The sequence below is a fragment of the Cyphomyrmex costatus genome, unplaced genomic scaffold, assembly GCF_001594065.2.
Source record: "Cyphomyrmex costatus isolate MS0001 unplaced genomic scaffold, Ccosl1.0 scaffold5, whole genome shotgun sequence".
NCBI classification, from domain to species: Eukaryota; Metazoa; Arthropoda; class Insecta; order Hymenoptera; family Formicidae; genus Cyphomyrmex; species Cyphomyrmex costatus.
Window position 1 is genome coordinate 793508 of NW_017279267.1, and position 116785 is coordinate 910292.

A 116785-nucleotide genomic window follows, 5' to 3' on the forward strand; every position below is an offset into this window, starting at 1 on the left:
CCTTTACGAAAATTCTCGAGTAAAAATTGTTTTTAAAACTTGAAGTTTCTCCAATCATGATACGTAAATATAGCGTATATGATATATAATATTTAGCCTTTAGAGAGGGAATGCGGATTTTTTAAATTTAAAATCTCATAACTTTTTCTTAATTTAAATTTTTAGATTATAATTATAATTTATTATTTCATTATATGCTTTGCTCCAAACTATAACATTATTTTGTGCTATTACTACGGCTTTTCCAGCTCTGTAATATATTGGATTGAGCTATCAAGAAGTGGGTGTGTTCCAATTCCTAGATAGTATTACTCTAATGCAAAGATTGTATCTTTTTCTTTGTTTTCTTTGTCAGAGATTCACTGATTGGCTAATGCTATTTTTTTTTTACTTAAGGAGTCAGAAGAACACGTATTTCTTTGCCTTCTTTTTTTTCATTGGGCTGCGATTTTCGCTATATTTTAGTTTAGGCTATATTTTAGTAAAGAAAGTGTGCTCCAGTATCATAAAAGTCATTAGACCATTCTGTGAAGATTCAGTTTTATTTAAAAAAAAAAATTGGATAATTGTAAGAAAAATACTCATTGTTTAATTATAAACACATTACACAATGAGAGTAAGTACGTGTAACTTCAGTTTATTAGATTCTAACTAATATAAGGAGAACTAAATTCTAAGGACTAAATTAGATTCTGAGGATTCTAAGGAAAACGTCATTAACAAGCGAGTCTGTGGTGCTTCTCTTGAGAGAAATATCAGACACGCGCAGTGCTTACGTTTTATGAAAGGCAGGTATGACACAACCCTTACTCACGTCCAGCTACGGCCAGCTAACAAAGCGGTGCACTGTTCCGTACAAACGTACGGGCCACTTTCACGCCCAACTGCGATTAAAGGACGAGCGACTGTAAAAATAACATACCATAGTCAAATTCCAACGTTCGCTGGTATTCTCGTTCGCTACAACCACGACCGAGATTTAACGAGGTTTGAGTGTCACCAAAAACCGGGACTGAGCCGCACTGCATCGTTCCGGGGCAAGACCCATTTCCGGAACGACGTTCCGTTACTTATCATAGCGCGCGGTAGAACGGTCGCGCTCCACCTCTCATCGGGAAATTGAAGCCGGCGGAACTTACCGTCATCCCAAGCCGCAAGTGGGATACGCCGCGAGTAACGTACGAAGTATATACGCGGGAAGTAGCTCGGATAGCACACCGACAGATTGGACGTGGCTCCATCGATCTCGCCGTTGGACCTCCAGGAACTCTATTCATCCCTATGCGGTCGCCGACATCCACCAACGAGATTCTTCGTCTTCTGGAGGGTAACTTTTCACGTTCCCTTTCGAGAGCTCGCTCGAAAAGCGCTGTGACATTCGAAAATTTTCCTCGGACGCTATGCGAGTACTCCCAAGAATTCGACCAAAATAAATGCTTTGACATTCGTCCGCAATGATAGTCTTATCGTTTAACATTAGTCATTTATAAAATATACTTAGATAATATGTATATAATTAATTAGAAATACAATTGATATTTTAAAAATAATTTAAAAGAAATTAAAAGAGGAGTAAAATCCAAGAATCTTTTTTATTACATGAAAAAGATGGTTTTACGAAATATCTAAAAATTTAGCTACAGATTTGAAAATAACTTATATAGTTGATTCACCAAAATAATTATGTAAAACGTTCAACACTGATTGCTATACGATGGCATATACTTTTTCATTGCTTTTCATGCTTGAGATTCCTACATAATTATTTTGATGGTTAACAAAGTTATTTTTAAGCCTGTATCTAGCTAAATTTTTAAATATTTTAGTAAAACCGACTTTTTCCTGCACTAATTATTGACTTTTTTTATAATACTAATTAAGGATTAACATATACACAGTCTGCGAAAAATTGTGTTTAAAAACATTTCATGAATCCCAAACGATTCACTAAAATTTGTGTATTAATGTAATACAAGCTAAATATGTTAGAAAGTAACATAAATATTGTGTAAAAAAATTAATATAAAAAATGTAACACTGACATAATTGTAAGTAAACTATGGAAACATATTCTTTTAGTAAAATTAACATTTATGATATTTTACAATAAAATTCATTTATTTATTTACCTTAGAATTTATGTTTTAAGACACATTTTTATATTATTTGCTCACTTATAAATTGTGTTATTTTGATATTAAGAACATAAAATATTCAAATAACATATTACATTATACTAAATTAACATACACACACTCAAATATAAATCAACACAAAATTTTGGCAAGAACTTGAGTGGACGTTTCTAATATAAATACCTAATGTTTTTTAATATGTAATCATAAAATTACTATAAATTATAACAGCACTGTGTTTCTTGTAGTTAAAACAGTTTATTAAGTTTCAGTATAACTACACAAATACACACACATACATACACACTAGAAATCTAAAAGTCATTACAATAAAATTATGTAATTTAAAAAAATTTTCAAATTAAAATTACGTATAGCATTTAAGACGAATTTGGAAGAGAAATCGATTTCTTACACCCATGAGATAGTTACAATTAAATTTATAATTAAATATAATTTATGCGATTTTTAACTTCATAAACTCGCACTGCACAAGGGACATCGAAATCGGATGGAGGTAAGACACAGAAAAAAAGTTGACTGCGGTTGTCCAGCGAGTTTGCAACTTTTATCGAATAAGTCTCTTTACCCTAGGGTGAGGTCTCGAAGTAACGTGGATAACATTTGTAACTTTTCACGCTCGCTTTGCCCCTACGGTGCTTCCAGATTTCCGGATCTCATCCAGCACGTGGACCGATTCAGCACGCCAGAGAAAAATATTCACTGCGCAATACCGTCATTACTATTCGCCCAGCTTGATTCTCATGCATTTTTCACGCGGCATGTATCCATACCTTTTAGCACCGTACAAACCAATGCATATAGTGAGCGTTTTATGTATACAGGGCATTCAGAAGAATGGAAGTGCGTCGGAAGAATATCGCAAGTTTTTCTTAAAGCAACTTTTATCTTCGGTTTACGCTCCGTACCTCTTCTCTGATCACCATCTTATAATACATCCGACAAGTTAAGTATCACATTTACTATTTATTTTTCTCCTTTAAAAGACGAATGATTTTAACATTTTCGACGATTTGCGAGACGCGCAAAAACGGGGAATAAACTGTTCGACGTCGTCTCACTTTGACCTACAATTATAAACGGACATCTAACTTACTTTAGAATGATCGCGTGCCTGTCTATTCTCTACACTTCTCATCAAGCTCTGCGTGTTGCGTGCTGGCATCTAGTGCATCAACAGACACGAGCTAGACGATCTCTCGTGGTATCTTCTTTACGTGCATCAACATCGTAAAAAGGATAAAAATGGATTTTTAATGTTACTAGATGTATAACGTTTCAAAACAGAGCAGTAGATTGAGTGAGATCTATATTTTACTTCACGTACATTATATTTACACGATATTTATGATGATAATGAAATATGTAGACAAGCCTTCTCTTTCTCTCTCTCTCTCTCTCTGCCTCTCTGTTTGTATCAATTAAATAAAAAATATAGAGCTATAAAACTTGCAACTATTATATAGTTGTCATCAATTATTTAAAACAGCTTGTATATAAATATATTTTATTAACAGCTTGTAATATAAATATATTTCTCTATAAATACAATGATAACGAAATTCTGAAGAACGATATGATATATACACAGTATTATACATGATAAATAAGCTATGAATTTATTTTGCGTTATTCTGCATGCAGTAGATAACAAGATTTCGAGTCTGCAAAACCGAGTTATTTGAGGTATAATAATAACTATATTATAGGATCACATAATAATCGAATTACGATTAATGCTGTCTTACAAATTTTTATATACACGCGGATGATATCCCATTTCTCATCGTACGCTCGGAGCGTTTCAGTAATAGATGCGGAAAACATGCAACTTTACGAGGCTACGCTAGCCTTGGCGGTGTGGAACAAAATTTATGAATCCCTCCGGTTCTTAAAGAATTGATGACAAAGAAGCATATTGCTCGCAAAATGCAATATCGAAGTTTTAAAGTCGGCGCGAGACGGCAACGTTACTTCTCCGCGCAAATAGCAACAAAGCAGCGTCTCGCAATTGGAGAAAATTATTTAGCTACCTCAAACATGCGCGAATTGTAATCTTCGATAATGATAACGTAAGTTTTTTATGACTTTGTAATAAAAATATATGTATAACAAAATAATTTATTATTATTACTGAGATTGCAAAACGCAGAGGTTTTTCTTCATATACTTACAATAATATACTACATTTATTTATATTAATTAAAAATTATAAAACGTTTATTTATTTTCTCTATTTCCTGAATATATACTTATGTAAATTCGTCGCGCGAATATTGCAATAATTATATTTGCATATATTAATTGAGCGCGAGCTCTAATGCAATTGAATATGTTTAATATAAACATATATGTGTCATAATTTAATATGAAAAGGCATCTTTACGTCAGTTTATACTCTGCGCAAGTAATTTAATAAAACGCAATCGCCTAAAGCTACAAAACATAGCGAGTATGCAAACGTTCGTAAATTTACTTTTTGAGCAATAGAGAGAACGTTTGATGAACATAGAATTCTATTAACACTATGAAAAAAAACGAACAATTTTTACGTGCGTGCTACCATGCTGCCACTTTTAATACGCGTGTTTTCACGTCGGAGAAAAACACTAAATAAACCAGTCGTTCTTTTTTTAGCTCGAAATTGCTCATACATGCGAAGCAAGTACAAATTTTATTCTGTGCACAATGTGCTCAGGTAAGTGTGGTCGTTATCTTTAATCCGTCACAGACTGTGTTAACGGATTATCATCTCTCTACGGGGATGCGACATGAGGATTTCAGAAATTCTATGTTTTAACACACGCGTGTAGGGAAATCCACTGTCGTGTGCCAACAATTCTAAAAAATGCTGTACGATATGTATACACATTCATACATTTCATTTGTAGGATTCAATCTACAATTGTTTTAAGCTATAAATATTTCTTTCATCGCAGTGCAAAAATATCTTATCTTTTGTTACGTCTGTGACAAAAGTGAAACAAAAGTGTAGCTGGAAGATAACCGAGAGTGCTTTCGCTATCTCCACCCCCAATGGTGATTTCTTCTTGAAATATAGGTATTTCGCCGACGCGAGCCTACGACGGGAAATGAAATACGAAAGCATGAAGAAGATGTTCTCTCGCCAACAACGCTGCTATTGCATCCTTGATGTAAAAGTGCGAAGGTGTATATACGTATATAGCTGCCGACGTTATATCGTCGAGAAGAGAGCCACTCTCGCGGGAGCTGGACGCAGCAAGATAGGGCGTCGGTGTCGGCGTTATAAATCGCTGCGATTTCATCCCGCCCGTGCGTTGTATATGTCCGGAATGCATCTAACCGCGGTCGCACACACCTATGCGCGGTCCCGCTCGCGTGTTGGCCACGTTTCGGGGTTCTGCTCTCGACCAGAGCGGGGAACCAGGAATTATTAAAGGGAGCGTAACGGTAAAGTGCGCGCCGATGTGACCCAATTAAACGTATCGCGCGGTTTTACTGACTATGCTGTAGAAGGATAAGATTTATATATTCTAAAAATTCGATTACGAATACGAAAATAAAGATCGATTAAATATTCATTTAAGATCTTTTAAAACATCCCGATACGTTTGATACAGTAAGACCGATTACTGCGAGTGAAAAAATATCCAACAGCGTCACGGTTTGTAATTAATTAAAAGTTTTATTATTAAAATCTATATCGGAATTTCATACAAATTAAATTAAAAGAGGAAACTGAGATGTGAAAATAAAATAGATCAAAAATTAAATCTCATTAAAAATTGTAGATTCCAAATCTTTTTAAGAGACATAACAGTCCAGGTAACAAGTAGACATTTATGGACATTTTTATGTCAAAATGTCATAAATGTTATTTTGACGGTAAAAATGACAATTATTACCTGGAAATCTTAACTCTCAATACTTTTAGCATGACGTAAATGTACCTATTAATGGATATAATCCATTAAATAAAATGACAAAATTTTAAATATTAAACTTTTAATGATATGCATGATTCTATAAGATAAATTGATTATTTTAATATTCTATACACAAGAAATTTATGTAGAATTGAACATATTAAAAGCTTTATGTTCAAAATTGTTATCATTTTATCCAATAATTGGATTACACATGTACATTGTCTTAATACACCTGAGATTTTTCTTTTACTTTTATTGTACACCTTTTTTATTAATAAAAAGAATATTTCAATACAAGGACTCTTAATATAAAAATGAAAATTATTGTGTAATACAAAAGGATTGGTAAGAGTCAAAATAATAGAAATAATTTATCAAAAAATTCAATTAAATAATGAAACACAATAATTTAATTATAAATTTTACTTTTAACATTAAACAAATTAACATATTTATTAATAAAGTTACATACATTTATTGATTGTTATATTTCTCAATGTCTGACGTTTTGATTAAATAAATTTATTACAATACGTTTTCTTATGAAATATTTTTACAATATCCTAGTTTAATAAATTTGTGATAAAACGTATAGTGCGGCATCGAAGGATGTGCCACAAATGTGTGATGTCCATGTAATTTATGTTTACATCACTGAAATCATGAAACTTGAATTACATAACACGTTATGTAATCTATAAAATTAGGTATTTTCTTCTATCAATAATTAAATAGGTCTTACAAACATAAATAATGTACATTGCATTTTGCACGAAATTTGTTGTGGAAAACATCTCACTGAATCTTCCTTACGATAGAATAACTCCATAAATAAAACCGTCCTAAGTAACGTCGGCTCGCGGTACATCTCCGACACTCGCGGTCAGTGGGCTCTGATTAATAGTAACTGACACTGTGTGTGGATACGTCTTGCAGATAATATCACACTCAGTGCTTTCGGAAAGGGTTGTCACGAAATGTCATCGATATCTCGTCAACACGTATTCGCGTTAAGCCAATTACAGTTATGCCTCACGTACATCCGTAATCTATAATCAATAATTCCGAATTACGTTCGGATGATAGATATAACGGGTGATTGTTATCGGTCTATTCTTTGATATTATATGGAATATATTATATATGAAAATACAATATTATTTCTCTCGAATATTTTTATTCTTTCAAATAATATAGATAAGATATTTTGAGATATAAGACAAATATATTATTTGAGAGTAATGAGGGAGAAACGTGTTAAAACTGATAAAACCGTAGAAAATCAATATGATCGTCAGTTCTAAAAAAAAAAAAATAAAGTTCTATTTCAGTTTTTAACCGCATAGTAATTAAAATTGGACACTGCATATGCTACGTTCTCACTTAAAAAAAAATGTCATTATAATAAAAGCGTAGAATTCCCGTTGGCCGAATTATAGCCGACGATGCACTCGTTTTAATAACACACGTGTCTAACACGCCAAAACATATTAATGTGAAAATGAATTTATCTTTTATCGCATTTGAGAGTTCATTTTTTGTTCTACGTTTTTCACGAGTATTTTTTTGCAAAATGATTTGGCGTGTACACGATCCATCAATCATACTGGAGATAGTAGATACCGTTGGTGCTTTGTCCACATGCGAAAATGTGTTTACACGACACGCATGAAATGCAACATTTGTTTATGCTCATTTATCATGCATCGCCGACGATAGAATGTGAGTATTATGCATCTAAAGCGTTTAATTCAAAAATTAATTTGATTATTTATTAAAACTTGTAAAGTTATGATGATATATTATTTAGAGTTTTTTTTATGTAATATACAGGTCGATATTTGTTTATCAAATATATTATATTAAGGTAACCGGAGCCTATATATACTCCCCTAAGCTTTGCGACTTCTTTTAATTTTTTGGTGATTTCACAATTGAAAATGAATAGTCACATTCAAAAGAGAGAAAACATTTCTGAATGTTATCTAATAAAAAATATGAATATATTGTACGTATTCAAATATTCACATAGGTATAACAGTAAAGATTTTTTTTAATGTTACTTTTATAAGAAATTATAAGTTTAATAACATATTGACACGTTTATTGATGTATAAAAATACATAAATAATTATATATATACATTTTTTTTTTTCAAACAATGGATTTACCTATTATATAGTTATTTTTACGATGTTTAGTAGGTGAATCATAATCCACCGTCTAGACTAATATTATAAAAGTATTAAGAAAAATGTTATAATTAATATGTATACACTAAGTATGCCTACGTTGGTTCTACTTTACAAAAAGTTTCCTTTCTTTGATTATAAAGAAAATATTATTTAAAAAAATAAACTAAACATACGAATCGTATAGTGTTGTAAGTGTGTATATAGAGTTACAATAACATGTAAATGTGAAATTAATAACCATCTTTTGGTTATTAATTTCAGTAATTCGTGTGATTTATAGTTACAGGGAACAATTACTTATCTACGAAATATTACATCACATAACATTCTGCATTTTGCTTTGTTGACGATAACAGAATGGATAAATTGAGCAATAAAGTGATGTAATTGAGTCAGACAGACAACCTGTACAACCTACTATTGCTATCTGTTGAATTAATCATGTAATTACCTACAAACAGCGAATAGGGCATTTTGAATACACGCGCATATTGATTCCGATTACCTTATATTTAATCTCGATTATACCGAATTATTTGGGCTCCAAATGAAAATTTTGTTTAGCAGATAAATTAAAATCCATCGTCTGAAATAATACTGCTTGTACAATCTGTATGATTGGTCCTATAAAAAATTATAAATAAGGTAAAAAAAACTTTGAACCTTCCTATATCAATCGCCGTAAGGCGATAAGGAGTTTTATTTGCATTCTGTACTTCAAATAGAACGCTTTAAAACTTTGGTGTAGTTTCATAGCTGTAGTTGAATGTTAGTTCAGAAACATAAATAATATAAACAAAGTTAAAATGTAAGTTCTACAAGCAGCAAGTTATACGAGAAACGATCTAATGGATCTCATTAATCAAGACTAGGTATTAAGAAATCTCTCTTTGCCTCAAAACATGACTTCATTGTAATTAAATTTATTCATATAAAAGTACAGGCAATATTTCATTGTTTTTGAAAAGAAACAATTTAATGCACTTTTTCAACATGTGCGGCTTTACGGATTTTGTCATTTGTATCACTTAACTTCTATATCTTTCGCAGCTAAATATTGTTCTCGAAAGAACCACCGCGACTTACAAAATAGCTTTCAGCAACAAACTGCCGCGGTAAATGGCGCGGAATGTTGTTCCGTTGTTATTTTCGATAACCCGAAATGAATTTTGTATATCACCACGTGCCGGAAAATACACACTTCGGTAACAAGGGGACACTATTTTATACACGAAGCACGAACAATATTTCTGTCTTTATCTCGCTTCCCGACGGTTTTATTCTACTCGTTTCCGCGTGACAATAACGAAAGCAATTCCGTAATATAAATTCGAATATATTTTGTTCACAACGTTGCTAATAAATGATCCGAAGAGTCGGTGATCTTCACATGATAGAAACAATAATATCATAAACTAGTTCAACCTACTCATTGCGGTCTAAATCTGTTAAATTTTTAATTTCTAATCTTCTTGTCTGTTTTTTTTTTTTTTTTTTTTTTTTTCAGAAAACACTTTTTGAGACTCATTTTGTACACAAATCTCTACTTTCATTGCTATCTTGATCTGTTAAATTCTTAACTTCTAATTTTCTTTGTCTTTTCCTATACAAAAAATGAACTTTTTGGAGACGCATGTCGTACATAAATCTCTATTGACATTCCTATTGCACTTGTGCTGTCGCTCGTTTATCAATTGCGGTACATACCGGGTAATAACGCGTGAGGTAACATTATTAATTTGCTTTCCAATTAAAGTGCCAGTGTCGTTAAAAGAAATTTACACAAACGTGAGAGTTTACGGTGGATGAAAAAGTGCCCGCTGATATTCGCCGCAATATTTTATACCCGTGCACTCCCGTGAGCTCGATAAACAGCGATACTGCAACGGAAGGCAGAGGGTTAAAAAAGAAAAGAAGTATAATAGGAGGAGGGTGAAAAGTTGTCAACGCCGCCCGCGAGGAGAAAGATGAGATCGGATCAAATTCTTGGCGCAAACTGTTTCGAAACATGATGTTATAGATTTGGAACGACGCGGCGCGTGCGTACAAATATCGGCAAGAAAACAAAGGCGCGGACAGCTCTGGAACGATGATATACATATGGAACAAGGTAAAAAAATAAATAAAAAGTAGAAAAAAAATTTCAATTAAACGCCAGCTTTAATCTTTCTATCTCGGACCTCTCGTCCGCGTATACATATAAATTAAAGCTATTACTATTTTTACGTAGTGCGAGAAGAGAAAAGAGAGACGCGGATTTTTTCCCCACATCGGATTGCGCGGTTCGTTGCTGCTTATTAATTGCGGGCGATATTTCGTAATTTCTGGCAGATCATAAATATCACCACCGCCGTCGCTTCACGATCGTTATTTACCATGGAGTATTACATTACGCGCCGACCACTCAGTTATTCCGATTACCGCTTCACGATTTGAGCTATTGTCGCGTATCGCTGAATTATGGAGCCGATATGCAAAAACCGACACGAAAAATGTATTTGACATTAACAATCTGTCATCGATTTGTGATTCGTTCCGTATATCAGTAAAATCAATAATTCATATTTTTTACCGTTAATAATTCTTGAGCTATCAGTACTTACTTAATTTTATTATTTATTGTGGATTCTATGAATTTACCCTCAATTTTTGATATTGTTATAAATATTTTATATTATGTTTATATATAATATTACAAATAGAGAGGTAATAATAGACTGGGCATTCCCATGAAATTATCATCAGTCTAGAAAGAACAAAGTAACTTAAATTCTCTCTCTCTCTCTCTCTCTCCCTCTCTCTCTCTCTCTCTCTCTCTCTCTAAAATATCAAGTTGAAAAGAGATGTTGATATAATTTAATTATATCCGTCCAACGGACTTAAAATCAGAAAATACGCAATTTGTATATATCTATTATATCTATAATATTACATAACAAATAATTTTTCTCTCTTTATTAAAACCATAGATAAGCTAGCTACATATTTATAAGTTTATTTTTGTACAGAATAAAATTTTGTAGCAATATGGTTGCAATGTTGCATTGTTATTGCAATAAAATATATCAAAGCGAATTGGACTAATTTTTCTTTAATAAAAAGATAATAAAAATAAACTTTATCATTATGTTTTACATACATTTGCAATTCTCGCGACTTTAGCTTAGGTTTTAATGGTTTTATATAATATAATAAAATAATATGTATGTTATATAAACATAGATAGTATTTTTATTGCACAACAAAAAATTAGAAAGAGAGAATTATCCAATTTGCTCTGAAATTGAAAGGTAAAACGAATAACTCATTTACTAGATTGCAAAGTATATATACAATATGTTTACACTATAAAAATCATTATAATTTACATAATAATTTCACCACATATTTTTAATTTTTCTATTACAAAATCATGAAATTCGTGAACTTTTCGCAATTTTATATGCGAGAGAAAAATTTCTTTCTGTACTCACGATCTATTCTGACACTGAATCACGCGCAATATAGAGCTATTGTTTATTATTTCTGGTGCAGAGAAAGCTGGTGGGGAAGTAGCTAGCAAGATAAAATAGCTTGTTTGAAATAAAAAATTAAAAACTAACAACTGTCAACTAACTGTCTCAAATCTTATCTATATTGATCCGATTCTGCTCGGTCTATTCTAGAACGTTGCAATATTACTATAATATTAGCGGAATGATGTGTTATATAGATTATAGACTCATAAAATAAAACTTATAGAATCTGCGCCATCCACCACATATATCATTATAAAGTGCAGACTAATTTTAAAGTAACCAAGAAACAAATCTAAACTTTTAATCATAAATCTTAATCATAAAGATCTTTTATGTGATTTAAAGTAGAATATAATTTAAATATACATACCTATATCTGATTCCCTGCGTATCAACGTTTTTCTGCGAAACAAGTCGTCATAAAATATGTCACCGTATAGAAACGAAACAATTTCCGTTAACGGCATACGTTGGGAATGCAGGTTCATCCCTCAAATTTAAATAACGAAGTATCCGATTTATGATTTGCTTCTCCCATTTCAAGAATCTGCAGAGAAACGCACCCGATTTTAAATTCAAGTTAGATTGAATCGTGCAGGATCGAGGTCGGAAATCGTTTCGGGATCGCCGCAGACCCTCACGAATCGCAAAACTTCCTCCTGGTTCGTCAGTGGTACACCGCTGGACTGGCTACTAAGCTGAAGCACGTGAACCGGGTCAACTCCCATCTCGAATTCGTTGTAAAATTGAGCGAAGGTGAAAATACTTTTCGCAAAGCGAGTTATCACCATCTGCGAAAGGAAATAGATTCAATTATGTTTTCAAATTGCTTCCAAAAACTAGGTTAAATAGAAGTGGTCAAACCACTCATTTTAATTACCAAATACTTTTTTTACTGTATCAGGAATTAGTAAAGCAGATCATTTGGATAAAGTGCCGCTTGCAAAATTGCTTTTATTATTTACTTAAATTCGAAAATTGTTGCCATGTAGCGTCTCCCTAGGTATTTCAAGAAAATTCGAATCTACATTCCAAACTTGTAAATCTCTCTCTGATTAATGAAATAAAATTTACCAGTCTGTGTACTTTAAGTCACACTGAATACGGCGTAATTTATTCAAACTAAATTTGCAGCAATTCCAACTGCGATAAAGGAAAGTTAAACCTTACCGTGAAGAAATTAGAAAGAAAAGCGGAGCTTTTAATAAAACTTGGTGACTTTACGGGAAAAGTTTTCCCTGTCCTTCGACTATCATCAACCAAAATAAAAATAAATACTTAATGAGACGCAGAACGGTAATTATAACATATACATCATAAATAATTTACTAACAACGTTATAGTAATATCTACATAACGTAGTGCGCTCATTTATGAGCTTTTAAAACTGAAACTTTATGGTATCAAAGCGCCAAGGGCGCTACAATTAAAACAAAAGTCGAAGATATGAGTAATTTAAACAATTACTTTTATGATGCAATTTTTTAAATTGTTGAAATAAAAGATAATAACTTTTGTTAACATATACGCTCTTGTGAGACTCGATGAGCCCTATAATATACTAGAACGTGCCTACACTAAATTATAGAAAATTGCGATCCTACGGAGAAAAATAAGAAAAACGAATACTTGTCTTTCTAACTTTTCTCTGCAAACAGCATTTACCAATCAACAAGTCATTAGCAAAGAAAACAGACAGAAATCAGAATTTATCATTTTGCATTAGAATGTCAGAGTTGTTTAAGAATTGGGGCACCACTATTCCTTGATAGACCTATCCAGTATATTATAAAGCTATTTAGAGAAATTACCACTTTCTTAACACAAGACATGTTATTTCAAAAAGATAATAAATTTGATATTTGTCGTTGACAAGGTACTATTAATAGTATCACATTGGTGTATTTGTGAATCTGGTCAAAAATGTGCAAAAAGAGTTGTATTTATTACGTTGGAAAGGAGAGAAAAGAACTAAATTGAGGAGCTTGAAGATCACAAACCTAGGTCCAAATTTTATAAACACTGCTCTACCTAGATATATTTCCGCTACGTCAGTTCTTAAATTAAATTGCTCGGAAAGAAGCTACATTAAACTGCATAAAATTGCGAATTGTTTCACAATTTTAATAAAAAGGTTAATTTATAATTTGTTTCTCATTTTCAGTAAAACAAACTTCTGTTAATAAGTTGGAGAATTTAATTAGAAGTATCTACAACTTATTGAAGCTATCGAGCCATTTAAATGAAGCTTCTTTCATACGAGAGCAAGTGGCAGGAATTTACTGCAGTCTCTTCTAGCAATACCAGTACTAAAATAAATCAAAGGCTGGAAATAAAGCTGAGGCTGTCAATAGGAATCATATATATTTCGTAGTTTTTTTATATAAAATTCTTTTCTTTTCACGATATTATGGATCATTCTTTCGAATAAGAATTAATAATAAAAAATCACGATAATTTTAATCAAGTTTAATGCATTTTAAAGTGGATAAGTAAAAATGTTATACATATATGTTGTACACACATATATAAAGTAGTTAATCTCTTATTGATCACAATAATTTATACCAATTAATTCTGCTGCAAATTTCATCTTTTTAATTTTTCGGTTAAAATTGTATGACATCGTATAAATTATTTGTACTTGCTAATAATACAATCATGATGGTTATTCATACAATCATGATGATAATTGCTATTAAACATCGAACAAAGACACTTTTAAAATATTTAATATAATAACTTATTCTATTCCCCCCTAATTTATATTCCACACGTATATCGCACATATAATAAATATTTCAGAAAATGTTATAATAATTTTGATTTTGTAAATGTATTTTTAGGAAGATAAATAAAGTTTTATTATGAATCTGAAATCGTTATTTTTTGATGTACTATAATAATTTGTACAGTATTGCCTAATATTGTGCTTATAGACTGCATCTATTTAAATTTCCATTAAATGAAGATAAACCGCATGAGATGGTATAAATTACTTAAGTTTGTATTAATAATCCTTGCAGAAATCTAATACTGGCCAATATACATCGAAGGACAGTAATTAATTACTTATTTTAAATATTAACAGCGCTGTTATTTAACACTTTTAGTACTCCTAACAAGTAATTAATTACTGTCTTTTAGTAATAAATTAGTCAGTAATGAATTGGCCAGTATTAAATTTCTGCAAGGGAATGCATTCACGATCCTCCGCTATCGAATATTAAACAAAGAGACTTCTACTTTCTAGAATATTCAACTTTCAGATTCGAGACAGTTTCTTAATACCTGATGATAGGGATATGTATGCATATTCTGCATGTATATTGCACGTAGATACATAAGAATGGAGCGGGGACACGTCCCAGGAGACGCATTTACTAGCTGGATAACATTTTACTCGAAGCCGAATGGTGAACGTCGAAGCGATACTTTATCGGAAAATCCGTTACGTAAAATAAAAGCACTCCGAGGCTCTGCGACGCGTTGCCGTCGACCACCGGGAGATCGAAATACGAGGCAGAAGGTAGATGCGGCGTTACTCGGCTCGCGTAGAAATGGCACGCTGATTTACCAGTAAACCCTAGAAGAGATACTATAAAAAAGAAAATGTGAGAAGATTCTTATCTTCCGGCTAAGAGTTATTGAAGCTGCAAAAGAAAGCTCAAACGCATTACTAGCGCCTCTTAATTAAATCTTGGCTTTTTACATTTATTATACTCTATAATAGTACGTCTTTCTTTTACTCGCTCGGTTGCTGTTATTGATCTAACAATACGTTCGAGTGTATTCTCGTTTTGAAGTACTTTGCATTTTCTTTACTATGATAATATTTGTTGAAGTTACGACATAAATAACTGTTTCTTCACGCGTTTCACGAACTCAGAAGGTCGTGCTGAGCCGCGAATGAGAGCCTCGGAGAATCACACACGACGTTCGCAGGGCGGAAAAGCTTTGCGAAAATCCTGATTTATCGCTCCTTCTCGATCACTATCGGTATCACTATCGGCATCTTTGAAGGAGGCACAGACCTTGCATAATGACGTCGGCGAATAATAACGTCACTGCAGGATTCAGTTCACGTCCTCGAAGTTTTATGTATTGCGGTAACGGATGGAGAGGAAAAGCTTTGGGTTCAAAATCGGGTTACGACGTATCTTTTTTCTGTTTCGAAACATAAATAGAAATAACACGCAAAACGATGGTTATTACTATGCCTTTACAGTAATACAGAGCATTTATTCATAATTAATGTATTATTATTGTAGTTAAATTTCTTCATCATTAAATTAAATCTGATATTTCTTGTTTACTACATTTTCAATTATTGTAATGGTTTTAATTGTTATGCATGAAGTACATAGAATAGGGATTAATAAAATATAAAATTAATTAAGCGACGCTTATTTTCTCGCAAATTTGATATTAACTTAAAATTATTATAAAACAATTTATATCTGCACAATAATAAGTATTTACTTTTAATGTAATAATTCAATAAAATTTTTTTTTTATATTTTATATTTATATACATATAAATATTTAACAAAAATTTAATTTTTTGTGTTTAAAAACTTTAATTGTGTGACAGTTATTATTCTTATCATTTTATATGTAAAATTTTATTAAATATCAAGTGTGTTGCGTTTTTACTTAATAACATTATAACAAATTAAATTTATGAAGTCTAAATTTTTAACAATGTTAATATTATTATTAATTCATAATGTAAACACAACATAATTGTATATTTTCATCTAACAATTAATAATGAAATTAATAATGAAAGATAATATTAAAATACAAATTCAAAATAACACGCGTGTCAATAAATACATATATTCTACTAAATAATTAATTTCATACTTTATTATGTATTTACTTTATCAATCCTATAATACATTAATAAATTAATTCCTTTAAAAGTTTTGATTTTTCCCTAATTTTTCTTTGATTGATTATTATAAATCATACATCTCTAAAAGAAAAAAAAAAAGAAAAAAACAAAATAAGGAACTTTGTGTAAGAAATTAAAAACAATATAGGTATATAATTTCTTATAAGTTGCTAACTGCAAAATATAATACCATCTTTTTTACTAACGCTCTTACTTAAAAGACTTAGCTTAATGTACACACGGTACAGAGAGGAACATAAATATTAAATAATATTAATTAAGCGTTATATACATGTTCACACAAAAGATCATAGATAGAAAAGAACGAGAATCCATATAATATAAATGTGTTAATTTATCTCTTTTGATATTTTTTTTTTATCTAAGAAATAATGTTATAAAGAAAAGAATATATTTCATAAGTCGACATTGATATATAACAAGTTTCAAGGTAACTCAAAGTGTAATGAATTGTATTAATTTTAAAAAAATGCAAATTTATTTTGATGTCTGGTTTACGACGGAGTTCAAAAAATGTCACCGCGTTAACATGTGTATAGCTGCCACTTCTGTATTCATATTCATCTTGCTTTAATATGTAATAGAGGATACATACGAACCAGAATATGAATAATATTTTGCTTATTAATTAATAGAATGTAATAGTTTTCAAATTTATTAAAGAAATTAATTAATTAAATAAATTATATACATGAATAAAAAGAGCTTTGCATGTTTCATGAATTATATATCACAGATTTATATATGTTTCTCAATGTTCTATCAAAATTTAAGTAATACATTATAACTACACAGACTTGTATATATCAAATTGACATTGATAAAATTTACTTTTGAGAAGACGTCAAATTTAATATAAATTATATTAATACGGGCGTAATAGAGAGAATTTCTGTTTGTATCCAAAACAGTCAGAAAATAAAAAATGTTTGAACAATTAATCTTTTATAATCAACTACATCTTTAAAATATAAATAATTTATATTAAATTCATTTTTTATATAAATTGGACATATATAACAAAATAAAAATAAAAATTTTACATACCTCCTCATCTTCTATTCCATTTTCTCGATCCTTCTGAGCTGCTATGTTCTCATATTTTTCTTAAAGCAGTTATTTTAATGGTGCCGCTATCTTTCTGTGTCTTATATCATCTAAAGCCTGTTTTTAAAAGCAGCAAACGTTTCAAAATGTGACTGAAAACTATTATTTTTTAGCGTTAAGACAAAACGTTTGCGTTTTGCCAATATTTCTATACGTTTGTAAAATTCAGTCTCCTGATACTCGAATTAAAGGTCACATGTCTTGCATGTCAGCACAAGCTCACATACTATAGATATAACGTAATTCTATATATTTCTTAGATAATATACGTAAAATTGAACGAATGGTGAAGTTAATAAAATTTTCTATTATAAATATTTTATTTATCAGTGAAACATAGATTTTAATTTCAGTTAGAGACTATAGATCTAACAAAAGCAAATGTTGGAAAATACACGAAATCAGAGAAATTCACATAAAGATTGTTATATATTTAATTTATTTAACTATTAAAACTAATATCAACAGAGACTGGCTATTTATGTTTGTGTAAAATCGTTTATGTAAATCTTACTTAGTACACTGACCGCGATGATAAGTCTCCTCTCGCTGAAAATATCTGCTATTAACTAGATATCCACTATTGTATTCTATAAGTTTATTCTGATTGCGTATCTCAATTATACACGAAATGGAAAAAAACTCAATATATTTCTAGACGTGCTTGTCATTCTATTATTGGAGTATTATCTCTATTACTATAAATAAGCCAGAAAAAATAAAGAAAAAGAATACGTATTTATTTATCATAATGTACTATATATAATATATAAATTAAATTTGTAAGGAAAACACACATATAATAAATGTGCAATGTTAATAAAAATTTTATAAATAAAAATATATATTAATCATTAATTAATCACTTTACCATAGATTGCATAAAATAGCTTTTATTACAAGTAAATAATGACATTTTTTTTAGATAGGTTGATGCTCTCTCTCTCTCTCTCTCACATTAAGTTTTTCTTTGTAATATTTACAATTTTTTAAATTGTATATCTGTCACTTACAAGTGTAAATTTAATTAACTCATTAATATCGAAAGTTTGAAGATATGTATTAAAAATAACAAAAAATGAATTCTAAAATTTTTTTAGTTCAACATATCATATATTTTTATTACGCTTTTGAGGCTTTCACGGGTATTTTCTTCAATTATATCAGAAGGTTTGTGGGTTATCGCCGTGTCTTTCTTCATTATTAATGCCAACATTTCGTGAACCATACCGTTTACTTCATCAGGGCGAGGGTAGCGGCTCAGTATCAGTGCAACCCTCGCCCTGATGAAGTAAACGGTATGGTTCACGAAACGTTGACATTAGTAATGAAGAAAGACACGGCGATAATCCGCAAACCTTCTGGTATAATTGAAGAAAATATCCGTGAAAGCCTCAAAAGCGTAATTTTGTAATGCCTAGTTCAGAAGTAAAAGAAATTAAACAAAAAATTGTACCTTTACGGAATTATGGCTGAAAAGTCGCGATGATCATGAACTTACTAATCTTATTGTATCGAGATTCAGCGATGAGGATGGATTTCTGATAATCTGAAACATATATATATATATATATATGTGTGTGTATATATACATTTACATTTGAGACAATTTATCCACTACTGCATTAGATCGAGAACCTGCATCGGTCAAAAGTACAGTGTGCTCGAAGAAAAAACTGTGTTAACAACTATAGGTACTTAGAAAACAAAGAGCGAAGAGCGTGGAAACGCCTACGGAAATAAGTTTGCACAATTGCAAACGTGGCAACGTTTTACAACCATGTCCTGAAATAGTATATGAGACTTTATTTCTCGCCGAAAAGAATAAAAAACGCTATTAAACGTTTAATGTTAGAAGCATATTATCAAATAGCATAAATAAAGAAATTTATATGTGTCTTAAATAAACTTCGTTCATTAATTTATTTCACCTCTGAGTTTTGCTTCTGACTCTCTTTAATCCTTTGGATTATACTTTTTTATTACAAATAAAGAAAATATTTCTTTTTTCAGTTTCATAGAAAATAGATAAAATAAGAAAAAATATAAAATAATTACATGCTTTTTTACTATAAATTTATCGATTAGATCTATTCGCTATATTACTAATTAACTACAACAAATTCCTTACATCTAATGTTTATAAGAATGCTACAATATTTTTAAATAATTTAAAAATAATTAACTGTCTCTCTCTAAATATATAGATAACAGTTACAGCTTATTTTACATTAATGGATGAGTCACAAAAAAGTTTAGAATAATGTAAGAATATTATAGCTATTATAAACGTATAATACTGAAAAACTTTGAAAACCTTATATGTAAAAAATATATAATATAATATCAAGGAAAAATTCTCTTTAACCTTGTTTCTTAACATAAAAATTTTATTAATTTATTAGCAGAATAAAATATGCTATCTATTAATAGAAGCTTTATAAAAATAGATTCTGTGTGCAGAATAATAATGCATTCATATAACTGTAAAAATTCTACCTGAATTATACATTAGCTGTTGTTTACTGCATCTGTCGCTACTTAGAAAGTAACAAGGTCTTCAAGAAATATCTAAAAGATATATCTCTACATTAATAAAGATATACCTTTGAAATATATTTAAAATACAGCTTTAGGAACTTTGTAATAGAAATATTAAAGATAATATCTAAATGATTTATTTTTCCCTGTTTTAAAAGATGTCTTTGACCGATATTCATGTATTCAATTCTTATTTCAAGATTGTCTTAAATAATCTATTAAAATGTTAATATGACTCTGTGACTGATTTATGACATCTTAAGACTACTAAAAACGAGAAGATATAAGAATCAACTGTAAATATCAGTCTTTGAGATATTTCTATAAAATATGTTAAACTCTCTAAGTTACTCATTGCTAGCAGAGGAACGTAGCGAATTTTATTTATTATAATAGAAAACTATACAAGAAAGAATAAAAGACGTAGAATGATGAGATTTTCCAAGTTCTTATTTATTCTTTGTTAACTGGTAAGTTAATGAATCACAAATATTCTATCTGTATTTTATTTTGTTATCAATAATAAAGGATGAGTGAAAATTTAAAAAAGGTGTTTAAAGATATCGATTATTCTACAAAGGTATCTGCAACAAAATCATCTTAAAATTATATATCTTTTAGACAACTTTCAGATATCTTTTAGAAATATCTCGAAGATATGTTTAATGAAATATTTTTCCGATATCTTCAAAATCTTTATATTTTGTGAGCAAAATCATTTCATCTCATTCATATATACAACATTTGATTTAGATTGATTATATTTTCTGGGCATTACGTACACTTTGTCATACCATGTTATAGCTGTTCATAATGGTATCATATTTATATCAACAAGTCGACATGCAACGTTTTTTACACATACATACAAGGATAAATTTGTCAGTAATTTCAATTTATATTGCAATAAATATTGTAGTCGTTCAAATGAAATGCCTATAATACAGATGAAAAGATCAAGGTAACGAAGGAAGATTATTGCGATGAAGCGAGCAGATATAGCGTCGCACTAATTTTCCATCGATTAGTCGAGTTTACGCAGTACGAATGAGTTGTTGCGTTTGCGTGCGCGTAAAACGTGTAATTTCGCAGAAACTCCGTTGAAGACAGTCGCTGTCACATTCATCTACTTTTGCAAAATAAGCGAGTCATCTTTCTTACTTAGTATATTCTGAGTTAATATTAAAATGCTTACATTAAACTAAAAGGTTATATTAAAAGTGCCGAATAGTTAAAGCAAAAGAAAGATAAAATATGAGAAAGTGTATCATTTTCAAGAAATATTATTGCACGCGCGATTCAAATAATATTTTTATAACGACTGTTTACGATGTAAAGACAAAGAAGAATCTTTTAAAAGACAATTAACTTTGAACGACTCTTTAAAAATGTAAAAATCATCTTGAAGTGCATTTTTCAGAAAATAAAAGTATAAATAACGAAACTGTGTTAAGAGGAAAAAAATATTATATTATGTGATTTATGTATACAAATATTTATACGGCATAACTTTCATCAAAAATCTGTGAGTCTCTCAAGAAAATTATTAGTAATAAATATGCTCATAATAATTGTTCATTAAAAACACTGCGACTGTAATATATTTGTAACATGCTTCTACATATATTTAATACTGTTTGCGATAACATTTGCAAAAGTAAAGCTTGTTATTAATTTAAAAATTACATCTACAAATATTTTACATTTCTATCTTTTAAGAATAAACTAATAACACATCTCTTTAAATGAAGCTATAAAGATAAAGATAAGAAAATACAAGCTTAATTTTTCTATGCAAAATTTTCTGAAAATTATAATCGATAAAAAAGATATTGCAGTAAGATAATTAATGTTAAATTTTAGGTTTCTCATAAGCAATAATACGATTAACACGCAAGCATATTCAAGGTCTAGTTTTTCTATTGAAACCAGTTCACATTGCTGTAAAAAAACTTCATGCATAATATGAGATAATAAATTACTGTAAATTGCTTGCTGGTTGATAAGAGGATAAAACGTTAATTTATTCTTAAATAAATTGTATTTAATTTAACTTAATTTTACGTAAACAGAGTAATTAATACAATTAATATAATTCATTTACAGAATCACTAATTTTAAATAAAATTACAAACATAATTTGTAAAAAAAAAATAATTATATAATTAATCAAATAAATCTTTAAAGAATTGCAAATTATATTTGTATAAATGAATTATCTTTTATTTTTTCTTATGAATATGAAATTGAGCAGAGATATTTCAGTCAATAAATTAAAAGCAAAATATAATTTTATAAATATAACATTTTACAATTATTTTGTCGAGATAAAGAATTGATGTAACAATTATTATATTTGATGCCGAACGAATGAAATAAAAGAAAAAATAATAATTAATTTGAAAAATTAATTTAAAATATGTATAATTCACAATTTATTATTAAATTAAATTAAATCTTATTAGTTCAGTTCATAAAATTGTGTTCAAGTCCGACAAACCAACGTATAGTTTGATGGACTGATAATTATATTTGTATATTCACATATGAACATTTTGACCGAAAATAGTATTTTTTCTCTTCTTGGTGTTTAAATTAAACTGTTATCTATAATAATATCAGTTTTTGGACATGGCCAGAGACATTACCGCGTCTCCTGATGGGTAAGAGAGATGTGAAAATTTGTTAAAAAATAAAAAACAAAACTGAAATTTTTCAATTAACCAATTCTCATTGTAACTGACATGTAATTCTTCGAATATTCCGAAATATGAAGTATTTAAATGTCAAACATAACAAGCGGAAATTTCCTAAATACGAAATCCTTTACATCGTTCCATGGAACGTTTGAGCTCAGCATTTACAACAGTGCTCTTCCAAAATGTCCTTCAGGCATCTTCCTCTAAGATGCGTCCAGATTATTGAGCTGAATCTCGAACCGCGAGCATTCCGGTAAACATTTCATTGTCTTTTGCCGAGTTATGGAACAAATGTTTGTTGAAATACTTGCAGTTTGAGAGCCTCAAGGTTTAGTTCAATAATATGAACGCACCTTAAAAATATATTATATTTATTTTTATAATTATGTTAATATTTATACTTAAAGTAAATGATACATTTGAAAATTGTACTTATAACATTCTATTTGTCCTGAATAACACGTTTCTATTATTTATTTTCTATTCGTTATTATTTTTAGTGTTATAAATTAAAATTTAAAAAGCATTGATAAAAATTTCAATTATTTGTATAAGTAAATACTTTAAAAATTCAAAATAATTGATGCAAAATTTTATTGTTACTCGGAGATTAATTAAAAAGATTTAGAAAAAATAAATATTTTGTTTATTTACAGAACAACTAATCTGTATCATGCGATTTTACATAAATTATCTCAAATATTTAGAGTAGTATTTGTATAAAAAAAAGATTTTAGTTACTTTATAACATCTATTTTCATATATTTCTATTAGACCATAAATTTTAAAAATACTATTTTTTACTGAAATAATTGATTCAGATAACAATAAATTGTCACGAAATTTTTTGTATTTCTAATGCAATCTAGAATTCTAGAATAATTAATAAAATTTTTTCATAATTTTTCTATTATTTTGAAAATATGTTTAATACATTTTCTATATATATTATAGTTTGAATCTTCATTAGACTGATATAGTTCCCTTCGCGCGAGACAGAAATATTTTCCATATCGCTCAAACGATAAATATAAAACGACTAATCGCACAAAGATAAAATCGAACAGAGAATCTTTAGAAAAAAGGAGAGAACTGAAAAGATTCTGAAATCATCCTTCCCACTTTAAATGCCCCCACATGGAACATGCATCTCACTTTTTAAGATGATCGTGTGATTCCGCTGGAGAACGGAGGCACATGTTCGACCGTCGACATTGTATCTCCGATGAACCGAAAGCATCGTCCAGGAAAACGAGGTACGGCCGATGCCGGTGCCGAGAACGATGAAGCCATCAACGATCAACAGCAGCAACAGCATCGACTTGTCGAACGTCACCAGCTTCTCCCTTGTTTCCCAGGTCCTCTGCGAGAATCTTACCGATTTCATCGGCCGCGATGTGCTCGCTGAACAATCGATTGAGTACCTGTGGGATACCAAGAACGTCACGTGTTTGAAACGGCATGCACCCGTGCTAACCAGTGCGGTATATCTCAAAGTCATCGTGTTGGCAGTTATATCGGTTCTAAGCCTAGTCGGCAACTTGGCAACGATATACTCGATCACGAAGAATCGTCGGAAGCAACATGGCTACTCGACGATTTATCTCCTGATCTTTCATCTGTCGGTGGCCGATTTGCTGGTCACTATCTTCTGCCTCGCTGGAGAAGCAATCTGGAGTTACACCGTGGCGTGGCTGTGGGGCAATGTCGCGTGCAAGATTTTCAAGTTCCTACAAATGTTCAGCCTATATCTAAGTACCTTTGTACTTGTGCTAATCGGCGTTGATCGATTTGTCGCGGTGCGGTATCCCATGAAGGGCCTCAATACGCCTCTGACGTGCTCGCGGTTTGTCCTTCTCACTTGGCTACTGTCTTTTATACTCGCCACTCCACAGGTAAGACGATTTTGCTTTACGTATTTTAAATATGAATCAATAAAGCTTGTTCCTAACTACAAAAGTGACACAACTCAGAGAATGTAATTTTCAAATTTTTACCATAATTAAGTTAGGAAAAGATTACTTTATCAAAAGTAAACTAAACTTAACTTCATATTCCATCCATCAAATAGTACTTGTGTCGTTCTTAAGGTTTTCAAAGAAATCATAAAATACCTTCTACAAGAATGATACGTTTTGAATTGTATTGTAAAACAGTCTTGGTAATCGATGATTTAAAGAAAAAATTGTTTTATTTCGAATTTAGTCATTTTTGCTAATCAAAATAAATAAAAACTTGATGATATTTCAAGTTATGTCACTTTTGATGAATCATTCCAATTATACATAATTTTGTATAAATATCAAAATCATCACTATACAAAACAGATGGTTTTTAAAACGAAAATGATAAAAATGAAATTTAATCATATTTCTGTCTATTCCTTTTGCCATTGTAATAATTAGGCAATAATTTTTTGTTAAGTTAAAAAATAGGTATCTCCTTTTCTGATTTTTTTTAGTCATTTTAAAATAAAAAAATGATATGTGTACTATGTACATACATTCTTTTGTTTAGACATTTAAACATTCAATTTTATGAGTTGCATTTACATATATATTGTACATAGTACAAGCGATTTTAATATATATATGTACAAACCACAAACCATCACGTATTCAAAATTTACATTTTCTTTGAACAGGTTGAAATTACATTTTTATATCTTAAGTTCTTATCTTATAAAAAGAGTACACATTTACTCGAGTAATACAATTTATTGGTAATAAATTGAGATTAGACGTTGACTTGATGCATTGAGGATATATTGGACCAATATTGTGCCAATAAATTATGCTATCAGAGTACATTCTTCAGTTTAAACAAACAGTTTATTATATATTTTATTATATAAAATAGCATACAAACTCTTAAACGTTTTCTGCACAGAGATAATTATAAATAATATTGATATATTATATGATTGATTATAAATAATATTGATACAATAAAGTATAATTATATTAGATATTTTCACAAGTTCTCTCATTATATTTCTTAAAATCCAATAAATATTGTACATTTATGTTATTTCGATTATTATTTTTCTTACAAATTCTGCGACGATTTATTACAAAGATACATTCCAAAAGAACATAGATATTGCATAAAACACGCGTTTTAATCTTTATTCTTGATTTATACAATTAAATTAATATACATTGCATTATGTACTCGAAGTATACGTAATTATCTCAGATTCCACGAATAGTAAAAAACCGATTTATATTTTTATTTAATCTCTCAATTATATTATTTATTATCGGTATTTTAAAATATGGTAAAACGCTTTAAAAAGATTAATTGATCATTAAAATGTCATATGCGTTGATTTCTCTGAAAATTGGCTTCATCTGATAGACTTAAAACAGAAAATTATATTACTAATTTAAACGAATGATTCTTTGACTTGAACAGTAAATAGCAGTTATCGTATCGTAGTATCATCAAGGCAATTAACCGTTAGAAATATGCTTATCGATAAACTAGATTTGCGTACAAAAAAATTATATATTTAAAGACATATTTAAGAAAAAATGTATTAGTTGCCTATATTATTTTCTTCTACTTAAAACAATTTTAAACCGCGAAAGAGTTAAATGGTATAAAAATAATCTGATCTGAGTTATGATTGTAAATATGATAAAGATTCCAGAACCGACTGAAAGATCACACCAACTTGACATGCAACAAACAAGTTTTTACTTAGAATTATAACTCAAAGAATAAAAGTGTATGTATTCAATGTATGGTATACATACATTGAATACATATTATTCACATTGACTTCAAAATAAAATTTAGAGATAAGATAATATCTAACACAACGATATATTTTGAATAATTTTTGATATTTTCTGTAATTAATGTAGGATACAAAAATTGCTTTTAAATAAAAAATAAGTAAAAACAAAATAGATAAAAATTTTCAAGTATATTTGTAAAAATTCAATAAAGGATATTTCTATAAAAAATACGATAAAAGTCTCATTACAAATCTTTCAAAACATTTCACATTGATGAAAAAAAAATTTTATTTACGTAATTAACTAATCAAAGAATGCTTTAAATCATTTGCAACATCACATTAACCATAATCAATTTTGCATGAAAAATAGAGAGAAAAGAGAAAATATTGAGCAGTCTCACTATTTTCTATATTATTATAATGTCAATTACGTTATCGCACTAATAAAAACCATATCAAAATATGTGATTGCTTAATTTTTTTACCATTAATAATAGCAATGTCACGGATATCCATTAATTCACACAATATTACGATTATTGCGATCAATTGTTACCTATAGATAGACGTAACTTAATTTAATCGACAAATAAATCTCAAGTCTTGTTGGAAAATTTCTTAGTTGTAATTACATTAGGAAATTACTGCGTTATATATGTATAAAACGCTGTGTAATATATGTAAATTTTCATTATAAGTTTCCCAAGGAACGGAAATAATAGGAGAATTTTCCAACGATAAAAATAACAAATCAGAGATATTCTGATTTACATTGAGTTTCCGAGAAAGAAGTACAAAATACACATTAACTATGATAAATAAGAAACGGTATAATTAATTTAACACATATCCCTTATCAAGTCATGGAAAAATAAAGTATACCACAAGCATTATAAAGCACATATTCTATTTCACTTGCGTCGTTAATATAATGCAAACTGTCTTGTGTATCCCTCAAGGTACGTGTACATGATATTCCAGAACAAAGAATTAATATTTTATGAAATATCAGTCATTGTCGGAGGAAACGTTTCATATAAACGTATTTTGTGAACTTATTTCAATTTCATCTTTAATCAACACTTTGTAACTCTGCAACACGTGTTCGTGGAAACTTTCAACTTCCACCATTCGAGATATTGACCATTCTTTCTAGAAGTTCTTGTATATGAGAAGAATACATTTTCTATTTAACCCTTTAAAGTATAGTGTATTACACTTTTACGTAACATCTCTTAAAAAAATTAGAAAAATATATTTCTTAGAAATTTTTTTATAACTTTTTATATCTATTATATTACCTAGTATTGTAAATCACTAAATCTTAATATGTGAAATAAAAAATTTTAATTTCGTAACGATTCACTCGGGGAGAGTTTCAAAGTCCGAATTTTTGGTTTGTGCGTTATAACAAAAAATTTGTTTATACAAAATATTAACGAACTTGATATCCAAAGAGATCGTTGATTTTGAATCTAAAGTCAAAATCGTTAAATTTTGACAGCTAAAATGCAATAAAGCTGCTGTTTCCATTTTATACAAATTAGTTAACTTTTTATATTGACGTAAATCCGTCATATTAAATCCTCTTTTTTAATCTTTTTTAGATTTATTACCAATGATAACTGAAGACCAAATCAATCAAAGTGAATTTAATAATACTTTTGTGAATTTTACAATTTCCATGTAGCTTAAGCAAACAGCACACCGATTATTTGTTGATCTAAAGGCTGAAACTGGAGTAAAACAGCATAAATTAAATTGAGTCTAACTAAATAAGAAAAATCTTATATATCCGGTCGAAACGGATCTTAGTATTTAATAATATAATTTTTATACGAATTTTACAATTTCTAGTTTAAACAAACTACATGCTGATCATTTGTCTTATAATGTAATCATGAGCAAAATTAAAGTAGTAACATTATTTATTGAATTGAACAATTCAATAATTTTTTATACTTTTAATAAGCATTAAAATTAAACCGAATTCCGCGACTGCAATGAAATTATATTCTTTGCAATAAATTCTTTACAGTGTTTTAAAGATGCTCATTAGCATCAATTATATTAAATTGCTTGTCAAGTGCAATATTCTAGTTTAGGACTTCAGTTAAGGACTGTGTTTCAAGTTCGGCAAATAATCGGCGCGCAATTTGTTTGAACTAAAAATTATACTTGTAATTATTAAAAAGAGGAAAATTGCAAAAAAGCAAATATTTCTGTACGTTGACAAGAAAACAGAAATATATTTTGTAAATAAAAGTTATCTAATCAAGAGTATAACATACCGTCTAAATAATACAAGAACATAATAAGAAATTATAATCCTTGGAAACAGACATGCTAAAGTTTTAAAAAAGAAAAAGGATAAAAGAGAATTATCCCAAGCAGAACAACAAGTCATTATAATGTCAAAATGACTCCAAGATGATCATTAAAAGTCATTTTTCAATCATTTTTGATTCATTTTAATGTCATTTTGATGTTATCGTGACTTGCTGTTATGTTAGGGTAACTAAAGTTGAAAATAAAACTATAATAATTATAATGAGAAAATATCTAAAGTTGAAAAATAGCAAAGAAATCTAAATCTAAAAAGAAAAAGAAAAGAAAGATAATTCATCAACATACTTTATAATACTTCATATCTCAATGAAAAAGACAGAGAAGAATAACAATATGCCATTATAATTATTTAAATGTTTGTATTTTTAGAAAATTTTTGATTAAGAAACAAATTGTCGAAAATACAGAGCATGAAAAAACCTTCTAATATAGTATAAAAAAATAAACAAATATATATATATATAAACCTAAAAATAAAACTGAAAATAAAGCTAAAAAGGTATTAAAAAAGATAACCACTTATCAATTATACAAAAACGAGTAAGGTCCATAGACGAGAATTAAAACAGTTATAGATAAAAATAATCGCGATTCTATTTAAAAGAAAGTACAATTTTATATTTATAGTTTCATATTTATGTCAAAGGAATAACAGATTCAATATATCATATAATTTTAGTATCATTGATATCATAAAAATAATCATTTACCGCTGATTAAACAAAAATAAGCAATATTAAAAATGCCATATGATTATGTTTTAAATTATTTTTATCACAGAATCTATAATATATAATGTAATATACGTATATAATTTCTTTTGTTCAAAGCAAAAAAAATTAATAAGGAACAGTATTGTGTGCACAAGCAACTATTGTCCATATACTTTTAGATTATCCTAAACGAAATTACTATGTTCTGATGACAGCAATATGATGGTAACTAAATAGAAATTTGTAGCAACTAAATATTTCTTTTTTTATGCAAAGGAACGCCTGGCTACCCAGGTTGTAATCTTTCTTTCATTTATGTAACAAATTTATATAGCAAAACAAATCATAGCTATACAAAAAAATGCGTTTCCTGTTTAGCGGTTTATTGGCAATTAAATGACATAGCATTCGCAATAATCTCTGATAATTTGCTATATATAGTTGTATATATATATATATATATATCTTTCTTCGAACTGATTTTAATACAAAACAATAATTTTTATATAAAACAAATTAAGTCATAAAATTGTTTGTGCAGTTTTATTTTATTTTAATATGTTTTAAGTAATAAACATGCAACAATAATAAAAACATAGGAAAAATACATTTTCTACTTGGTGATCTAAGAATTAATTAATACGGCAGTATTTGCAAAAACTTCTGATAATTTGATATATACATTAAATCTATATACATTTAATCTTTTATCGAACCAGCCTTAAAACAATGCAATTTTCATATAAACTAAACTAAATCATAAAATTGTTTTTGTAATTTTGTTTTTGTTTTAATGTATTTTATGTAACAAAGCATTTTATGCAGCTGAAAAATCGAAATTATTATAAATATAAATAGAAAAAATGCATCTTTTTCTTAATGATCACTGGCAATTAAATAACGAAGCATTCGCAAACATTTGATTATCCGAGATGTGTGTGTGTTTTATTATATATATATATATATATATATATATATATATATATATATATTTCTTCGAACTATCGAAATACAATACGTTAAAGTGGCTTTAATACAAAACGATATAGCTTTTAAAGAAAACAAATTAAATCATAAAATTGTTTTGTAAATTTATTTTTATTTTGATATAGTTTATGTTGCAATAAAAACATACAATCAGTATTAAACAGATAGTCACAAGAACATTATAAATAAAATTACTGCAAAATTTATAAATAAAATTTTATTTTTTCTTCAAAGAACATATCTATATATCCATAAAAATATTAGGAAATATGGTAAAACTTATAGAAAAGATTCAAATATAAAATAGAAACAAAATTTATTTCTTAAAACAATTTGATTATTATATAGAAGGTTGAAATTGTATCACAACATTTAGGAATCCCAATGATTGTCACTCAAATATCTCTCCATTATAATTAACATGATAACGATATACTGCCATCCCATTGTTCGGAAGGTATATTTGAGCTATTGCTTCGTTCAACATCGTCAATCATGCTGGCCCCTGTCATAGTCGGATTCGATTTAGTTGACTTATCAGTCAATTTGTCGACGTCCAGAATAGGTTCGATCTTAGGCTTCGTCCCATCGTGAACGCGTCTGCCAAAGCTTATGCTTCCACCTCTTCTCCTCCTGCAAGACCTTGACCCGCACTCTCGTGACCTTCGTCGTACACCTTTCTTACTGCACCTGCAGGCGACCCTTCGACTGCGCCCAGTTCTTCTATTACGTTGTGTTCTGGCACCTCTCGATCGATGAATCTTTCGCTGGCAGTACAAATCCAGCATACCGATCTCCTGAGCAGCTACCTCCTGCCGTGTGATCTCATTGTCGGTCGGCAGACTATACTGACCATCGGTCTTCTTCAAAATGCCATAAGTGACTCCGCGCTTTAAAGCATTCTGCATCTGTGACAGCAAGCCGAATCATCTTCATGAATACATGTACCTATATATATCAGATAATTACAATATCCAGAAAACGTATAACTTTTAAGCATGTATGATATGTCCCAAAAGACATTTTTATTATGTCTTTACATCTTTTAGATATGCATATACTATATAGTATATTGTCTAGAATAAACTTTTTACACTTTTTGTTATTTAGAAAAAGAATTATTTATTCAAAACCAATTTTGTATAAATAATTTCTACAAAAATTACACGATAATTTTTTATAAATTGATTAATTTGGTACTAGAAAAAAAATTTGTAAAATTTTATACTTTACTCGCTGTCTTAATGTCATGTTTTATATTCAAATATTACATAAAAATACTCTGATCACACATATAATAAAAATTACTAAAAATAAATAAACAATAAAAAAGGAAAAAGATAATGATAGTACTTTACGAACAGTTCCTTTGCTTAAGAAGTAAAGAACCGTTTTCTCGTTTTATTTTTATATATAGAATTAAAAATTCTAAAATTAATGCTTGATAATTTAAATAACAGCAGAAACAAGTTCATAAACTGTAAGATAATAATCATGAGTAATTGCAGAAATGTCGCAGGAAAATCGTGATAAAGTAGCAGTTAACAAACCAGGTTTAACAAATATGCAATAAATTATCTTTTTAATTAACTGACTAATAAATCACTGTAGGATCAAATCATTAAAATCAGTAAAATATGCACTTTTTCGTTGGAAAATTGTGCTGACACACTTAATTTAAAATACGCAGTTTTGAAATAAATGGCAAAATAACGTAAAATCAAAAATTGTGGCAAAAAATTTTAACAGTTAATTTGTTGTCAATCGACATTACTATGAATAATAACACGCGGAAAAAAACTTTTTCATTTTAATATGTAGGTACTAAAAAAATTTATATATTACTATATATCATTTGCGATATAAATCGTAAGCGACACAGAATAATTGAACAACTTTTTCATCATACGTTTATAGTACATACGTAAACATCTGTTATTTTATTTCCTGATTCATCTCATATTGTTTATTTGTTTATATTAATATTTAAATTATTAAATGAAACGATTACGTATCATGAATAAAAAGATAAATATAAATAAATTGTATTATATATGTATATTTATTGAAATAATTGAAGAACATTTTAAAGACTTATACCATATTGTTTTACTCAACGATCATGTTGCAAAAACGTGAAATGATATTGATATAAACCTGACGTCGTGCCACAGCAACCGGAATTTTGTAAACAGATGTGATATAGTGAAGAATTTCTCGCGTTGTAGATCCTTTGAGCTCGCGAAGGTTCTTGATCGCAGAGATCACTAAACTGAGGATCTTCCCAGTCAGATATGCCATGTTGATGAGATTCTGAATTAACAAGATTGGGAAAAGTAACTTTTCTTTCTTGTACCTTGTTAATTAAATAACCTGTAAATCATTCAAAATCAATTTGTGTGTATCCTATTTTAGGCTTTCATAAAATAATTGTATCAATAGCTCAATAATTTTTAATTTCAGTAAACATCAACTAATATTACATATACAGCGTTAATTTCCTATTTAAACTCTATATATCCAATTATACACTATTAAATTTATAATGTTAAATTATATTCAATTTTGTTTTTTAATCATTTCTATAGATCATCATTGTTTCTATCGATTATATATCGTTAATTTGACTACAACAATGGAGTTAAACAATTTAATTAAAGAAAATGTATTTATGATCAAATTTAATTTATTTTACACTAAACATTTACATCAAATGTAAATACATTAATATGAATGATATTTACTTTGAAACTAATCACAGAAATGAATTAATTTACATTTTGCAAACATAAAAGTCAAAAATAATAAAATGTTGTGTAACTCAAGAAATTATTATTTGATATTTCCAATGCATTTCTGATAATATATATTACATTACATTTGTATTGTTGGAAATTATATTAATATATAATAGGTTACTGGTTATGTTAACTGAGAGACAGATTAATTGAGGTTTATCGGGATATCTCTTGCCTATACGGGAGAGATGTGTGTCTAAAGAAAAAAATGAACGTGATAAGCAGCAAAGACGTGAATTTCATATGCATTAGTAGTATATCTACTAAATAAAAGTAATGACAGATGCTGTACTAGACACGAGGAAGATGTTTGAAGATGTTGCAATTCAATCGAGCGCTATCCTACCCTCGAGATAAGACCAATTCGAGATAGATTTAATGAGATGTCAGGTGATGTCAGATACATCGGCTGAGCGGTGGATGTAACGTCTTAGAGATCGGTCTGTGTCTTCTTGTCGAGGTCACGCGACGAGTTAGGATCGGAAAGAACGAAGACCGCGAACCCAGTCAAGGAACAATGCTGTCGTGGCGACGAAAGAAAGAGACACGGTCCGTGTGGCGAAGATTAATGACAAACGTATACCTATCTCTTGACAAGCTGAGAGACAAACGGCCCGTTTAATTAATGCGCCTCTCCTGTTCCATGAAATTCTTTTTACGGCAAAATTCACGGTAACCTTTGTACCATCTCTTGCTTCAGTATTCCGGTCTTATCGAAGAAACACGGCGAATTTGCAAGTCAGCTGATCTACCAAACGCGTCGCGTCAAAAAATTCAATCGATGAACAAACGTTTACAAATGAATGTCTAAAATGATGTTAGCTCTATGATGAATAACCATGGAGCTGAAATTAGTAAATAATGTTAGTTCTATTCCTTCCTATAATGGCATTATCAAATTTTATTTGATGTAGTATATTGTATGAACGTATAAATCTTCTTTTACAAAAGTAAATACTGGTTTACACTAACCTGGGTTGGATTAATGATGTATGTATGCTTTTCTATTAGTAGAGCATATAACGTCAACCAATAGTAGAGCATTAATCCAACCTAGTTCGATGCAAATACAGTCGAAAATGATATTAGTATATGTATAGACATAATATGAATAGATGGGCCGACATTCATAGTCAATTCTTATATTTGAAACTGTCTGAAGTATAGTCTAACATGTCATAAAGCCTTGTGTCCACGATGCTAGAAATCGGCATCGATTTCCTTCATCCGAGATCTCGGACCGATTTCATAAACCAATCAAAGGCCGGTATTTAAATACGTAGACATTGTACAGTCCGTTTTTATTTCAAGCTGTCTTAAATCATATTTTTAAATGCTAATATAACCCTTTTTGGCTGATATTCATAGTCGGATCTTATATTTGAAAGACATCTTAAGTACAGTCTTAAAATATCATGAGCAAATCAGACAGCCTTTTAGCATCTTAAGATATTACTTAAGACAGTCTTAAAATAAGAACAGACTATGAATACCGCGTCTATGGAGGCAATCCCTTATAGAAATTTAAGTAGATAAAAATGTTTTAACGGTTTATTTTTAATATTCAAAATAAGTGATTAATTAGCCAGCACTATTTTGTACGTAAAAATATTAATAAGTTATCAAAAAATTAATATAGTTTACGAATAAATATTTTATCTTACATATCATAATTTAATAGAATAAAATATAAAAGTACTTTATAAACTATAAATTTTTCAATATTTCTACTTTAGTATTTCTATGTATACGCAAAATAATTTAAAAATTATGTAAAAAAATGTGTAATTCTATTTAAAAAGTTATATATGTATAATTCTCTCTACTTATAAATAGAATATTACATTTTACCAAGCAGTCTATATTTATTTCAACCTTCCGATTAAATCAATATTAAAACCATGTGTTAACGTCTTATAAATATATTTTTATCGTACATTTTATGTATTAGTAGATTACCTAATTCATTTATGTATTATCTTTACACATAAATCTTTGAACTTTTGAACTCTCCGCGAATTTTGTATCCTCTCTCGAATCCGCAAGTAGTTATACCTAATTAACCCAATCAACATACACTTTTAATATTTTATTTACAAATTTCGTTAATATTGATGTCTACATATTAATATACCGATTTTTATTTTCACAGATCGCGATATTTCATGTTGTGCAAGGACCATTTGTCGAAGAATTTATGCAATGTGTGACGCACGGCTTTTACACCGAGCGATGGCAAGAACAACTCTACGCAAGTTTCAGTCTATTCTTCATGTTTCTTCTACCATTAGCAATTTTAATTACTACATATGTATCCACAGTAATGACTATTTCCCGTAAGTATTTCTGCATTATACATAGAAAATTATAATTGCGATAGAACGTACGATGTGTGTGAAATATTGATCCATTACTTTTTACTGTAAGGGCTACGCAGAATAAAAGGAACAGAGAATAAGAATTTCAACGTATCAGAAATCATGTACTATGGAATACATACTGTTTATTCCACAGTATATGATTTCTGATAGGTTGAAATTCTTATTCTCTGTTTTCTGTTCCCTGTTCCTTTTATTCTGCACATGTCCCTAACTTTTCGGTAAATCTTGTATATAATCTTATTACAAGGTGGTACTTAAATACATATTTTAAAAGATTTTAAATGGTAACTTTTCATGTTAATTCAGGACGAAAACTTGATATAACGAACTGTCCAAAACGACTTAGTTTTAAAAGTACAGGATATTAAAGGAAAAATTTTGTTTTCCTACAAATTTCGAAAACTACTCGAATTATTTTGATGAAATATACTTTATGTATATCCAGAACGGATCATTTCAGCGATGTTGCAATGTTACTGCAATATTAGTGAAATACCTACTCTCTGTGTGCTATATGTTTTAAAGACATAAAGATCAGTATTCATAATCGATTCTTATAATATATTCAAGATCATCTTAAGATATCACGGACCAATCAGAAGGCCATAATATAGCATCTTACGACGTTACTTAAGATGGTTTTGAAATAAAAACGAACCATAAAAACTCCTCTTTTGGGGTCATACAAAGAAATGAATTTTTTCCTTCAACAGGAAGTAAGAGAAATTTCAAAATGGATCAAATAAAGACCTACAAAAACATCGACTTAAATAGGAAAAGACTGATGAATCGGGCGAAAACGAAATCACTGCGAATCAGCGTCGTCATCGTAGCGGCATTTCTAATTTGGTGGACACCGTATTACACGATGATGATAATTCTCTTGTTTATCAATCCGGATGATCACGTTAGTGTATTTTGATAGTAACAACAGAAGGATTAGATTAGGCTATATTGAAAAGTTAACATTGTGTGCTAACAAACGAATGCCTTTCAGCTCAGCGCGGAGCTGCAGAACGGAATATTTTTCTTCGGTATGAGCAACAGCTTGGTAAATCCTTTGATATATGGCGCGTTTCATCTTTGGCCGCAGAGACAACGGCAGGACTCTTATCATAGGTGAATAGAATTTACGAGACCGTTCGATGTGCCGTATCTCGGAAAATCCCTTTCGCGTTCTGCTCCAATGTGTAACTCGCAGTATGCGAGTTACGAAACTACGAGAACGTACACGTGTCGCAGTGCGATGAAGTTTTTTGTACGATTAAACTCCGTACAAACATTCATACGAAAAATTTATGCGAAGAGATAATATTCTAATTGAGAAAAAATCTCGATAGCTTGTTTCTAATTATTGATATTAACATCAGTTACAGATCTGAAGCTTCAATGAATCAACGAAACAACATGAAGAGACGCGACACGACAATACCACTTCTCTAGCTCTTATCAAGATAGTAACGGTAAAGTAATTGCAGCCACACAGCAGCAACAAATATAACTTTTTTTTTATCAAATTAAATTATGTATGTCTTATACGTAAAAGTAACGAACATACGTTGTGTAACAAGACAGCGTAAAAAGATGAAATAGTATATAAAAAATAAAAGACAAGAAAAAGTGCCACTTTTATCCTCTATATCGAGTATCATCTTTTAGTTAAGGATTTTTACAAAAAATTTATTTTATTTATTTATAAAAAGAAAAATATTTTAAGTATTTATAGTGTAAGTAGAGTTAAATATTTTAATTTTATGTATTACAAAAAAGAAAATATAAATCTATGAAAATTTACGTCGATCTTTTAAATTGAAGCGTAAAAATATTTGATGTATGTACATATCTGTTAATTTAGATCTAATTCAGATATAAAAATGTTGTTATATTTATAATTAATGAGTATATATCATACATATACTTCAAAATAGAAATGTAACAAATTTATTATATATTATTTAGTAATAATGTTATAAATAAAATTTTTTTAATAATGTTATATAATAAAATTGTATTTTTACTAATTTCATGTACACTTTGTTTATCGATAGCAATGTGCAAAAGAGAACCCAGATAACCAAACGTTTGTAGGCGTAAGAGTAGAATAATTGCTTGGTACAAATTTCCCTTTAATTACCATCATATTGTCACAGGGACAATAGTAATTTTATTCAGGTACACTAAAGGCATTATACAGACAACAGTCCCCTGCACGCAAACAAGTGGAAATACTGTAGCATAATTGCTATAGAAGTTACCACAATCTGTTGGAATCCGTTTTCATAAAATATAATTTGTAGTCAACATTTCCGTCAATTGAATGGAAATACTGAAAAAAAAATTTTGGTTGTATATCAACGAGAAGTGCAAACAAAACAAATTTTGATCATATAAATCAATTTTCTGGTTATTGTATAACGTTTAACTGAATTTCTGGTTACTTTGATTAGAGAATGTTTAATAACTTTAAGTATATAGTGTATCTTTCTAATTGAATTTATCAGAATTCCAATTAATTTAACAAGATTTTTTTCTATAATGTGAACTAAATATTTTGGATCCAATATTGTGCAGACAACTTCTATAACAATAAGTCTACTACCGCATTTCCGCTCGTTTACATAAGCAACTATTGTCCGTATAATGCCTTTAGGCCGCCTAACGAAATTACTATTGTCCCGGTGACAGCAACGTGATGGCAACTGAAGGGAAACTTATATCAAGCAACTACATATATTTCCTTTTTTATGCCAAAGAATGTTTGACTATCTTGAAATTGAATATTAGGATACATTATCTCAACTAAATATTCCTGAAATATTCATAAAAATATATGTTCTTGAAATCCTAAAATAACATTCCAAGAATAATTTGAAATATTTGCAGAATGTGAAAGCAGCATTCAAATAATATGATCATTAAATATTCAATTCATGCATTGTTACATATTCGAAGAATGTTTTATATATTATACCATATATAAATATAACATATATATATTCGGCAAATTTATAATTTTATATTTTCCTAGAAGTTCTAGGTATCTGTGGTAGTCCCCAAACTAATTTATAAACAAAATCATACTGTCAAAAACACATTTAATTCATTACCTTTCCTTGAAATCCAATTTAGAAGATTCACTTCATTATGTTCAATAATGCTTCACAAACAAAAAGTACTGCATTTTTTATATTTTTTCACATGTAATTCTTATTTGTATATACTGCTCGCAGGTAAGTGAATTTCATAGTATATACAAAAAGAGAGAGTGTTTATACAATATATTCTATTATAAATATTAATAGTTAAGCAAAGATAAAGGACGATAAGAGGCAAATCATAAAATGAAAATAATAAAGCGGTTATAACATTAAATATGTAATAAAAATTTTTTTGAATACATCGATCTACTTAAACTAAAACAAATATACTTATAGCCGCTTGTAACATAAATTTGCTAAACAATTGAAATGTCGCAACTAGTTTCGACTCTTGGATCGAGTCATCTTCAGACATCCAAAAAAACCTTCCGTTCGTACATATAGTTAAATTAAATAAAATACTAACTCCTAGCGATTTCTCCATTTACTACGTGATATTGGCAGTACACAGTAGGAAAATCGTATACTAAACCAATATATCTGTAATTTTAACATAAAGTTGAGAAGAATTCATCGAAAAACTTTGTCAGATTTTATAAAAAATGTTTAACTCACCAACGAGATCATATAAAAATTTGTTTTAATTTAGATAATCGATTCGTCAGCTTACAACACAAAAATTATTTTGTCAAAAGAAAAGTAGTCATAAATTAAAATAAAAATAAAAGTAAAATACATGTTCACGGAAACTTTATGTAATATTAAATAACGAGCGTAGTGTGATAATTGCGCAAATATTGTGACAGTTCACACTAGACTGACAATGAGCGAGATGATAAGTTGTCGGTAATTCGGTATCGAAAGATCAAACTCTATTTACAATAGGAATATAAGCTTTATGAAACGTAGCCGCCCCGAACAAAAACTTTACTGCCTATACACCCCTCTGTCCACATGGGTTTTGATTTATTTGGAATAGAACTACGTATAATAAAAACATTGCACTAGTAACTAATTCATTTTTTTAATTGATTTTAAATTTCGTGCACTCTATTGTATGGAAACGCATGCGCAAGAGATCACAGGCCGGTATTCAAGTCGGTTCTTATTTTCAGATTGTCTTAAGTAATGTCTTAAGATGCTAATGCAGCTGTCTAATTGGTTCGTGATACCTCAAAATTGAACTTAAGACGGTCTTGAATATAAGAACTGACTATGAAGAATACCGGCGACCGGCTACAGAACATGAAGGCCATGAAGCAGCATGAAAAAAGCATATTCATAGCGCTACATGTGGTCGGTATGACAGATTTCCTAACCTCAACAACTTTAACACTTAATATCTCAGTTCGGAGAGCAGAACGACATTTTTTATTCCCAGATTCGTTCGTTTCGTGCAAAACCGCATCGAATGAGTGTATTTTTATCAAAATTTGAACGAAGCGGGGTATTCTATACCTTTACCACATTAAAACGGCTGAGACGCAAAAGCTGAAACAATCGAAATGAAAGGCAGCACAAAGAACACGTCCTATGGCGCGAATGAATGGGAAGATATGCCATTAATTAATAAAAAGGTTAATTTTGATTGTTATATTATATGTAATTCATTCTTTTTTTGTAAAAACTATTTTATATTTTAGAAACTGCTGGAACTATGTATCAAATTAATACATAAAGTACCACCACAACATAAAATAGAGCTTTCTGGGTCTCATGCACCAACAAAGGAAGAGAAAATATTATTCCAGAAACATGGACCAATTCGAAAAGGTTCATTTACACCTATGGAAGATAAAATTATCAGGAAAAACTGGAAGACATTCTGCAAGGTATATTTTAAGTATTTAAAATAAATAATAAATGAATGATCTGTAATGTTTGAGGTAGTCTTATGTTTAATGAAAAAATACCAATTGTTTGGTACTTATGTACTATATTTAAAATAATAACTGTCTTTGTTTTAACTGATACCTAGAAACTTCCTTCTAATGTTCTTCAGAATCCCCAAATTTTTGAGAGTGAAAATATTCAAAATGCGAGATACTACAATGTCATAGAATGGTATAATTACATTATTAATATATTTTTCCATATAATGTGTAATATACAGCTCCATGACTGGGATCTAAAGAATCCGAAGCCATTTCTTTGTTGGAGACACGATGGTAGATATTATTATATAAATGACATAAAAGAAAGACAAAAATTTGTTCAATTTTTGGCAAATGGATTACCTTGGCGAACTCTGTACAGTGTTTATACTAGATTTAAAGTATTACATCGTGATAAAATCGTTTACACTCGGTAAAATACAAAAATCTCAAATTAGACTTGAATTGATTTTAAATCATTTTAATTTTTGTATTTACATATGATTTTTATGCTGCAGATATACTACTAAGGAAGATAAAAAAATTTTAAAATATATAAAGAATGAACATCTTGATAAACGTCTTACTAAATATAGTGAATTAGCAAAATTACTAAGACGGACTGGGCCGTCGATCTTTAAACGATACCAATATCTCAAAAATAAAACTCTAGATAAATCAGAAATGGAATGTAAGTAATTTTCATATCAGTCCTTTCCATTTCAAAAGTAACACAATTTAAAAATTAATTTATATTTTATATTTTCCTAAAAGAGGGAAAAACTTTATTAACTTGACAGAAAATTATTAAACTAAATACCGATGAGAATAAATCATTTACAGTCAAGCTGGATCTTGGATGCTTCTAATATAATTTTGTGTGAATTTATATACTATGTAGAGCTTTAAATGCGCGTCGAAATTTTTTTCAAACTTACAATGCAAACTAATGAACTATCGCAGTACTATTAAGAGTTAAATTGACTAACAATCTAACAATTTTTTATGCTTATTTCATCTTGGATCTTAATAATACGTTGAATGATATGTTAAAATCTATGAATGGCACATTAAAAATCTGTAAATAATTTATTTACATTGCGAAAAATATTACTTCGGTCGGGAGTCGAACCCGGATCGTCTGCTTTACGTGCAAGCAATATTCACTGTGATGAGAGAAGAAAATATTTCTTTAACACATTTATAGTGATAATTTGAAGATCATTTTTTGAGTTATATCACTTTTGAAATATATACATACATATATATATATATATATATATAAGCAAAATATTCTTTCACCATTAAACATTGTAACATATTTCTAGATGCTTAGTTCTCATCAAATCTGTTTAATTACAGCATTAGTTAATGTTGAATGGACGTTACCACTGATCAAGAAATTTATAAAAATGTTACTTGATGTAACAATAAGTGAAGATATAAAAGAACTCAAAGATGCCACACTTCCTAAACCAGTGTGGCAGACAATGGAGAAAAAACTTAACATACACCAGAATGTCTTAAGAACATTTTGGCAACATCAATTACATCTACAATTATTCAGCACGGGTCCTATTTATTTAAACGACATTAAAATACAATTAATTGAATAGTAAATATCATTACGTTCTATAACTGTATTGTAGTGCAACACATGTATCGAGTATTTAGATTGGATTAGATCGCAAATATACATATATATATATATATATATACATATCGTTAGATCGTACTATATACAAACGCATATACTTATTTTTGCAGTATGTATACAAAAGGAATATCTAATATTCGCGAAATTATATGGTACAATGTTGCAAAATACTTCGACGGAGCAACTGCGATATTTCTTTGCAGAACCTTTTTTTATCTTGTTCAAGAATGCAATCTAACCGATAAGGATAATTTCGCCGGTAATGAAATATCTAAATTATATTTGTAAATATGTATAAATTATATTGGTATGTGTTACATGTCAATTTTTGTGTTACAGATGTTGTGGAATATTTATATCATTCTAAAATTCCTAAAATTCGAAATTCATACATCGATAAATTCTTACCTAGAATTATCTATAAAAATGGAAAAATTTTTTTACTAAATATGGAAACTGGTGAAAAAATTACGGCCGATGATTCTCAAAAAATTGATCACGATATTGATTCTACCGATAGTTAATTTGAATAAAAAAAAGTATCTATTATAACTCTATCTTTTTAAATCTGAATTATACAATATATAATTTTATCATGTACACTTCAAATAGGTAATGTCATATTAATACAAACATAACACTGTATTACTCTAAATGTATTATTTAAAATTAATTTTATAGGAAAAACTTTATTACGAGCAAAAATGTTTTATTTTTAAAAAAGATTGATACAATAAATTCTTTTCATCTCTCGGCTATAGTATACAAATCAAATGAATACCAAATATATTAAACAATTTAAATTAACCTCTCTCTTGGTTTTGTTTAAACTTTATTTTTCTTCGACTCCTTTTCAAGTACTTTCTCTTTTGCTTTTTGATACATAGGCACAAGTTTGCCTTCTTTAGCAAGACTCTTCAAAAGTTCCATAATAAGTGGTAAATAATTATGCTTTCTTCTGATGTTCTCTATTTGATATCTCTTTGATTTTTTAATTTCTTCCTCAATTAGGGCTTGCAGACGTTCTAATTCTTCAGGATCACAAACATTGGCCTTCTGCCTTTCATATAAAGTTTTTCTGTCTGTCACTATAGCCATTAAATTGAAATGAATCTCGCCTTCGTTATATCTGTTTAATAATAATAACTGTTATTTTTATACTTGATAAGTAGTATAATATCAAAATGTATATACACATACATATGTACATACATAAAGTTATTGAGAAAGCTACATTTTATAACATACTTGTTTATCCGTTTTTGAATTATAGGTTGCGCAGCTTGTACCCATTGTTTCCCTGCTGAACATGGACCCAGATCAATTGGCCCATCTTTCAATCCATCTAATTCGTATAAACGACCATCAATCGGAACATAACTCACAAAATGAAACACATCATCATCTTTAGATGCTTGTTTCGAGTCGTATTCAAATAATGTTTGTCTAAAATTTTAGCATACAATAAATTCTTTACATGAACAATATTGAGTGATTAAAAAATATATAGTAATATAAAATACCTGGAAAAGGAATTATGCACTTCCCTTATAACATCAGAATTACTAAGTGCAAGTCCACGCATATTTGCATCAAAGCTTTGACAGAAATTTTTAAATTCTTCTAAGTTTGGTCCAAGAGATATATCTGCATGCTTACAGTTTAATAAAACACTCAATATTGCTTGAGTTGCACAAGCATTATTTATTACCTAAATTAAATATAATCTTTTTTTATACACATTAAAAATTTTTTTTTAATTAAACAAATCTACATGAATCAATATCTTTTAATTATCTCATAAAATATATATTCAATAAAATACCACTATGTACCAAATATTTCAACATATTCTAATTAATTCTTTCACATTTTTATAATATAACAAAATTAATTAATAATTATTCTTAATTTGCTATTAGTGATTTAATTCATGATCCAAGTTTCTATTTCCAAGTTAGCAGTATATCTATTTTAAGATATCTATTTTATACTTTATGTACTTGTTTTGCAAAGAATATTTTGTCCAATCTATTATCTTGTACGATATTCCCTGATAATTCATCATCTTGTACCCATTTGAATAAAAAGATTAAACCGTGAATGGGCCTAAAAGAAACAGAATTTATCAATAAATTGAAAAAATTATATATAAAGATTAACCTACAATGATATTAATATCTAAATGAGTGCTATACATTTTATTTCTTTTTATATTTATGTATATTTTTTTATCTTATATATCTAAAAGAAATATAGTGCATATGAAAACATTCTAAAGAAAAAAATAGGAAAAACAAACATGTCAAAAGATTAGTTATCAAGAATACATCTTATCTTACACACATACATATATAAATGTCATTCAAATAATACAAAAATTACAATGTCAATGTTACACAAAATAAACTTACATCAATTCATTGAAGTATTTATCTTCCAAACTCCATAATTCTTCCACTTGTGCACCTTTGACTCCTATACAAATGCAGCAATATATAATTATGATATAACATATTACAATTAAAAAAATTTTTTTAATATTGCAAACTGTAAGATTTGATAATCACAAGTTAGAAATATCAAATTATTATAAATATTTATAGATATTTATTTATAACTTGATTAAAAAATAATCATGAATTTGATTTTGTATATATATATATATATATACATATAAATGTATATATATATATATATATATATATATACAGGAAGTTCCCAGGTTAAACCGTCAAACTTAAAATATGAATTCAGAACCTGAAAACAAACAAAAATTTTTCTCTGGATGTATGCTTGCAAATGCTTTGTTCAAGAAATATTTATTTTTGAAGTTACAGAACAGTAAGAACGGATAATGTTGAAATAAGGTTTATCCTCTTTATTGTTTTACAATAATCAAAATTTAATTATTAAATGTTTTGTTCAAAATAATGACCTCTAGCCCAGAAACAAGAATTACATCTATCGATAAGAGAACGACTGACTGACATTATGTGTCTGTAATTCTTTCACATGCTTGCACAATTCTTTGTTTTAATAAATCTAATGTTAAATCCACAGACACAATGTTAGTTAGCTACTTGTTCTCTCATCGATAGATGTAATGCTTATCTCCAAGCTGAAGGTCACCATTTTGAACAAAACATTTAATAATTAAATTTTGATTATTGTAAAGCAATAATAAAGAGGATTGACCATATTTCGACGTTATTCATTCTTACAGTTCTGTAATTTCAGAAGTAAATATTTCTTGAACAAAGCATTTGTGAGCATACATCCAGAGAAAAAAGTTTTTTGTTTCTGGTCTTGAATTTATATTTTAAGTTTGGCAGTTTAACCCAGGAACATCCTGTATACAAATATGTGTATGCTAGTATATGTATGTATGTATATGTATGTATGTGTCTGTGTGTATGCATAAGTATATGACTTTTGTAGTGTACGTGTATATATGTATTTTATATACCTATGTATGTGTGAATATATAGTTCTTACTAGCTTTTACACATAATAAAAGCTTCCTTAGAACTTTGCCCAATTTAAATAACACTAAAAATAGTGCAAGTAAATAATGCATTATAAGTACAGACAATAAAAATTAGGAAATACTTGCCGAATTCTTTAATCAATTCCGTGAAAACACCAGGATCACTCTCAATGAGACACCAATTTCCTGCCGAGTCCGCCATATTTATACACTATCAATACTATCATAAACGTGTTCCGTAGAAAATAAGTAGAGAGTGCGTAAGATATTCTCACGAACTGCCGAACTGCTGCACCACTCAGTGGCAAATTCCGCAACCTTCTGAAAATGTGTGGGTGTCTGTAGTCTGTACCATTTTCGGACGCTTCTCTGTAATAAGAAATATTTGATATTTTAAAATTATGATGTTCCTAAACACGATGTCATTTTTATCATAATGTTTTTGAATATTTTAAAGTTTTAAGAACATGTTTCAAAAGAGTTTGGCGAATTCTTTTCTTGATTTGCAACAACCCTGGTATTAATTATCGACGATCGGTGATGGTCGATCGATATAAAATGATATTTACATTTTCTACTCATAATTTTTGCTTGAAATAATTTAATATACAAATTTGGTCGCAAGATTGTACGAATACTTACGTGACGAAAAACGTTCAAAGATTTTCATTGTCAGAGCTGAATGCGAGGAAAATCACGATCACACCGTCGCGTACACAATGACAATATACTGCTATATACACGAGTTACGAGCCGACATACGGGGTGGTGATTCGTTTTGACGCCGCATGTCAAATCGTGGTAATAGTGTGTAATAAATAAGTTATTGCTAGTTATTGCAATTTATTTTTCCCTTGTCCGATTTTCTTTATTTACATCGATATCGACTCAGGTATGTAGATGTTTGGTACAAGTCTTCCAGTAACGTCGCACTGCTTTTAACCTAATATAACCAGTAACTTTGAAGTTGAGTTTGTTTTTTCAATAATGTTAGAAACTGACGGTTATTGTGCTTCTGCTTCTGCGTTTAAATGTATTTATTTTTATTTCTTAACATATTACATATTCGTTAACATTATTCTTAAATTTTTTAAAGAATTAACTTTATATTAACACTCATATTATTTTATATTAATATATATAAACAATATTTCTGTGATTTTATTAATTATTACAATTTTCATCCTTGTTAATTGCAATATGTTACTACTGGTTCCAAAAAATTATACATTATCAAATAATGAGTAACATGTATGTTGATTCAGTTGTAGCAATTGTATTTCTAATATAACATTTATGACACATGTAAATTTTACTTTTATGATATTGTAATTAAGATCATGCTGTAAAAAGACTTTATGTTATGATTGAGATATAATTTGTGTTATGATAGTTATGGAAACTTACAGCTTGATTGTTATATTTCAGTTTTAAACAAGATGTCTGAACAGTTTTTGGGTTGTACAGTCTCGGTGAAGTGTATCGATGATCTTGCTTACCAAGGTAAAATTATTGATCTAAATAAGAATAGTCTGACTCTGGCGAAAGCATTTTGTAATGGCATACCTCATACTTCTGTTGTTAATTTGAGGTAAGATCATTGGCTTGATTAATTTTTATAATTATTAATATATGAACTATAAGAAATATTTAAAAAAATCTTATGTGTGTGTATAATTTAAATAAATTTATTAAATCAATATAAGATGCTAAAAGCATCAAATAATTATTAAATTGTTAATCAATTTAATTTGTGATAGTACTGCAATATTTATTAGTGTTGCGTTTCAAGATCGACAATTATTTGGCACGCAGTTAAATTATATATAAGCAATTAAGATCCATCTAGACTGTTATAGATTTCAATTCTTATTAGTTATGTTGTTAAATAAATTTGTTTAATTTAATTAAATTTAAATAATTTTAAATAAATGAATAAATTGGTATATTATACATTGTTTATTTTATTGCATATAAGCCATAACTTTTAAACTGGTTTTATTACAATTGTTATTTTTACAAAAGAGGATAGTATAAAATCCATTTCTTCTCTCCCCCAAATTCCGTTCCATAGGACAAGGTTATTTTTAAACTTGCTTGTTTAGAGGCTTCTGTCCTTCAAGACATAACACAATATAGTGATTTGTTTACTTTTATAGAATGTAATATTCTTACACTTTTAAAATTCGTAGTATATATGAGAAATGTAATTTAAGAATCAAACTGATTTTTTTACAAGCAGCTAACATTAAGTTATTCAACATCTCAAATAATACATGAATATATGTATTAATTATGTTTATTATAGTGTAAAGGATATACAGAATCTTGAAATTATATCAACGGAAGAAGCAGGAAATGTTAATGATACACATAGTAAGGTAATTGTGAAGAGACCAATTGCAAAAAGGGCTGGACGGTCTTTTTCAGAGTGCATTCCAAATGTAACAGTGCAAGCAGGAAGTTCTCAATCACATACAAATTTCAAAAAACCTGCAGAGCCTAACCAGCAACAAGTGGAGCAAACTTCTAATGGGAAAATACCTTCAAGTACATATAATTTATATATTAACACTTGACATATATTGTATTAATATAACAATGTTGCAGCTGAAAATAATGCATCTAATAATAAATCAGTCTCAAAAAAATTAACTCATCGACAAAGAGCATTGGAAAGAGATGAGCATACCTTTGGTACTCCAATTGATCGAGAATTAGAGCAAGACTTCGATTTTGAAAAGAACTTAGCATTGTTTAACAAAGAGGTAGGATTTTATCGTTTTTTAAACATTATTTCACAATTAACACAGGAAGAAAATTTAATAATATATTGTTTGTAATGTTATACTTGACTATTATTATGATTTATCTATTGTAGGCTGTGTGGCAAGAAATAAATTCTTTGAAGCCGGACATTATTAGACAGTCAGAAAACAATCGGGGTACTACTGCTATTTACCGACCCGACGAGAATATTCTTGTATCGGAGCCTACAGTACTTAGACAGATTATGGTACCTTGCCGTGGTGAAAAAGAATATGTTACAGATAATGGTTTAGTAATTCCTAGCATCCCTCTCAGTTTACATCGGCAATTAATAGGTGCAGCAGATAGATTGGGAATCAGTTGGGAACGCAGGGTTCGTATATTGATATTACCTATACCCATTTCTTTGTTTAATATGAAGTGAAAAGTAAGAAAGAAAAAAAGGAGAAATAATAAAGTAAGATTTAACTTTATGAGATATTTACATTTAAATAAATATATTGATGGAACATTATTCTGATTGCTAAATAATTAAAGTCAAAAATTAAGTAATTAAATAAAGGATAAAAAAGAAATAAAATTAAATAAGTTCAACAATTAAATAAAAGGATTTTCAAGAGATATGACTTATCATTACATTTTTACTTGTTCGTGCATATATACATCTAAACTCTTTATTCCATTTTTTAAATTTTATTTTATTTTAATTGTATATAATTTTATTTTCTTTGATAGGTGGAATTGCTCGGTCGCGCCGGTGCTGAACTTACCTTACAGTTATTGGGTGGAAGTCATCGGTTGAATCCGAATAATGCGCATCAATGGCCCACCGTGGTCGTGCTGTGTGGACCGCATCGTTCCGGCGCTGCAGGAATCAACTGTGCTCGACAACTGGCCGCTCACGGTGTTACAACGATCGTATTCGTGGAGAATGCAGAGGACGTATTTCTTCTACAAGAGTTGTCACTATACAGGTTAACAGAGAATAAGGTAGAAACCAAAGTCAAGAATCTGCCATCATTGGTGGATCTGATACTTGTAGCCCTCTGCGATGAAGATTCGCCCAGATTGATCACTCCGATAGCGAGGTGGGCAAACAGTAATCGGGCGCCAGTGTTATCTATCGAACCACCGGCGACGGGTACACCAGGCATACTCAGTAAATTCAGCCTGTTAGGTGCCCTACCGCTATCACACAGCATCGACAACGGCAGATTATATTTGTGCAACCTCGCATTGCCAAACAAAGTGTACTCTGACGTTGGCATTAAGTTTAGATCGCCATTTGGACCTAAATTTGTAATTCCTCTACATTCCAATAACTCTTAGCAAATTTTTAAGGATCACATTGTGTCTTTTTGAATAGTTGCCTTCGTTTTATCATACGCGATTTGTAAACCTCGTGTACAGGGAAATATATTTTACTTCCGGGGCTCATTGAGTAAAAAGAGTTTATGTATAGTTTGGCGTTTGATATAAACTTTTAGATAAATTTTTAGAGAGAGAGAGAGAGAGAGAGAGAAAGAGAGAAGAGAGAGACAGAGACAGAGACAACACATGGTGTATCATAATACTTTTCACATTAAGGCTCCTGAGTACTCGACCAAGAACTCCGTGCTGATGGTAGCGACACCGAATTAGTTGGCGGCCTGACAAAACTAATAATTACACACACACACACACACACACACACATAAGTACGAGTTCATGTACTCATTTTTGGACTGAAGGCGAGCACACAGCATGGGCTCATGCTTGTATGTGTGTATAACGTCTCGCCACTGTAAAAGGCTGAATTAATAGGCGTGAAACAATGACGTTTTGACAAAATTTTTGTTGCGTGCCATTTCGTTAATATTTACTTATTTGTGAAAATGTGACCTGCCTCGTACTCGTAAAGTCCCAAAAATAGGCAGAAACTACAGTTATTTTAAAATTTTATACGTAAAAGCGTATGTTCACTCGTTTCATTCAACTCGCTGTTAAACTGTGTGTTTTTTGCCCGAGTATAGGCTCACTTTACGTGCTCTTTACGACCATTTACTGACTATTAAAATAGAAAAGGACAGTTTCCGTCCATTTTTACAAGTGTTTTTAAGCGATCTTGTCATTTACATTTATCCAAATTGTCTTTATTTACAAATAGCACGCAACAAAAATTAATGTGCATTTCTCGCCTACGACGTCACAATTTCAACATTGCCACAACCACTCAGGAGCCTTAAGCCTTAAACACAATAGGCAATAGGAACAGAGAATAAGAGCTGTCCAATCAGAGCTCAAAATTCTGCATCCAAGCTGTCTTCGTCTTCAAAAGTGCTAGTATCCTCCATCGAATTCAAATCGTTAAATTTCCTTTTTTGGCAGTATTCGTGATTAAATATCATATTTCCTTTGAACTAAACTTTTGCCAAAACTATATTCGCGAATAAAAATGTATAAATCTCAAAACAGTAGATAAACAACAGGCAACGAAAATCCAACACGTCGAAAAACTGTTCTTATTACCTATTCCACGTGTGTGTCCCATGCACGTTTGTAGTGATAAGTTTGTATTAATATGGATTATGTATCGCATTTATATCCTGGAGCTCTGATTGGACAGCTCTTATTTTCTGTTCCCTGTTCCTATTGCCTATTGTGTTTAAGGCTTTAATTGCATGATCCATGGATGAATGCACAATGCATACTGTTATATTTCCGATATTGTAACTTTGAAAGCTATTTTAAAGTCTTGATTGAACATTATACACACACTATATAGATAAAATATACATATTTTGTCCGTAAAATTGTGAAAATATCGTTTTATGAATAGAAAATATAAAATAGAATTAATGCTCCAAATATCAACAATATACTTCTCCAAAGTAAAAGGTACATAGATTCTTTTATGGATACAAATATGTATGTCGCAGCATGATTTTGCATCAAAGCACATGAGTATATCAAGTATTTGATATGACTAAATAAAAGCTAATTACTTGACGTGGATGTTGCACTACACATGTTTATATCTACAAAATTTATATTAATGAGTAAGAAAAGGTATATAAAAATTATTGTCATAATTAGAAATGGTCGTGTTTTGAGATTAATAAATAATCAAATGATGAAAATCCTATAAATATATTAGAGCCATGTAAGGAAATATTTGTTTGGCATGATATAAATTTATAACTGATAAACTAATATCAAGGATATTAAATTGATGGCTTGCACATACAAAAGAAAACAGTCTTTTATATATTTTTAATAATTTGTAACGTACTATTTATGTCATTCATTTATGTCAATCATTAAAAACCTGCCCGTGAGATATGCAGTTACATAGCATTTCTATTCAATTAATTAGTTGATTGACAACAGTTTTATACTCGTACACATCTACATTTATTAATTTGTTCAGTAAGCTCTACTTGCTCATAATTACCGAGTATTATATTTCATTTTATTTTATGTTCGTCATTTTATGTTCAGATATAGAAATTATAATAGCGAAATGTATAGACATATTGAAATTATTAAAACGCACATGCAAGACATCTCCCGCATTATATAAAGTATATAAAAACTTGAATATTCCTTTTTGTACTGATTTCTTTTAATGTTTATATTTATAATAAAGTAGAATGTGCTTTCGACGATTACGAATTTAGTCATTGTAAATCTAGAAATATGGACAATATAATAATTTCTCGTAAATCCGGTGTATGAAATTGATATAAAATAATCCTGCACTTCATATCTATTTTTTAATGAATTAAATTCTATTTTACGCAATTTAACATTTTAAATAATTTATTTGGAAATATACATTTATTATGTAAGATACATTTGATAATAATAATTAAAATAAATAATAATTATAGCTATTATTTATGTTAATAATTAATATTAATTATTAACATTTAATAATTGAGCTTTTAAATTAATAATTATGCATTAGTTAAGAGATAATTGTTTTAAACAATTGATAATTGTACATTGGCAAAACAGATGTTTAATTCATAATTTGCAAATTATATAAATTTTATTGTCCATATTAACTGTACATTCGAAAGAAATATATTACATATTTATTATCATGAATGTATACTTTCTTTATCTCAATAATTTCTTTCAATAATTTAGAAATAGGAAGTAATTTATAAAAAATTGAACAAATAAAATTTTATAAACAATATATGGATAATACATTGGATTTCTACATTGATAGTTTAATTATATCTGTTGATGATCTATACAGAGCAATTATATATGATTTAAACTAATATTTTATAGAAAGATGCATAGTCATTAAATTATTCAATATTAATGATACATTAAATAAGTTATAAAAAACGCAAGGTAATAAAATTATTCTATATGATTGAACAAATGAATTGTTGACAAGAAAAGGAATTAATAAAAAATATTAATATAGATATAAAATAGTTTCTGTAATTTTTACTTATAACATCACTTGAACATACATATTTCTGTAAACGCTTTACAGTCTATAGAAATTTACAGCGCCGTCACATGTTAAAAATACATGATTTTACCGCTGTCGTACAAAGAATTGCAATTACGTAAATAATGAAGTGATAATGGTATGAAAGTTGAGACTTGTGTGCGTGTGCGTGTGTGTGTGTTTGCAATTATTGTCAATTTTTGTAAATACAGATCAACAAACCTTTGATGTGTTACAAAAATATCTTGCTACTGAATTCATTATAATATTTAAATTGAATTAGCGCATAAGCATTTTCCATTTCATTATTCATAATCAAAGTGAATTAATTGATTAATATAGAACACGAGAAACTGTGTATGCTCTATATAATTAACAACTATATTATCCATACACAATATATTTCAATCTCTGGAATTTCTGAATAATTCTCTCTTTATATAAATTCTATACGAATACATTTTTCACGTTTGTAGACTTAATCATTTTAGATATGCTCTAAAAATAACTGTTTTTAAAATATATATTAAGTAATTTGTATATACTCCTGTCGCGATAATATATTATATCTTAATGATATTTCTCTCTAACATTCTAGAATGTATTTGAAATAATTTATGATCTTTATTCGAAATATTGAAATTATAGGCACATGGAACTCTTCTCATTTTTATGTTTGATTTACCAGCCATTAATTGCATTGTAGAAGACGCGCTATCTTTATAATACTAAAAATACACAGACTAATATTTCATTTTTATGATTTCTACGCAATTATAGATACAAGCGTCTTAAATATTTAAGAAGAAATATATACAATTTCTATATATCCATCTATTTTTTGTTTGATGTAGTATTGATACCATTTCAATGTTATAAATATGGTAAATATTTATCATATTTATAACATTCGATCGCTTCCGGCTAAAATATACTTTATGGCATTCGTGACTTAAATAAAAAACAGATTCAAATCACTTATGTACTCAGCCTCAAGCATATCGTTATAATTACTTATAAATCTTAAAAACAGACCGCAAATATATGTGAATATAATTAAAGATATATATCGAACATATTATTAGGTATATAGAACACAAATAATCCAATTTCTAATGTCTAAATTACATACTTGATTACACCAGTGGTAAAAATAGGATTAAAAAATCTTACTGAATCAATAATAATAAGATAATAATTATGAAAATTTAATACATATATTTAAAACAGGCTAGACGGGCAGCGGATGATTATGTGAAGGATTATAATTATACATAATATAATCATAAATTCGATGATATAAATAAAAATGCACATCTAATTATCCAATGACAACAAATAATTTTTATAGAAGATAAGATATGAGCAACTATTCCTACAGTTAATCTTAATAGCTTATGGATTAAAAGTCTTTCATTATATTTATATCTGCATGGAGATTATATGTATAATAATCCCGATCAAACAATTTTTTTGTCGGCGCCTATTTTAAAATATATGTATGTGTACAGAATATAAGAATGATTACTAGTTCAACGACATTATAATTTTATTTCATATATTTAAATAAATAATATAAGATAGCAAAAGCCAGTTACTACTTATCGGCCCTAAAATCGACTCAGTTGAAGACAGACTTTCCGAAGTCTAATATATCTCTCGTTTTTTTTTTCGAGATAACAATTTATGACTTTTTTTAACTTATAACTTTATATTTTCTTCTAAACGAGTATAATAGCAATAAGGTTTTATTATTATTAGAAAAATTTTCTAATAATTTTCTCTTAAATTTCATTATTAGATGTAGATTTTTAATGTCATTATTATTCCAATATAATCTATTACGTTTAGAGTTTGATAAAAAACACGTTTAGCAGTATCGTTTACCTCGATCGACTACTCCTATTTATACAGTGCCTTTAAAGAATATATTCAAATAATGATAATTAATTATTAGGTTTCCAACGGAAATTGAACAATTTTATAATTAACATAGCGTGTATATTTTAAAATTTTGCAATTTGAGAAAAACTGATCGTTCGACAATTAAAAAAATATCACTTACTTGCATTCGTTGGGGCAATATTGTCCTCATTACATTATTGTTACCGCTCTAAAATTGATCTTACATCTAAATAATTGAAAGCTGATAGTGTAAATCGTGCGATATATATGTGTCCTTAATAGATGCCCTTCACTCAAACTATTCTAATTCGGAATTCCATTTGCTTCGTGAAATGCAGCAGTTAGAAAACGGTTCTCATTGTGATCATACTGTATCTGACTCAGAAAAATATCCGTTCGTCCAGAACCAATTTCTGATAGTATCCTCTTCCTAAGAGGCGGCCGTGGGACTAGCGGGTGTTGCAGGGACTGTCGCGTTGGCGGACTGTTTCGCGCGCCTCCGTTTATTTAACAAGGGATTATTCGTGTGATCGAGCTGTTTCAAACACGCCGTGTCGTAATCGACGCGCATTGTCGCCAACGACCGCGTCATCTCCTCTTGTACTTCAGGCCACATTTCTTCCCCCTCGCGCAGAACGCGTCCAGTGTGTAAGGGAGTGGCGGGTACTTCCATATATTTCTATAAGAAACACATAGTTTTAGAAAAGATACATATTACGGAGAATATTCACGCTAAGAACATCTTATATATGTTCTTACAGCAATCCAGTTGTTACGCATCACGGCATCGATCTGTAACCTTTCCGCTGGATCTATACACAGCATACCCTTAATAAGGTTCTTGGCTTCTTGGCTTACATTTGACCATTCCGGACTGGGAAAATCATATTGTCCTAATCGAATTCTCTTTTTCATTCCTGGCGAGATTGCCAGACCATGATTACTATAGAATGGTGGAAAACCGCACAATCTAGAAATAATTACACAAACATATTATTTTAATATATAACTTTCATTTTAATTCATTATCGAAAGAGAGAGAGGATTTTTTAGAATGCTCTATATTACATATAACGGAAAAAATTAATTATTAGTATGAAATAACTTGAAGATATATGGAAAAATACTTACAATATGTACATAATTACTCCCAATGACCAAATATCACAGCTCTTGTCATATTTTTCTGGTCCCAAAACTTCCGGGGCTAAGAATAAAATAAAAATGGATTATATAATAATTTTTTAATTTCAACTATGTACATATGTACTTATATAAATGAAGTATAAAAGCTTACCGACATAATAAGGTGTGTAACATGGTGTCTGTAATGTGTCTTTTAAATGTGTTTCTTTAGCAAATCCAAAGTCGGTGAGTTTCAGGATTCCAGTGATATCTGGAAATGAATAAAAATATAAATCATGTTATTCTATTGATTATACTAATGATACACTGTTAGTAACATAAGTTTCCAAAACTAACAATAAAACAATAAAAAATTTATTTATATATTGCATTCGCGTATTATGATATTATAGGCACTGCGATGTATATAGATAAAAATTATCGTAATCTTTGTAACTATAACTCTTCAAGGTCTGTAGATAATATATGATTAACTCAATCTTTAACTTGTAAAATGTTGTAAAGTGATAATTTCAAGTTGTCACGCCTTATAGAAAAACAAATAAATTGTTTTAAAACATTATATATATGTAACTTGTTCTCTTACCAGGTTTGGAATATAAAAGATTCTCAGGTTTTAGATCTCTGTGAGTGATGTTCATGTCGTGTAGATGCTTCACTGCGACACAGATCTCGTACATCACTTGCGCAGCCTCTGTAAAGAAACATACGATAAGTTTATGTATGTTTTCTAAAAATAGAAAAATTTGGCGGACTGCGAGTGTTGAAGCTATACCTCTTTCGGTAAAAGCGCCGTCTTGCCTATCTTGTATCCTTTGAAATAGCTCTCCGCCTTCCATACTAAAACAAAAAAAGGAGAGTTAAATATAAATCTGAAGAATCATGCTCACGATAAATGACGCCGCGCTGCATTAAAAAATATTACATTTTCTTGTACGTACCATTCCATGATTACCAGCAGACATTTGTTACCGCTATAGGAATTTTCATATACATCCTTAACTTGAACTATATGCCTGCAATTTGATGCTCTCCAATGAAGCTCGACTTCTCGGCGTGCTTTTGCGCAATCATGCAGGACCTGCAAATAGTGTCATTTAGCTTAACATACTCTCTTTTTCTCTTAGTTAACAAACATTTCATTAAAAATCTGTACAAAAAAATGAAAATAAAAAAGATTCAATTTTATTGCTGAACATGAAAAATCGAAGGATATTAATTATTATAAATTCTCGCAGTATCATCAAGACACAATTTTTAATATGTAATATTTAACATAAGTTATTAATATTGTCGCTACCGGATAAATTTGAGCGTCGTCGGCGAATTTATCGATGATGTTGATATATGATTTATATAAATTCAAAATTATCATTCATAACATTTGCATCACGTTCTATTACGTGCAAATTATAGTGCAACTAGCAGGTAAAGGCTTGAATCACGCTATTTATCGCAAAAAAATTATCATTAGAATTTCCTTGATAAAGACTTTTTCGCATTCTTCTTACAGTGGCAAACCAGTGGAGTACCAGAACATATTACATAATTTTACATAACTAACGCGATAATTGATAATAATCATCCAACCATCGTGTAATTCAATAAATGAATAATTAATAGCATTACAAAAATTATATGAAATATAGGGATTTACACATATATATACGCATATAATAAAAAAATCCAATAAAAGTGTCGATGTTTACAAATCTTATCGCTTTCGTAAAAGCATGACATTTTAATATTCATTAAATGTCATATCGTTTATTTTTAAATTTGGTGACTTTTGAAATAAAATCTCCACGAATGTAAATGGCAATAACATTTATCTTGCTATATTCAGTCTTTTCTGTTTTAAATTTTATTCGTTAAATTTATATGTATATTGAGTGAAGTAATTAAAGGGAATAATAAGAGCAATAATTTTGCGTGATAATTAGTGCGATATTAATAAAATATATTAGTATAATCACATTAAATATAGATACAAACTCAGGCTTGGTCACGGCAATGTATATTTGACATAATTATACTAAAATATTGTTAACAACGTATTTTAATTACCACGATAAATTATTGCTTTCATTATCCCTATTTAATTACTTCATTGTTTAAATTTTGAGAGCCCTATAATCTAATATTTGAATGTTTATATTTATTGATACATTATTAACATTCTGAGGATCAGCATATTTTTGATCAACTTTTTTATTTTAAGGGCTAAAACTTTTTTGTCAATGTCATGGGGTTGAGTGGTGAAAAATGTAGCACCACTGTCGAGTCCCTAAAGGGGCCTTCGGTCCTCCAAAGGTTAAATAATTATATACTAAAAGTTTAAATAATTGTATTTTATTGAATAATTGAGATACTAAATATTATATCGTTTCAAACTTGGCATCTCCAAATCATTTGAAGTTCGCAAAAAATATTTTATTTCTAATCGCTTATAGTTCTACGCATTTCAATGTTTTAATTTAGAAAAAGACAATCTCTAAATTAATCTCTCAAATATCTCTCTCTCTCTCATTATTAAAACTTAAATTAATTATTATTCCGTATATGACCGAGCACGTCATATAAAAACTAATAAATGTTAGTTTTCTTTTATATACGAAGGTGAATGACACGCAAATTGCTGATGACACAATACCAATTGATCAATCATACCGCCTTGCTATTCAAATTTTTCAGCAATCGAGCGCACAGTGTATACACGTGCAGCATGGCCTAAGCTTCTTCCTCTTGAACAGATCTCACGTTTACGCTCACAATTACGCTCTTTTAGAGGCGCGATCTTCTCGGATTAACAATTATACGAATTACCGCAGACGATTACAGCAGATGTTTATTGTGACGCGATGGGAAACTAAATAGCTATCACTCGTAACAGGAAAGAAACTTGCAGCACACTTTCTGAACGGCACAGGCGATTTGTTATCCGCAATCTTGTCAATCTGAGATGCTTAATGTACCGTTTAATTTATGCGACAATATCATAAAAACGAGCAACAAGAATAATGAGCATGATTCGCAGGCGTTCATTGTAATTATCATATACTTATATACGCTGTCATGTTAAAAGCTCGGAAGAATAAATACTATTCTGTTTAATGACTGACGACTATTTTCTGTTTTAAGTTGAAACATCCGCTGCAATGCGGGGGACTGAAACCAGATTGACGCCACGTCATCATATCAAAATGCGTTTCTCGAAGGAATCTGATGCTTCTTCGAAACAGTTCAAACGTGAAACGAGATCAACGTGGTACCATTTCATCAGAGCTCTTAAAGGAGTAAACTTACAATATTTTAAGTTGAAACATCTCCGATGCAAAACATTAAAACAAAATTAATGGTAAAACGAAAGAGGATGATTCGCTTTTGTAAATTGGCCAATGCAAAGATATTCGGAATATGCCAGATATGAGATAGCAAAAAGCAAGTCAGAGAACCGGTTCCTAAGATTTTGTAACTATTCCGAAACAAAGATCGTCAGAATCAGCAATAATATGAGCGAATGAAAAGTATCGTGAGTATCGTGAAAAAGAAAAAAAAAACTAAAATATCATATAATAAATATTTCACAAAATTAAATAAACGTTAAAAAAACGCTATAATAAAATTTATATTTTACAATATATGAGTCAAAACAAGATATTTTCATGACATTTGAATTGTCATATCACATCTGAATGACGTATGGGTTTCCACACAAGGGTCTTGTCATTCAGTTGTAGAAACATGGACGCTTTTATGTATTCATTTGGAAATGATTTTATTTGAAACATTTAAAACAATAAAATATTAAAAAATTAGATTTATTAAAAATAGAGAACTATTCATTTATTTTTTACTTTTCTATTTATATCTGTTCCAATTACAAAAAGAGCCATTATTTCGGTTGGTTTGTAATAGTATCACTTATTCTCCCTAAAAAAATTATATATTACAAGATATTATTAACAATATTTTTTATATTTATATTTTTATATAGTTTCTTTTGTAATCTATCACTATGTACACATTTTATAAGCAATCATACTTCTTTTCGGTACTCAACGGCAGTCAAAATATGTATTAAAAAGTATATCGTATAATTAATAGATAGACAGATTTATATTTATATCGTGAACCGCCTCGAATTCGTGCTTTTATAATAATCATGCAGTTTTCGGTATTTATAATTAGAATGGTAATATTCGTACGTCGTACGTATTTATTTTGCGTTGGCGTTATTCGTTCATATAGGCGAAAAGCATGTTTGTACACTTGAATAAGTACGTCACATGATAAATAGGTACGTCGTAAAATTAGATTAAGATTCATTGAAATTACGAAAATAGCGAAGCCACATACGTGGGTGTGCAGAAATGAACGAACTAATATGGAAACCCTTACATTTTATAGAGGATATTTATCTTCTGCAGCACACACGGAGGAATAAGCTTTTCCGATCTTGTCCTTGCACGTAGGCGCGTAAGAAAAATACCAAAGTAATCGTGTGTCGGAGACTAATACCGGATGCCGTAACAGAGCAATGCTAATAAGATTAGCACGTCACGACGTACAAGTCTACCTGCCGCGCGAAATAGACGGATGGATGGACGTGCGAGATTGTCACTCTGATGGTTCTTGGCGACAGATCAAATTGTACGCTCGTCGTTCTACGATTCTGTACGCCGGAGACTTTACACGTTCGTTGACTATAAAAGCCAATGTAATCCGTAGCAGAGCGACGACGTCATGCTTGTGGAAACACACGATCGATCGCCTTCCCGGTTCTGTCGGATCATTACGCGGTAATATGTACGTCAGTCAGGCAGAATTGGAAAAGTTTTTCATCAGTCACGGAAAAATCAATCATCTGGAAACAAGGTATCGCAGCTTCGTTTCCTTGTCAGTATACCTTTTCTACAGTAAATACCCAATGTGTAATAAAAATTACATAATATTAAATTTTGTAATAAAAAATTTATTACATATATGGTCTGTTTTCTGTTCCTGCATAGACTGAAACTAAAACTCTCTCGCTTTCGACAAATATCAAACATATACCTATCTCACTTTAAGTTCTAAAAGTGTTCAGCCACAGACCTATAATTATATTACGTATAATTTTTTTAAATGTGATTTAACATTAAAAACTACATAATTTTGTTATATAAGATTGCTATAATTTTTATTAGAATACTTTGTATTTGTATTATGCAATTTTTATTACGCTATTTTGAAACAAATTTACGCTAATAAGAATAATTAATCTATAATTAAATAAAAAAGGGATCCTATATTTGACTAAAGCAGATAGTTTTTAAATATTTCTGTAAGAATTAATATATGTATTAATTTTCTGTATGAATTAATACACTCTCTGTGATTCTGCCAATCGCGCGCCGAAATCTTGAAACATAATCCTGAACATAATCAAAATAACAGTATCACTTATTAAATCGCTTGTCAAATTTGAGATTAATTCTCAGATTAACATTAGATTATTAATATTATAAAAATGCTTATTAGTATAAAAAATTTGTAAATTGTTTATTAATTTAATACATGACATTACTACTCTTGTTACATGCTCGCAATTGCATACGTGTCATAACTGAAAAAGATTTTTGCGTGCAATCTGCAGAATTACATATGTATGTAAATTAACACAGAAATATTTAAGCACTAAGATCCACTTTAATCGAATATAAGATTTCTTATTAAATTAGTTTTATTACACTCTATCAATGCAATACCCATTTTTAATCTTTCATATATCGAAAATTATACAAATAACATAATCAAAGATGGTATTATATAATTAATAGTTAAAAACAATAAAAATATAATTAAAAAATGTATAATAAAGGCTCTGTTGAATGATAATTATGATTATATAAAAATATAATCATAATTATCATTCAAACAAATTTCAATATTTTCTTACTAAAACGCGACTTTCTTTGCAATTCTTCGCACCATAAATTATCGCGCAGCGAAAAGACGGAAAGTATTATAAATTATAAGATTCTTGATCTTGCACAATAATATTGTTAGATTCCAAGGAAAAGATCACAGAAAGATAAAAGTCTAAAGAAAGATCTTATTTTATTTTTACGATGATATACAGGAGATACTTTACAATGTAGTCTTCTAAGAAAAATATACATCGATCATGTGATTTTATTCGTTTAGGGAAATCTGAGGGGAAATCACAATGTAAAGTCTGGTGCATTTTCCTCGATGGAAAACACATAATGTTTTAAATTCAATTCCTTACAAAACAGTGTCCAACGAGACGCGAACATATAAAATGGTGCGTAACAACCAACAAAAGGAAAACATTGGCCGACTGACAGCCGACAATCAATCAACAGAGAGCAGCGAATTCGTAGTAGCACGAAAATGGCTCGCGACAAAACGACGCGACATACGGCCGCGACGTCGACAAATATTGAATTTTTAATAGCTGAGCGTTAAAGTCACGAGGTCATCGAAGGCTCGTGTACGTATCATCATCGCATGATCCGATGCATGCATCGTGTCATTGCGATATACACGTAACTGATCGAAATATAATTCCACCACCTGCTGGTCGCTTTAAAACGACCCAGAGCTGTTCACAGAAACACCAATTAAAGTTAAATGACGTTCGAGCAATTCCCCCTTCTGCCTTTCCATTCATTCCGGTTTTAACACGGTATTCATAGTCGATTAGTCCGTATTCATAGTCGATTTTTTTATTCAAGACTGTTTTAAGTATAGTCTTAAGATGTTATGGACCAATAAAAAAACCGTATTATAACATCTTAAAATATTATTTAAAACGGTCTTAAAATAAGAATCGATTATGAATGTCGGCCTTTGGCTGCTCAGCTGATTTTGGCATTTAAAAAATCTAGCATATTACTTTATAAATATAGTCAATACATGTCTAATGTATTATTTTAATATTTAATATTTGTAATTATGTAGTGCATTGTGTGTTAATTATCAATAATATTAATAATATTATATATATTGTTTAATATTATTTAAATACTTTATTCTTTTTTAATGTCTTAATGTAATTTAATATTATGTAAAATATGTTATTTCTTTAATGTTTTACTAGTAAAATCACTTTTAATCGGGTTTAAATATTATAAAATCATCACTCGCAAATAAGTGATGAGACCTTTGTTGTGAATTTTATACATGTCATTCTAATATAGGTATGACATGGTAAAGTGTTAAAAGATGGAAAAAACAATGAAGGCATTGTTAATAGCTGATACTTACGAGAATAGTTCTAAAACGATCTGCTTCACGCAATTTGCAGAATTTGTCAGAAACGTGTTGTTAAATATTCTAATACATATGATGTCTCAAAACATCGACGATGCAAATTTTGGTTTACAGCCTCTTGAATATAAAGGTTTTATAATTAGGATCGTACAGTATTGTAGATTAGTGACGCAAAAACATTTTGTAAATGGTTGTCCGCATTGTCGTCATTCATTGCCAAGTTAAATAGTGGTGGTACTCCGCAATGTTATGTAATCCGCGCATCGATCGTTGCAATAACCGGAATAGCGTAAATAGAATCGCTGATAAGATTGATTTCTATCAACTGCACGCTTCGCTAATATTTCAACGCAAATTCTTTCAATGAAGAAGCGTCAGTGTCAGTTGAACACACTTGTCAGATAAACTGTTAGTCATTAATATATGATGTAACAGCCTCCTGCAACTTCAAACAACGATTCCGCGGACCAGACTGGGTTTCTTCAAACCATATCAAAATCAATCTATCACTTTTATCGCGGCATTTTTATCGTAAGAAAGAATGTCAATTTTTGAAACATCATTTAAACTACGAAGATAATCTGTTATCTGTAAAATATCTGAATAATATATGTCAATGAAATTGATTTCTGCATAAATAGTTTGTAATCTTCAACTGCTTTAAGAGATTCCGATTAACGCAATAAAAATGTACTTACTACAAGAACGGTTATAATGTTATGTAATAATAATTATCAACTACACAATGCTTTTATACTTGGAATATTAGTCAAAGAGAGAGAGAGAGAGAGAGAGAGAGAGAGAGAGAGAGAGAGAATTACTGATACTATTTAAGATTCAATCAAGAAATAATAAAGTAAAAACAATTAAAAATTTCTACAACTTGCTACTGAAGTCTTTTATCTCACGTCAAAAAATGTTAATTAAATGTTAATTTTTTATCGAAGTTGCGTAAAATGAGATCATTTTCGATCACAAATAACTGATAAAATTCCCTATATGTAATATTTATCTCTTTGCTAACAATTATCTATAATATCTACCAATTTCTGTCGTACACATACATAAGAATTTTTACCGAAGAATATTCGGCTGAAAAATGCAATTGTAATTTTTTAACATATTTTGATAATTAAAGATCGATGTTATATAATGTATTAATATATTACACGAGTGTGTGTTGTTATAAAATACTTAATCTCATAAATAAAACATGTACTTTATCATACCAAGTGCTGTCAAAATAAGGTGAGGTAAAACTATTTAGATAATAACGGTGTTAAGGATTCTTTGTTTTATCATGGTCTAAAGGTCTGTGGCACACAAAAACGTAAGGCAGTAAAAGTTAATAAGCGTAGTGACGACCAATCACAATAGAGATCGTAAGGCCATAACGTAAATAGTAACAAATCCAACAATTAATTTCATTATCGCTTACGTCTTATTGCTCAAGTACTTCGAGACTAACCTGTATTCACAGTCAGGCCTTGTATTTATGGCTTCCTTACATTTATCTTCAAGCACTCTACGAATTATTTTATTGGCTACAAAAGATAAACTTAAGAAAGCCTTAAATATAAGGCTTGACTACGAATAAGGGTATAATAAGGACCATGGCACACAATTTATGTGCCATGGTCCTCAGTCCCGAAACACAATAAGTATAATAATCGATTATTCTCTTCGTATTCGACTGTTTAGCAAATACCTTATACAATTTAAAGTTTATTACACGCCTATTGTACTTCAGTATTTAAGTTTTATAAAGTGTACAGTAAAAATAAAAAATAAAGAGAAAAAGATTCGTTCGTATCTCACGATTGACTTGTCAATATTCATTATAGCTTTGACACGTAAAGGAATATGTATAACGACTCTCGCGTCAGTTTTAACGATCGCGTCACTTTGACCTCCGACGATAGGCGACCATCGGAATCCCCTCGATAGCATTCTTCGATGCCATTGACCATTTTCGCGCCGGAAAGATGAGATCATCGGGGAATATATATAGAACAGGGACGACGGAGCAAATTTTTACTTTTTCTTTTCAACACCACGGTTCTGTCGATTGCGCGCAATTCGCGCGTGTTGCATTAACGCGTTTTCGTATGAACGACACGCCACTGGAAAAATGCGTGACAAGAAGTCAATAATTGCGAGTCTAAACGCTGACGACACGCAAACGACACGTGCAATAATAGAGAATAAAAAACAAAGAAAAAGAGAAAGAAAGAAAACGGGGGGAAGGGGAAGAAAGAGAAAGACAGAAAAAAGATGACAAGTATATCGAGAGCGCCTGAAACGCACGCAATTTTATCTCACATTGCACGTGTCATATATCGACAAACGAGAAGAGAATGATATTTTTAATAAATACGTAATAAAGAGTTTAGCACTGCAAGTACCAATGCTTCTCACTTATTAAAAGGACCAAACGAATAAATTACTATAAAAATAAAAGAAGTAGTGATGCAAAATTAAATATTTCCGCAATAAAGGACATAATTATTAAAAAAGTCACAAAATTACTCATCTCTTATACAAGAAATATAATATTAACGTAAAAAGAAAAAATAGAGAAACGGTCAATAATAACCGATACAATTTTAGCGTTAAATATCCGTTGCAATGAGAATATATCGCTATTAAGAGATTCCCATGTTTCTCTCATGTCTCCCTCAAAATAAGAACACTTACCATAAACGCGAGAGATAAGTGTTTATACAGTCAACGCTAAGAATTACTGAAAACTACAGCGTCCTACGCGACGCTGCGAAAAATTATCTCTGCTGTAAATTCTTGGTACTGCGAACGTACCGCTGAAATTTTTCACGTGAGGACACTCTGATTATTTTTCTAACAAATCCGAGAAGCCGCGGCGCGATACCTTCTCATGACGAGAGCAGAGTTTTTATGGGCGGTCGCGAAAAGACGAAGTGTTTCATACTACTGACCTTTAGACTCTCTCCCTGGAAAAAACAGTTCTCTATCAAACTTTGCGTAAAAAAACCAAACGCCTCAAATTTAAAAAAAGCAAACTTCCGAAATTTTTCTCGAGAAAAAGAATATGTAGGTATGTATAAGATCTCTTACAAAACACAGTACCCTATTTTTTATGTATAAGAGCACTATACATAAAACTATATTAATAAATTATTAATTTAAAGATAAGATTGACAATATTGAGATTATCACTGTAATTACTGATGATTGACGAAATTTTTTTAACTGTTAAGCTGATATCGATATATTTAACTTAATAAATCTAACATGTTATGTTAATATTATTGATTTTTTAATTTCTTAATATAATTTATATCGCTTTTTCAATGTCTTAAATATTTAAAGTGAGAGAAACGCATCATTGATTTCGCGTAATTTTCCGCGAAAGTTATTCATTTGTAGATGACGGTATTATTTACCAGATTAAAAATAATTTTACTAAGGTGCGTTCGGCAAACACGCTGTCAGTGCATTGCGTCATTCTATCCTTGTTTTACGTCTAATGAACGATAAAGGTGTAATGACACAATAGCGTTGACAGCGTACTTCCCGAACGCACCCACAGTAAAATTATTTTTAATCGAGCAAATAACATCGTCACCCATAAACGGAAAATTGTGCATGAGATATGGTTGATAACAGTCGAAGTGTTAAAACGTTTATAAAGAATAAGTGCCATTTAATATCAAATTTTGAATTATATAAAAAGCTAAATGTATGTATATGTATATAACAATGTGAACTAAGAAAATAAAAAATGCGCAATTTCAAACGCACTATATCTACTCATAAATAAGGCTCAGTCGTATTTAAAATAAATTAAAATTAAAATACATATATTTTTTAATTAAAAAAATAAAAGTTCTCTCTCTCTCTCTCTCTCTCTCTTGAATTATTTAGTATTTATCATTTTAAAAAAACTTTTTTTGATCTTTATTTTTATTTGATATTTTAAATAAGTATCTTTAGGACATTATTACATATACATTTTTTATATTAAATAAATCGTGACAGTTATTTTACCAAGTCCTACTCATAAAGAAATAATCTTGTTTAATCATATTACACAATATTTTATCACGATAATGAATACAATGCTTATGATAATGAAAATTCTACTGTGACGTACATATAAGGACATAAAACTCACTGGGCAGATAAGTAGGCAATGTGTTATATTCTACATCAATCCTAAAAGACGACAGGGAATTACCGCGGCAATCATGCAAGCGTCACATGATGCTCGTAATCGGTCATCGGCATTCTATATGCCTGCAATCGAAATCAACGTTTCACGTTAAACTGCCGTCAAATTATTTTTACCGCTGGTCTCATAGAAATTGCATCTTTCGCGAACGATCCCACATTGATTTAAAAACGCGTAATGCTCGTTGAAGCGAGACGGACTGTAATAAAGTAAGGCAGCAATTTGGTAAATGCACGAAGAAAAGATGAAAAACAAACAAAATTATTCTCAAGGAATATTCGGTTGATTAGAGAACTTATAGAATAGAGAGATTATAGAATTAAGATATATACCTATTATATCTAAAAAAAAATAAAAAGAAAATTTGTTAAAATATCTAAAAAATTAGTTAAATTTGAAAATAATTTTATTAAACCGTCAAAATAATTATGTAGAATGTTCAAACTAGTTACTAATTATAAGTAAAATGTCGACACTTTTTGCAGCATTGCGCTTGAGCATCCTACATAATTTATTTAATAGTTCAACGAAATTATTTTCAGATCTGTATCTAGTCAAATTAAATGCTTCAACAAAATCATTCCTTCCATATATAATATATTTACAACATTTAGAGCTGTTGTTTTAACGTGTCATATAAGTTGCTACAAAATATGCAATTTCATTGTGTAAAACGTATAACACTTCATCACATTAAGTGTTATCAGAAAATTGGATGAAACCATTCAGATAATAACGGTATAATTGGATATCGATTGGGCGACAATATGTTAATATATGGACGCTCCCCAAACAAGCTAATTTGGCCAGATAATTACAGCTATTTCAGATTTTATCGCGTTTGCGCATCTTTTAGCTGCTAAAATAATTCCTATCGTAAAGCCAACGAGACTGCAAAATAATCTTATCTATTCTGCGTGCGCATAACAAATGAGAGATACACGGGACATAAATCACAGTTAAAGCTCCTTACAATTACGGTCCATCCATGGTAACAATATTGAATAATTTTATTAGGAGTCAATAGTGCGTTTCTTACATGGAAAGAACGATTTTGCTAACTCTCTAAGACATTTAGAATGAATTATTACTCTGAAGAATAAAATCTCTTTTAAAGATTAAAAATTGTGTCACTTTAGAGTGAGATTCCACTCTAAAGAATTTAGAAAGTATAAAAAAAATGTTTTTAGCTGCACAAGTCTAAAAATAATTTTGTTGGATGATCAAAATAATTTTATAGAATTCTTAACTCTCAGTTATAGCTATGAAAACTACAATATATTAAAGTTTAAAACGTCCTGTTTGAAGTACAGAATGTAAATACACCTTCGCCTTGCAGCGCGGTTGATAGCAAAAGGTTCAAAGTTTTTTCACTTACAATTTAGAAATCAATTAGAGAATCTCGTATCAATCATACGCAGATTGTATAATCATCTAAAAGTTTTCGCTTTAGGTCCAAATGATCCGAGTTCACGGTATTAGAACTCGGTCCGAATTTTCGGATTGAAAAATGTGCAGTCAATCAACTTATCGTTTTTTCGTAAAAACTAGATGTTGATTGGCTATATATTCTTAAATCCAAGAACTCAGATCGAGTTCTAGCACCATAGACACAGAACTTTAAGGTCGAAAGTTAAGCATTGAGAAACGACAATGCAAAAAATTTTAATTTATTCTAGCAACCAGTTTGAGCGTCTTGCATAATTATTTTCACAGATAAGTATATACTCAATTAACTTTTTAGATATTTCAGCAAAATTCTTTCCCTTGCAGCTGTTCTCTAGATTGTTTCGTGATCGGAATTGAAGTTGTGATTTGATAGGCGAGAACATGCCCACGTTCAACGTCAACTTTCTGAGAAAAATTGTTTCCGCGAAGTTGGATGAATTTTTTTTTGCAGATCAGCTGCAGGCCACCTTCGAAGGGAGAAATATTTTCCCCCCGGGGCGCTGACATCGTCCATCGAGGAAATCATCGGAGTATAAATAGAGGATGACTCGCGGTTTGAACGCGCTCGGTCGATCCGAGCAGGTATCGATACGCGGCATTCCTTCAAAGAGGTGTCAACGCAATGGATTAACACTTACAGATCCACGGCAGCAGTGCGTCGCACTCGTGCCTTAAAAATAACCGAGGACGCGTGAAACGTATCGTGATGGACGATGTAAAGCCAATGCGTAATGACTTGTTCCTTGCTTTCCGATAAGAAACACTCGATCCTTATACGTTTTATTATCTTTGAGATATATGTATATGTATTACTTTCAACTTATTCCTAAAGCCAGAGTCATTCGAATAATCTTATCTAAATCTAACACCCATATTTATAGTCTATTCTTATTTCAAGACTTAAATAATTGCTTAAGACGCAGTCCTATGTTATTGATTTGTAACACCTTAAGACTAACTTAAGACAATCTTAAATATAAGAATCGACTATGAATACTAGTCTAAGAACCGGTTGTTTCATCTCTTCGGATAAATGATATACATATAATAATAATTTATTTATAAATAGATAAATAAAAGAATAAAAGAGTAAAAAATAAGCTGAAGTTTATTAAAAGTGGAACAGCTCAGCCTAATCTTGTAGACTTTGAACTGATATAACTTTCTCTTAATTTTAGATTCTTGGATTATCATTGCTTCGAAGATATGACTGTCCGCCAAATTAGATTTTGAAGACACAGTCGATTGTAATATTTTAATTGTGAATTCTGGTAAATAAAGAAGGGCTAATTATATTAATCCTTAACACGAGCTCTAGATTACAGCCGAATTGTATAAAACAGCGCTAGGCTTTTTTACAAACCGTAAAGTTTTGTAGGCATTTACAAACTGAAAAATTCGAGAAAAAATCTCTCTAACAGTTTTCCCCTTAAAACTATAAATTAAAAAAAAATATATTCTTTTTCTCGCAAATTTTAATATTTTCCTTTCTCTTTTTTTTCCTAAATATTTCGAATATTTTCAATTTCTAGACTTTTACATTCTATTCATTCTTTTTGAACCTTTGACACGTCAATTGAAGAAAAAATTGATCAAATTGTATACATTACATACAAAGACATATACGCAACTGAAAACAGCCGGGTGACACACATGCATACATACATATGTGCTCCAAAATCTTGAATCAGATATACTGCTCTGATGATTAAAATTGGATCCCAGAAATACCAGTTAATCTTCATTACATATAATAAAGCTTATATGTAATGAGAACAAAAAATGTCATATATCATAGACACTTATTTATCTTTACAAGAACCTCGCAATGCAAGGATATATTTTTTAGATTTGAATACAGTTCAGAACAATATAAAAATCTGTACTAAAGTTCAAAAATTCAAGTTGACGACAGAAAATTCGAAATTCTACGTGGCCAACGGAGGATTAGATAATATGAGAGAATTAAAACGGAAACTTACTTTAAGAGCGTATTTCTGCCTCGTGTTTCTATCGTAGCATTGCACGACCTTTCCGTTGATCCCGAGACCCAGGACGTGATTGCTAATCTCGTAATCGTCGGTGATCGGTGTGACCTTCGGCGACAGCCGATTGTTCAGTGGATGCTCCATCGTCTTTCTTCTAGCGTCCTCGACTTCCGGGATTTTCTGTTCAGGTGGTTGATCGTAGTCCTGCCTAATGACCTGCGTCACGACGACTGACGGTATCGAACACTTGCGCTTTCTTTCTTGCTCGTTCTCTTCGAGAACAGCCCTCTTAGACTTTCTGTAAACGCGAGGATATCCCGTCAATTTCTGACACTCGAGATACAAGGGACAAGTGCGCTGGTAAGCAGGCTAGGTCACGCGCGTAAGGTGAACGGAAAAATACGATGTTCCAGATTACACGGTGATAATGCAGACCGATAACGTGTCGCCACTTCGAACGTGTGGAAGACACGCGAGGAAACGAGACCATCGAAACCGTACACGGAAAGGACAATTTTGGTGAAATATTTAAATATAACATGTAAAAATAATTTTGTTGAACCATCAAAATAATTACGTAGGACGCTCAAACTACCCTTACAAAAATTCAATACAAAGAAGTAGTGATAAATTGTAATACTTGAAGTATTAAAAGCATTACTGTTCAGTACTTTTTGTACTCGAAAGAAGTAATTAATCATTTCTCAAGTATTAAATTAAATTTCTGTAAGGCTAGTTCCTAGAACGTCAAAATTTGTGCAATATCATCTATCATACTTGATATGCTGTAATAATTAATTTGATGGTCCAATAATCAAAATTACTTGCAAATTTGTATCTGTCTCTCTAATGAAATTTTTTAATACTTCAGCAAAATCGTTCTTTCCGTGATGCATACTGGCTCATTGCATTACATTACAATGCATTACAGCGGTTTATTAATTATTACGTTGTTTAGTTCACATTTAATCCTTCCTCGAGGGAAAGCCGTCAGCGAGATAAAACTAGAGAATGATATTTAAGAGCAGAAAGTTTAGAGACGAGTGAATCGTGTGACGTCGAAGGATCTGCAAAATTTAATTGTAAATAATATATGTGATTATTAAATATTCGTTCACTGTGTCAACCATCAAGTGCCGTTTCAATGGAAACCGTTTGCGTAACCGTCCTCGAAGAATGTGCAAGATTCATGTTATTTCACGTACATACACACACATATACATGTGCTCTACCCACACGGTCTTACTAATACGGCGCGCGTACTTCTCTCGTTCGCGGTGCAACCTGCATACACCGCAATGCAGTACACCACGATTTTTCCAATCGCAATCGGGAGAAAAATTACATGCGCGTATTTGTGTACGTCAGAATTGCGTCATAATATATAGACATCTCGCAACCGTCGCTGTTTCATTCATCTATAAGTGTATAAAAGGCATAATATTAGAGCGTAAAGTAACAAAATAATGCGATAATTAAAATAAAAGAATTATTAGCAATATATTCTCTCTCTTCAGGCCAAAAGTTTGGAAATATTTTTTGAAAATTAACACTTTTTAAATTACTTATTTGAATATTTATAACGATGTATTTTTTAAATCATTATTCTTCAGATCTAGTAACACATGTTATTGGATCTAAAGAATTATTGTTAAAAATCGTTGGATATTTAAATAATTAATTCCAAGATTATCAATTTTTAAAGTGTTTCTAAACTTTGGCCTAAAGTGTATCTGAACAGGACATTGATATAAACACAGCAAACAACTAGCCAACATAAACGTACTTGCTATAGGAAACAGATTATCGGTCTAAAAAACTATAGAGATCTACTTTGGAAGTATACGAGTTACATAATTTATTAAGAGATAGATGCTTGCCATTAATTGCCATGAACTGTTAATATTAAATCAATATCACGTTAGTAACTGTCGCTTACTACTGGAAAAGGACGTATGACATAAGTGTTGCATAAAACGCATAGTAAGATGCAAAATGCCAGCGATCGATAGACTTGCTAACTCTTACTAAAACCAACAATTCAGACTAACGTAAAAGGATAGTATTGAACTGTTTAATACGGATAAATACTGTCATAGTGAGGATTAATTAGATCGTCATTGTCTCGTATGGTATTCGAAGATTACATACAGCGCTTATAGAGGTATTTCCCAGAGGCAGTCGTCTTATAGATCAGCCTTCGATAAAGTGAATACATTAGAGCGATTTATTAAATTAGAATTGCAGATATCAAAGATATTTATGATATATAGGCCACTTTACGTACTTTACATCGACAGAATTCTTAGATTCCCGAGCGAAAAGTTAGTGGAATAGCAGACTCGATCAGCGCAGCATTACATTAATAACGATGGCGCAATTCTGAGGACCAATTGTGTCTTGAAAGAGGTGAAAAATACAAAAGTGAACAAATTCTCTCCAAGCTAAAATTTATAGAATAAATCTCACTCTTAAAGATTGAAAATTGAGTCACTTTTTTTGAAATTGGCTATTTCAAGGTACACAATCGACCTCTTGTTCTCGTTGTTCGCATTCGAAAAAAGTCGCATGGTTATAATACGACAGCATCGTCGATGTATTGACGAGATGTTTATGGGAGAGTTGCACCAACAATCTTGGTTAATTAAATATTGACTGGCATTTTTTTTTTGGATTTCGGATAAAACAATTCTCTAAAATTTTTAGAGTGAATCTCTAAAGAATAAAATCTCACTCTTAAAGATTGAAAATTGAGCCACTCTTTTTCAAGATTGGTTCAATTTTCACTTTCCAGAGTGAAATTCCATTCTAAAGAATTTAGAGAGAAGACAATCTTCTTGATTCAGTATATCTTCAAATACATTCTTCTAAATTGAAAGAACACGTGTATACTAAAAATGTCCATATTAATTGACGGTTAATCTGATTGTGAGAGGAAAATACGTTGTTCTACTTGAGATGTAAGTAAATTGGGAAAATCCAATCAATCGTTGAATAGTCAATTGACTTTGCGCGTTGGTGCAACCAGCCCTCTTTCGATCCTCGCATTACAAGAGGACATATAATGTAATTGTATGTGTAAATAAATCCTTCAGGACTCTTCTCTTTCTCTCATTCTCTCATTCTCTCTCTCTCTCTCTCTCTCTCTCTCTCTCTCTCTCTCATGTAGGAAATAAAGATAAAAGAGACCTCCAAAATTTCCACTCGGACTTCGGCATCGATGTAGCTCTCGATTTTCGCACAGCTAAGTCCCGAATCCGTCGGGAAGACAAAAGCATCACCGCCCGCCCCGCGTTGATAAAAGTAGAGGTACAGGGCTCCCAGGGGACGATCTCCCAGATGGAACGACGAGTTTGCAGTGGTTTATCACACGGCGTGTGGTGTCGTTACGGAAGAGAGGGTCCTAGCTTCTAGAGCCTTTATACCAAGATAGGTATAAAGGCTTCTAGAGCCTTTATCCCACCCAGTAGAAGAAAGAGATAAGTTCTAGTCCACCCGGTCTCGTTTCGTCTTTGCTTTTGCAATTTGGTTTTTTTTTTTTAATCAAACCAAGAGATAATCGGCCCAGCTGAAAACTGAAGATAAAGAGACCAAATGATAAAATTAAATCGCATCCGAAAATTCAACGTAAAAGCAATCGTGGGTCAAGTTTGACGAAGCGAACGCGGTGTTTCCCGGAAGCAAACGAATATTCCACACCAATGATCGTACAAGTCCGCCGTATTACTTCCGGCGTTTCGTTGCGCCTTCGGAAACACACATCCGGGACTTCAAGGTTGTAAATTTCAACGTTTCTTAATGCTCGCTAATTTCAAAAAGCCTCGATCATTTCTATTTGTTAATTAATAGATATTATTAATTAATAGCTTGTTTCATATAATACTTTCATTAAAATAACTTAAGTTTGGAACTAAAAGTAACATTAAAAAAAATAATTTAATCCTTCTTTTTAAAACTTTTAGATTGAATCTTACTCTGAAGAATAAAATCTCACTCTTAAAGATTGAACATTGAGTGACTCTTTTTCAAGATTGACTCAATTTTCACTCTTTAAAATTAAATTCCACTCTAAAAAATTTAGAGATAGTACATACACACGATTGGGTCATTCATATCCTGCGCATTTCTTTTTTTTTTTTTTTTTCAAAATATTAGGAGCATCTGGTTCATATATTATAAAATAATTGTCTCTATTTTCAATATTTTGAAGTAAGATTTCACTCTAAAAAAAGATTTAGAGAGAAGGAAATCATGATGGTGTTGTATACTAAGTTTTAAGTTCGAAAAAATAATTGAAATTTAAAAAAATGTAGACGAGCAAAAATACAACGAGCCGAGCGTTTTCTGTTACAAGTTTAGCTTCACGTTAAAGTATTGTCCCAATCCAATCGGAAAATTCTGCAGTGAACACCCTTAAACTCGCATACTCACTCCGAAGATGACAGGACTGAAAGTGAGACGACTTAATCACGCGCGTTTCCCATTCAAATATATTTCTCTCGCAATGAATCCGCGCTGTTGTGTCATGCCAATGAGCGTATTCGCAGGCGATGAAAAGGAAAGCGAAGCGCGAGCCAAACGGTAGCTTAGAAATCGCATTTGCACATAATCGCGCCACATCAATAACCACTTAATTAGCGTAAGACGTTTCTAGACCTTCGAATCGATAAATTCAGTCCCAATCGATGTTCCAATCTAGACCTTTATAAATATTCGCATACATCTTATCGCGGAAAATTATGTTGCGTGCAGCCGTAGCTGAGTTTTCTTCATGCCGTTTCTTGAGGGAAAAGATAAATGAAAACAAAAATGCAAAAGAAGACGTACTCGGTGTAATTGCATGTCATATAACGTCTATTTCTACCGATGGAGATTAACTTTGATTGCGGTTTAGCGCATTTCTGATCTTTTTCTAATTTTTTGAATTAGAGACAGATAAAAAATATACGTTAACACTAGAAATACGAAATATTCATAATTTTTTAATCGTTTTTCAATTTTTTAGATTAAAATTATATTTCTTGTGTGAAAAATGAGATTCTGAAATTTTTAACCATTCAATGATTATGTACTTTTTTTTATATTGATAAAATATTTGATTTCTTATCACTTTTCCTATTTCAATAGTAATTTATTCGCTTGATCCTCTTATATGCTCGTTTTGCTCAATATAGATTAAATCAAGGATTAAATTTAATCACAGTTCCACTTACTCTTTATCTTTTTTTCCAATTTTTAGAAAAAAGATGATGAGTTAGTTAAACAGAAATTAAAATTAAATTACATTGGTAGAAACGAGTATTAGTGAATAAAAATCATTTGCCTTCTAACAATAAATGATTAAATCGAGATTAAAATTAATCTATATTAAAAATGGCATTAAAATATAATAGTCTATTAGATCAGCCCGAGGTTGATCACAAAGCGAGGGGACGAGGTTTATCGATCAAAGGGCTCGAAACTGGTGAACACAATGCGCAGACAGAGGACACATACACACACATACACTCCCTTCTCTCTCTCTCATCACGCGATTGCCGCGGAATATGATGTAGCCTTGGAATTTTGTTTGCCCAACACGAGAATCGCGCGTCATGTACAGATACGATGGGATATTACAGGAGACGATGGCAGTCACGTTTGATGTTCGATGCGGGAGGAAATCAAATCAAAAGCCACATGCCCCGTTAACATCAACAGTAATCGCAGAAAATAACAATAAAGCCCTCAACATGCAAAAAGCCATGGATAACATTAACTCCAAATTTAGACCGGTTCATAGTTAGTTCTTATATTTAAAACCGTCTTAAGTACGGTTTTAAGCTGTTATGAATTAATCAGAAAGCCGTGTTACCATCTTAAGACGTTACTTAAGACAGTCTTAAAATAAGAATAGACTAAAAATACCGCTCTTAAAATCCCCCTTGCTCCAATATTTCAATCCAGGTGCTTATCCTACATATTAACGTTTAAATAACATTTTATCACACAAAATCACGATACTCCTCGCTCACGCCTCTTTATCTCGCAAGAGTTTAAATATATTTTTTATGTGCGACTGCAACTTTGCGATAAATATGTAACATACATGCAGGGTTTTCAAAACTTGAAGGAAAATGTGTCGATCACATTTTTTTTATCGTTTTAAGTAAAACAAATATTTTTAATAAAAGTTCAATCATGCAAAAATAAGATGTAAAGGGTGCATTCCATTTTACACATGATGCGTGTAATATTAAATAAAATTTTATCCTTATTTATTAACACTGAGAACGTCAAATGATCATTATTAATCGTGTTTATGATTTTAGATTAATATTATATTTTTTGTGTAAAGGATAAGATACTGAAAATTGTTTACTTTCCAATAATTTACGTGTTCTTTATAATAATAAAATTTTTGATTGTTTATAAAAATAATTTATTTTCATAATAATTTATTCATTGATTCTTTTAGTGCGTAAAAATATTGGCAAAAACGTTGATACTTTTAGTATTAACATTCAGCGAACAACAAAGATAAAATGAGTGAAGAATAGAGATAAAAAATGTTTAAAGTAGACATACAAATGAACAAAAAACCTAAAAATTTTAAATAAAACAACTCAGTAAAAAGTAATTTTTTCCTTAGTTTTTACGCAAGTCTTTTTTCACTCGTATATATATTTTTTCAGAGTATTTAATAATTTTAACGCTGTATTATTGTTCGAAAATTCGGTTTTTGCATTTATTCAAAAGACTTTTGTGAAGATAGCCACAAAAGTAAAATGTAGTACAATGACTAACAATAAGTGGCAGTGGCAGTGGTCATAAACATAAATAATTACCGTTCATAATTATTCAGACAATATCTTATACTGTACTCCAATTTTAGAAACGAAGTAAACGTCGCAATATTTTAACGCAAATGATATTTTATTATAACAATTGACGCTGCTTTGTTGTATATTTATTGTAATTGTAAATATTCTAAAATATATAAATTAGTAAAATAACGTTTATCAGATTAGCTCCAATTATTCTTGAATCGATATTACAATATATTAGGATCTTTGCATCAATAATTAAAATCTAGAAATCGTACAGTTAGAACAAATATATATAAAAACAATGTTAATATAAAATATAATCTGTGTCAGATAATAAAATATTATCTGTTTTAATAAAAATAATCATTGCCTACCTAACTTATAAAATCAGAGTAAAATTTTAAATGTGTGTCTTCCAAATAATTAAAATTATTAAAAGTGATAAAGTTCAAAAGAATATCATTAGACAGCGTAACAACGTGAAGATATTTTCGCCTTAATTATAAAAATTATAAAAATAAAAAATTAAAATAACATGGATATTAAACATTTTAACCATATTACGAAAAATAAGTTGAATTTTTTTTATATATATAGCATAATTTTTTATTCTACCTATTTTTCATGAATTTTATATCGTTTTAGGTAAAAAATTGTTTTTTTTTTATCGTAAAAACCTTGTTTTTTATTTGATACTTTTTTATGAACTCAAAAAAACCTCATTTTCCATCTCCACTGCAAAAATAAAATGACACATCATACGCATCATGCATCAAATGAATCCAAAAATGCATCCAAAGTTTCGTTTCTTTAAATGAAATAAATACCTTTGTATATATTCGTTAATAAGAATATTTGTAACTATTTTTAATGTTAAATACATTTGTATTTAAAATATCTTATATTTGCAAAAATTCAATGAGGCAAATAAAAAATAAGAACTTTTTAATTAGCTTTTCTCAAATTGTTTCGACTACTTTCATTTTATGAGAGAATGGAATTAGTCAGAGGATAGTAGGTTTTGAAAACAGATGATTCATTCAAACGCTGCATCACTGTATCGTGTCGCGCGCTCGAGGTCTCTCCCCTCGCATTTAAATATAAATAAATGTAGCGGTAAAAATAAGTGACAAATAGCAGTGTCTGAACAACACGAACATGCACTTAATATTTACATGTGCATACATACGTATATTCGAGGAGAATACTCGAGCGCGAGAACACGAGAACCTATAGGGATCCGATTCGGTTCAAGCTGTCAAAACAACATGGAGTCAAAGAACGAGTTTTACATACCCCTACAACGTGCACCTCTCTCGTCGCGGCTTAAAAATTCCCGTTACGGTTTATTAATCACGCAATGCGGACCGAACTGCCCTCGCCGGCATCGTTCACGCGTCGATCAAAGCCGAAACCGCGCGACGATTCACCGCTCCGAACCACGCTTGCACAACCGAAAACCGCGTCTCAAAAAAAAAAAAAAAGAAACTGCACCACAATTAGACTTTTCAACGGAGAAAGAATTTCCTAGAAGGTGCGCCGAGTCGACCGGGACTTTCATACACCACTCGTCGCCGGTACGCTACGAGCGCTCGCGCGAGGACGGACGTTGTCGGATTGCGCGAGGTTGAGCAACCGACCGAGTTGGACGAGCGACTGCAATCGTTCCGTCGCGTCGTGCTCGGGTCGAGTCTTCGGGTCGCGCGCGGGACGGCGCGGGACAACACTCGACGTCTCGATACTCGAACGTGCTCGAACGCTTGCTCGTGTGCGAACGGGACGCGGAGAGGTCCGCGAAGAAAACAGCCTTGTAGCGCACACTGGCGGCCTCTCCTGGCCTCACCATCTTAATGGAGGGTCGGGACGGGGGATGAGGGGGTGTGTTCGAACATTTTATCAGTCCTGTAAATTTATAGTTCGTGTAAAGATTTTGAGTACTGTGTGGCATGAATACAAGTATATTGGATCTCCGAAGATTTTTTGTTCGCGCCGTATGCCCCAATACGCTCCAACATGCTTCTATCACACAAAGCTCCTCCTTACTTTAACACACCCGTTGGAACGAATAGAAGCTATGGTAGGGCATGTTGGAGCATATTGAAAATTGGAACGTGAACAAACCTCGAATCTCGCGGCGGTCTTGCGCCGTGACTCATTCGCTGCACTATGAAAATTCCTTTAGATCTTGAAAAACCTAATATGGATCCTTTAAAAAGAGAAAAAGGAACGAATTCTTCGATAATTGTTTTAACTTGGCAATATATTTTGATAGAGAAACTGTAATTCTCATTTATCTGTGTAATCCTAATTTTAATTTCATCTTACAAATATCTTCCTCATTCCTAATTTCGCGTTATGACTCGAACTGAACACTGGTTGACGTCACGTGAACGTAACGCAAGCGCCGTTCACGGAACCGCGCTTTCTCTAGAAAGTTTAATCCTTTCGCCGAGCCACATAACTGTCATAGGGGTATTGACTCTTGAAAACACTGGCGATTTTACCAAATTATGATGTAAAATCAACATTAAAGATTCCGCTTTTACTTCAACAATGAAACTATAAAAATGCATTAGTAATTGATTTCTATAACATTGTTCATACAGAAAAAAAGAATTAGAAAACAAAATAATGTTAATAAGTTTGAATAATGAATATATGTTTCCAATATGACCTGAAGTATTCCCATTTTTTCAACTTTTTCTTTTTATAAAAACACATGGATGAATTTTGGACATTGGCGAATAAAACACATTACAGTGAATTTTGAATAATTTGAAATCAAGGAATGAAAATTGCATTTATATATATATATATATATATCCTTTAATAATATTTATTTCATATCGTAAATATATGTTATTTCGCGACACGTTTAAATACATACATGTTCGTTAAGTATATATACATATCGTTCTTCATTTAGCGCAATTGCGTTGCAACGAATTTTCAGGTATCTCTGATCTTTTAGTTATATTCCGTCACGTATATAACAATAATTACAAAATACTTAACGGCCGTATAAATATCTTTCTTATGTAGGCACATTCTTACACTCATATGTACAATTTCTTTTGTAATACATTCGCAAAATATTATATGTCAACGTATTGTCACTTTTTAAGGTGCATTCCGAAATTTAAATGCTGTTGCGGCGATTTTTGAACTGTCAATTCGAGTAATACACAGGTATTAACAGCAAAATGTTATGGTAAAACGCAAAAAGCATTTAAACTCCGAAGATAATCCACGAGTTTAAAAACTATCAAACTACGACAAATCAAGTTTCAGAGAATCTATATTATTTAGTAAAAATATTAATATCACCCCGTCAATAAATATATCAAAAATTAAATCGTATCTGACTATTTAAACATTGTTTTAAAGATCACAATAATAATGTTATTATCAATATTGCAAAGTAGTACCTTCTTCAGATAATTTTAAACTCCGACACTATTAATATTGTCTAATTCCTATCAGACTATAATCATATTAACCCGTTGAGGTCACCTGGGGTGTAGCACACCCCAGGCAAAATTTCTAATAAAAAAAAAAAAAAAAATTTCCCAGTCAATTTTTACTTAATTTTACATGTTCCAAATTACGTATTAGATTTTACGAGTTTTAGCGACCTTTGAACTGCAAAATAAATATACTTTTTGAAATGTTTGTAGCAACACTATTTTTTTCATTAAAGTATAGTATATTGAGAGTACAATTCCGTCGGATTTTTTCCATTAGCTAAAAAATTAAATTTTTTATGAATTTTTTTGTGAAAAAAGGTCAAATTTTGCGAAAATTTTTTCTCCGATGTATTTCAGCATTAAAAAATGAAATAAATATAAACTATGCATTGGATTACATAAAAGGGACCTTAAACTAACCCCAGTTCAAATTTCAAGTCGATATATCAAATAGAAGCCGAATGGCAGCTCAATTTCCGCCTGGGGTGCTGTGCACCCCATATGACCGTAACGCTATTTTTACGAAGTGTGACTTCAACGGGTTAAAAGATTTCAACTGAAAAATCGATTATGCTGTTTAAATATTTTACAAATTGATAAATTTTTGCAAAAAGTATTTAATTATAAAAAAAAATATCCTTAAAAATTTCTTAAAAAGTATTCAAAAATATCTTTTAAATTTTTTAAGTTTTTTTTAAAGAATTTTTGAAATAGTATGACAGCTTTCTATTAATTTGTTAATTGATAAAGGGCTATTAAGTATAATATAACTTAAAAATACTAATATTATCTTATACGTCTCCAGAACCATTAAAATATATATGAAGTACTTTATGTGTAATTATCTTACTATAATTTTACGATATATAATTACAATATATTAACAATAGGAAATTTACATTTTTAATTAAGTAACTCATGTACAATTATATATATATATATATATATATATATAATGTCTAAACTATATTAAGTATCTACGCTTTTTTCTTACAAAAAATATGCTTTTATTGTCCACTTCGAACAAGTAACAGGTAATTTGTGCACAAAAACTTTGATTTGTATATTGGAAGCAAAAATATGTCATAACTTCTCTTTTTATGTTATAGAAAATCTGAATCGTGCATTATTATTCCAACATTTCGATAAATAAGCAACAATAAAAATTTTTCTAACTTTAACTCGCATTATATTCAAACTCTTACCATTTCAAATGTTTTGTCTTTTCTTTATACATGTAGAATAAACTAATGAGGAAAGACTTCCAGATATCCCTCTCTAAAACTTGGTAAGTTTTTGGGGAGGGGATAAACATTCGATACATATTTTTTTATCAGTAACCAAACATATTTAACCCTTAAATGACACACGTCAAAAAAATGTAGATACCACACAGGGATCTCAGCATAGAAAAATGTACGCTACTCCTAGAGTTTCCAATATTTTCCTTTGAAAATTTTTCTACATACTCCCCAAAGTTTCTAAACAAAAGATATAATAGCAGTTGTGAAATTTTACTGTAAATATAAAAAAAATAAAAATTAGTTCATAAAAAATCATAAAAATATATACGATTGAAAAAGCCTTGAGGTCTTTTGGATCCCCAGTGTCATTTAAGAGTTAAGGCGTGAAATTAGCAAAATTTTCGTTTTTCGGTTATAACGTCTAAACGCGCGAAATACAATAGCGTAAATTCGTTAATATACAAATATACTTTCTTAAGCATTTTTACAGATTATTTTAATTATTAATAATACATCCTAAACGTATCATATTGCCTTCTACGTTTTGTGTAAGTAATGTGCCGATACAAAACTTTCCTGTGAAATTATATCACAGATTGGAGAAGCCCATTTTCAAGATATTGCATTTTGTCACATAAATAATTAAAAATGCAACAATAATGTTGTATTTTTAATTATAATTATGTATATATACATATAATATATAAATATTGTGATTTCAATATTCCCTGATTATCACTTCACAGGTTGTTCATTTCAACGAGCAATGTTATTTGAGCTCTTACTTGAAATTGTAACTCAACATAATGTCAAGTTGCTACATTTTGGGAAAGTTTTGTATAATGTTCATTTACTATATGTATAATAAATAAAGGATTGCTGGGCACACAATCAATATTATCAACAATCAGATGCTGCGTTGTAATATACAATACATATCTATGATCTAAACATAAAAGTATGTACATATATCTAGACATAGATATATATGTACAGTTACTATTATTATTATTATTATTATTACAATAATACATATATAATTAATTCAAATTTATGCGCGCCTCATAATTGCGTCATTATATTCTTGTGCAAATATTCGAAAAGAAAAAGGGAAATACGAACATAAAAATTATGTCAACCATTCGCGTTTAAATGAACGCTTTCGTTGTATAAAACGAGGCATCCAACATTTACGTTTATATCACTCTTTTAGGTCACGATTTATATTGCACTGACAATATTCGTCACCCTGCATGACTTTCTGGTTCAGTTTTATAATCTTGCATGGTAAGGATATAAGGCACGACGCTAGCCACGCTTACTCGACCAATGAGACCAGAGAAAAAGAGATCTTCCAGAACTCTAGGATTAATCGAGCGAAGAGGTGCTAGCCTCAGCAGAAGACGAGGTAATCTATCGGAACCTACACGTTGCTGCAGCTCCGTCCATGCTGCTTCCTGCAAGACTTCAACTTTCTTATGCCAGATGCCTGCCAAGACATTATCTAAAAAATAATAATAAAAAGATTTTAACGAATTTATTGGCTCATTGCCCTATTTCTTTATATTAATTTTTAAAAAAACTTATTGAGCCTTATTACAAACAATATAATAATAAATGTCTTATTCCAATATTCATGATAAACGTAAAAACTTCATTGTTTGTCATTTACATTCACTTACCAGCACTAAAAAGCGTTAAAGCCTTAAGATATGCGTATTCGACGGAATCCACTTGTAACTTATGCAGAGAATTTACACAATCCTGTAGTCTCCATATATGTTCCGTAACGCATTTTACTTTACCAGCAGTGACTTTCTCTTGTGCGATACTAGCTTGCAAGTGATTAATTATTGACGTCAAAATACTAGGAAGTGACAAGGTATATGCACATTGTGCTAAACCCAATGTGAACAATTGTCCCCAGGAACTTCGAACTAAAGTAGTTTGAACGTCAGATCTAAAACGTAAAATGTTTATCTTAAACGACTTTATCATCAATATGATCAAAAGGTAGACGTACTATTTCTATTACATCACACTTACGGCAAAGCTTGAAATGCTGGAATTCCTCGTGCCCAATGTACAGACAAAAATAATAATCTAGCTGCACTTTCACATATGTAGTGAATAGATAAATACACAGGTGCTGGGCTAGGCGCCCTCAATTCAAACAACGTGTTTCGCTCAGAGATTAATTGGCCGGTCCATTCTTCCTCCGGTTCGCTCGAACCATTAACATTCTGCAAATAAATATCGCGATACATTAACGAGTATCCGAGAGATTATACAATGAGATAATAATCATAACTTACATCACCAATGATTTTAGCCATACTGTCTGCTAACGCATGAGAAAGAAGTAAACGCTCACGAGCTAAGGTCAAAGCATCACTGAGAGCGTCACTATCGCTGCTTTGGTCTTCCATGCTAGGACTGTCGGGTTGCTCCCAAGTCGGGAGTGCCTCGGGTACAGGCTGTTGCGGTTCAGGTTTTACTCTAGGGTTACGGCTGCCAACTTTTGTCGCAGCCGAATCACCCAACACTGGTTTCCTCTCGTGTTGTACAGCTGCAACATCGTAAGATCATTTATTATCATTTATTATCTCTCACTATGTATTTCAGAAAACAAGTTCAATAACACGAGAATATAGGATGATGTGTGGGGCGTTATGTAGGAGCAGTCAATTCATAGTTAGCATCTAAATTCAATCTTGACCTTCACCCGATCTTTTATACATGTATATAAATAAATGTATATATAAATTAAGATGAATATGCATTAAGTGAATATGCATAACTTCACTTCCATTCCATGTTACATTTGTAATTATATGTATTCTTTAAAACCTATAACTAGTTATAAAGGATATATATAATTGAAAATATGACACGGAAAGAAAATAAAGTCGTGCATATTCATTATCCTAACTAAACCAGCTGTTCTAATTCAGACTTTAAAAAATAGTTTGTTGAAAAATTGTTAATTTTGAAATGTATCGTTTTTTATATTAATACAGCGATATAACTTAGTTATAAGAGCTTAATTAAAGAGTTAAAAAGTGAAAGGAAAAGGGCGTAATACTGTTAACAATTAGAAAAGGATATCCAATAAAAAGAATATGGAAATTAATCACTTACAGTCGCTTCTCATGCCCATCGCCAAGCACTTTTGAAGTCTACAATACTGACAACGATTTCTGTGATGTTTGGTAACTTCGCAACTTTTGCTTCCTCTACACTGGTAGCCCAGCTGCTTGCGAATGCTGCGCTTAAAAAAACCTTTGCAACCCTCACAGCTGATCGCTCCATAATGCCTACCACTAGCTCTGTCTCCACAAACTACACAAAGTTCTAAGGACAGTCCTAAGCCTAATGAGCCGCGAACGTCCCTCGCTAATTTCACCTGTATAAAAATGTTAAAATATTATTCGAGTGAAGATGAACATTTAAGAAATCAATGTAATGTGCGATAACGGATATTTACCTCAACATCAACATTAGTCAAATGTTCCATGCCAGAATGCAAATGAACCATTCCAGGATGATGGCCGAGATTACGAAAGTCTCTTCCTATCTTGAGGTCCATCTTGTCGTCATGCATATCAACATGATTATTTTGATCCCTATCTACATCTCTCTGCAAAAAATTCGAAATTTAATTAAATCAATGTTACAAAAAGTTGTCAACTCCGGATTAATATATTTACCATGGCTGGATGATGTCCTATATTATGAAAATTCCTCCCTAATTTCTCGGACTTGTCGTCGTGCAAGTTCTCGATGTGATCAGCTGGATCGATGTCCATGTCTCTCTGCAACAGGACAAGAATTTCAAAACTGGCTTTTATAAAAAAATCATTACTTCCATTAATTTAATCTATTTCCATTAATAATGCTAAAAGAAACAACAACCGGCTTATTGGTTTATTGATTAAAAATGAATGGTTATCGTAGAAATAATTTGAAAATCATTAATTTTTCATTATCTTCAGAATGATTAATAACTCAATGTCTTTCAGCATTTTTCGTGGAATGATATAATTATCGTGAAAATAATAAACAGTTTGTATGATAATTACATTAATTATTAATTTCTCGATAAATGCCGATTGTTATTTTCTTATACACACGCCGCGTAATCATTGAAGGGGAAATGTTATGACAAGCAATGAACCTCTGCATCGGCATCCGGCGTACGATCGCGATGGTGGGAGAGGCTGCAGAAAGCCATTCCAACTTTGCTGTCCGGTTCCTTCTCGCTCAGATTATCGTGATCGCGTTGCTCCCTATGGTCCCTGTCCATTTCTCTCTGTAAAACGGATCGGCGCCTCCGTTAGACGAACGCGTAGAACAGCGTAGAACGTAACTCAGATATTTCCGCGCTGATCGCACAATAATACACGGCGCATTACCGTTCCGAGAGAGCGCTATTACGAACCGAGAGCGTGAACCGTCGGGATTCTCCTTTTCGATGTGTGTTAAACTAGCATTAATGATTTTCAGCCGGATATTGCGATCCTCGAATCGCCGATTCCAACACTATTCGAACGCTCGTGAAACGCGGTGCACCGCAGCGTTATAAAACGCATTACAGCCAAATCGAATTAAAGATTGAAAATTAAATGCCGCATGAAAGAAGTCGGCGACCTTTCAGCAGATTCTAAATACTGTTTTCGTCGAGATGCAATGTTGAACCCTTAAACGATCAATATTATTGCACAATGTTTGATATTACACAATATCTTCTTGATCCAGCTTATGTATTGAGTGTTCAAATTATTTGTTTTGAATTGTTTAGAGAGGACATCTATGAAGCCTATTGACAATGAAGACAATTGAAAAGCATAGTTAATAGGAACAGAGAATAACAGATTTCAACCTACAGAAATCGTATATTATGGTATACACTGCTTTCTGTGCTGAACTAGTAAACATTTTTAAAATAAAATAGGTATATGTTTGATATTTGACGAAAGCAAGAAAGTTCTAATGCAATCTAATGGAGAATAAAAAAAACAAACTGATATATGACTCGATTTTTAATAGGTTAAAATTTGATACAATATTTCCTATATTACCTGTGCTTTTCAATTGTATCTCAGGTTTAATAAAAAAAGATGGTATAATTTTGAACGAAATAAAATTTGAATCCAAATTCGAGATTCGAATTTGATTTCATTATGCACAGAATACTAAAAGAAACCACAAACTCGAACTTCGCAAATTGAATTCAAATCTTATTTTGTTCAGAATTATTATACCACCATACCATGTACCACCTTACCCCAATATTACCAAAATAATTATACATTAATATTAAGTGTCTACAAATCCAAATAAAAAGTAACATTATACTAGAGGTTTAAATTTCTTTTTTTGTATACAGTATAGTATGTTATTTTTACACAGAAAACTAATAAAGTCACTTTTTATACACTTGGATTTGCAATGTAGGGACTGTTTTAGAATAAAACGCAACGCAAGAGCAAACGAACCAAGAATGGAATTCTACAAAATATTTTAATTTACCACTGAAATAAATTTTAAATGAGATACGTGAGATAATAATTTACACGACCAACGCTGTCACTCATCGCTGTCGCTCGCGGGAAAGTGCGCACCGTCCTCGACAATCGATACCGATCCCTCGGCTCTTCTCTCGCGGTCGCATCCCGACGCGCGCGAGGCGAGAGGAGAGACGGATTGCGCGATCCGAAGTGTTCGAAGAACTAAGCGCAGGGGCGCGGGATAAAAATGTAAACTGGAGCATTTGCCGGCCCGTCCCCACCTGCCGGGGAGAAACTCCTCACCCTCGCCCCCCGGTCCCGCCGCTCGATCTCCTGCCGATCTCCCCCTACGGCGCCGTTTTGAGAGGTGAAAGAGATGGTCCCGAGTTCCTCCTCGGTTCGTAGGTTGCTACGCGGTTAGGTAGGTATAAGAGGTGCATGCCGATGCCCGGCTACGTCGCGCTACGCTGCACCGCCGCCGCGCCGTCGACCGCTACTGTCATGTAGAAGCGAGTGGTCCATTTTCACACGTCCGCGCACGATCTTCGCCGCTCCGATTTCTATGCGATTTATAGACGATTTTACTTCGGACCGATACGCAACGGAGATCTCCTGGCATCATGTGCATATACGCGAGCTACTTTCTCATGCAAATCGTTTTTCTCAATACTTAATTCACGTAATTCTTATACATGGAAAGAACAATTTTGCTGAAGTTTCTAAAAATTCAGTCAAATAAAGATCTGAAAATGTTGAACCATTGAAATCATTATACTGAACGTTCAAACTGGTTGTGTAGAATGTAAAAACTTTTGCAACATTATTATCATATACTTGTGCGTTCCACATAATTATTTTGATAGTCCAACATAATAATTTTCAGATATGTAACTGGCTTAATTTTTAAATACCTCAGCAAAACCGTTATTTCCATGTAAACTTATGCATTTACGTGTTATACGCATTATAAACTTGTCACATAAATTAATATAATCGATAAATATCGTGAGAGAGTAACTTTGAATACACGTTTGTGATCTATCTTATATTTATAATTGTAAATAAATCTGTCATCAAAAGATTAAAATCATATGATTCATATATAAAGTATTAATATTTATTCTGTGTCATATCGGTCGCTATTTATCTATCAAAATGCCCCCGATATACATTTTTATTTAATCGCATTCTACGAATTTTAAAATACATTCTCGGATCACCTCGTCATTACTTTGTAATATACGGAAAAAATGGTTTTTCTAAAGTACCTAAAATTTAGCCAGATCTGAAAATAATTTTGTTGCACTAAAATAGTTATAAAGTATTAAAAGAGAAAAAGACCGTAGAGAGCAACGCAATTAACGACGCGTGAATTATTGTGTATATTCGCATATAATTATATACGAAGTATTATACATACAATAAGTTTTGACCTCGATTTGACTCCCCTTCAATACTTATCAAGTTATCAGTAAAACAAAGTAATTATGTAAAACCTTCGAGCAAGTTGCTAAAATATCAAAACTTCTTTTGCAGTATTACTTGAATTTCCTACACTGGAAAGAATTTAATTACATTAATTAGAATTCTAGTTAAAAATAGACGAATCATAATTTTCTGAATCTGTTATGGTTCTAATTAAGATAATAAGAATTTTGATCATATTGATAATGATCAAAATTTTTTGGTTCGTCCTTTTCAACCAGAAATTTTTTTCAGTGTACATAATTATTTTAATAACTCAACAAAATTATTTTTACATTTGAACTACACGAGATACCCGTGATTCTCTCTCTACGGAAAACTTATTTCACCTTGAAAAATGGCACCACCGTTATTGACATTGACAGTGATTGTATTTTCGCACGAGTGTCGAGCAATGGTTACCGATATTTGACCGTCAACCGTGAATATCCCACGATGATCACTTTTCGCTCTTCGAATCGATTCGGTCGTGCAACACTGATAAGGGCGAGCACGTCGCAAGCACTGATAAGTTCCGGCTGATTATACGCGGCTCAATGCGAAAGACAACGGAGAAGAAAAACAGACTTGTGTGAAAACGCGGGCAACGGTCATGCCCTCGATGGAAAGGTCAGCGCGCGAATTAAAGGTGCGCGACCGTCCCCGATCGATCGACAATAACGCGTTCTTTAAGGTGATTCTACAGTAAATCGAGTTACCATATACACAAATAATACTTATACTTGTTTCAAAAGTTTATACTTCCGCAAGTCTATCATAAGTTCATCACAAGTATTAAAAATTTATTCAAAATATATTTTGAATCCTAAAGTAAGTTTAATACGAGTACTTCAATCAAGTTTATTAAATTAAAACAAATTTGTGATTTATTATGAAGAGAGAGTTTCTCCGATCGATTTTATAAAATTTATGAAAAGAAAACAAATTCTTAAGTTTAAGTACATATAATAATGTGTTTTTTAAATAAATTTTGTAATAAGCATATCATTATCAAAAAATATTCTTTATTAAAGATATAACTGTTACTTAAAAGAAAGAAAGTAAATTGAGTAAACATTTTTTCTTAGCAATATTTTTCTGCGTGTAGAAATATCTAATTTTTTAATACATAATAAAGTTGAAGTATCAAACGTATGTAACATTCTAAGGTAGATTATTGATGAAATGAAACAAAAAATGCTGAAAATGTAACTTTTAACGTACAATCTAGTGACAGATAAGAGTCGGGGAATGCTTCTTTGACTAACTGCACACAAACATTACCATAATGGATTTCTTTAAGAAACGAGATTAAAATAGTTAAAAAAAACGATTGTAATGGTCACAAAAAATAATAGGTTATCGACCATTTTCGAGAGATATTTGATGTTGAAATGAATGAATCACTAGTGAATTTTCACCAAGAACAAATTGTACAAGAAATCAACTTTTTTTTATTTCATTTTGTATACTAAATGTCGTTTATTTGATACAATTTCATTAAAGTATACACGTAGTTTTAATATTTTACTCAAATTATATGCAGATATATTTTGGGTATTGAGACCGACACTTTACTGTAAAAACACCTTAAATCCTTTTTTCATCCCGCCCTTACAGAATTCGCGCCTCGCGGACTAGTTTCTAAAACTTAAAGTGAATTTCACTTTGAAAAGTAAAATATCACTCTTAGGCCCGATTTCACCAGTATAAGATTGCCTTTAATATCGGTTCACTCTATGCTTCATCTTTTCCTAATTATTACACTGAGAAAAAAGTTGTTAATTTTACTAAATGCGTTTGATTTGTAGTGATTATTTGATTCAAGTATTTATCCGTTTAGATTTTGCAGGTAAACAAAATCTTGCAATTTAAAACATATTACTTGTTTGAATTAACAAATATTTGCTTCACATTGACAGCCCGTAACCGCTACATTTAGTTGACTCAATTAATGTCTGCGTTCAGCATGGAAAACTGTTTTTCTGTGACATTCAGTGCTGATCAGTTATAGCGTTTAGTGATTCTTCAATATTATTGATTCTTGCCTTTAGTTCTTCGCTGAATCTAAACGTAGGAACTAATCGTTAAAGAATCACTAAGGTTAATAGTTTTCTTTGCTAAATGCAGCCAATATATTTTGAAACAGTAACTTTTTTTCTCAGTGTAGAACTGGGAAAAGATATAGAAGAAATTGAATCAAGATTAATCTACATAAAAAATGTGATAAGCTTCCGACTACTATAAGAGACTTTGGAGCCGCATCAACCCTCTATTGAGGGAGTTCAAGAAAAAGAAGAGCGGAGTATTTCCGAATCCGAAGTTCACGCCACGACGAGATGCCGCGGGCTCGAGAATCGGAAGACTGTTACCGTCCGGCGTGCTGGACGTGGAAACGTCATTCCGACGAACCCGAAGTCACGCCAGCACGGTCCATTTCTATAAATTATTGCTTGTCTATAACGTGCAAACTCATGCAAACAACGCACAGACGTTTCTTTCGATATCCTGATTACGCGTTCGACGGAGCAACGATGCCATGGTACAGCACGATACATAGTGTAGCGTGTGGCACGGTGCGAGGTCAAACTGCGGGTAACGCTCGTTCTCCCGCTTCCGCGTGAAGAAGTCAAAAGCTCCGAAGTGGCCGCACGCGTCGAGAGTCACTTTCGATTCCGTCGAAGAGTCCAAGTGAGCCGAACTCCGAGAGTGCGCGCTTGCGCGCAAAGTTCGAGGACGGAATGCACGGTACGCTACCTGTTGTGTGTCAGGTCGCTCGCCTGCTCGCTCGCTCACTCGTTCGTTCTTCGCTCGCTCGATCGGTTAGTTCCACGACCTGCGTGATCACCGCATACATCGGCGATAATGCTGAACTACGTGGAGAATAACGTAGCTGACCGGACAGCGAACGCACGCACGCACGCACGCACGCACGCACGCACTCACGCACTCACTCACTCGGTCGCTCGTCGCAACGCGCGCCGATCGCGACGCTTCCACGCGCGCCGGAGCGTCGTCGCGTTCTCGGTTCTCGCTCGTGGTCGGTTCACGCGAAGAACCCAGAAGAACCGCGCGCCGCCGCCGCCGCTATGTTTCTCCCGCAGCAACCTTGTGCGCAGGTGAACGCAAGCCGGCCGCTTCGTCGGTCGGTTCAAGTGAGAGAGAGAGAGCAAGAGAACGAACGAACGAGCGAGCGCGCAGGTTGGCAGGTCACTCTCTTGTGTACCGGGCCGGGACACGCCGCGCCGGCCAGGTGCATTCTCGCGCGTCCCGCTTGCCTGCTTTCCTCTCTATACGCCCGAGCAAACGAGCGCGCGGCCGAGGCTGCCGGGTAATGTGCTGCATTACGTCACGCGGCCAACACGCCCGCGATATGCAACCACATGACCCTGCCACTCTCGAAAACGAAAGAGGGCAGAAAAAAAAAAAGAAGATAGATTCCACTCTCTTAATGGGAGGAAATGTGATTTTGCATTGCGACTCACTAATTACACCCGCCGGGATTATAAATAAACTCGGAAAAAGAACCGGCAAAGGGGATGATATTCCGTTCTCGTTTCGGATAGGTTGTGTATCTCCCTAAAGTGCGAATATATCGTCTGCTGACGTCAAACGTGACCTCAGTGCGGTAATTGAGAAAGGTTAAAAGGACAAATGGTCAATGAACAATCTAAAAAGTTATGTTACAAAACCTGAGGTCATGATAAAAAATAATGAAACCTGTAGGCGGACTGCGTGGACGGAGAGGAAAAGAGAACGGAAAACATCCAGAATATGACAGGAGTGATTGAGGGGAAAATTTAATAGAAAATATAAAGCCCTGCACACAATAAAAGAAATATTAGAAACAGGAATATGTATTAAATATGAAAAATAAATGAAGAATAGATATTATATATATAAAATTCAGAAAAAAATATACAGATTAAAATAGAAACGATATCTTATTTTTGTATCCACATTATCCATTATGTTTAATTTAAAATAAGGTAAAATTGTATAAGATGACATACTTATATTTTATCTATATCCATTGTGCGTTACGTTTAATCTTTATACTCCTAATGTTTTTATTTTTCTAATATAATAATATTTAATCCATATTATATTTACAATAATTTTCTGGTCTTCTACATGATAAATCGGTCGTAGATAACACACGATCTCGATTTAATTTTTACATTTTTAGGTCCGGTTTTTCATTTTCTGATTAATTTATATATAAATTGAATTTATCCTAATATAAAAATTGTATTTTTCTAACTGTGATTAGTCACTAAACTAATGGTTTTAAAGTAACTTCTAAAAATATCACTACGAAATCATCAATGATTACTCATAATTAAAAAAACTATGACTAATCATTAAAAGTAGCTTTTATATTATTATACGGATTAAGTTGAGGTTTTCTAATACACAATTGAGAAGTACAGATAATAGAGAAACAGATTTCATTAACCTACTAGAAACTGTATATTTTGGTATATACGGTTTCTAATAGGTTATTAATAAATGTGTTATTCCCTATTCTTATTGTTTACGATTTTCATTTATGTTTCAAGCTTAACAAGTTTTCTACAACAAGCTATTATATTTAAACCTTAAACCATAAGAAATTGACTAATCATAGTCGATTATTCTTTTCACATTCAATTACGATTGGTCAATTTCTAACGACTTCAGACTTAAAGCTTAGATAATGACTGTTTGTAAAAAGCCTATATAAGTCTAAATTAAAATCTATATTAATTTTAATTCTAAATTAAAAGTTAATCAAAAAACAAAAAACCGGACCTTACAAATATACAAAAATTATTAAATGATTTTTACATATACTTTAACAGTTTTGTAAAATTGTAATAAGAAAAAAAAGAGAGCATTATATTTAGCCAACAAGCTTATTCTTTAACTCAATGCAAGTTATCGTTACAACGCCGCAGTGCAGGTTTTTTTTACTATGATAAAGAATTGCGCAGCGACGTTATAACGATAACAAAATTTACGTTAAAAGTTACAAAATAGGTCTAATGGTACTCCTGACATTTGAAAAAAAAAGTCTAGGACACGAAAGACCTAATCGTGTATACATGGATATATACTAGAAAAATGTCGGATTAAATATTTAGCAATTCTGGTGGAAAATGAACAAATCAGAATGGGTCTGATTAAATCTACTAAAATTCTGAAAGTTGACATAATTATAATTCTGATTAATATATTATAATTACTTCGGTGTCAAAATAAAAATTCTAATAAATTTTCTTAAAAATATTGTATCGATCAGAATTTCGATTATCTCAACTATAGAATTCTAATAAATTTAACTAAAAAAAATTCTGCTTCGTTCATTTTCAACTAGAAATATTTTTAGTGTAGGATTAATATTTATTCCTATTTCTAATATTTCTTCCATCATTTGCAAGATCTAACGCTTTGACTCGTATAAATCGTGATAGAATTCGAGACACAATTCTATTTATGATTTTATGCATCGTGTAATATGGAAAATATGAAATATGTGTAATATGAACATAAATAATCAGAATTATAAATTTATAAAGCTCACTCTAGATGATCTAAAATTCGATCGAATTCAAAACAGAATTCTATTTATAATTTTGCATGTCGTGTAATACAGAAACCATTTGAAGAAGTAAAAATTACACATATATAAAATAAATAGTAAGATACACATTAAGGATATATAACATATAAAATTGTAAATATAAGTTTATCTATAATTTGATCGCGAATTGTAGATCGTGGGTTTAATGCTCTATTTTATAAATATGAAAGACGCATCAAATATACATAGGGTATATAAATACCCATGCTAGGTCAATTGTATCTGGTGTAATGAAATTGAAAATCTATAAGCGCTAAGAATAAAGTAGTATCCAATCGGATAGGCACACAAACAAAACTTATCCATATATAAATAACAAATTACAACTTAACCTACGAATTCGATATCGTATTTCTTGTAAGAAAAAATGTTTCTTACAATTGTATTTATAATTTGATACACAAAATTACAAATGGAATTCTGTTTCTGTCTAAATTATTATAGGTCGACTCAAGACAACACAAGACATAACGAAAATTCTTTCCTTCCTTCACGAAAGAGCAAAAGGTTACAGTGGAGGGGAAAAAAATAAGAGAATAAAATCCAAGATTGGAGAGAGAAGGAACAAAAAAATTGTGTTTCTGTGCAGGAACGAATGCAGCGACCGCGGCCGTGAGGTCGGCACCGCGAATTTTCGGGGCCGCAGCTTTTCTATACGCGCGAGAATGAGAGAACGGTGATACCACACTCCGGCTTCTCCTTCTCTCTCCCTCCCCCTCATCCTCTCTTCCCCTCATTCGCTCCGGTGAACGTCGTGGGTTATGTCATGTAACGCGCGTCCGCGCGATGACTTATCGGCCAACGTCGTCGAGGTCGCCGCGACGGCTCTGCGAATAGGTCGGCACGCGGGGCCGGGGACTCGGTATCGCGCATCGCGTCGTGACTTTTTGCGACGTTTTCTTTTTTTTTGTTTTTTTACGTCGCTGTAGGTATCTCGACGCTTGCACCGAACGACACGTTCCCGACTAAACGTAAAATCCTGGTAATATTCCGCCGCATGACCTGAGCGGAATGTGTCAGCGTTACAGTCATTTTATGTCCTTTCACTTAGAATTTTGTAGCCAGAGATGCATCCTTATGTATCGGTTGCATCAGAGAAGCCGTCGTCGTATAGAAATATAAAAATTTTTTGAAAGTTTCGGATATAAATAACCGATCGCACTCTAACGGATATTATCTAAAATCTAATGACTCTGTTCAGTAGAAAAGCAACTTGAAACTGTTGCAATTTTTTTAATATGATTGCTCCTGGTTTCTTAGTTCCTCACTGGATCTAAACTGCATACTACTCTTTAAAACTTTTTAGAATAAATCTCACTTTAAAGTTTGAGAAATCCCACTCTTAAAGATTGAAAATGGAGCCACTCTTTTTTAAGACTGGATCAGTTTTCACTCCTTAGAGAGATTCCAATCTAAAAAAAGTTAGAGAGTATAATAATTAAAAAAATCTTACAGAATTGATGTACAAAATTGCTTTTTTTTTCTTCTGAATGCCAATTAACATCGTTTTCTGTATTTTATTTAATTCGATTATCGGTTAGCTCTTACCGAATTGATCCCAGTTAAAGCTAATAATCTATAATGTGCTCTTTGTTAAATGTTTTTTCCTTTTTTCTTCTAAAGTCTGAGACACAATTGAATAGCACGGACAACGGAAACAAAGGAAACAGATTTCAATCCATAAAACCTGAGAGACACAATTGAAAAACAGAGGTACTTAATAGGAACAAAAAATAACAAATTTCAGTCTTTTAGATATCGTATGTCTACATGAAATACATATTTGAGAGATGGAAATCTAGATTTAGTCCCTGTTACCATTGTCTGTATTTTTCAATTGTGTCTCAGGCTTGAGGCACAATTAAGAAACACAGGCAATAGAAACGGGGAATTTCAATTAATTAAAAATTGTGTATACTAGAATATCCAATTTCTGATAATTTGAAATAGCTATATCATTCTCTATTTCTATTGTTCGTGCTTTTCAATTGTGTGTCTCAGATTTTAAAAACCATGTATATCAGAATACACGATATCTGATAGACTTGTGAAATCTATTATTCTCTGTTCTTATTGCCTGTACTTTTCAATTGTCTCTCAGACTTTATTCTGTTTCTTTCTTTTCTGTCGTTCGAGATAAAAATTGACGAACTTCAGAAGAGACAAGAAACAATGGCTGCAGAGAAAGCAGCTTTGTAACTGTTGTAAAATTCTTCAATACGATTGGTTCTTATTCTTGATTCCTAATGGATCTAAAAATAAAGTGAATGTAAACCAATCATATTGAAGAATTTTACAACAGTTGCAAAGCTGCTTCCTCTGTTGAACGCAGCGAATGTTGACAAAACAATTACATAGAGGAAAAAAAGCAAAAGATAAGAGGCAAGAAACAGGAAGCAAAGACCGCATTGTAGATTAACCTTTACGTACAAGTGCCATTTTCATCCAAGAAGCATCCTTATATCGCGTACCTCCGTTACCTCCCGGACTACCACGGACACATGCACTCGTGCGCTTTTGTGCGTTGCATTTTTTTCCTTGCACACGTAAGCAATTTCCCTATGTATGCGACGATGATCTGACAATCAGATGTAGATTTCGTTTTTGCGTATCCCTCTCATTGTTCCGTGCACACGCGCGACGATCGACTGGCGAAAGGCGATGTATCGCGAAAAATGGTATTTCCGCTGTTTGTTTACACTGTTATCAGCGGATATATCATAGATATCCGATGAATGCGTGTTAATCGCGACAGGTCTGCGTGTTTCCACGGTCGTTCGTTTCGGTCATCAAGCATCAATCGATTCTGTCTCGGTTGTAATCCACCATGACTCAAAGAATTAAATAAATTCAGAGTATCGTGGATATATCGTTCTCTACTTCAAATGACACAACAGATTTCAGTTTTTCAGAAAAAGGAAGAAACTATTTGTCAACTTAACAGAAATCACTCGCTAAAAATAAATAATATCGACAAAACAAATCTACTCTTAAAAACAATGAAATGTTTTTATCATTTTTATTTTTCAACTATGCAAAAACATCCTTAATTTCAGAATTATGACGATTCTAATATTTTTATAAAATTGTAACAAATCCAGAATAATTCATCGAAAGTAACATAAAAACAGTCACCAACAATTTATATTTAATTTTGGCTAAAATAATTAAATTTAAAATAAAACAAATAATTTCTTTCTCAAACTCTGACCATCAAAACTGTCTTATTGTTTTCTGTAGAAAATCCTTTTTTATTTATAAAAATGAATTTAAAATGCGTCATTCTTTTATAGAAAATTTTATAGAAGGAAGTATTATGATTTCTTTGAAAACTTTAAAAGAATGATACAAGAGTTATTTGGTGGACGGATTACTATGGGAGAGGTAAGTTAATTTACTTTTGATAGAATGATCTTTACTTAACTCATTCATGGTGATAACTCAAAAATCATATTCTTTTTAATTATGTTACTTTTGAAATAACGTTAATCTTTCTGACATTTTCCGGAAAAATGATTATCGCCTTCATATGTCGCATTCATGTGTAACTTACTTTAGAGAAATTTATTTTTCAAATTTTCATTTTTATCACCCATCACACTTTTATCTTTAATTGTAAGATAACTTCCATAAAATTCAAATTAACTTAATCACCTTCCATTAAACCTCACTTAATTAACCGACAATTAGCTTATCAAGTAATACTTAAATTAGTTCATTCACTTCTTTAAAACTAATTTCATACCATTTGATATACCGAAAAGAAAATTAAGAAATTCGGGACAATAAATATTGAAAATTTTACTAGCGATTTCGTTCACAGTCAAATTATTTTCTCTATCAATGCACATTAAAATTTTAAGATCGAATTAACTTACTTTTTATCTTTTCCTAATTCTAAGAATCAGAAAGAGATAAAGAACACAAAATTGAACCAAGATTAAAGTTGATCTATATTATTGATAGAAATGGATGTCAACTGCCGATTAAGTTAATTGCAGTTAAGTCGTTCCGATATCTATACTTCTATCAATGTTGTGTCAGATTAATGATCTCAGTTCAACTTACTATTAACTTTTATCTTTTTCTAGTTCAATTGCCCGTTTCTGTCAACGTAAGTTATAATAAATTTATTATCGGTTCAACTTTTTTCACCTCTTCCTAATTTTTAAAAAAGGATGTAAAGTTAATTGAACTAAGCTAGAATTATAAACTATAAAAACGAGTATAAGAAGGAAAAAAATAACGAGTTATTAAAACTCATAACGGGACCACGTACTTTTTGTAACATTAAAGAATGTGAGACTTTAGAGCCACTAAAGTTTTTTACTATTTTTAAAAGCATTTTTTTAAACTATAATATAAAAAATTGTAACATCTAGACCTAGCATAAATAAACATAATATGATAATTATAGTTTCCATGAATAAAACTAAACTGTAAAAAATAAAATTGTGCAATACAAAATTATTCCAAATCATATACTATACATATAATTAGAAAAATAACCTAAGAGTAATATCACTGTATTTTAACTACGGATTGACCTATATTGGAGAATGGTCTTATTGTGCTAAATCGGATTAAATTAATTAGAATTTAGCCAAAATTGTCTCGATATCCATTTCTATCAATGTAAATAAACTTCGATCCTTTTTTAGTATAACTAATTAATTTATAACTAGTTTTTGTAGTTCTAAGAATTAGAAAAAAATTAGGAATAAATTAAACCGAAATGAAGATCATCCAAATTAATAAAATTGGCTCCATCGACCGATTAATTGAAGTTGGTTGAATTTACTCTGTTTATTTCTATAAAAAAAGATATCAATTTAATCTCGAATTAATTTATTTTTTATCATTTCTTAGTAGTATTTGCTAATCTTTTCTAAGAATAGACAATGAAGATAAAAAATGAATTAAATCGAGATTAAAATTAATCTACATAGATAAAAATAAGCCTGCATATAAAGAAAAATGTAAATATACGCTAAAATTTTAGTAAATATTATGGAATTGGCTCATATAGGAACAGACATTCACTTCTGTAAATAAGCGATCATCGTATAGTAAGGTACTTTCTAAATTTCGTAAAGTAAATCTATAAATTATAAATTATATCATACATCTAAATAAAATTTATTTTATGAATGAGTATTTTTACTTTGATACTAACAAAATGTATTCTACTGCATGATTAAAAATACAAGTATTATGTATAAAGTCTTAAAAGATATTCATGCTTCTTATATAATCTCAAAAATAGTATGATTTACTTTAAAGTAACATTTGTAATATTTTCGCAACAAATAAAATTATTTACAAATTAAATTATATTCAAATTAAATTATATTCTTAAAACACTTAGATTATCATTAAATTATTAACATTATTTTAATATGCTTATCAGCATCAAAAATTAATAAATTACTAGTCAATTTAATATGTGATGTTACTCTAATTCTGTTCATGATTGTTTCCAGAATTAGACACATATACGTATCTGGAGACACGGTAGTGTCTCGGTATAAATTCACTTTAAAATATTTAACACTAATTGTTACTGTAAGATAATAATCACTTGAATAAATTTATAATACTATAGTTATAACGTACTTTTTCCTCACACCTTCGATATTTTTTACTTTCAGGCAAGTTTCTTATAAGTTCAGCCAAAATAGCCAGAATATTTTTGCTGCTGGTCTTGTAAAGTGAAAATTATTCAATCATTTTTCTCTAAGACAGATCATGCATGTCCTTCGTTATTCAAAGACCATTTTTAAACGTGCAGATTTTTACCAGGTCAAGAGAGGGTTCGACTTGGTGCTTTCGTGAACGATCATCTCAAGGAACCCGGCGGACTTTCTTTGGTGATTCTCTGACGGTGATTCTCGGAATCACCGACACACATACGACGGGGAGAACAGTCCCGTCTCTGTGAGCAATTACGTCTGTACAACGGTACGGTCCGTGCAGGCAGGTAAAGGTCGCTCGTGGGTCCGAAGGTCACCGCCTCTCTATTCCATCCGCTTGCCTGCTGCAAATCGGCACGGCGATCTGTCCTCGCCCCGCCCGACGGCGGCGCGTCGCGTCAGGTCGCGATTTATTCTTTCCGAAGAGCTTGTGTGCGGACATATATTCGCGGATCACGTCCGAAAATAAAATCGCGCACGCGGTGACACGTGCACGACTGAAAGCGACGCGTAGCTTTGTTCTGGCGATCACGTCGCGCTACACTCGGCAACACGAAATTATTGCCCAACTCTTGAACTCTTGAATGTATTTTCGAACGCGAACACGCGTACATTCCGCGAGGTGTATCCCGCTGACTCTTGAATATGCATGAACGATTGAATTGAAATGTCAATGATCGCGTAAGAAAATGGATGATACTCTCCCAAACCCGAGAGAATCCTTTGAAATGACCTCCCGAGAAAGATTGCCAGAGAAACGTCCAAGAGTTCGTTAGGAAATGTATTAAAATTAAGTGGAGTTTCTGTTGACGACTCGTGTGCTCGTTTCTATCAATATATTTAATTTTAATCTCGATTCTCAATTAACTCTTCTATTCTAGTTCTAAGAATTAAAAAAAGATGAAAAATAAGTTGTACCAAAATTAACGTTTAAATTAATCTATAAGATAGAAACAGACGAACGGATATAATTTTTAAGACTAGAAAGAGGTAAAAATAATTAAATCGAGTTAAATCTTCATCTTAAAGTTAATCTACATTGATAGAAATGAGTCGGTGGAGGCATCCCTGTTTCAATTCAGTTGTTACATCATTTTTGGCTCATTTTTTCATTATCTGGCTCGTGATAAGGCTTAACCTGATGCTTTATCCAATGGACTTCATTTGTGATGATATCATGAATGAAGCCCATATATTAGTTTTTTCATTATCTGGTTAACTCGTGATAAGGTTTAACCTGATGCTTTATCCAATGGACTTCATTTGTGATGATATCATGAATGAAGCCCATATATTGGGTGTTGAAATATCGAATTAAGCTTAACCACAAGTTAATCAGATAATGAAAAACTGGACCTTTGTCTGTTACGAATTTTTGATAAAACTCTGTGAGCTTATCTCATAGATTGACGTCGTGACTAAATATTATATTCACTGACTTCGCAATTTTATCATTGTTTTGTGTTATTAGTGGCTGAAATGTTCTTTGTTGCGAAGTCTAGGACTATTAAAATCGGAAAGTGGAATTAAGCTACTATCTAAAACTTTTAGAGTGAATTTCACTTGAAGAAATTATGTCCGTTTTCAATGTAAATTAATTTTAATCTCGATTTTATTTAACTCATACTGTTCATCTTCTTCTAGTTCTAAAAATAAAAAAAATATGAAGAATAAATTGAACCGAAATTAAAATTAATTTACATTAGTGGAAACAGACCCCTTAAAGATTGAAAATTGAAACACTTTCAATAATATTTCAAATACCTATATTAAGGCTTCAAAAAAATAAATTAAAAGTCACTCTTTTTCATTTTCAAGACTGGCTCAATTCACTCTATAAAGTGAGACTTTTCTACAAGAAGCTATTAATAATAATAGCTGTGCTAATAAAATTTCTGAACAGTAAAAGACTCAGATGAGACATAAACATATAACAAAAGCAATAGCAAATCCAAGATGTTGTTACTTACTGCTTATGTTTTCTGTTTAGATTTTTCTATATGCCACTGGTTTTCTACAATAAATTATATTAATCTTAAATTTTAATCTTATACCCATAATCATCGTCAAGCCTTAAGGTTTCCTTTATGTTCAGATGCTCTATGAATTATTTTATTAGAAACCGAATAACTAAAGATTATTTAAGAAAGCTTTAAATATAAGGCTTGACTATTAAGCTGCAAAAAATTAACCAATCAGTAGATTATTCTTCTCACATTCGACAGTGATAGATTAATTTTTATGACTTAAGATTTAAAACTTGGGTAATAGCTTATTGTAGAAACTTTATTAGAATAAAGATTATGGCATATAAAAAAAACTTAAGCAAATAAAAAAATTTTGGATTTACTACAGTTTACATTATTACCTTACAGACTCTAGTGTGATTGACCAAATCATGTAAATTTGTTTTGTGTGACATAGCCTTCACAGTTTTCTGTGATGACGAAAACGGAACATTCCGTACACAACAGCGTTACGTCATAAAGAGAAACGCCTCAGGCACTTGCGAGGTCCACTTTGGAGAGAAGACAAGATTCGCTTTATTTCGTACCCTCTGACTCGGAGCACATCTCACATCGTGCATTGAAACGTCCGGAACAACTCGGCGCGTGGCGAGGAAGAGGAATGCAGCCTACGGTGACACCAATGAGCGCGCAGAAGGGGCACACAATATACAAAACGCAGTTCCTTCCGTACCCGGAGTTTCCTAATCTGACCTGGGAGTCGTCACACTGGATTCGACCCACCGTCGCAAACGAAGAGAAACGAAGGGGAAACGATGATCGTCACACGAGCCATTGCATTCTCACCGTCGTCGACGTGCTGCGAACATTGTGAGCGCGCGCGCGCGCGCGCGCACACACACAACTCTTCCCTCGGGAGGAAGCCGTCGATGCGGCGGGGCGTGCACACGAAAATGCGAAAACGTACTCCCGTGTGCTCAAGGGCGAACCTCGAGAACGAGAGAGATAGTGATAGATAAAAGAGAGAAACTGCAACTCACCTTCGCGTCTAGCAGCGGCGACGACTGATCCGTGTCGTCGCGCAATCGGGACCAGCGGGCAAGCTACCAGACTTCGGCCACGGGTTAGAGTTCATAACCTCTTCTAACCTTTACCTTTCCGCCTCCCCTGTCCCTGTCGTGCTACCACCACCACTTTCTACACGAATATCCCGACCAATCCCGACATCTCGCGTCGCTCGCTGTGTCATCGAGCATGTAAACGTGTCATCGCAATGTGCGCAATCAGAACGACACCGTTTACCTCGGAGCGCTCAGTGAGGTCTTTCATTCGATTGGCATATTCCGTTAAATCCTAAGATGTGGACCAATCAGATGAGAGAGTTCTCTGAGCACTCAGCGCCACCGTTCATGAATTGCATCCAATGTAGGTGGATTATTTTGGCGAACACTGCGCCGCGATGGACTACGGCGCGAATTACCATCAAGCACGGCGCCATGTTGGATAAAGTCCATAGGCGGGACGAAACATGTCTGAAGTGTTCGATTTGAAAAACAGAAGAATCTTACTCTCTAAATTCTTTGGTATGATATCTCATTCTAAAATTGAGTCAGTCTTGGAAAAGAGTGACCCAATTTTCAGTCTTTAAGAAATTTGACTTGACTCACTTTAATTTGGCTCAATTTTGATACATAATCCGACATTTCGATGAAGTTTTATAGATAACATAGTACTAACAAAATGTAGTCAAATCCATAAATGCGAAGTTACAGAAATGCTTAGCTTTCAGAATATTCATTTTTTTACGAGAAAAAATAATTTGAATTAAAAATTTTGTTAACTATTTAGCATTGTAAATACAATATATAAAAATATTGTATTTATTTTTGCTATACGTTGTATTGACGATGCTGATAATAGGTTTACATTTACATTGACTCTTAGCATTTTTTTGTTACTCTATCTTTTATTATTAATGTAATGTGTGCATGTACCACACTAAACTTACCAAAGTTTACAAGAATTCTCGGAAACAATGATCCCAAAATTTTGTTCCTGAATAAAGAATAGGAATAACAAGTTAAATATGAAAAAAGTTAGTTTATTGCAAACACGTCGTACAATGTGGGATACATAAATTTTTATCATCTAAGTTTTGCCATTAAACGCAATACGACTACTGCTAGTATCACTACTGTCCTTAATTTAATCATAGTTATCCATTTTAATTGCACTTATCTTATACTTCGTTCCTTGTCTCTTTTTCTCTCTCCAAAGCTCGGATATATACCTATTTCGTTTTAAGCGTGGAAAGTATAAGAAAGTGCAACTAAAACACGATGTTATTAGGATATTTTTCTGAAGCTTTACCTAATAAATATTCGGTTCTGTTGTATAATAATTGTATGTTGCACGATACATTCATACATGCATACATACATAAAAGTTGTAATATACCAATGAACCTATAAAGTAACATCAACCAGTACGAAAGCGCTGCGATAACATATCAATACAATACGTTACAAAATTGAACCTATTATTAGAAATATATTCTTATGTTTAAAATTGTCTCTAATCAGAGTATAGTGAAGTTAAACTACATTAGTAGTAGATATTTACATAAATGTTGACTATATATTATTAAATAGATGCGTAGAGTAATTATGAATTGGCATTTGTTATAAAGTAGAATTAAAAAAAAAAAAGGTCAGAGAGACTATATTTCAATGTACAAACGCGTAACTATGTTTTATCCGATATTTAAAAAGTTTCAGAAACGTATGTCTGATTTTCTTGCTCGTATCTAAACTTATACGTTTTTATTTTCTTTATTTTTGGTGACTTATTGCACAAGTTTCCTACAGAGAGAAGACATCTTATGTTGGATTATCTTAAAACGTGGCCCTGAAGATTTGTTGATTAAAGTAGTATAGTACTTAACTAACTTTGTGTATCGTTGACTTGAGAGATCAATTTTATATCTTGTGTAAAACTTAATGTAATTTTATGAGAATTTAACGCATATCACTGTACATCACACATTGTGGGTTATGTACATGAACACTTTTTTTTAATGTCTTAGTATTGTGTAAATAATACTAATAATGCGTGTGGAAATTATGGCAGCAAGATATTCTTGTATCTATCAAAATATCTTGTCATTATAATATAGTTTTGGAAATGCTATATACTTTATACCACACATATTTTGTAACACATATAAGTGTAATGTAAAAAACATTAACGGAATCTTAATTCTGTTGAATTGGCAAACACATATTCGTTTTTATTTTAATTATATTTGTGTAACGGTAACAAATTCTATGTTTAAAAGCTATATAATAGTACAGAGGTTTAATATGAATTACAAACAAAGAGAGACTGGCCTATTACGATTTGTAAAAATGAATTAATCGAATACCATATCTGAAACTTATTAAGATAACGAATTCTTTTACTAAGTAAAAATGTGGACTTGAAAGGGAAAATCTCCCAAAGTTTCCTGACCTATCGGAAAAAAAATGTCCATATAATATCTTTCGATAATATTACCTTATTATCATTTTATATAACTTACCGCTGTTAAAATTAATAGTAAAATATCATTACTAGTACTAAACTAAGTAGACGCTATACTAACTTATATCAAATGTAACTTGTCCGTATGTCAAAGGGGTAGAAAGCACCGTAATGATTTTATACACACGTTCCGAAAAACAAATTATATGATTGTTCTGTTAATCATTCCAGCAGGTACGGTAAGTTGATCACAAAGATTCTGCACATTTCAATTAAAGGCAGAGTTGCTAGCAGATCTAGAATTCCCACAAAATTCCACGTAAACATCTATCAAAGTATCGTTAAGTGCCGAGGAGGTATTTCGTTTTTACCTATAATTTTGCATCAATTATTAATCCTAAACTTAATCTAACAATAAATTACAAGTGTCGAATCATAAAGAATCTTACTCACATGGTTTAAATTTATTTCGTTCTGGTTAATGATTACCAAATACATCTTGACTAGCGAACACAACGTACAAAAAACCGTCTGGATCCTTTTCATTTTGATAGAGCTCAGCCATGGTCAGACTACCACTTACCATACTTTTCTGATTCACTAGGAGGAAAATAGCTTGCGTCGGATTGAGTTGTAGCCGACGTCTGTACAACACAAAACATATTAATTTACTTACATACTACAAAATCTTATGAGAAATATATATGTACAAAGAAACGTACCTGATTATTTTGCAAAATTCTGCCACAGTTAGAAAATCTGGCACTAGAAATTTACTCTTGTCCAAAAGTGGCAGCTGATTTTCTAATTTGTAACGCTCCACAATAATGGGGATTTTAGTCGGATGCAGTTTTCTGATTTCCTCCGCACTAATAGATCGCTGTTCTAGATTAGCAAAAGAAAAAATTATATACATATTAATGCATATTTTATCAGTGTGTGATTTTGAAGCATTTCTTAATCTATTCGACCGGAATAATAAATTACGCTTGTAGTCTGTGATTTAAAACCTTAAATCCACGATTTTATTTACATAAACAACCAACTTCTTGAACTTGTTAGTGAGTTCTAAATATAATTCTATACAGTTATGTCTTGATAATGTGAAAAATTTTAATTAAATGGTACATTTTGTTCACAACAAGATGAACATTGACTGAATGAGTTAAAAAGAGAGCGCGATCATTATTCATAACGTTTTCGGCTCAATCGGGTATGCGCTAACCTGGATTGAATTAATGATGTTTTGTACTCTAGCGTGTAATGTTAACCAATAGTAAAGTATTTTCTAATCTAAGTTAGTGCAAACCTAATCAGGGTGAAAACACTATCAGATAGCATGGAACATTTCAGCAATATTGTTGTAATGTTGCAATGTGAACATGCTCTTTTTCTAAATCTATACAACAGATCATTCCAGCAATATTACAGTAGCATTGAAACGTTTCAGCAATATTGTAGTAATACTGCAAACAGTAATGCTGCTGTAAACTTTTGTGCTGTATGAAAATATTATCTTTTACACACAATTACGTCTTAACATTATAGAAAATTTAATGTTGCATCTTGTCCACAAAATAACCCAAACAACACAAAGTCTAAAATTGTGACAAATCATTCTTTAGATGTAAAAAACGTTTTATGATCTGGATTTAGACACTTTTTGTGTGTTGTTCGGAAAGTACTGAACAAATAAGGAAATATTGGAATGTTCCGTGCCACCTAGATATCATGTTTCATGATATGCAATAATGACAAAAATAATTCAGTCATACGCTTTTATCAGTCTTTGGGGGCTTCATTGATACTTCAAAAGAGAAGATTTCAATTGTAGCTTTAAGAAATAATTGGTGCTTCCCATTTGGTGAAACAAGTCGACACAAACGTTATATCTTTCTTAACTCCATGAGAAACAAAGGCAGAACGATACTTATAAAATTAATTGTAAATGGAAAGCACCCATGCTTCATACACACACACATACCAATTCATCTTAATTAATTACTCAACACTCACCGAAAGATTGTTTTTATTTATGATATGGTATCCACTCAGAATTCATTCTTTACGTTCATTCTCTATTAAAATAACGTTATGCCGCGATCTGGGAAATTGTAAATCTAACTAAAAATAATATTCAAGATAAAGAAAATATGCAGTAAACCAAGGAATTCTTTCGTTCTGCCGTCGAATCGTATCAGTTATACAACAACAAAAATTCCGTTTTCATATACAAAATACGTACACAATAGGGATGTTATTTCATTTATGCGTTTATTGTCGTAGAAGAAATGTGTATAGGACAGAAAGATCTTCGGGTTTCTCTATCCTATAACCAATCAACAGGCTTGAAAAATTTGTACGACAAAAACGCACAAATGAAATAACAACCTAGGAACTTGAGTTTTAACGTCTTTCGCCCCCGTGCTTCTTACCCTTTGTTTTCAACCCGCTTTGTTTCTCAACGCTCGCGCTATCTATCACACTTGTCGACATTTGCTCGCGATGTAAATTGATGCCCCTCGCAATCGGTTTGGTCATTGCACGACAGATGGAAAATTATAATAAAATGTACCACGAAGGGCGCGACTTCAATCGTTCGGAGCAAATTGAGGCTTGGCGAGATGAATCAAGTTCTCAAATGTTTCACACTTCTTTCAGATCGGGCACCTACCATCAGTAGGATTGGAACAAATCAGAATGGATCTCGCGATCAGAATTATTCAATTATTTCCTAGATCTAAATTATGTCTTTTAGAGAAAACAGAACAATTCCAATCGGAATTCCGTTCCGATTTGTTCTACACGTCAGATACACAGCGGGGAAATCGGAATGTATTTCGATCGGAATTGTTCAATTATTAGGTAAATTCCTATCGCGTTTTCTTGGAAAAACGGAATAACTCTCTGATCCACTCCGATTTGTTCCGTGGAATTGGAATGAAAGGACGCGATCTCTCTTTTCGCCCTTTGTTTTCTCTATGCACCCTGTCCTGCCCCTACACTCGGAGATTTCATCTGAGAATCGATTAACGAGCGACTTACCGAACGATCGTTTTTCCTTGTACGACCTCCTGGGCGTCAAATTCATGTTCGTCGTGGCGTTATAACGTGCTATCACCTACTGCGACGTACGTGACGCGCTATCAGCTGTGGACTCAGTCTCGAGCTCGGGTCAAAATAACGCTAGCGTGCACAGAGACGCCGTACGAGGCTCGTCAGGTTGAGTTAGTCGGACGTGACGCAATATGCGCAACGTGCTCAGCCGCGTATGCATTTGCGGCGCAGTGAGGGCGACTTCCATGATGAACATTCAATTAATTTAATCGACGATTAGTCTGCTGAGTAATGTGTACAGTATCTCGTTAACGTGGATAGAATTATTAATCTTTCGTCGTTTGACACGCGAAAAGAAATGACGGATCAGGGACGGACACATTTTTTGCAATCGTGAGCAATCGAATCACACAATCGCCGATTATTACATAAATTGATCAAGATTCGATTGAAGTTACTTTGATTAAAATGCCTTTAATAATAATATGATAAAATGGCTCATTACGATGAAAATATAAAATAAAAATCTTGAATTATTTCGAATATTATTTGAAATTAAATAATTTTTTAAGTCCTGACGTGTTTTACAATTTTTCGAGAATTTCATAAAATCTAAAAATTTCCGGTTTCAAATAATGACGAAATAATTTAGTATCTGTAAAACTTTGAAAGGATATAATATGTATTTTACTACGATGTGGCTAATTTTTAAATCCATTTTTTTGAAAGAAAAAAAAAACATTTTTAACATTTGGTCTGTTTTCTGTTCCTGCATTAAACAGATTAAACTTAACTCTCTTTTTCGCTTTCGACAAATATCAAACATGTATCTTACTTTAAGTTCTAAAAGTGTACACTATCTCACTTTAAGTTTAAAAAATGTTTCAGCCATGCATAGAAAATAGACCTATTATAAGAATTTTTTATGGAATATAATTCCTGAATATATTTTTTGTAGTACAACTCCTAGAATTTTTTATGGAATATAATTTCTTATTTTTACTCGTATTTATTTTATCCATTTTACTTAGAATTTCGAAAATATTTTATAAAAGGTGATCAATAATAGATATTTCTATAAAGTACATTTTCCATATAATGATTTATGCGACATTATTAATAAATAAAAGAGCTTAATCTTTATATTTTTCTAATTTTTAGAATTAAATTAAATCGAGATTGAAATTAATGTTACATTGATGGAACCAAGCCTAAGCAAACACAGAATAAATCTTACGGTTGCCACAACAAGAAATAATGATAATTTTCGCTCATCAGTACATCTGGTTGTGATAATCGTAAAATGAATATCTTTACAACCATAACCGTTAAAATCTTACGGTTATCAGAATCGTACTATAGTAACAAAAAAAAATATTGATGGGCGACTTTTGATAGCGGCGCCGTTTTTTTCGCGAATAACACAAACTCTTCAAAATTAATATTGACGATTGACTTGTTAAGTAATATCTGTATCTATTATTTTTTTAATATAGATAAGATTATTAAATTATTATATCGTTTGATACGCAGAAAGAAACTAAGATTAAGGCTAGGACAAATGTATAATTAATTATTTATATCATTTATATTCTGTCGTTCAGCAGTTCTATCGATTAAATTAATTATTCAATCGATTTAATTAGATAATTATCTTATAAGGTATGTATCTATCACTTTGTTAACATCAATATAATTATATAAATTTATAAAATTATTAAGAATTATTATAATTATTATAATATTATTATAATAATTAGATCATGTAATAATAATTTTATTTAATACATGGAAAAAAATATAATTAGAAATAATGTGTGTATTTATGTACGTAGCTAGAAATTTGGTTTTATGCAGTTAAATCAATTAAACAGATTGTCGATCGAGTTCATCAGAGTTCGACGAAAACGCAGAAGAAATGTATATTTAAAAGCGCCTAAAGTAATCGCGTATAGGCACGAGTATGCTGAAACAATCACCTGATCGGTTGCGCAGATTTCTGAATGCGCACTGCACCTAAGAATCATATGGCCAGCACATTTCCGTCGAGATGTACATACATATATATACGTATTCTTGGCGTCCTCGCTCATCATCCCTTCCTTCTCCTTTTCGAATATGAATCTATATCTATCTCGGTCGTACAAATACATGAAAAAAATGTAAAAATGCGAAGCAATTAACTTCTTCAGATCAGTGCAATTTTAATAAAATTATATACATATTTGATCGATTTGAATAACGTTTTAAATGCGAATTATAATGCATATCTAAAAAATGGCTGTATCGATATTTTAATATTTTTACTTAAAAAATGTTTACTGAACTTCGTCTTAAAGGAAGCGCATTCAATATTCATTTAGTTACGTTTGAAGCAAGTATACGTATATTTAAAGTGACGTAATGTTTTGGTTCGCTTAGTACGACGTGTTTTTTACTGAATCTCTTGCACGATTTATTCTGTTTTCTTTTTCTTTTTATATTGGAGAGAAAAAGAGAAAGGATGAACTGCATAAAGTGCAGTTAAAAAGAATGAATCTATATAATTTGTATCGGATTTCTAGCTTAGAGAATCTGCTGCATTTCCATTTATTACAGTACGATATATAATTATCTATGCTATCTATTTTTAACAAGTGTTACGTGTATCTTAATTTATATTTCATATCTGCGGTTGGCCTACTGATACTTTATTTTATAGATATATACCGCATGAAATTATAAATACACTGAGAAAAAAAAATTATAATCAGTTTGTTTTTATTTTTTTTTATGAAAAATATATTCAAACGTATATATTTGACTAAAATACATACACTCTCTCTCTCTCTCTCTCTCTCTCACTCTCTAACGAAAGAAATAAAGATAGAAAACTAGATTTAGTCAAATAAACAATTCATTTAATCAAATAAACTGCAGTTTCTTTTCGATAGGACATTCTAAATCTCTCATGATAATAATTTTTAATTATCTGAAACTCATTCCAATGTAGACTAACTCTAATCTCGGTTTAATTTATTCTTTATCTTTTTCTAATTTCTAGACCCAGAAGAAGAAAAAAGTAAGTAAATTAAATCGAAATTAAAGTTAATCCATAGATATTAGTATAATATGCAATTGGACCAAGTTCGCGAAATCGATGGATTTAATGTCTATTTCTACCGAAATAGTGGATGAATCCCCGTTTAATTTATTTTTTACTTTTTCTAATTCTTAGAACTAAAAGAAGATAGAAAGAGCAAATTAAACCGAGATTAAAGTTAATCTGCAGTGGTAGAAACGGACACAAGGCAGAGTTTAAATGTAAACATTCAAATCGTAAGAACTCTGATAAAGAAAATACCGTGATGCAAGTTCGCAAACAATTCTCTTTTATTAGTAATGTATATAACGATGTACACAAAGAAATACATTACGTACGTAACATGAATACTTTTCTTTCAGAAATTTAATACTGAACATTACTTGTTTCGAGTTTTAAAAGCACTAAATAGCAATGCTTTTTAATTTTTAGCATTCACAAAATAAGTGATTAATTATTAACTACTTTATACAATTATAAATTTATGTAAAAAAGTTATATATATTATCTGATGAAGTTTTATTGAAGCTTAATACACACTCTATATATCTATAAAGTTTTTTAATTCAAAAATAAATATTTTTATACATTGAGAAAATGTATTAAATTTCAATAAATATTTGTTTAAATATTACTATCTCAGGAAACGAGAATAGATTGAAATGGCTTGAAATGGATTCAGATTTTCAGAAATACCTATGCATTCGCAAACGTTGAAATGAATCCTTTTCAATTCCATTGCATTTTTATTCATTTCTAGGAATTGCATGAAGCACATTTCATACTTTTCAATCTAAAAAGGATCCATTTCTTTAAGTGTATCGTAAATACGATACGAGATTTAATTCAAACAATTTTGATATACATATAGGAAATGCAGTTTTCCAATCCAATTAAATAAAAGAAATAAATAAAAATAGATCGTGAATGTTACTAAAATACGAATGGTTTCAAACGCATTAAAATTTCGATCCATTTTGATTCATTTTCATATACAGGATGATGAAACATTTATTAAATGTTAACGCATGTATATTCATTCGATACAAGAGCCATTATTAATTTGATTTGTTTTTATTGAGTAAATATTAATTTACTAATAAATATGAAGTATATACAATACCATTAAACAAATATATATGTATTAAGTGAATTTTATCTCAGTGTTGCTGTGACGCAGAGCAGAATGCAGACAGCAGACGAAAGTCTCGCCCCGGCAAGTGTCGCTCCCTCGCGGACGGACGGCGCTTCCTGACCTCGGCGACAGCGGGCAAATTCGCCCGTGTCGTCTCCGGCGAATAAAAGTCAACGGAACGCCGTCATGGAGCACGAGAGTGCGCACGCAGGGATTCGCCTCGCCGTCGACGAGATGCTACCGTGACGTCGCGGCGAGCCGGTCGACGGTGTCGCCGTAAAGTCGTCATCGTCGTCCCCCCGTCGGGAATTCGCCCACGGAAGAAGTCCGCTCGGTATAAACCGACAGTACGCTCTCGGAGTATCATACGAGTCGTGACGACCGCTCTGTCGTAGAGGGCCGTCTATGTGAAGCGACACGCTCCGCGGCGTGTTGTCGAGCGGTGCAGAGCGCGGTTGTAGCGTGTACCACGCGCGAAACAGGGACAAAGAAAGAGAGAGAGAGAGAGAGAGAGACGTTTTTCCAACCGGCACGCGCGCAGCAGGACGGATTCGAGCGGCCGAGTGAAAATAGAGAACAGAATCCGCGGGAGAGACTAGCATTGGCGCGGCGCCGAGAGCGCGTCGCAGGCAGGTAGGGTCCGTCGAAAAGTCGGAGTGACAGAGATAAAGAGAGAGAGAGAGAGAGAGAGCCTTGGCTGGGAAGGGGGACGTCCCCCCCTCCTCCCCGCTCGCGAACACCTGTGCGTGCGCGGTGTGTGCGGTGCGGACAGTCCGCGTCCCGACATCGTCGCTGCCTGCCCGTCGCTTATATGCTACATGCACCCGCGTCGTCGTCGTCGTGCGTACCGGAGGAGTTGGAGCGCGTGATGGAGGAGTCGGCGGAAGCAGCGACGGCGACGTACGCGTCGCGGTGCCGCGGCGCGTCACCGTAAAGATCCGTCCACGCGACGTGCGATTTCTCCCCGTTACCTCACCCCCCCGGCACGCTCCGACGTCGGGGCATTAACACGGGGAGGGGGGGGGGGATCGCCGCGAGTTTCGGCCGCGAGTGTGAGTGGGTGCGTGCGTGTTCTTTCTGTGCCGGATATCAACCCCGCGGCTGATTGTCGGTGGTGGTGCGACAACGGCGGTCATCGTCGCGGTCTCGAAAAGGGGTTAGAGGAAAAGAGAGGAGCAGAGAGACGTTTGTCGCCAGTTGTCGCGGTGGCGGCGTGAGAGAGCGCGACGGACGGGAAAAGGGCTCGAGCGTAGACGGAGGGAGAGAGGGAGAGGAAGCGGCAGCGACGAGACGAGACGGCCAGTCAGTGGCTCAGTACGCCAGAAGCGACGAATTCGATCGGCGGCGCTCCCTTTGTCCGCGCTTCGCCCGAGAGCGAGAGAGAGTGTGTGTGTGTGTGCGTGTATGTGTGTGTATGTGACTCGCATCGTCCCATTAGTAGTCACTAATCCAACGACGTCGGATTAATTGATGCCGACGGATCGACGACGACGTACCATACCACGCAACAACCGTCGAGAAGCCCGGTTCGATTTTTATACGACACGTCCCCCGGTCGCGACATCTCTGATCGACCGACGACGCGCGTGGTGTTATGTCGTCGCCGACGGTGGCCCGCGTGACTCGTCGTGACCGGTAACGAAAAGCGCGCGCGTTTCTCCGACGGGAAGAGAAGAATCTCAGAAAACGTACGAGAATCGATACGAGAAAGAGCGATCCACCCGGTCACCACAATATCCGAATATCGGTTACGATAAAGGAAAGAGGAAGAAAAAGAGACCAGAAACAAGAAGGAGAAAGGATCGTATTCTAGAAACAATCGGCGGCTTTTTCGCGTCGCGAGTGCGAGCAACTGTGTTTACGTGGGTAGTCGAGGCAGCGGGGTTATCCTCTGAAGGATACGCGATATCGCGCGGATACGTGTTTCGTCGAACGAGAGAGAGAGAGAGAGAGAGAGAGAGCGCGAGAGCGAGCGCAAGAAGGAGAGGGGCGGTTCTTTGTATGGCCATCGGGAGGCGGGAATCGATCGGCGGCGAGAATCGGCGGAGAATCGGGACCGGGTGAAGGGGCCCGCCGGGGGGAGTATTTTCGTCCGCCGACGGGTGAAAGAATGGAACAACGGCAGCAACAGCGGCGGTGGTGGCGGCGGCAACGCGGCGACAGCGACCGCGGCCTCGACGGCGGAGTCGTCAAACTCGCGGCGGCCCGGTGCCAATAACCTTCCGCGCGAGCCAGCGACCAGAGTTGACTTTTCGGTAAGCCCCGCTTCCACGCGCGGCGATCATGCGCTCGCCCTCGTCGCGCGCGACAGATCGTAAAATTAGAAGACGTTCGAGGCGAGCGTGCGAGCGACGTCGCGATCGCCTTCTGCCGCGTTTTGCGACGATACTCGACGGCCGAGAGTCCCGCCGGAGGCTCTCACCCCACGGGTGTGACAGTGCGGTTCCGTAGCTCCTCCGCGAGTGCCCGCGAAATCTGCGAGCTCGTGTCATCGATCAACAAGAAGGAAGCAGCAGCAGCAGCTTGCGGAGATTTCTGACTCGTCGCCGATCGCGCGCGAGTGGTGCACAACCCCTTCTAGTCCGCTGCATTTACACGCGAGGACCTCGTCCGTCGTTTCTCACCTCTCGTTCGAGAGGACGAAGAGTCAGTGGAATTGATTCGCGGTCCCCAAAAAGGCTCTCTCTCTCTCTCTCTCTCTCCTTCGCTCTCTCTCTCTCTCGCTTTCCCTTCTGTGGATACGTCTCGATTTGTTCAACTGGAGGAGACGCTCTCCAGCTGCGCTTCGTTAGTCCAAATTTCAATTCGTCCGTAACGCGCAGTTCATCATCCTGGATCCTCGCCTCGAAGTAATCGTCGTCG

At 31.8% G+C, this 116785-nt stretch overlaps 8 protein-coding genes across 13 annotated transcripts; 3 read left to right on the plus strand and 5 right to left on the minus strand.

The window, feature by feature from the left end:
- Nucleotides 1–24313: 24313 nt before the first annotated feature.
- On the plus strand, nucleotides 24314–37520 carry Crzr (corazonin receptor). The gene is made up of 5 exons (XM_018545508.1): nucleotides 24314–24943; nucleotides 35796–35979; nucleotides 36738–36931; nucleotides 37022–37143; nucleotides 37395–37520. Exons 1-5 carry the CDS (start codon nucleotides 24314–24316, stop codon nucleotides 37465–37467), a joined length of 1203 nt encoding a protein of 400 aa, XP_018401010.1. The 3' UTR covers nucleotides 37468–37520.
- Nucleotides 31202–34435, minus strand: LOC108778347 (uncharacterized). Of its 2 annotated transcripts, none has more exons than XM_018545509.1 (3): nucleotides 34227–34435; nucleotides 33003–33218; nucleotides 31202–31753 (listed from the first exon to the last, which is right to left on the minus strand). In XM_018545509.1, the coding sequence occupies exons 2-3, from the start codon at nucleotides 33144–33146 to the stop codon at nucleotides 31262–31264; spliced, it is 636 nt and encodes a 211-aa protein (XP_018401011.1). In that variant the 5' UTR covers nucleotides 33147–33218; nucleotides 34227–34435; the 3' UTR covers nucleotides 31202–31261. The 2 variants fall into 2 exon arrangements, with proteins under 2 accessions (XP_018401011.1, XP_018401012.1); XM_018545510.1 differs by lacking the exon at nucleotides 34227–34435 and adding an exon at nucleotides 33990–34028.
- A 2747-nt stretch (nucleotides 37521–40267) lies between the features above and the next one.
- On the plus strand, nucleotides 40268–43266 carry LOC108778415 (uncharacterized). 2 transcript variants are annotated; one of them, XM_018545588.1, is made up of 8 exons: nucleotides 40268–40422; nucleotides 40504–40699; nucleotides 40766–40954; nucleotides 41236–41429; nucleotides 41515–41687; nucleotides 42359–42611; nucleotides 42764–42912; nucleotides 42993–43266. In XM_018545588.1, exons 2-8 carry the CDS (start codon nucleotides 40628–40630, stop codon nucleotides 43175–43177), a joined length of 1215 nt encoding a protein of 404 aa, XP_018401090.1. In that variant the 5' UTR covers nucleotides 40268–40422; nucleotides 40504–40627; the 3' UTR covers nucleotides 43178–43266. The 2 variants fall into 2 exon arrangements, with proteins under 2 accessions (XP_018401090.1, XP_018401091.1); XM_018545589.1 differs by having other exon boundaries at nucleotides 40268–40418.
- A 138-nt stretch (nucleotides 43267–43404) lies between these two features.
- On the minus strand, nucleotides 43405–46361 carry Uch-L5 (ubiquitin carboxy-terminal hydrolase L5). The gene is made up of 6 exons (XM_018545558.1): nucleotides 46270–46361; nucleotides 45068–45131; nucleotides 44657–44762; nucleotides 44177–44364; nucleotides 43902–44099; nucleotides 43405–43782 (listed from the first exon to the last, which is right to left on the minus strand). The coding sequence occupies exons 1-6, from the start codon at nucleotides 46343–46345 to the stop codon at nucleotides 43479–43481; spliced, it is 936 nt and encodes a 311-aa protein (XP_018401060.1). The 5' UTR covers nucleotides 46346–46361; the 3' UTR covers nucleotides 43405–43478.
- Nucleotides 46362–47582: 1221 nt separating this feature from the next.
- Edc3 (enhancer of mRNA-decapping protein 3) lies at nucleotides 47583–51396 on the plus strand. The gene is made up of 5 exons (XM_018545392.1): nucleotides 47583–47734; nucleotides 48452–48693; nucleotides 48754–48911; nucleotides 49025–49285; nucleotides 49648–51396. Exons 1-5 carry the CDS (start codon nucleotides 47583–47585, stop codon nucleotides 50239–50241), a joined length of 1407 nt encoding a protein of 468 aa, XP_018400894.1. The 3' UTR covers nucleotides 50242–51396.
- Nucleotides 51397–55371: 3975 nt separating this feature from the next.
- MAPk-Ak2 (MAP kinase-activated protein kinase 2) lies at nucleotides 55372–74691 on the minus strand. The gene is made up of 9 exons (XM_018545665.1): nucleotides 74537–74691; nucleotides 71342–71645; nucleotides 57361–57500; nucleotides 57195–57259; nucleotides 57006–57113; nucleotides 56571–56669; nucleotides 56405–56480; nucleotides 56033–56243; nucleotides 55372–55952 (listed from the first exon to the last, which is right to left on the minus strand). The coding sequence occupies exons 1-9, from the start codon at nucleotides 74623–74625 to the stop codon at nucleotides 55704–55706; spliced, it is 1341 nt and encodes a 446-aa protein (XP_018401167.1). The 5' UTR covers nucleotides 74626–74691; the 3' UTR covers nucleotides 55372–55703.
- A 9236-nt stretch (nucleotides 74692–83927) lies between these two features.
- LOC108778469 (nuclear receptor subfamily 2 group C member 2-like) lies at nucleotides 83928–104297 on the minus strand. 4 transcript variants are annotated; one of them, XM_018545660.1, is made up of 9 exons: nucleotides 104168–104297; nucleotides 87045–87179; nucleotides 86578–86682; nucleotides 86355–86507; nucleotides 86009–86273; nucleotides 85183–85436; nucleotides 84914–85110; nucleotides 84550–84827; nucleotides 83928–84371 (listed from the first exon to the last, which is right to left on the minus strand). In XM_018545660.1, the coding sequence occupies exons 2-9, from the start codon at nucleotides 87171–87173 to the stop codon at nucleotides 84112–84114; spliced, it is 1641 nt and encodes a 546-aa protein (XP_018401162.1). In that variant the 5' UTR covers nucleotides 87174–87179; nucleotides 104168–104297; the 3' UTR covers nucleotides 83928–84111. The 4 variants fall into 4 exon arrangements, with proteins under 4 accessions (XP_018401162.1, XP_018401163.1, XP_018401164.1 ...); XM_018545661.1 differs by lacking the exon at nucleotides 104168–104297 and adding an exon at nucleotides 103715–103722; XM_018545662.1 differs by lacking the exon at nucleotides 87045–87179.
- Nucleotides 104298–106794: 2497 nt separating this feature from the next.
- LOC108778449 (microtubule-associated proteins 1A/1B light chain 3A) lies at nucleotides 106795–109854 on the minus strand. Its single transcript, XM_018545626.1, has 4 exons — nucleotides 109695–109854; nucleotides 107372–107534; nucleotides 107103–107293; nucleotides 106795–107020 (listed from the first exon to the last, which is right to left on the minus strand). Exons 1-3 carry the CDS (start codon nucleotides 109738–109740, stop codon nucleotides 107128–107130), a joined length of 375 nt encoding a protein of 124 aa, XP_018401128.1. The 5' UTR covers nucleotides 109741–109854; the 3' UTR covers nucleotides 106795–107020; nucleotides 107103–107127.
- Between the last annotated feature and the right edge of the window lie 6931 nt (nucleotides 109855–116785).

Excerpts from the sequence above, each read along its gene's own strand:
- LOC108778469 (XM_018545660.1), bottom strand. The coding sequence starts at position 87,173 with ATGGACAGGGACCATAGGGAGCAACGCGATCACGATAATCTGAGCGAG. Across the intron at positions 85,111-85,182 it reads TGGCTAAAATCATTGGTGAT|AATGTTAATGGTTCGAGCGA; the intron begins GTAAGTTATGAT and ends ATTTATTTGCAG. Across the intron at positions 84,828-84,913 it reads CCAGCATTTCAAGCTTTGCC|ATCTGACGTTCAAACTACTT; the intron begins GTAAGTGTGATG and ends TTTACGTTTTAG.
- LOC108778347 (XM_018545509.1), bottom strand. The coding sequence starts at position 33,146 with ATGGCATATCTGACTGGGAAGATCCTCAGTTTAGTGATCTCTGCGATC. Across the intron at positions 31,754-33,002 it reads TTGCTGTGGCACGACGTCAG|ATGCAGAATGCTTTAAAGCG; the intron begins GTTTATATCAAT and ends TTGCTGTCACAG.
- Crzr (XM_018545508.1), top strand. The coding sequence starts at position 24,314 with ATGCCGGTGCCGAGAACGATGAAGCCATCAACGATCAACAGCAGCAAC. Across the intron at positions 24,944-35,795 it reads TTATACTCGCCACTCCACAG|ATCGCGATATTTCATGTTGT; the intron begins GTAAGACGATTT and ends TTATTTTCACAG. Across the intron at positions 35,980-36,737 it reads CACAGTAATGACTATTTCCC|GAAGTAAGAGAAATTTCAAA; the intron begins GTAAGTATTTCT and ends TTCCTTCAACAG.
- Edc3 (XM_018545392.1), top strand. The coding sequence starts at position 47,583 with ATGTCTGAACAGTTTTTGGGTTGTACAGTCTCGGTGAAGTGTATCGAT. Across the intron at positions 48,694-48,753 it reads TAATGGGAAAATACCTTCAA|CTGAAAATAATGCATCTAAT; the intron begins GTACATATAATT and ends ACAATGTTGCAG. Across the intron at positions 49,286-49,647 it reads GAATCAGTTGGGAACGCAGG|GTGGAATTGCTCGGTCGCGC; the intron begins GTTCGTATATTG and ends TTTCTTTGATAG.
- LOC108778449 (XM_018545626.1), bottom strand. The coding sequence starts at position 109,740 with ATGAATTTGACGCCCAGGAGGTCGTACAAGGAAAAACGATCGTTCG. Across the intron at positions 107,535-109,694 it reads CAAGGAAAAACGATCGTTCG|AACAGCGATCTATTAGTGCG; the intron begins GTAAGTCGCTCG and ends TTGCTAATCTAG. Across the intron at positions 107,294-107,371 it reads GAATTTTGCAAAATAATCAG|ACGTCGGCTACAACTCAATC; the intron begins GTACGTTTCTTT and ends TGTGTTGTACAG.
- LOC108778415 (XM_018545588.1), top strand. The coding sequence starts at position 40,628 with ATGAAAGGCAGCACAAAGAACACGTCCTATGGCGCGAATGAATGGGAA. Across the intron at positions 40,700-40,765 it reads TGCCATTAATTAATAAAAAG|AAACTGCTGGAACTATGTAT; the intron begins GTTAATTTTGAT and ends TTTATATTTTAG. Across the intron at positions 41,688-42,358 it reads AGATAAATCAGAAATGGAAT|CATTAGTTAATGTTGAATGG; the intron begins GTAAGTAATTTT and ends GTTTAATTACAG.
- MAPk-Ak2 (XM_018545665.1), bottom strand. The coding sequence starts at position 74,625 with ATGCTTTTGTCTTCCCGACGGATTCGGGACTTAGCTGTGCGAAAATCG. Across the intron at positions 56,670-57,005 it reads TCTTTTATATTCCAAACCTG|ATATCACTGGAATCCTGAAA; the intron begins GTAAGAGAACAA and ends ATTCATTTCCAG. Across the intron at positions 55,953-56,032 it reads TGCGTAACAACTGGATTGCT|AAATATATGGAAGTACCCGC; the intron begins GTAAGAACATAT and ends TGTTTCTTATAG.
- Uch-L5 (XM_018545558.1), bottom strand. The coding sequence starts at position 46,345 with ATGGCGGACTCGGCAGGAAATTGGTGTCTCATTGAGAGTGATCCTGGT. Across the intron at positions 44,100-44,176 it reads GTGCATAATTCCTTTTCCAG|ACAAACATTATTTGAATACG; the intron begins GTATTTTATATT and ends CTAAAATTTTAG. Across the intron at positions 43,783-43,901 it reads ATTCAAAAACGGATAAACAA|ATATAACGAAGGCGAGATTC; the intron begins GTATGTTATAAA and ends ATTATTAAACAG.